Source organism: Oncorhynchus clarkii, chromosome 3 (genome assembly GCF_045791955.1).
Source record: "Oncorhynchus clarkii lewisi isolate Uvic-CL-2024 chromosome 3, UVic_Ocla_1.0, whole genome shotgun sequence".
Lineage (NCBI taxonomy): Eukaryota > Metazoa > Chordata > Actinopteri > Salmoniformes > Salmonidae > Oncorhynchus > Oncorhynchus clarkii.
This window is the reverse complement of record NC_092149.1, coordinates 67,941,114-68,085,292: the sequence shown is the minus strand read 5'-3', so window position 1 is coordinate 68,085,292 and position 144,179 is coordinate 67,941,114. Positions and strand designations below refer to the sequence as shown.

Below are 144,179 nucleotides of genomic sequence, written 5' to 3'. Positions count from 1 at the left end.
GAGGACCGCCACAGGAAAGGAAGATCCAGAGTTACCTCCCTCTGCTGCAGACGATAAGTTCATTAGAGTTACCAGCTTCAGAAATTGTAGCCCAAATAAATGCTTCACAGAGTTAAAGTATCAGACACATCTCAACATCAACTGTTCAGAGGAGACTATGTGAATCAGGCCTTCATGGTTGAATTGCTGCAAAGAAACTACTACTAAAGGACACCAATAAGAAGAGACTTGCTTGGGCCAAGAAACACGAGCAATGGACAGGTGGAAATCTGTCCTTTGGTCTGATGAGTCGGAAAAAAAATTTGGGTTCCAACCGCTGTGTCTTTGTGAGACGCAGAGTAGGTGAACGGATGATCTCTGCATGTGTGGTTCCCACAGTGAAGCATGGAGGAGGAGGTGCGATGGTTTTATTTATTTTTTATTTCACCTTTATTTAACCAGCTAGGCAAGTTGAGAACAAGTTCTCATTTGCAACTGCGACCTGGCCAAGATTAAGCAAAGCAATTCGACACATACAACAACACAGAGTTACACATGGAATAAACAAAAGATAGTCAATAATACAGTAGAACAAAAGAAAACAAAAAGTCTATATACAGTGAGTGCAAATGAGGTAAGGCAATAAATAGGCCACGGTGGCGAAGTAATTACAATATAGCAATTAAACACTGGAATGGTAGATGTGCAGAAGATGAATGTGCAGGTAGAGATACAGGGGTGCAAAGGAGCAAGATAAATAAATACTGTATGGGGATGAGGTAGGTAGATAGATGGGCTGTTTACAGATGGGCTATGTACAGGTGCAGTGTTCTGTGAGCTGCTCTGAGAGCTGGTGCTTAAATCTAGTGAGGGAGATATGAGTCTCCAGCTTCAGAGATTTTTGCAGTTCGTTCCAGTCATTGGCAGCAGAGAACTGGAAGGAAAGACGACCAAAGGAGGAATTGGCTTTGGGGGTGACCAGTGAGATATACCTGCTGGAGTGCGTGCTACGAGTGGGTGCAGAGACTTGTAGATAACCTGTAGCCAGTGGGTTTGGCGATGAGTATGAAGCGAGGGCCAACCAACGAGAGCGTACAGGTCACAATGGTGGGTAGTGTATGGGGCTTTGGTGACAAAATGGATGGCACTGTGATAGACTGCATCCAGTTTGTTGAGTTGAGTTTTGGAGGTTATTGTATAGATGACGTCACCGAAGTCGAGGATCGGTAGGATAGTCAGTTTTACGGGGGTATGTTTGGCAGCATGAGTAGAATGTAGAAAATAGTAAAAAATAAAGAAAAACCCTTGAATGAGTAGGTATGTCCAAACTTTTGACTTTTGGTACTGTACATACACTCACACACACACAAAGATGATTCAGGTTCTAGTGCTGTACATTTGATCCATCTCTCTTATATCTGGCCTCTCTCTCCCTCCTTCCCTCTCTCCGTCACGGAGAACATGATGGTATTTAAAGTTTCTCCTGGGAGCCTTATGAGTGCACAGTGAGGAATCGCTTCCCAGAATAACACACACACACACACACACACACACACACACACACACACACACACACACACACACACACACACACACACACACACACACACACACACACACACACACACACACACACACTCCTTCCTCAGTGACATCACTGCTGTTGTTTAGTGGGCGTAATAATAGAGCACAGAACTCAATCTCTCCCCACCTCTCTCTCTCTCTCTCCCCACCTCCCCTCTCTCTCTCTCTCCCCACCTCCTCTCTCTCTCTCTCTCTCTCTCTCTCTCTCTCTCTCTCTCTCTCTCTCTCCCCACCTCCCCTCTCTCTCTCTCCCCACCTCCTCTCTCTCTCTCTCTCTCTCTCTCTCCCCACCTCCTCTCTCTCTCTCTCTCTCTCTCTCTCTCTCTCTCTCTCTCCCCCCACCTCCTCTCTCTCTCTCTCTTTTTCTTTCTCACTCACACAAATCAACACATCTGGTATCCATTACAAAAGAAAGTATCTTCATAGGTAGGCTATGTGAGTTCAAACTGCCAGCTCTGATGACAGCAGAAACAGGATGCAGGTGGTGTCTAGTAACAGTAAGATACTGTGTAATACTATATAAGAGTGTGTTATAGTGTGTAATGTGTTTGTTCAGTCCACAGCCCGCCCGCCAGTAGCCCAGAGCGTCCCACAGCGGCCATCTCTCCTCTCCGACATCAGAACTCCTCCCCCTCGCGCTGCGCTGGCCAATCCGCTCGCCCAATGTCTATGGTGTCCCCCGGCCCTTCCCCCCTCTCCTCCCCTGCCTCGCGCCCCCTCTCCTGCCTCTCCTCCCCTCTCCTTCCCCGTTCCTCTCCCCTCTCCTGCCTTACCCCTCCCAACGCCAGTGCTGCCCTGCTCAATGGAGAATCAACCAATCCCTTCCAGCCACCCTCACCTGGCCCCTCCCACAGCAACGCCCAGGGGGCAGTCCCCCCAAAACCAGAGAAGGTGAGTCATCTAGCTGTCTCTCTTTCTGTCCTCTCATCTCTCTCTCTCCTTGCTCCATGATCACAACAGAGTCTGGTTCCCACATCACACTGCTTTAAAATCTTTCAACATGATGCCATAGTCAGGATATAGACAGGGATTATTAAAGGAATAGCTAGGGGAAAAGGTGTTGGGGGGGAAGTTGCTTGCACCTGGACATGGTGCAGAATCCTCCAACGACAAACAGGCAGACTACCAGTGTAACAGGGCTGTCTCTGTGTTTCTGTCTTCATCTTGATGTGTATATTAAAGCTGAGTCCACGGTGACAATGATGGATGGTAGAGATGTCTGTGAGAGAGGAGCCTATCTGGCTTCACAGACACAAGATGAGACAGTTTGTGGCAATAAGATTTAATCTGAAGCTGGGCAGAGACTAAGACAAATAGACTAGGGAACGACCACGATAAACATTCTTTGACTATGAGCTGTGATAGATCATCTATAGTATGATTTAGTCTCATAGCATCAAGCCTACTATCTTTCCTAACCATTTTATTTCCCACATGCATTGGCTTATTATGCGTTGGAGTTTGCTGCCTGATTGAGCTGTGTGTGTCAGGGAGTTTGAGATTTGTGGTGTGTGCGCGGATGTCTTTGCGTGTGTTATGAGTCCTGCTGTGCCGTCACAGACGCATCCATACTCATTATGCGCTGATAATTGGCTCACCCATCACCTCTAACATGCACACAGGCACATGATTACACACACACTCACTCACTCACTCACTCACTCACTCACTCACTCACTCACTCACTCACACACACGCACACACACACACACACACACACACACACACACACACACAGAAACACACACACAGAAACACACACACACACACACAGTAAATTCCACCTCACATACATCGAAACTAAACTATCTGCTCTGTATATGTGCTGCTCTCTAGTGGCAGGTCAGAGAACTACACTCAGATTTCAGATACTGTACTGGCAAACAGAAGGTGTCATTATTACATCAGGTAGACACACACCAGATAACTGTCTCTGAGACCAGGAGTGATACTGTCAGACAAAGAGAACAGATAGTCTGTAGATGAGTGAAAAGAAGAGACTTATCATTTTATAATCCCCTTCTCTTCTCTGTCTCGTTCTCTCTGTCCGCAGAAAGAGAAGAAAGGAGGTCTGCTAAAGCTTCTCTCGGGAGCCGCGGCCAAGAAGAAGTCATCTCGCTCTCCCCCGTCCTCCCCCCCGACCCTACCCCTGTCGGGTGCCGTCCTCCCACATCACACCCGCTCTGGTTCCTGTCCTATGGAAGCTCAGGGGCGTGCCGGGTCTTGTCCAATTGAGAGTGAGATGGTGGGGGCCATGGGGTTAGAGCCTCTGCACAGGAAGTCAGGATCCCTCGACCTCAACTTCCCCCGGTCGCCCCCGACGCCCCGCACCGGAAACGCACTGCTGGCCCTCCGGCCTGAACCCAAACCCCTGTCCAGAGAGAGGTATACATATACAGTATTGTGGTTACACACACTCTCATACACACACCCTGTTCAGAGAGAGGTATACATATACAGTATTGAGTAGTATTTATTAGGATCCCCATACATCATAAATAACGCAATACATTATTACATTATTACTCTGTCAAATGTACAATATAAAATCCACAATACCACAGCATTACAATGTGTGTGTGTGTTAGTGTGTGTATGTGTGTTTGTCAAAAAATCTAATATAATTTTATTTGTCACATGCTTCGTATACAACAGGTGTAGACTAACAGTGAAATGCTTACTAACGGGCCCTTCCCAACAATGCAACAAATAATTATAATAATAACACAAGGAATAAATGAACAATGAGTAACGATAACTTGTCTATTTACCAGGGTACCAGTACTGAGTCGATGTTCAGGTGTACAAGGTAATTGAGGAAGAGATGTACATATAGGTAGGGATAAAGTGACTAGGCAGCGAGGTAGATAATAAACAGTAACAGCATCGTATGTGATGAGTCAAAAGAGATTAGTGCTAAAAGGGTCAATGAAGATATTCTGGGTAGCTATTGGTTAACTATTTAACTAACTATGCTGAACAAAAATATAAACGCAACATGCAATCATTTCAAAAATGTTACTGAGTTACAGTTCATATAAGGAAATCAGTCAATTGAAATACATTTATGAGGCCCTAATATATGGGTTTCACATGACTGGGTATTTATTTAATAATTTTTTATTTCACCTTTATTTAAACAGGTAGGCAAGTTGAGAACAAGTTCTCATTTACAATTGCGACCTGGCCAAGATAAAGCAAAGCAGTTCGACACATACAACAACACAGAGTTACACATGGAGTAAAACAAACATACAGTCAATAATACAGTAGAAAAATAAGTCTATATACTATGTGAGCAAGTGAGGTGAGATAAGGAAGGTAAAGGCAAAAAAAGGCCTTGGTGGCAAAGTAAATACAATATAGCAAGTAAAACACTGGAATGGTTGATTTGCAGTGTAAGAATGTGCAAAGTAGAGATAGAAATAATGGGGTGCAAAGGAGCAAAAATAAATAAATAAATACAGTAGGGGGAGAGGTAGTTTTTTGGGCTAAATTATAGATGGGCTATGTACAGGTGCAGTAATATGTGAGCTGCTCTGACAGATGGTGTTTAATGCTAGTGAGGGAGATAAGTGTTTCCAGTTTCAGAGATTTGTGTAGTTCGTTCCAGTCATTGCCAGTTATTTGTAGTTGTCCACATATTCTAAGTCGGAACCGTCCAGAGTAGTGATGTTGGACGGGCGGTCAGGTGCAGGAAGCGATCGGTTGAAGAGCATGCATTTAGTTTTACTTGTATTTAAGAGCAATTGGAGGCCATGAAAGGAGAGTTGTATGGCATTGAAGCTCGTCTGGAGGTTAGTTAACACAGTGTCCAAAGAAGGGCCAGAGTATATAGAATGGTGTCGTCTGCGTAGCGGTGGATCAGAGACTCACCAGCAGCAAGAGCGACATCATTGATGTATACAGAGAAGAGAGTCGGTCCAATAATTGAACCCTGTGGCACCCCCTTAGAGACTGCCAGAGGCCCGGACAACAGGCCCTCCGATTTGACACACTGAACTCTATCAGAGAAGTAGTTGGTGAACCAGGCGAGGCAATCATTTGAGAAACCAAGGCAATCGAGTCTGCTGATGAGGATGTGGTGATTGACAGAGTCGAAAGCCTTAGCCAGGTCAGTGAATACGGCTGCACAGTATTGTTTGTTATCGATGGTGGTTAAGATATTGTTTAGGACCTTGAGAGTGAGGTGCATCCATGACCAACTCTGAAACCAGATTGCATAGCGGAGAAGGTATGGTGGGATTCGAAATGGTCGGTAATCTGTTTGTTGACTTGGCTTTCGAAGACCTTAGAAAGACAGGGTAGGATAGATATAGGTCTGTAGCAGTTTGGGTCAAGAGTGTCCGCCCCTTTGAAGAGGGGGATGACCACAGATGCTTTCTAAAGGCGGGTTTGGCTGTTCTATCTTGTCTGAAAATGTTGTAGTAAGGGATGGAGATTTCAGAATTTTTGGTGGTCTTCCTAAGCCAGGATTCAGACACGGCAGACCATCCGGGTTGGCAGAGTGTGCTAAAGCAGTGAATAAAACAAACTTAGGGAGGAGGCTTCTAATGTTAACATGCATGAAACCAAGGCTATTACGGTTACAGAAGTCATCAAAAGAGAGCGCCTGGGGAATAGGAGTGGAGCTAGGCACTGCAGGGCCTGGATTCATCTCTACATCACTAGAGGAACAGAGGAGGAGTAGGATAAGGGTACGGCTAAAAGCTATGAGAATTGGTCATCTAGAACGTCTGGAACAGAGAGTAAAAGGATGTTTCTGGGGGTGAAAAAATAGGTTCAAAGTATAATGTACAGACAAAGGTATGGTAGGATGTGAATACAGTGGAGGTAAATCTAGGTATTGAGTGATGATGAGAGAGATATTGTCTCTAGAAACATAATTGAAACCAGGTGATGTCATCGCATGTGTGGGTAGTGGAACTGAAAGGTTGGATAAGGTATAATGAGCAAGGCTAGAGGCTCTACAGTGAAATAAGCCAATAAACACTAACCAGAACAGCAATGGACAAGACATATTGACATTAAGGAGAGGCATGCTTAGTCGAGTGATCATAAGGGTCCAGTGAGTAGTGAGGTTGGTTGGGGTACAGCGATTCAGACAGCTAGCCAGGTCATCGGTAGCAAGCTAGCATAGGATGGTCTGTTTTTAGCCACCTCGTGCGTTTCCTTTGGTCGTTTAGTGGGGTTCCGTGTGGTAGAGGGGATCAATCCAATTGGCAAAATAGATATAGTTATAGTGACCCAAGAAAAATTGTCAGATAGACCTATTCAGATAGCAGCCGATAAGACAGCTAACGATTAGCGGACCGCAGATGGGCGTTCAGGTAACGTCGCGATGGAGGGGCCAGTTGGATAACTCCCTCGGGCAGATAACGTCGGTAGTCCAGTCGTGAAGGCCCGGTGGGGCTCCGCGTTGGCAGTAAAACGGGTCCGGATAGGTGATTGTAGCCCAGGAGTGGCTGATGGAACTCTTCAGCTGGCTAGCTCTGGAATAATTGATGTTTGCTCCTGGATCGACGTAAGCCAATAGTCACACGGATAGCAGCTAGCTAGCTGCGAGATCCAGGTGTAAATGTCTTGTGGTTGAAATCCGGGGATATGGAGAGAAAAATAGGTTCGGTATGTACTGGTCTGAGTCTCATTGTACAAAACTGGCGATAGCTTTTCGAGCTAAAGGATAGCTGATGACCACAAACCGTGGTTAGCTGAATACTAATGTTAGCCAGTAAACTGGCTAGCTTCTGGTTAGCTTCTGGATAGCTTCTGGATAGCTTCTGGTTAGCTTCTGGCTAGCTTCTATTGTGGATTTCAGATTTTTTTTAAATTGGTGAGGCGTGTTGCAGGAGAGTGTTTTGAAGTTGAGTTTTTGGAAAATAAAATATATAAAAGATATAAAAAGAAAGATGTAAATATATACAGTATATACACGGGACACGACAAGACTAGGACAAAGGACGTCTGCTGCTATGCCATCTTGGAACAGGAGATATGCATCTGAGATATGTATACAGATATGCATCTGTTGTTCACAGATACCTTTTAGGTAGAAGAGTGGTAGGGGAGTGGATCAGAAAACCAGTCAGCATCTGGTGTGACCACTATTTGCCTTATATCTCCTTTGCATAGAGTTGATCAGGCTGACTGGGAGTAGACATATTCATCTGTTGGTCACAGATACCTTAAAAAAAGGTAGGGGTGAGGATCAGAAAACCAATCAGTATCTGGTGTGACCACCATTTGCCTCATGCAGCGTGACACATCTCCTTCACATAGTTGATCAGGCTGTTGATTGGGGCCTGTGGAATGTTGTCCCACTCCTCTTCAATGGCTGTGCAAAGTTGCTGGATATTGGCAGGAACTGGAACACGCTGTCATATATGTCAATCCAGAGCAGGCCATGGAGGAACTGGGACATTTTCAGCTTCCAGGAATTGTGCACGGATCCTTGCGACATGGGACCGTGCATTATCATGCTGAAACATGAGGTGATGGTGGTGGATGAATGGCACGACAATGGGCCTCAGGATTTCGTCACGGTATCTCTGTGCATTCAAATTGCCATCGATAAAATGCAATTGTGTTTGTTGTCCGTAGCTTATGCCTGCCCATACCATAATCCCACCGCCACCATGGGGCACTCTGTTCACAACGTTGACATCAGAAACCCGCTCGCCCACATGACACCATACACACTGTCTGTCATCTGCCTGGTACAGTTGAAACCGGGATTCATCCATGAAGAGCACACTTCTCCAGCGTGCCAGTGGCCATCGAAGGTGAGTATTTGCCCACTGAAGTCGGTTACGTCGACGAACTGTAGTCAGTTCAAGACCCTGGTGAAGACGATGCGCATGCAGATGAGCTTCCCTCTGACAGTTCCTGACAGTTTGTGCAGAAATTCTTTGGTTGTGCAAATCCACCGTTTCATCAGCTGTTCAGGTGGCTGGTCTCAGACGATCCCACAAGTGACGAAGTCGGATGTGGAGGTCCTGGGCTGGCGTGGTTACACATGGTCTGCGGTTGTGAGGCCAGTTGGACGTACTGCCAAATTCTCTAAACGATCTCTGGTGAACATTCCTGCAATCAGCATGCTAATTGCATCTGTGGCATTGTGCTGTATGACAAAACTGCACATTGTAGAGTGGCCTTTTTTATGCTCACGGCACAAGGTTCAGCTGTGTAATGATCATGCTGTTTAATCAGTTTCTTTATATGCCACACCTGTCAGGTGGATGTATTATCTTGGCAAAGGAGAAATGCTCACTAAGGGATGTAAGGGATGTAAACAAATTTGTGCACAATATTTGACAGAAATAAGCTTTTTGTGCGTGAACATTTCTGGGATCTTTTATTTCAGCTCATGAGACACAAACGTTACATGCTATGCTGTGTTAACATGTTGTGTTTATATTTTTGTTCAGTGTATTTAGCAGTCGTATAGCTTGGGGGTAATTATAATAATTAGCTGGGTGCTTACATTTGTCCGATTTCATACATGTACTATAGAGTGCATTTGGAAAGTATTCAGATTTCCACATTTTTGTTAGGTTACAGACTTATTAGAGAATGGATTACATTGTTGACAAAGCAAAGACAGGTTTTTAGAAATGTTTGAAAATTGATCAAATAAAAAAAAGTTAATATTACATTTACATAAGTATTCAGACCCTTTACTCAGTACTTTGTTGAAGCACATTTGGCAGCGATTACAGCCTCGAGTCTTCTTGGGTATGACACTTCAAGCTTGGCACACCTGTATTTGGGGAGTTTCTCCCATTCTTCTCTGCTGATCCTCTCAAGCTCTGCCAGGTTGGATGGAGAGCGCTGCTGCACAGCTATTTTCAGGTCTCTCCAGAGGTTAAACATGTAGGTATTACAGACTGGGTCAGGGAGAGGTTGAACATGTAGGTATTACAGACTCGGCCAGGGGGAGGTTAAACATGTAGGTATTACAGACTCTGCCAGGGAGAGGTTAAACATGTAGGTATTACAGACTCTGTCAGGGAGAGGTTAAACATGTAGGTATTACAGACTCGGTCAGGGAGAGGTTGAACATGTAGGTATTACAGACTCGGCCAGGGAGAGGTTGAACATGTAGGTATTACAGACTCTGCCAGGGAGAGGTTAAACATGTAGGTATTACAGACTCTGCCAGGGAGAGGTTAAACATGTAGGTATTACAGACTCTGTCAGGGAGAGGTTAAACATGTAGGTATTACAGACTCTGCCAGGGAGAGGTTAAACATGTAGGTATTACAGACTCTGCCAGGGAGAGGTTACACATGTAGGTATTACAGACTGGGTCAGGGAGAGGTTAAACATGTAGGTATTACAGACTCTGCCAGGGAGAGGTTAAACATGTAGGTATTACAGACTCTGCCAGGGAGAGGTTAAACATGTAGGTATTACAGACTCTGCCAGGGAGAGGTTAAACATGTAGGTATTACAGACTCGGTCAGGGAGAGGTTAAACATGTAGGTATTACAGACTCTGCCAGGGGGAGGTTAAACATGTAGGTATTACAGACTGGGCCAGGGAGAGGTTAAACATGTAGGTATTACAGACTCTGCCAGGGAGAGGTTAAACATGTAGGTATTACAGACTGGGCCAGGGAGAGGTTAAACATGTAGGTATTACAGACTCTGCCAGGGAGAGGTTAAACATGTAGGTATTACAGACTGGGTCAGGGAGAGGCACATGCTCTGAGGACACATCCTGGTAATCCTTCTGGCCCTGCGGCTTTGTGAATGTTGACCTGTTTAAAGTTCTTGCTCACATCAGCTATGGAGAGCATGAGCACACGGTCGTCCGGAACAGCTGGTGCTCTTATGCATGCTTCAGTGTTGCTTGCCTCGAAGTGAGCATAAAAAGCATTTAGCTTGTCTGGCGGGCTTGCGTCACTGGGAAGCTCGCGGTTTGGTTTCCCTTTGTAGTCCATAATAAACCCTGCCACATCTGACGAGCATCAGAGCCGGTGTAGTAGGATTCAATATTAGTCCTGTATTGACACCTTGCCTGTTTGATGGTTTGTTTGAGGACATTGCAGGATTTCTTATAAGCGTTTGGATTAGTGTCCCTCTCCTTGAAAGCGGCAGCTCTAGCCTTTAGCTCGGTGCGGATGTTGCCTGTAATCCATGGCTTCTGGGTAGATTTGCCAAATAGAGGGTGAGGGAGAGCTTTGTATACATCTCTGTGTGTGGAGTAAAGGTGATCTAGACTTGTTTTCCCTCTGGTGTCACATGTGACATGCTGGTAGATGTTTGCCTGCATTAAAGTCCTCGGCCACTAGGAGCGCCGCTTCTGGATGAGCATTTTCTTGTTTGCAAATGGCCTTTTACAGCTCGTTGAGTTCGGTCTTAGTGCCAGCATCGGTTTGTGGTGGAAAATAAACGGCTACGAATAATATAGATGAGAACTCTCTTGGTAGATAGTGTGGTCTACAGCTTATCATGTGGTATTCAACCTCAGGCGAGCAATACCTCAAGACTTCTTTATTATTAGACATCGCGCACCAGCAGTTATTGACAAATAGACACACAACCCCGCCCCTCGTCTTAACGGACGTAGCAGCTCTGTCCTGCCGAAACACGTAGAAGCCAGCCAACTCTATATTATCTGTGTTGTCGTTCAGCCAAGTCTCAGTGAAACATAAGATATTAGAGTTTTGAATGTCCCATTGGTAGGATAGTCTCAATCATAGATCGTCCAGTTATTTTTCCAGTTTTTGCACGTTGGCCAATAATACAGAGGGTAGTGGTGGTTTAGTTACTCGTCGGTGAATTCATACCAGGCACTCTGCCCTCCTCCCCCTTTTTCTCTGTCTTTTCTTCACGCTGATGACTGGATTTGGGCCTTGTCTTGACAAAGCAGTTTAACCTTCGTGTCGGACTCATTAAAGAAATAATCTTCGTCCAGTTTGAGGTGAGTAATCGCTGCTCTGATCTCCAGATGTTATTTTCGGTCAAAAGAGACGGTAGAGCAATATTATGTACAAAATTAGTTACAAACAATGCAAAAATAATAAATAAAACAGCACAGTTGGTTAGGAGCCCGTAAAAGGGCAGCCATCCCCTCTGGCGCCATTATAATCTCAATGAACTTATTTATGAAGCCAGTGACTGAGGTAGTAAACTCCTCAATGCCATCGGATGAATCCTGTAACATATTCCAGTCTGTGCTAGTGAAACAGTCTTATAGCTTAGCATCCGTGTCATCGGACCACTTATAATATCTAATATAACCACTCTTTTTACGCTACTGCTACTCTCTGTTCATCATATATGCATAGTCACTTTAACCATATCTACATGTACACACTACCTCAATAAGCCTGACTAACAGGTGTCTGTATATAGCCTTGCTACTGTTATTTTCAAATGTCTTTTTACTGTTGTTTTATTTCTTTACTTACCTACACACACACACACACACACACACACACACACACATACTTTTTTTTCTCTGCACTATTGGTTAGAGCCTGCAAGCAAATATTTCACTGTACACCTGTTGTATTCGGCGCACGTGACAAATAAACTTTGATTTGATTTATAATAATAATAATATATGCCATTTAGCAGACACTTTTATCCAATGCGACTTACAGTCATGCATATGCAAGCACCATGCTCTACCACCTGAGGAGCGCTTCCGTATTGAGCATGTCACTGGTACTTCCTTATTGAGTTTTTGCTTGTAAGCAGGAATGAGGAAGATTGAGTTATGGTCAGATTTGCCAAATGGAGGGCGGGGCGGACATTTTTATTGCGTATTTGTGTGGAGTAATGGTGAACTAGAGTTTTTTAGCCTCTAGTTGCACAGGTGACATGCTGGTAGAAATTAGGTTAAACAGATTTTCTGCGTTATATTCACCAGCCACTAGGAGCTGCCTCTGGGTGACCATTTTCTTGTTTGCAGTTCGTTGAGTGTGGTCTTAGTGCCATCATTGGTATGTGGTGGTAAGTAGACAGCTACGAAAAATAAATAGTGTGGTCGACAGTTTATCATGAGGTGTTCTAACTCAGGCAAGCAGAACCTAGAGACTTCCTTCATATAAGAGATTGCGCACAAGTTCTTGTAAACAAAGAGACACAAACCATGTGGCCATGTCAGTTTACAATCTAGGGTTACACCAATATATACGGTGTTACAACAAATATACTGTGTTTACACACACTCTCATACACACATTCTCATACAAACATACGCTAGTCTATGCCACTGCAGCACAAAAAGAAATGAGCCTCTGATCATCACTCTTCTCCTATCCCCATCGGTGTGTGTCAGAGATAATAGTGCCCTCCAGCACACACACACGAAAGCAAGCGCAAGAAAGTGCAAGCACGCGCAAGCACTAGTGTGCACACAGAAACACACACACACATACGCACACACACAGACACACACACACTCACAGCTTGGAGCTTGATACTAGCTGTAGGTTATCAGTCCTTCAGCGGTCACTGTGAGCTATAGCTCCTCTGGTTTACACAGACATGTATTTTTTCTCTGAGAGCAGCCGCTAAACATACACACACACACACACACACACACACACACACACACACACACACACACACACACACACACACACTGCTCCAGACACACTACTCCAAAGTGTCAAGCACTTATAAATCTGTGTGAGCCGTTTATGTACAAGCCTGCTGAATGATGTTGACCTGAGTAGCTGCATATATCAACTCTTACTGTGTGTGTGCATGTGTGTGTGTGTGTTTATGGTGTGTGTGTGTCTTAATATGAGTTACAGTGCATCATTATTCATAACTCTCCCTCCCTAGGTATCGTGTGGTTGTGCCCTACCCCCCTCAGAGCGAGGCAGAGATCGAGCTGAGAGAGGGAGATGTGGTGTTTGTTCATAAGAAGAGAGAAGATGGCTGGTACAAAGGCACTCTGCAGAGGACTGGACGCACTGGGCTCTTCCCCGGCAGCTTTGTAGAAATCTTCTGAACAGGATCGCTACACACACACACACACACACACACACACACACACACACCACACACAGCATACAGTTGAAGTCGGAAGTATACATACACTTAGGTTGGAGTCATTAAAACTTGTTTTTGAGCCACTCCACAAATTTCTTGTTAACAAACTATAGTTTTGGCAAGTCGGTTAGGACATCTACTTTGTGAATGACATATGTCATTTTTCCAACAATTGTTTACAGACAGATTATTTCACTTATAATTCACTGTATCACAATTCCAGTGGGTCAGAAGTTTACATACACTATGTTGACTTTGCCTTTAAACAGCTAGGAAAATTCCAGAAAATTATGTTATGGCGTTAGAAGCTTCTGATGGGCTAATTGACATAATTTGAGTCAATTGGAGGTGTACCTGTGGATGTATTTCAAGGCCTACCTTCAAACTCAGTGCCTCTTTGCTTGACATCATGGGAAAATCAACAAAAATCAGCCAAGACTTTAGAAAAAAATTGTAGACCTCCACAAGTCTGGTTCATCCTTGGGAGCAATTTCCAAACGCCTGAAGGTACCACGTTCATCTGTACAAACAATAGTACGCAAGTATAAACACCATGGGACCACGCAGGCATCATACCGCTCAGGAAGGAGACGCGTTCTGTCTCCTAGAGATGAACGCACTTTAGTGCGAAATGTGTAAATCAATCCCAGAACAACAGCAAAGGACCTTGTGAAGGAGGAAACATGTACAAAAGTATCTATATCCACAGTAAAACGAGTCCTATATCAACATAACCTGAAAGGCCGCTCAGCAAGGAAGAAGCCACTGCTCCTAAACCTCCATAAAAAAAACAGACTACGGTTTACAACTGCACATGGGGACAAAGATCGTACTTTTTGGAGAAATGTCCTCTGGTCTGATGAAACAAAAATAGAACTGTTTGGCCATAATGACCATCGTTATGTTTGGAGAAAAAAGGAGGATGCTTGCAAGCAGAAGAACACCATCCCAACCGTGAAGCACAGTGGTGGCAGCATCATGTTGTGGGGGTGCTTTGCTGCAGGAGGGGCTGGTGCACTTCACAAAATCGATGGCATCATGAGGAGGGGAAATGATGTGGATATATTGAAGCAACATCTCAAGACATCAGTCAGGAAGTTAAAGCTTGGTCGCAAATGGGTCTTCCAAATGGACAATGACCCCAAGCATACTTCCAAATTTGTTGCAAAATGGCTTAAGGACAAAAAAGTCAAGGTATTGGAGTGGCCATCACAAAGCCCTGACCTCAATCCTATAGAAAATATGTGGGCAGAACTGATAAAGCGTGTGCAAGCAAGGAGGCCTACAAACCTGACTCAGTTACACCAGCTCTGTCAGGAGGAATGGGCCAAAATTCACCCAAGTTATTGTGGGTAGCTTGTGGAAGGCTACCCGCAACGTTTAACCCAAGTTAAACAATTTAAAGGCAATGCTACCAAATAGTAATTGAGTGTATGTAAACTTCTGACCCACTGGGAATGTGATGAAAGAAATAAAAGCTGAAATAAATCATTCTCTCTACTATTATTCTGACATTTCACATTCTTAATATAAAGTGGTGATCTAACTGACCTAAGACAGGGATTTTTTACTAGGATTAAATGTCAGGGATAGTAAAAAACAGAGTTTACATGTATTTGGCTAAGATGTATGTAAACTTCAGACATCAACTGTATGTTTTACTATCCTTGTGGGGACCTAAAATTGATTTCCATTCAAAATCCTACTTTCCCTAAACCTATTTTCCCTAACCGTAACACTAAACCTAACCCTTACCCTAACCTTAACCCCTAACCCTAACCCTGATTGTAACCCTAACCCTAAACCTAACATCTACGCCTAAAATAGCCTTTGTCCTCGTAAGGAACTGGGAAATGTCCCCATGGGGGATAATTTTCCTTTTTTTACTATCCTTGTGAGGATTTCCAGTACCCACAAGGATAGTATACCCACACACACACACAACACAACACACACCGCCACCCCAGCTCCAACCAGCCTCAAAGGAGCAGGGGTCTTTATCCACGCAGGCGCTCCCAGGACAGCTATGGGAGGGGTCCTTCATCAACCTCATCAATGACTTATGATGTTGACATCATCAGGCGGTGCATAGTATTTTTCTACTGCTTCAGTGTGTATATGCTCTAAACATGAGTGTCCATATGAATGTGTGGTATGGCTAGAGACAGGCCGGACTGGTTACAGAAGCACCTAAAGACCCTGGCTTACCTTATACTTGTTCCTTCTGGTCGGTGTGAGTGTGTCTGTGTGTGTATGTGTGTTTATGTGTGTTTATGTGTGTGCGTGTGAGTGCATGCGCGTGTGACCAGCAGTGGTTAATACCAGCCATGTGGCAGCTCAACAACGGGACAGAAAGCACACCAATGGTCTCAAATGGTCTTAAACATACCTCACGTCTGGCAAGCTACATCAAACCTCCTATTTCACTGGCGAAGCACACAACAGTACTCCTCTTTCATTGGCTAAGCACACAATGGTGGTCCTTTTTTATTGGCTAAGCACACAGCAGTATTCCTCTCTCATTGGTTAAGCACACAACAGTGGTCCACTCCTATCTATGCACACAACTACTGTTTCATTGACTCAGCACAAAACAGCTGTTCAACAACAGAAGTAGGATCAACTGGTTTAGAAGAGTAAAGCAGATAAGTCTACAGGTCAGGAAGACATAGTGAAACAGAAGCACACAGAGTTAGGAAGGCCAGAACAAGTTGGCTACAGCACAGATGAGACTAGATCTACAATAGACAGACAGCACACTCCGTCTCAGCACAAAGCACACCCTTGTGTGAGACCATCTGGTTCTGATTCGAGTAGCAGCAGCCGGGGAGTCTGGGTAATCCCTGAGTTGGGTGACAGATGACTTTAAACACCCAAAGATTCAGATGAGATTAGAGTCTTTCCATCAAGCCCTGATACACACACACATACACACCAACACACACACTGTGACGTGAAAGGACTGGATGGGTCCCAGTCCCTCCCCTCTTCCTCCTCCTCCTCCTCAGAGAGAGAATAGAGTGAAACCCGGTCCAGAAGCAACCCTTAGCCCCAGATGAACCAGCTGTAACACTGTTTCTACTGAACCCAAAATGCCAGCCTGTTTGTCTACTATTTTTCTGTGGAGCTAAATCACCTCCTTGTTGGAGATGCAGCACTTCCACATGATTCAGTCACCACACAGCACCCATCTTGCTATTCCTGCTCCCCAGTGTTCCCATGAGTCAGTGTGTTCAGGTCAACTGTCTTTCTGGTAGGTCTGACAAAACATTACAGATTGTCTGGTGTGAGTGCTGTACCACTGACAAGACTTTACAGATTGTCTGGTGTGAGTGCTGTACCACTGACAAAACATTACAGATTGTCTGATGTGAGTGCTGTACCACTAACAAGACTTTACAGATTGTCTGGTGTGAGTGCTGTACCACTGACAAAACATTACAGATTGTCTGATGTGAGTGCTGTACCACTAACAAGACTTTACAGATTGTCTGGTGTGAGTGCTGTACCACTCACAAGACTTTACAGATTGTCTGGTGTGAGTGCTGTTTCACTGACAAGACTTTACAGATTGTCTGGTGTGAGTGCTGTACCACTGACAAGACTTTACAGATTGTCTGGTGTGAGTGCTGTACCACTGACAAGACTTTACAGATTGTCTGGCGTGAGTGCTGTACCACTGACAAGACTTTACAGATTGTCTGGTGTGAGTACTGTACCACTGACTTCTCATGCTGAATCTAATGCTGTCTAACTATGAGAGAAGTGTTACAAGAGAAGTGTTACATTACTGCAACAGAAAATAAAGAATATATATATATATATATATATATTTATACAGTACCAGTCAAAAGTTTGGACACACCTACTCATTCCAGGGTTTTTCTTTATTTGTACTATTTTATACATTGTAGAATAATAGTGAAGACATCAAAACTATGAAATAACACATATGGAATCATGTAGTAACCAAAAAGGTGTTAAACAAATCAAAATATGTTATATTTTACATTCTTCAAAGTAGCCACCCTTTGCCTTGATGACAGCTTTGCACACTCTTGGCATTCTCTCAACCAGCTTCAACTGGAATGCTTTTCCAACAGTCTTGAAGGAGTTCCCACTTGTTGCTGAGCACTTGTTGGTTTGTTTTCCTTCACTTTGAGGTCCATCTCGCCCAAACCATCTCAATTGGGTTGAGGTCGGGTGATTGTGGAGGCAAGGTCATCTGATGCAGCACTCCATCACTCTCCTTCTTGGTAAAATAGCCCTTACACAGCCTAGAGGTGTGTTTTGGGTCATTTTCCTGTTGAAAAACAAACGATAGTCCCACTAAGCACAAAACAGATGGGGTGGCGTATCGCTGCAAAATGCTGTGGTAGCCATGCTGGTTGAGTGTGCCTTCAATTCTAAATAAATCACCAACAGTGTCACCAGCAAAGCACCCCCATCACACCACCTCCATGCTTCATGGTGGGAACCACACATGTGGAGATCAGCAGTCTCCACTGAACAGTTGATGTTGAGATGTGTCTGTTACTTGAACTCTGTGAAGCATTTATTTGGGCTGCAATTTCTGAGGCTAGTAACTCTAATGAACTTATCCTTTGCAGCAGAGGTAACTTTGGGTCTTCCTTTCCTGTGGCGGTCCTCATGAGAGACAGTTTCATCATAGCAGAGGTGACTCTGGGTCTTCCTTTCCTGTGGCGGTCCTCATGAGAGACAGTTTCATCATAGCAGAGGTGACTCTGGGTCTTCCTTTCCTGTGGCGGTCCTCATGAGAGACAGTTTCATCATAGCAGAGGTGACTCTGGGTGTTCCTTTCCTGTGGCGGTCCTCATGAGAGACAGTTTCATCATAGCAGAGGTGACTCTGGGTGTTCCTTTCCTGTGGCGGTCCTCATGAGAGACAGTTTCATCATAGCAGAGGTGACTCAGGGTCTTCCTTTCCTGTGGCGGTCCTCATGAGAGACAGTTTCATCATAGCAGAGGTGACTCTGGGTGTTCCTTTCCTGTGGCGGTCCTCATGAGAGACAGTTTCATCATAGCAGAGGTGACTCTGGGTGTTCCTTTCCTGTGGCGGTCCTCATGAGAGACAGTTTCATCATAGCAGAGGTGACTCTGGGTGTTCCTTTCCTGTGGCGGTCCTCATGAGAGACAGTTTCATCATAGCAGAGGTGACTCTGGGTGTTCCTTTCCTGTGGCGGTCCTCATGAGAGACAGTTTCATCATAGCAGAGGTGACTCTGGGTCTTCCTTTCCTGTGGCGGTCCTCATGAGAGACAGTTTCATCATAGCAGAGGTGACTCTGGGTCTTCCTTTCCTGTGGCGGTCCTCATGAGAGACAGTTTCATCATAGCAGAGGTGACTCTGGGTCTTCCTTTCCTGTGGCGGTCCTCATGAGAGACAGTTTCATCATAGCAGAGGTGACTCTGGGTGTTCCTTTCCTGTGGCGGTCCTCATGAGAGACAGTTTCATCATAGCAGAGGTGACTCTGGGTGTTCCTTTCCTGTGGCGGTCCTCATGAGAGACAGTTTCATCATAGCAGAGGTGACTCTGGGTGTTCCTTTCCTGTGGCGGTCCTCATGAGAGACAGTTTCATCATAGCAGAGGTGACTCTGGGTGTTCCTTTCCTGTGGCGGTCCTCATGAGAGACAGTTTCATCATAGCAGAGGTGACTCTGGGTCTTCCTTTCCTGTGGCGGTCCTCATGAGAGACAGTTTCATCATAGCAGAGGTGACTCTGGGTCTTCCTTTCCTGTGGCGGTCCTCATGAGAGACAGTTTCATCATAGCAGAGGTGACTCTGGGTCTTCCTTTCCTGTGGCGGTCCTCATGAGACAGTTTCATCATAGCAGAGGTGACTCTGGGTCTTCCTTTCCTGTGGCGGTCCTCATGAGAGACAGTTTCATCATAGCAGAGGTGACTCTGGGTGTTCCTTTCCTGTGGCGGGCCTCATGAGAGACAGTTTCATCATAGCAGAGGTGACTCTGGGTCTTCCTTTCCTGTGGCGGTCCTCATGAGAGACAGTTTCATCATAGCAGAGGTGACTCTGGGTGTTCCTTTCCTGTGGCGGTCCTCATGAGAGACAGTTTCATCATAGCAGAGGTAACTCTGGGTCTTCCTTTCCTGTGGCGGTCCTCATGAGAGACAGTTTCATCATAGCAGAGGTGACTCTGGGTGTTCCTTTCCTGTGGCGGTCCTCATGAGAGACAGTTTCATCATAGCAGAGGTAACTCTGGGTCTTCCTTTCTTGTGGAGGTCCTCATGACAGACAGTTTCATCATAGCAGAGGTAACTCTGGGTGTTCCTTTCCTGTGGCGGTCCTCATGAGAGACAGTTTCATCATAGCAGAGGTGACTCTGGGTCTTCCTTTCCTGTGGCGGTCCTCATGAGAGACAGTTTCATCATAGCAGAGGTGACTCTGGGTCTTCCTTTCCTGTGGCGGTCCTCATGAGAGACAGTTTCATCATAGCAGAGGTGACTCTGGGTCTTCCTTTCCTGTGGCGGTCCTCATGAGAGACAGTTTCATCATAGCAGAGGTGACTCTGGGTCTTCCTTTCCTGTGGCGGTCCTCATGAGAGACAGTTTCATCATAGCAGAGGTGACTCTGGGTCTTCCTTTCCTGTGGCGGTCCTCATGAGAGACAGTTTCATCATAGCAGAGGTGACTCTGGGTCTTCCTTTCCTGTGGCGGTCCTCATGAGAGACAGTTTCATCATAGCAGAGGTAACTCTGGGTCTTCCTTTCCTGTAGCGGTCCTCATGAGAGACAGTTTCATCATAGCAGAGGTAACTCTGGGTCCTTTCCTGTGGCGGTCCTCATGAGAGACAGTTTCATCATAGCAGAGGTAACTCTGGGTTCTTTCCTGTGGCGGTCCTCATGAGAGACAGTTTCATCATAGCAGAGGTAACTCTGGGTCTTGCTTTCCTGTGGCGGTCCTCATGAGAGACAGTTTCATCATAGCAGAGGTGACTCTGGGTCTTCCTTTCCTGTGGCGGTCCTCATGAGAGACAGTTTCATCATAGCAGAGGTAACTCTGGGTCTTGCTTTCCTGTGGCGGTCCTCATGAGAGACAGTTTCATCATAGCAGAGGTGACTCTGGGTCCTTTCCTGTGGTGGTCCTCATCATAGCAGAGGTAACTCTGGGTCCTTACCTGTGGTGGTCCTCATCATAGCAAAGGTAACTCTGGGTCCTTTCCTGTGGTGGTCTTCATGAGAGACAGTTTCTTCATAGCAGAGGTAACTCTGGGTCTTCCTTTCCTGTGGCGGTCCTCATGAGAGACAGTTTCATCATAGCAGAGGTGACTCTGGGTCTTCCTTTCCTGTGGCGGTCCTCATCATAGCAGAGGTAACTCTGGGTCCTTTCCTGTGGTGGTCCTCATCATAGCAGAGGTAACTCTGGGTCCTTTCCTGTGGTGGTCCTCATCATAGCAGAGGTAACTCTGGGTCCTTTCCTGTGGTGGTCCTCATCATAGCAGAGGTAACTCTGGGTCCTTTCCTGTGGCGGTCCTCATGAGAGACAGTTTCATCATAGCAGAGGTGACTCTGGGTCCTTTGGGTCTTCCTTTCCTGTGGCGGTCCTCATCATAGCAGAGGTAACTCTGGGTCCTTTCCTGTGGTGGTCCTCATCATAGCAGAGGTAACTCTGGGTCCTTTCCTGTGGCGGTCCTCATGAGAGACAGTTTCATCATAGCAGAGGTGACTCTGGGTCCTTTCCTGTGGTGGTCCTCATCATAGCAGAGGTAACTCTGGGTCCTTTCCTGTGGCGGTCCTCATGAGAGACAGTTTCATCATGGCAGAGGTGACTCTGGGTCTTCCTTTCCTGTGGCGGTCCTCATGAGAGACAGTTTCATCATAGCAGAGGTGACTCTGGGTCTTCCTTTCCTGTGGCGGTCCTCATGAGAGACAGTTTCATCATAGCAGAGGTGACTCTGGGTCTTCCTTTCCTGTGGCGGTCCTCATGAGAGACAGTTTCATCATAGCAGAGGTGACTCTGGGTCCTTTCCTGTGGCGGTCCTCATGAGAGACAGTTTCATCATAGCAGAGGTGACTCTGGGTCTTCCTTTCCTGTTGCGGTCCTCATGAGAGACAGTTTCATCATAGCAGAGGTGACTCTGGGTCTTCCTTTCCTGTGGCGGTCCTCATGAGAGACAGTTTCATCATAGCAGAGGTGACTCTGGGTCTTTCCTGTGGCGGTCCTCATGAGAGACAGTTTCATCATAGCAGAGGTGACTCTGGGTCTTCCTTTCCTGTGGCGGTCCTCATGAGAGACAGTTTCATCATAGCAGAGGTGACTCTGGGTCTTTCCTGTGGCGGTCCTCATGAGAGACAGTTTCATCATAGCAGAGGTGACTCTGGGTCTTCCTTTCCTGTGGCGGTCCTCATGAGAGACAGTTTCATCATAGCAGAGGTGACTCTGGGTCTTTCCTGTGGCGGTCCTCATGAGAGACAGTTTCATCATAGCAGAGGTGACTCTGGGTCTTCCTTTCCTGTGGCGGTCCTCATGAGAGACAGTTTCATCATAGCAGAGGTGACTCTGGGTCTTCCTTTCCTGTGGCGGTCCTCATCATAGCAGAGGTAACTCTGGGTCCTTTCCTGTGGTGGTCCTCATCATAGCAGAGGTAACTCTGGGTCCTTTCCTGTGGCGGTCCTCATGAGAGACAGTTTCATCATAGCAGAGGTGACTCTGGGTCTTCCTTTCCTGTGGTGGTCCTCATCATAGCAGAGGTAACTCTGGGTCCTTTCCTGTGGCGGTCCTCATGAGAGACAGTTTCATCATGGCAGAGGTGACTCTGGGTCTTCCTTTCCTGTGGCGGTCCTCATGAGAGACAGTTTCATCATAGCAGAGGTGACTCTGGGTCTTCCTTTCCTGTGGCGGTCCTCATGAGAGACAGTTTCATCATAGCAGAGGTGACTCTGGGTCTTCCTTTCCTGTGGTGGTCCTCATGAGAGACAGTTTCATCATAGCAGAGGTAACTCTGGGTGTTCCTTTCCTGTGGCGGTCCTCATGAGAGACAGTTTCATCATAGCAGAGGTGACTCAGGGTCTTCATTTCCTGTGGCGGTCCTCATGAGAGACAGTTTCATCATAGCAGAGGTGACTCTGGGTCTTCCTTTCCTGTGGCGGTCCTCATGAGAGACAGTTTCATCATAGCAGAGGTGACTCTGGGTCTTCCTTTCCTGTGGCGGTCCTCATCATAGCAGAGGTAACTCTGGGTCCTTTCCTGTGGTGGTCCTCATCATAGCAGAGGTAACTCTGGGTCCTTTCCTGTGGCGGTCCTCATGAGAGACAGTTTCATCATGGCTCTTGACGGTTTCTGAAACTACACTTGAAGAAACTTTCAACGTTCTTGAAATGTTTCCAAATGAACTGACCATGTCTTAAAAGTATTGATTGCCTATTGTTTATCTTTGCTTATCTTAGCTGTTCTTGCCATAATATAGACTTGGTATTTTACCAAATTGGGCTATTTTCTGTATACCACCCCCTATCTTGTCACAACTAAATGCATTAAGAAGGAAAACATTTCCACAAATTATCTTTTAACAAGGCACACCTGTTAATTGAAATGCATTCCAGGTGACATGATTCTGGTTGAGAGAATGCTATGAGTGTGCAAAGCTGTCATCAAGGCAAAGGGTGGCTACTCTGAAGAATGTAAAATATAACATATATTTTGATTTGTTTAACACTTTTATGGTTACTACATGATTCCATATGTGTTATTTCTTAGTTTTGATGTCTTCACTATTATTATACAATGTATAAAATGGTAAAAAAAATAAAGGAAAACCCTTGAATGAGTAGCGGTGTCCAAACTTTTGACTCATACTGTATATTGTCCAGATTATTTATATTTCGTGGGTGCCAGAGTTGCCCTCCGCTTGTGACCAGCGTTCTACCATGTGATCATGTGATCATTAAACATTGTCTCGTAATGATGACCTCGTGGTTTGGTTGGTTTTTCATGTCAAGTGCATTTTTGCAATAAATGCCTTTGTTTTAATACAACCTGTCTCGCCTCGTGCCTGTTGACAAACATGCTATCTCACTACTGCCTCCCCTCCCTCCTCTTCATCACTTCCTTCCTCCCTCTCTCTGTCCCTGTGGAGGTGGGTGACAGCAAGGCTGTCAGGAATAATCACCTCACACCTATTTGCATTTAGAGTGAAGCTAAGGCCTGGCTGACACACATGCTATATAGGTGGAGAGGTGTGTGTGTGTGTGTGTGTGTGTGTCATCACAGGGTAGAGAGGTGTGTGTGTGTGTGACACTGTGTGTGTGTGTGTGTGTGTGTGTGTCATCACAGGGTAGAGAGGTGTGTGTGTGTTTGACACTGTGTGTGTCATCACAGGGTAGAGAGGTGTGTGTGTGTCTGACACTGTGTGTGTGTGTCATCACAGGGTAGAGAGGTGTGTGTGTGTGTGTCATCACAGGGTAGAGAGGTGTGTGTGTGTTTGACACTGTGTGTGTGTGTGTCATCATAGGGTAGAGGTGTGTGCGTGTGCGTGTGCGTGTGCGTGTGTGTGTCATCACAGGGTAGAGAGGTGTGTGTGTGACACTGTGTGTATGTGTCATCACAGGGTAGAGAGGTGTGTGTGTGTGTGTGTGCGTGTGCGTGTGCGTGTGCGTGTGTGTGTGTGTGTGTGTCATCACAGGGTAGAGAGGTGTGTGTGTGACACTGTGTGTATGTGTCATCACAGGGTAGAGAGGTGTGTGTGTGACACTGTGTGTGTGTCATCACAGGGTTTAGAGGTGTGTGTGTTTAGGAAACTGGGCTGTAAGGACACTGATCACCATTCTAGTCAACCCTTCTCTGATGCCAACAGCACTTTTGCATGCCAGGTTCTGTGTTGGTGTGTTTCTATTCAGGATACAGGTCACCCCAACCCAGATATCCCATCCTCCTCAACAAGGTCAACCCAGCCCACTACCCACTCCAACCCACTACCCATGCACATGCTTCATCCACTGTTTCCACGCACACACACACAAACACCCCTGGTCCGGCACAAGATAGGTTTGATCTCGTTCAGTCCCTCACCAAGCCTAAAACCTCTATATACAAACAAACACGCACAGCTCAGCTGCTGCAGATACTGTATTTATGTAGATTCCACAGCATCAACTGGCCACATTCCAGATCTGTGTGTGTGGCAGTCAGCCAGGCAGCACAGCAGGGTGTCAGGAGAAGGTGAGAAGAGCATAGAGCTTCATGAAGAGAACACTGAAGATCATAGATCATCTCAGTAGGGCAGTAAACACCCTTTAAATAGTCTACAGACCACTAGAAACATAGCTGAACATAGCATACATTCTTGAGAGATTGATGAAAATATCTAGATTTCTTTGTTGATATTCTGAGTGTTCTATTGGTCGTTATTTAATATATAAATTATATAATGAGGATGAGAAATACTTTGGAACGAGAAATGTATCATAGTGCATGGCAGTGCATGGCAGTTTCTCTCTATAGTTTAAAGCAGTTGTTTCGCGCCCTCTAGTGTCTCAGTACTACACTGCAACCACAAATATTTCCATGAGGACAATGGCCAGGGCCACGTTCATTTGCCAAACGTTGCAGATAGAAATGCCAACAGAAATGCCAAATTAATATAGAAGAAATTATTCCTTGTCGGAGAAGCATGTTTGTTCTAGCTACATTACATAGTTATTAGTTAGTTATAGTTATAGTTATTATTTCCCTTTATAAACTGGGTGGTTTGAGCCCTGAATTCTGATTGGCTGAAAGCCATGGTATATCAGACCACAAAACATTTGGTTTTACTGCTCTAATTACGTTGGTAACCAGTTTATAATAGCAATAAGGCTCCTCTGGGGTTTGTGATATATGTTTATATACGTAATATGACATTTGTAATGTCTTTATTGTTTTGAAACTTCTGTATGTGTAATGTTTACTGTTAATTTTGATTGTTTATTTCACTTTAGTATATTATCTACCCCACTTGCTTTGGCAATGTTAACACATGTTTCCCATGCCAATAAAGCCCCTTGAATTGAATTGACTATATGGCCAATATCTCACCGCTAAGGGCTGTTCTTAGGCACGGCGCAAGCAAGAATTCGATTTTCATAATAGCAAGCATGCTAGGACTGTTCTCAAGGAACTTTGAGGATCTTAGAAGAACCCTTGTTGAAACCCTTTTTTTTTTTTTTACTCTGCAATTCACATAAATATAACGCAATTTTAGGCTTCATTTCGGGAATTTTTCACTTTCTTTGTGAACAGCAGCGGTTTGTATGATTGTAGATAACGTTGCACTTACATAAATGATTGGTAACCCCTTCTTTAAACACAATGGTATCATCCAAATGAAAACCTTCCACAGCTACCATGGTGGCTCTATCAGGGATGGAACCCCTGTTAATTTCAAACAGAACTTTGGATCCAAAATGGCCAAACAAGTATGCCAGTTTCACTGATCTCTAATTACGTTGCTATGGGAGGGGATGATGTTTTGATGCTACTGCGACCCCTGTCTGTCACACACGGTTTGTCTCTTGGAGGAGAGAATCGGAGAGTAGGGATTAGGATGATGGTGATAATGAATATGCTGTTATCGGCGTACTTCAGAGACCTGTCAGTGATGCACGGATGAAACGATGCAACGTGGGAAAGAAACATTTTAAATCGTTATTATTGTGTTGGCTATTTCCACAATTTATTCCAAATGGCGACCGAATGCACAGAACAAGCCGTCCTGGAGTTCCTAACGGAGAGAGGAGGGTTGGTCAGACATATGGACCTGATTGATCATTTTGAATCCGTGTGGAAAAGTGATGCGTCAAAGAAAACACTGTTCAATGAAAGGTTGAACCTTCACGTTGACAGCGTTGCTTTCATAAAACTGGAGGATGGAGTGAAATTCGTGTGTTTGAAGGAAAACAGCACAAGGTCCGTGAAGCACACAGAACCTGGCAACGATGGAGAGAGTAACGGCAACAGGGTGTGTGGTAGGGACCGCCCACTATCTGAATCTGGAGAACGGGATGGGAGCAGCAATGTCAGCCGAGATGGAAACGGACATTCTAGTGATAAATGTGATTCACCTGAAAAAGACTCAAATGCACCCGACGCCCTATCTTGGCTTGATAATGACATGGAATCAAACGGTAATCTTCATCATCCATGCTGCCTAGAGGAAGGTAAAGTTAGTAATGTTACCTCAGTTGGAGTCACAGAAGTGAAGCTTAGAGAAGTTAGTGATGATACCTTCTCAGGTGGAGAGGTGAAGCTAAGAGACAGGAGGAGGAGAGAGTCAGCTCCAGCACTGGGGACAGACTCAAGTGTTTTGGCTGGACAGGTGCAGGTGAGGGGAAGTAGGAGGACCTCCCGGGGCTCCCAGAAGGCTCTGCTGACCAGCGCTCTGTCAGAGGACGGTGGGTGGGAGGGACTGGATGGAGACTGGAACACCCCCAAAAGCAGCCGCAGGAACTTCATAGAGCTGATGATGAGCAGTTCCCCACAGGTAGACTACTCACACTTTTATTTTATTCTATTGTATGTACAGATTTTCAACACTGGTTCTGGTCTAAGGTTGTTTAGGCTGCCATTTCTGAGCTGTAGCCTACTAATTGTTCCTTTCTGTCTTTGCCTGTCTCCAGGTACGTCGGTCTCTGATCAACCGCGGCTCTCGTCTCAGAGACTCTGTCAGGAGCGACGGTGACTCCACCTCTCTCCTGTCGTCTGCAGACGGGGACTGTGTCTCAGTGGCCTTGGACCCCCTGGAGCACGAGTGGATGCTGTGTGCCTCGGACGGCCAGTGGGACAGTCTGTATCCGCTGCTAATCCTGGACCCCAGCCTGCTGACCAAGAGGGACTTTGTGACGGGCTTCTCCTGCCTCCACTGGGCTGCCAAGCAGGGCAACGAGGAGCTGTTGACACAGCTACTGGAGCATGCCAAGCAGAACAATGTCCCTGTGGATGTTAATGTACGCTCTAGTGCTGGGTACACTCCCCTTCACCTGGCTGCTATGCATGGACACACACAGGTAGGTGCTCTACTCCTGCCCTGCCCTCCACCCTGCCCTGCCCTGTCCACTGATATTGTTTTCTGTGGCGTACTTGTTAGGTGGTTTAAATCAAGTTTTCTGTGCTGTGATTGTCAGGTGGTGCATGTGCTGGTAGACCAGTGGTCTGTAGACCCAGAGGCCAGAGACTACAGCGGGAGGAGAGCTGGCCAGTACCTTCCCCCTGGAGCCCCCTCTACTGCAGCCCTGGAGCCAGGGGGTGGGACCAGCCCTGTAGGAGGAGGAGAATCAGACACGGAGAACGCAGACAGTGGGGCACAAGGGCGGTGGAGATTACCCAGAGTTCTCCAGTCCAACCTGAACCCACTGAGGCTGCTGAACGGATCAGGGGAGGGGGGGGAGTTGAGGGGAGGGGGGGCAGGAAGGAGCAAGGCTGTTCAGAGGAAGTCATCTCTGAGTCGGATCAACGCACGGCTCCACCGGGGACGCCATAAGACCCAGATCATCCACAGCACCTCCTTCAGAGGGACGGGGGAGGGAGTGGAGGAGGGAGAAAGGGGGGAGACCAGCCCAACCAGCCCCCTCAAAGGCAGACCAATTTCCAATCTGTTTGGATAAGTCACTGCAGTGTTAGAATCGCACATGCAGTAACAGATCAAAGGCGGCCCTAATAACCAGCCTACTGATTATGATACCATTATGACATGGGATCTAGTACTAAGGGACCAGTTTCCACCCAACACATATTACATTTAGTCCTGGACTAAAAAACATGAGCATGCTTTTCCATCCAGGTGTAGGCTTAACCTGGGTCTGAGAACTGTAGGCCTACTTTCAACTTTAGATTTGGCACCGTTTACTAGTCACTGGGAAATTAATCCCAGAACTAAAATATTGCGTAATTTGGTCAGATGCTCCTACCGTTTATGTTTCTGTAATCTGTCCACGAGAGATTACTGAGAAATAGATCTGGGATCATTTTGCTGTACGAAAAATGTTCACTCAATAGATCTGAATCCTGTGGGGATTTAAGGTGCTGCTTACAGTAATTACCTCTACATAATTCTTTAATATATTTAACATAAGTATTTAACTTCTACAATTATTATAAAGACAAGTCAAAATAACCACTGAACACCTTCAACACGAATCTCTATGTAACTGCACATGTCACTTTGGAGGTTTAACCAGAATGAAATAGGTGAGTCTATAACCTATGGATTGTGTAGATGTTTTACCAGCAGTAAAGTTAGAAAAACTCTGCACATTTTAAGTTACATTCGCTAGACTGTGAATGGTCTATTCCTGAAATGGTCAGGAATAGAAAAAGAAAGGGTCAGAACTCCTATTTGAGATGGAGGAAAAAGGAGTCCCCATGTAAAAAAAGAAAGGGTCAGAACTCCTATTTGAGATGGAGGAAAAAAGAGTCCCCATGTAAAAAAGAAAGGGTCAGAACTCCTAGATGAGATGGAGGAAAAAGGAGTCCCCATGTAAAAAAAGAAAGGGTCAGAACTCCTAGTTGAGATGGAGGAAAAAGGAGTCCCCATGTAAAAAAAGAAAGGGTCAGAACTCCTAGTTGAGATGGAGGAAAAAGGAGTCCCCATGTAAAAAAGAAAGGGTCAGAACTCCTAGTTGAGATGGAGGAAAAAGGAGTCCCCATGTAAAAAAAGAAAGGGTCAGAACTCCTAGTTGAGATGGGGGAAAAAGGTGTCCCATGTAAAAAAGACAGGGTCAGAACTCCTAGTTGAGATGGGGGAAAAAGGAGTCCCCATGTAAAAAAGAAAGAAAAAGTAATCACTTGGTTTTCTTTACAGCAGATCAAATCCATATAGGCAGAACTGTAGCCAATTGAGTAGGACATACTGTACATCTATGGCCCATTCCACAGACCCTGCTCTACAAACAGTCATTCATTCAATCACGTTCTTTACTTGTTCATGAATTTACCATAGAATAAATACATGTTTTCATTCTGTGGAACAAATGTCCCTAAATATTTTTACCTATATTTTCTCACAATAAATTACTGTTAATATTTCAAATGTTTTTGGACATACCCTCAAATTCTCCAGCATGATCATCGTAGTGTTGAGCTGAAGTTCCTCACTCATAAGTTGCAGTTTAGATGTCGTCATTGTCCTTGTATACTATAGATAAATACTGCATATTGTACAGACCAGTCTGACTGCTGGGCACCTGATGTCACTTTTCCTAATGTTGGATGAATGCAAAGATGCTGTGCACTGCCTGTCTGTCTGTGTCTGTCTATGTGTTTTCTTGGTCGGTCGGTCGGTCTGTCTGTCTGTCTGTCTGTCTGTCTGTCTGTCTGTCTGTCTGTCTGTCTGTCTGTCTGTCTGTCTGTCTGTCTGTCTGTCTGTCTGTCTGATATTGTCTGATTTCACTCCAGTTTTGAGCCATTGTATATGTTTTATACACTTGAATGTTTCTCCTCTCTTCCCAGATTCCTTTCATAGTGCCCCTTCTTTTCACTTTGAATCTTATTGGGGAAATAAAGCAATAACTGTTTTCATACATCTGACGCCTGTGTGTTTTTGCAGTCAAAGCAGAAGTATACAATTACTTTACACAGAGGTATTGCTATAGATATTGAATGTCTATACGAGACTAATGCTGAAACGTAATGATAGGTCTGCTGTGGTGTGGTTGAATTATTGATGCTCTTTGATTGGCTATAAACAGTTGAGGTTAATCTAGTATTCATTACTCTGCAGGTGTTCAGGCTGTTTCATGGAGCTGCTATACACCTGTTACTGTTCACAGTCAACTCCCAGTCAGCACCTGTTGTGTTCATGATGTGTCTCTGCTCTCCTCTTTCCTCTCCTCCCTCATCTCTCGTATCCTCCCTCATTTCTCCTCTCATCCCTAATCAGTGCTTGACTTGAAATAGGTTACGGTACTAATTTTGTGTGTTGGTACTGTTTATATTTAGGTGTAAGAGCTCCACAATACTTTTGAGCTAATATTCTATAAGAGGAACAGGAGCTCAAGCAGTAGAACATTTGAGGTGCCCAAGTCAAGTGCTGTCCCTAATCTGTACTGAAGGGAGTTTAGTACTGAGTTGCCCCCGCAAAGAAGTTACCAATTTATCTTCTTGTAAAAAAAAATGACTGAAGTTCAGTTTATCTGTGATGATGACAGAGCAGGGTGCACAGCAGAACAGAACCGGGTGAGTGCTGCCAGGGCTTCATGGCTGCTTGCCTGACCTACATACACACTGAGGGGAATAATGCCTATTATGTAAATTCCTCCACATCTTTTCAGGGAAACTGTGCCAACTTTACTGCCCGGGGCTCTAGCTCTCTATAGCACTGCTGAATCAATGAGAGGGATGAGAGAGGGAGGAAAGAGAGAGCGGGGTGCTGCTCACTGTACTTCACTCTATTGGGGTGCTCATTCTACTTCCCCTACTCTCATGCCTACTCCAGCTGTAGGTTTCCATTTGCAGAAATCTTAGAAAGACGAAAGGAAAAGTGTATTTGCCAATATTATGTTTTGTCAAAATGTAATCATGACGTTTGCTGCTCTCTAGTAGATACTTTTGATACCATTTTTTGTTGTTGACCATTTGCAATTTATCCGTGCACGATTTTGTATTTAAAAAAAGATGAAGAAATGTCATATGTTACATATTCAATCAAAATATTTCTTAATTTCGTTAGTAAATCATTACGGTATGCACAAATGCGCTTCAGGAATCGTCACAAGGTGGCGATAAATGTTTAATTCTACAGTAAAAGGCTTTCGTATGTCTATGGTAGGTTCAAAGTTCATCCAACTCTAAAGTTTCCGCCAGTAGCTTCATTTGTTGTGGTGATAACTGCAGTTAACTGACGTATTGTGAACATATTCTCGTTTTAACACATACAAACAACATAAAGTACATATATTTAGCTGCTGGTGAAACAGGTTGGTGTATATACGTCACTAACTGTAAATGATTAGTGTTTGTTTTGAGGGTAAAAGTGCTGCGGCCGCATTGGTTACCGTTAGCCAGCTAACGTTACTGTAACTGCTGTGCTAGCTATCTGAAACCACTCAGTCGTAACGATAGCAGCTAGTTGGCTAGCTATCTTTGGTTTTTAGTTTCAGTGCTAACTAGCTACATATCGGATATTTATCTAGTTTACTACCAAATGTGTCACAGTGATGTCTGCTTTCCAGTAACTCGATAAAAGACGCCCAGATCATGGCTAATGTTTGAAATGGTATACTATTAGCTAACGTTACAGTAGCTAGCAAAATAAATACATGAATTGGCAGTTTCTGTATGAATTATAGTTAGTTGGCTGGCCAGTGATATCCAGGGATGGTAGGCAATTAGTGTTTGAAAGACACAGCACATCTACACATTTTCCACACGGATCCCATTGACTATCTCCTCTCTCTCACCCCCCTCTTTCTCTTCACCCCCCAGCTTTCTGTAGTCAGGTGTCATGATGACCACCATCGTCCATGACACCACTGAGGCGGTGTGTCTGTGTCAGGAGTACAACCTGTTCTTGAAACCCATCGCCAAGATGACGGTGAATGATACACATCTATACTGTCACATACACTTGGACCTAAAGTAGTTAAATGAGCATCTCCAACTTAATGTATTTGACTTCCAGGTGAGCATGTATTGTGATATGTATTGAATGATTTCTCTTTCAGGTGAGTGTGGCACTGCCCCAGCTGAAGCTGCCTGGGAAGAGCATCTCTAACTGGGAGGTGATGGAGAGGTTGAAGGCCATGGTAGCTCCTGAACAGTTCTCTGCCCTCAGGTAGGCATGGGCCCTATGGGCAATTCCACAGTAACAATCATGCTGACAATATGCTTTTTCACTTTAAAATGTATGTCAAACATAAACCAATGATTGCAAAACAAACCATACAACTATATGCACAAGGATGACTTTTAACAATTTCCAATAAAATTTTTACAATAACACATTTACTTGAAGAACAGTTCAGATGCAATGTTTGGTAACAGAATGACTGTTTGAGCCATCATTCTGTTACCAAACAGTTCTTCAAATAAAATTTTACTATTTTTTACACAGTAGAAGATATCAAAACTATGAAATAACATATGGAATCATGTAGTAACCAAAACAGTGTTAAAGAAATCAAATATATTTTATATTTGAGATTCTTCAAAGTAGCTACCCTTTGCCTTTGACAGCTTTGCACACTCTTGGCATTCTCTCAACCAGCTTCACCTGGAATGTTTTCCAATAGTCTTGAAAGAGTTCCCACAAATGTTGAGCACTTATTGGCTGCTTTTCCTTCGCTCCACGGTCCAACTCATCCCTAACCATCTCAATTGGGTTGAGGTCGGGTGATTGTGGAGGCCAGGTCATCTGATGCAGCACTCCATCACTCTCCTTCTTTGTCAAATAGCAATTACACAGCCTGGAGGTGTGTTGGGCCATTGTCCTGTGAAAAAAATATTATAGTCCCACTAAGCCCAAACCAGATGGGATGGCGTATCGCTGCAGAATGTTGTGTTAGCCATGCTGGTTAAGTGTGCATTGACTTCTAAATAAATCACAGACAGTCACCAGCAAAGCACCATCACACCTCATCTTCCATGCTTCACAGTGGGAAACACACATGCGGAGATCATCTGTTCACCAACTCTGCGTCTCACAAAGACATGGCGGGTTGGAATCAAAAATCGCAAAGTTGGACTCCTCAGACCAGATTTCCACCTGTCCATTGCTCATGTTTCTTGGCCCAAGCAAGTCTCTTCTTATTGGTGTCCTTTAGTAGTGGTTTCTTTGCAGCAATTTAACCATGAAGGCCTGATTCACGCATTCTCTGAATAGTTGATGTTGAGATGTGTCTGTTACTTGAACTCTGTGAAGCATTTATTTAGGCTGCAATTTCTGAGACTGGTAACTCTAATGAACTTTTCTTCAGCAGAGGTAACTCTTGGTCTTCCCTTCCTGTGGCGGTCCTCATGAGAGACAGTTTCATCATAGCGCTTGATGGTTTTTGCGATTGCACTTGAAAAAACGTTCAAAATACTTGACATTTTTCGTATTGACTGACCTTAATGTCTTAAAGTAATGATGGACTGTTCTTCTTGCCGTAATATGGAATTGGTCTCTTACGAAATAGGGCTGTCTTCTGTATGCCACCTCTACCTTGTCACAACACAGCTGATTGGCTCAAACTCATTAAGAAGGAAAGAAATTCCACAAATTAACTTTTAACAAGACCCACCTGTTAATTGATTTGCATTCCAGGTGACTACCTCATGAAGCTGGTTGAGAGAATGCCAAGAGTGTGCAAAGCTGTCATTAAGGCAAATGGTGGCTACATTGAGGAATCTCAAATATAAAATCTGTTTTGATTTGTTTAACACTTTTTGTTGGTTACTACATTAATTCATATGTGTTATTTCATAGGTTTGATATCTTCACTATTATTCTACAATGTAGAAATAAAGAAAAACCCTTGAATGAGAAGGTTGACTGGTACTGTACACTTTAAAGTGAAACATTTGAGTCTCAGCATCACCCTGTCACCATGCAATTGCCCCTATCTATAGGAACATATTCATACTGTTAGTCATAGGCCACATGTTTTCTATGTGTGGTGTTATAGCTTTAACCAAGCTAATAACTCTACAATAACCAACATTAAACTGTGACAATACTGATAATATGGCAAATGGGTTGCCTGGTATCAATATTTTCTGGTACTGATATATGTATTGTATGGAGAGGTAAACATCCCACCTCTGTCTCTCCGCAGGATCTCTAAGAGCACCATGGACTTCATCCGTTTTGAGGGCGAAGTGGAGAACAGAGGGGTGGTGAAGATCCTGCTGGCCAAACTGGATGGGAAGAGCATCAAACTCAGCGGCTTCACTGACATACTCAAGGTAGCGGAGATAATGTTGTGTAGGCTTGAAAATGTACGGGGGAAATGTAAAGTGTAACCGTCTGTATTTTTGGTCATGGACAGCCTTCCCCAGGTTCTTGCAAAACAGAACTCTCTTTCTCCCAATCGACTGATAATAAATGAATAATTTCTCTGTGGGATGTCTAGGTGCGTGCGGTAGAGAATAAGATGGACTTCCCGACACGTTATGATTGGGACTCGTTCTTCCGTGACGCCAAGGACATGAACGATACTGTTCCAGGAGAGAGGCCAGACACCATCCACCTGGAGGGCCTGCCCTGTCGCTGGTTTATCCTGCCTGACGGACCCCCCGACCGGCCCTCCGAGACCGCCCTGCAGGCGGTCTTCCAGGTACGGAGGGACGCAACATATACCTAGCAATCACTCAATCCATCATCGATTGATCAATCAATCACCCTTACACACACATCCCCACCAACCCTAACGTACACAACCCCTAACCCCTATCTCCTCCCAGGGTTTTGGTCCGGTGCGTCACGTGGACATCCCCATGCTGGACCCGTACAGAGAGGACACTCTTGATAAGAACTTCAACACCTTCACCTTCGGCGGCCATCTTAACTTTGAGGCGTACGTCCAGTATCAGGATTACGATGGCTTCGCCAAGGCCATGGACACACTGAGAGGCATGAAGCTCATGTACAAAGGAGAGGATGGCAAGGCTGTGGCCTGCAACATCAAGGTACTGAACTACACACACTATCCATGCTACAAATATTTTCATGCATGTTAACATCAGAAGCCTCCTCCCTAAGTTTGTTTTATTCATTGCTTTAGCACACTCTGCCAACTCTGATGTCCTAGCCGTGTCTGAATCCTGGCTTAGGAAGGCCACCAAAAATTCTGAAATTTCCATCCCCAACTACAACATTTTCTGACAAGATAGCACTGGCAAAGGGGGTGGAGTTAGCCTGCAGAGATCTGTCATACTATCCAGGTCTGTGCCCAAACAATTCGAGCTTCTACTTTAAGAAATCCACCTTTCCAGAAATAAGTCTCTCACTGTTGCCGCTTGTTATAGACCCTCCTCAGCCCACAGCTGTGCACTGGACACCATATGTGAGTTGATTGCCCCGCATCTATCGTTAGAGTTCATACTGTTAGGTGACCTTAACTGGGATATGCTTAACACCCCGGCCGTCCTACAATCTAAGCTAGATGCCCTCAATCTCACACAAATTATCAAGGAACCTACCAGGTACAACCCTAAATCCTTAACGCGGGCACCCTCATCCTGACCAACTTGCCCTCTAACTACACCTCTGCTGTCTTCAACCAGGATATCAGCAATCACTGCCTCATTGCCTGCGTCTGTAATCGGTCTGCGGTCAAACGACCACCCCTCATCACTGTCAAACGCTCCCTAAAACACTTCAGCGAGCAGGCCTTTCTAATCAACCTGGCCCGGGTATCATGGAAGGATATTGACCTCATCCCGTCATTAAAGGATGCCTGATTGCTGTTTAAAAGTGCTTTCCTCACCATCTTAAATAAGCATGCCCCGTTCAGAAAATGTAGAACTAAGAACAGATATAGCCATTGGTTCACGCCATCCTGTTTCGTACTGCATTAGCATCGAATAGCCCCCGTGGTATGCAACTTTTCAGGAAAGTCAGGAACCAATATACACAGTCAGTTAGGAAACCTAAGGCTAGCTTTTTCAAACAGAAATGTGCATCCTGTAGCACTAATTCCAGAACGCTTTGGGGCACTAAAGTTCATGGAGAATAAGAGCACCTCCTCCCTCCTGCACTGAGGCTAGGAAACACCGTCACCACTGATAAATCTACGATAATCAATCATTTCAATAAGTATTTTTCTACGGTTGGCCATGCTTTCCACCTGGCTACCCCTACCCTGGCCAACAGCTCTGCACCCCCCGCAAAAACTTGCCCAAGTCCCTCCCGCTTCTCTGTCATTCAAATCCAGACAGCTGATGTTCTGAAAGAGCTGAAAAATCTGGATCCCTGCAAATCAGCAGGGCTAGACAATCTGGACCATCTCTTTCTAAAATTATCTTCCGAAATTATCTGCAACCCCTATTACTACGCTGTTGAACCTCTTTCATATCGTCTGAGATCCCCAAAGATTGGAAAGCTGCTGCGGTCATCCCCCTCTTCAACGGGGGAGACACTCTAGACCCAAGCTGTTATAGACCTATATCTATCCTGCCCTGCCTTTCTAAAATCTTCGAAAACCAAGTTAACAAACAGATCACCAACCATTTCGAATCCCTCCGTACCTTCTCCACTATGCAATCTGGTTTCCAAGCTGGTCATGGGTGCACCTCAGCCACGCTCAAGGTCCTAAATGATATCATAACCGCCATCGATAAAAGACAGTACTGTGCAGCTGTCTTCATCGACCTGGCCAAGGCTTTTTACTCTGTCAATCACTGCATTCTCATCGGCAGACTCGATAGCCTTGGTTTCTCAAATGACTGCCTCGCCTGGTTTACCAACTACTTCTCAGACAGAGTTTAGTGTGTCAAATCGGAGGGAATGTTGTCAGGACCTCTGGCAGTCTCTATGGGGGTGCCACAGGGTTCAATTATTGGGCCGACTCTTTTCTCTGTATATATCATTGATGTCGCTCTGGCTGCTGATGACTCTCTGATCCACCTCTATGCAGACGACACCATTCTGTATACATCTGGCCTTTCTTTGGACACTATGTTAACTAACCTCCAAACGAGCTACAATGCCATTCAACACTCCTTCTGTGGCCTCCAACTGATTTTAAATGCTAGTAAAACTAAATGCATGCTCTTCAACCGATTGCTGCCCACACCCGCCCGCACGACTTGCATCACTACTCTGGACGGTTCTGACTTATAATATGTGGACAACTACAAATACCTAGGTGTTTGGTTAGACTCTCCTTCCAGACCCACATTAAGCATCTCCAATCCAAAATTAAATCTAGAATCGGCATCCTATTTTGCAACAAAGCCTCCTTCACTCATGCTGCCAAACATACCCTAGTAAAACTGAACTATCCTACCGATCCTTGACTTCGATGTCATTTACAAAATAGCCTCCAACACTCTACTCAGAAAATTGGATGTAGTCTATCACAGTGCCATCCGTTTTGTCACAAAAGCCCCATAAACTACCCACCACTGCGACCTGTATACTCTCGTTGGCTGGCCCTCGCTACATATTTGTCGCCAAACTCACTGGCTCCAGGTCATCTATAAGTCTTTGCTAGGTAAAGCCCCGCCTTATCTCAGCTCACTGGTCACCATAGTAGCACCCACCCATAGCACGTGCTCCAGCAGGTATATTTCACTGATCATTCCCAAAGCCAACACCTCATTTGGCTGCTTCTCCTTCCAGTTCTCTGCTGCCAATGACTGCAACGAATTGCAAAAATCACTGAAGCTGGAGACTTTTATCTCCCTCTCTAACTTTAAGCATCAGCTGTCAGAGCAGCTTACCAATCACTGTACCTGCACACAGCCCATCTGTAAATAGCACACCCAACTACCTCATCCCCATATTGTTACTTGTAAAAATAAATGTTTTGCTCTTTTGCACCCTAGTATCTCCACTTGCACATCATCATCTGCACATCTATCACTCTGTTAAAGCTAAATTGTAATTATTTATTGCCTTACCTTCCTAATCTTACTACATTTTCACACACTGTACATATATTTCTCTATTGTGTTATTGACTGTACGTTTGTTTTCCCATGTGTTACTTTGTGTTTGTTTTTTTGTCGCACTATCTTGGCCAGGTCGCAGTTGTAAATGAGAACTTGTTCTCAACTGGCCTACCTGGTTAAATAAAGGTGAAATAAAAATAAATAAACAGGCACAAACATACAGTGTCCAAAACATTAAGAACACCTTCCTAATATTGAATTGCACCCCCCCCTTTCCCTCAGAACAGACTCAGTTCTTCAGGGCATGGACTACAAGGTGTCAAAAGCGTTCCACAGGGATGCTGGCCCATGTTGACTCCAATGCTTCTCACAGTTGGCAAGTTGGGTGGTGGACCATTCTTGATACACACGAGAAACTGTTGAGCGTGAAAAACCCAGCAGATTTGTCGTTTTTGACACAAACTGGTGTGCCTGGCACCTACTACCTTACCTTGTTCAAAGGCACTTAAATATTTTGTCTTGCGTATTCACCCTCTGAATGGCACACATCCACAATCCATGTCTCAATTGTCTCAAGGCTTAAAAATAGTTATTTAACCAGTCTCCTCCCCTTCATGTACACTGATTGAAGTGGATTTAACAGGTGACATCAATAAGGGATCATAGCTTTCACCTGGTCAGTGTGTCATGTAAAGAGCAGGTGTTCTTAATGTTTTATACACTCAGTGTATATAACCACACTAAGAGGGATGAAACATCAATAGAAGAGAGAGGCGGTAAGGCTGGGTTAGATCTGGGTTAGGGTTGTGGGGATTGTCCTGTTGTGTGTTAGTTAATGAGAAGGGAGGGTTAGAGTCAGTACAGAAAGGCTTGTGTAGGGCAACAGGTTTAAGGCCTTTTAGTGAAATGAAAGTCAGGGCCGTATTATAATTCTAAGGATCACTGGGCTAAACCAGGGACCTGGTCCCTAATCCAAAACTAAGCCGTACTGCCTTAATGAAGAGGATGGAGAGAAAGAGGGCGGGGCAGAGGGAGAAATGAGGAGAGAGATCTGAGTGTCTAATCCACAGGGGTCAAAGCCTCTCAACCCAAATTAAGAGAATGAGGGGAGGAGATGAGGAGGAGATGTGGGGGAGGGGGTGTTAGGAGAGTAGCATGTCTGTCTGTCTTTTTGTCAGGTGACCTGAGTGTCACTAGTGCACCCTGCAGTCCTACCCCAACTCTAATTAGGACTCACTGTATTTTTCTATTTTTCTGTCAGGTGACCTTTGACACCAGTAAGCACCTGAGTGATGTGGCTCTGAAGAGACGCCAGCAGGAACGACTGAGAATTCAGGAGCTGGAGAGACAGAGGGAGGAGCAGAAACGCAGAGAGAAGGAGGAGGAGGAACGCAAGGAGGAGGAGAGGTATAGTGAGGAAAATAATTAATGTGCTTGGTCTGAAAACACTGACCCCTGTCTATCTAATCCTTTCTTCTTTACTGGCCCTACCGTTTTCCTAGTCCTTGCTTCTTACGTGTCTCTACCGTGATCTTAGTCATGGTGATGGCTCTTAGGCCGGGATTCAATCCGAATCACGCAATAGCACAGGTCAATCAATATACAGCCAACAAAGCGTCTTTCAAAGGCATTAGCCCGACGTTTGCAGGGACTACTTTAATGGTAAACACAGCTCAACCATAAATTACCTTTAAAAGTAAATGACCTAGTCTTCAAGTGTGTAGAGAGGTGCTTCCACCATATTGTGGTCACCCATCCAGTCCAGATCTGCAAACAGAAGGTGGTAGGAACCAGTGGCGGTCGGTGTCGTTTAAGATGAGGGAGGACGTTTTTTTTTTTATTACAGGGTATTGGATGACTGTCATTCATATTCCATTCACCCAGTTCAATGTAACATTGATAGGTTTAGGCTACTACATGATACTCTACATGATACTCATGAGGTTGCTACAACCCAGCCTGTGAATGAAAGTTTAAAATGTAGGTGCACAGGTCGAGAGAAATTTAACTAATCATGGTAAGACATTGATACATTCAATACTCCCTTGCACAATCTTGCGTGCATCTTGCTGATCTAAGGTGTAATCATTGGTCTAACAGTTGCAAATTAGTTTATTTTGGACCAATTCGGGTATGTTTATCCCCATTTCGTTCCATTTGCTTCAGTTTAAGAAAAGTCTTTCAACAGAATCAGCAGAGTGAATACACCCCTGATCACACGCAAACACAGTTCACTTTCATAGCAGCCACACACAAACAGCATGATCCTTTCAATCATTGAATAATTTGCATCTACACGCTCTCCTCACCTTTTCCTTTCGCTTGTGGACTTCTGTACACAACATATCAGCTGTCTGTGATCAGGCGAGAAAACCTTTTCAAGCCAAACCTTCATATTATAACCGTTAACCACTACACACAGCCTACATTATTCTCACCATATTAGTTAACGTGAAGTTAACATAGCTACTAGAACTAACGTGTTAGTAAACCCGTTACAATCATGCAGTACAGTGTACAGTTAGCAAGCAGTTTAGCAGTTACACCGGCAGGGCCCGGTGGCAATAAATTATTAAAACCAAAAGCTTACCTTGACATGGAAGAGTTACCGTGTTGGATAGCCAGAGCCAGCTAGCTAACATAGCATCCCTCTCTGTTTGAGCTGGGTGTTTGAATAGGCTAAATTAGCTAGCGGCATTTGCTAGCTAAGTGAAATAGGGGGGGAAATGAAATAAAGCTAGCTATCTCTCTCTCTTTTGCTTCTTCAATATTTATTTTTTTAACTGTTCAACTACTGTCTTTCAGTAAACTATTCACCACATTGTTTGCACTGAAGTGCTAGCTAGCTGTAGCTTATGCTTTCAGTACTAGATTCATTCTTTGATCCTTTGATTGGGTGGACAATATGCTGCAAGAGCTCTGATATGTTGGATGACGTCCTCCGGAAGTTGTCATAATTACTGTGTAAGTCTATGGAAGGGGGTGAGATCCACGAGCCTCATAAGTTTTTTTTATTGAAGTCATTGTACAGAAACTAGCTGTACTCCAGCTACACCATGGTGCTACCCTACATAGTTGAGGCTACTGTAGACCTTAATTTCAAAACATTGTGTTTTAATCAATTATTTGGTGCCGTGAATATATTTAGTATAGGTTTATCCAAAAAGGATAACTTTTTAAGTGTTTCACTATTTTTATGAAATTCACTGAGGAGAGTTGGTCCTGCCCTTCCTCCTCTGAGGAGCCTCCACTGGTAGGAACTAGGATACTGGGGCCTGTATTGGTTGACAGTAGCAGAACTATGTATTAGACTAGATGATGTACCATGCTTCTGCTGTGGTTGTAGGAAACACAAAGAGGTGGAGGAGGAGGAAAAGGTGCAGAGGAAAGTGGAGAGGATACGGAAACGAGAGCAGAAGCTGAGAGAGAGGGAAGAGAAGAGGAACATAAAGAAGGTGAAGAGGAGGCATGAGGTGGAGCAGAAGAAGTTGCAGTTGAAGATCGCGACGGAGGAGAGAAGGCTGTTGTTGGCTCAGCGGAACCTGGAGTCTATACGCCTTATGGCTGAACTACTGGGCAGGGCCAAGGTACACACACAACTACAGACACTTGATATATGGCGCCATTGAACATTCAATACGGAAACATGCTGATAGGAACCACTTAATCAATTCTATCTCCCTTCCCTCAGGCTCTGAAACAGCAGCAGCAGGAGAAAGAGAGAGCGGAAAGAGAGGAGCAAGAGAAGGAGGAGTTAGCCAGGCAAAAGGAGGAGTTAGCCAGGCAAAAGGAGGAGTTAGCCCGGCAGAAGCAGCTCGAGGCCTGCAGGCGGGAGCAGGAGGTGGAGCTGAGACGTGTGGAGTTAGAGAAGGGGCGTGCCTTGGATCTGCAACGCAGAGAGAGAGAGCTGAGGGAGAGACTGGTTAGTAACCTGCTGAAGAAGGCTGGAGGAAAGGGAGAGAACCAGACCTCCATCACCCAGCCCTCTGCCCTGACCATGCCCAGGGGAGAGAGCTCCGACCTGGGGAAGACGGTCAGGGCCCTGGGTGTGAACGGGGTTAGACCAAGGGGAGAGGAGAGCCCCAGAGCTACCGTACGATCACACGTCACTGAGAAACAGATAGGAGAGAGGGAGGAGAGGCGAGGAGAATGGGAGGAGAGGCGAGGGGGCAGAGAGGACAGGGAAGGAGGCATGGAGGAGAGAAGAGGTTATGGATTGAGAAGTAGAGAGGTGAGGGAGAGGAGTCGGTCCCACAGCCGGGGCAGGAGGTGGTACAGCCGGAGACGCAGCGGTAGCAGGAAAAGAAGAAGCTCTAGTAGAAAGAGTAGTGATAGTCAGAGGAGAAGGAGAAGTGATAGCAGACAGAGGAGAAGTGGTAGTTCTAAGAAGAAGAGAAGCTATAGCAGGGGGAGGAGTGGTAGTTGTATCCACAGGAGACACAGTCACCATGGACGGGGCTGCAGCAGCAGGAGCACGAGCCGTGATTGGAGCAGAAGCTCTAGTGGGAGGAGCCACAGCAGATTGAGGAGGACACATAGACATAGAGACAGCAGGCACAGATCTAGTAGCAGCAGCTCTAGGAGTAGAGAGAGGGGCAGCGAGAAAGACAGGAGCAGGGAGAAGGAGAGGAGTGGAGACAGGAGCAGCGATAGAGACAGGGACTCCAGGAAGCATAGTAGTAGTTATTCCAGACGACACTAAACGGTCAACACAGCCAGAGGAGACAGAAGAGGACCCTATGCCTGGGCCTAGTTTAAGTAATGCACGGTCAGGGGGTCTGGTTCTGTATGCTGCTACACACGGTCTCTGGACCATATCAGCTTCTTACAGTTTCCACACACACACACACATCTCTTTCTCTCCCTCCCTCCACCAATGCTCTTCGTTCATCTGTAGGTTACAGAATGCTACACTGCTTATTATGTTCTGGTTGACCCATGTAGTGTAGATGCCATATGTACTGTAGTTTGATCACTTGGTTAGTATGTGTCTCCTTTGAGGAAAGATATAAAAAATACTTAAACTTTTTAGGGTCACAGTGAATGGCCTGTTTTGTGTTTCAGAATAACAATATTACTGGGTTTCTGGGAACTGTAGTTCAGTATTAGAGCAGGGATCTGTAGTCCTATGGCCAGACACCACACAGTCTCAGTAGATAGACAGCTGAAGTCTAAGTCAAGTGTTTTCCCCTAGGATAAAGAGAACGAAGCCAAAGACAATCAGACAAAAAAATGTCCAACAGCTTAACCAGACACATGTTTCCGAATTCCACGTCTAACCACCAGACTAGACAGTAGTTTCAGTTCTAACTTGATGTCACTAGAACATAAAGTGGTTCTGTGAGATTTAATGATGTCTGCAGTGTTCTGGTGAGAGAGAATTTTAGGTGACTTTGTTTTGAAGCACCAACCCCAGACTGAAGTCTAGTGTCACCATGTTAACTTTTTGAATGGTGTTCCTGCTAGTTCAAGCCAGGAGCCTGCCTGTCTGTGTACATTTAATTTGCCTTATTGATGAGTGTGTGAACAGAGCAGAGTGAGTGGGTAACGTTGTATATAGGTTGTATAAAGGTTCAGGGGGTCGTCAATCTGCTGTATATGCTCATGTTTCTCTGTTCTGATGGGTGGCTGCATGTCCTCAACACACTGTGTCATTTTATTTGTTGAAATAAAGAAACAACAGAAAATATGTGATTTATTTTGGATGAATATTCTTAATGGATGGATGAATATTCTGAATGGATGGATAACTTAATGCCTACTATATCTTTCCTTCTAAACATTTCATTATTCTAGCTAATCTGTGGTTCTATTACAAACTGAAGTTTTTAGTGTGTGGTTATAGTAGTGGGTGTTAAAACAGGCCCCAGTGTAATGACAGTATGAAACAGAATGAGGTGTGTGTGAGTAGTGTTTATCAAGGACCCAGTGTATTGAGGTCTGAGCCCCTGACTGTAATCTGGGTTATTTGACTAATCTGATTATTCTGCTCCGACTGGGGCTGCACTCACACACACACACGCAAGACCTATGGGCTATCCGATTAAACTTGAGACTGAGGCAGCAGTGGTCATTAATATTACTCCCTCAGTCGTTTGCACAGCCACACATTTACAAGAGCTATTGGCTGTTTCACTACAACACACACGAGGACTATCAGCAGTAGCAGAACCAGGATCGACTTGGGACCAACTCATACAGGATACACTACTAAAGGACTCATACCGATCTCCTTTGACAACAGGAGGCCTCGCAGGAACACTCAGTCTCATACAGCGACAGACACAAACCTACGCTGGTCAAGCAGAAGTCTCTAGTGAGAGGCTGAGGGACCAGGGAAGACTTTTCTAATGGAGCCAGCTTGTACTACTACTTCTGTTACTACTGCTGCTGCCTACCCCCGGAAGATTCTGGACTATATGGAAGGCTTCCTGGTCTCTAAGGTAAAACATACACACATAGGATTCAAGTCCCATTCTCAACCACTGTTTGATGTGTGTGTTTGAGCCTGCCCTCTCTCCCCTAGACCCTGTTCACAGCCTGTGAGCTGGGTGTGTTTGACCTGCTGGCCTCGTCACAGCACCCCCTGTCTCTAGAGGAGGTAGCACTGGGAATCAGGGCCAGCCAGGATGGGACTGAGAGGCTCCTGGCAGCCTGCACCGGGCTGGACCTACTCAATACACACACACTGGAAGGACAGGGTAATGCACACACACACACACACACTGGACGGAGAGGGTAATGCCCACACACACTGGACGGACAGGGTAATGCACACACACACACTGGACGGACAGGGTAATGCACACACACTGGACGGACAGGGTAATGCACACACACACACTGGACGGACAGGGTAATGCACACACACTGGACAGACAGGGTAATACACACACACACACACACACACACACTGGACGGACAGGGTAATGCAAACACACACTGGATGGACAGGATAATGCACACACACACACACTGGACAGACAAATGCACACGCACACACACACACACACACACACAAAGACACACACTGGACGGACAGGGTAATGCACACACGCACACACACACACACAGACACACACTGAACGGACAGGGTAATGCACACACACACTGGACGGACAGGGTAATACACACACACACACACACACACACACAGACACACACTGAACGGACAGGGTAATGCACACACACACTGGACGGACAGGGTAATACACACACACACACACACACACACACACTGGACGGACAGAGTAATGCACACACACACACACACCCACACACTGGACGGACAGGGTAATACACACACACACACACACACAGGACGGACAGTGTAATGCACACACACACACTGGACGGACAGGATAATGCACACACACACACACACACACTGGACAGACAAATGCACACACACACACACACACACACACACACACAGAGAGACACACACACATACACACTGGATGGACAGGGTAATGCAAACACACACTGGATGGACAGGATAATGCACACACACACACACACACACTGGACAGACAAATGCACACACACACACACACTGGACGGACAGGGTAATGCACACACACACACACACTGGACGGACAGGGTAATACACACACACACACACTGGACGGACAGAGTAATATACACACACACACACACACAGACACACTGAACGGACAGGGTAATGCACACACACACTGGACGGACAGGGTAATACACACACACACACACACACTGGACGGACAGAGTAATGCACACACACACACACAACCACACACTGGACGGACAGGGTAATGCAAACACACACTGGATGGACAGGATAATGCACACACACACACACACTGGACAGACAAATGCACACACACACACACACTGGACGGACAGGGTAATGCACACACACACACACACACACACACACTGGACGGACAGGGTAATACACACACACACACACACACACACACACTGGACGGACAGGGTAATACACACACACACACACTGGACGGACAGAGTAATGCACACACACACACACACACACACAGACACACTGAACGGACAGGGTAATGCACACACACACTGGACGGACAGGGTAATACACACACACACACACACACACACACTGGACGGACAGAGTAATGCACACACACACACACACCCACACACTGGACGGACAGGGTAATGCACACACACACACACACACACACACACACACACACACAGGACGGACAGTGTAATACACACACACACACTGGACGGACAGGATAATGTACACACACACACACACACACTGGACAGACAAATGCACACACACACACACACTGGACGGACAGGGTAATGCAAACACACACTGGATGGACAGGATAATGCACACACACAAACACACACACTGGACAGACAAATGCACACACACACACACTGGACGGACAGGGTAATGCACACACACACACTGGACGGACAGGGTAATACACACACACATACACACTGGATGGACAAGATAATGCACACACACACACACACTGGACAGACAAATGCACACACACACACACACACACACACACACAGAGAGACACACACACATACACACTGGATGGACAGGGTAATGCAAACACACACTGGATGGACAGGATAATGCACACACACACACACACACTGGACAGACAAATGCACACACACACACACACACACACACACACACACACACACACACACACACACTGGACGGACAGGGTAATGCACACACACACACACACACACACACACACTGGACGGACAGGGTAATACACACACACACACACACCGGACGGACAGGGTAATGCACACACACACACTGGACGGACAGGGTAATACACACACACACACACACTGGACGGACAGGGTAATGCACACACACACACACACACACACACACACTGGACGGACAGGGTAATGCACACACACACACACACACACACACACACACACACACACACACACACACAGACACACACTGGACGACAGGGTAATACACACACACACACACTGGACTGACATAGTAATGCACACACACACACAGGAAGGACAGTGTAATGCACACACACACACTGGATGGACAGGGTAATGCGCACACACACACACTGGATGGACAGAGTAATGCACACACACACAGACAGACTGGACGGACAGGGTAACTCTCTCGCTCTCTCTCTCACTCACTCACTCACTCTTTCATATACCTCTCTCTGTGTCTCTAGTGATGTACAGTAACACAGAGCAATCCAGTGTGTATCTGACCCAGTCCAGTCCAGTGTCCCTGACCCAGTCCATCCACTACAGCTCCAAGACCATCTACCTCTGCTGGCATTACCTGACTGACGCTGTGAGGTGAGTCCTCTCACCTGAGTTGTGTTCACCAAGGAGAACATATTTGGATTTGAATTAAAACAGGAACCTGCTCTTTGTCCCCCCAGGGAGGGCAGTAATCAGTATGAGAAGGCGTTCGGTGTCAAATCTGAACATCTGTTTGAAGCCCTGTACAGGTGACACACTCATACACACACAGCTCTTCATCTCTACTCTACCTTTACTCTCTCTCCATATTCTCCTTCTCCTCCACATATTCTCTCTCTCCCTCTGCTTTCCTGGAGAAAAAGTGTCAGTGGAATGAGAAATGTTGTGGAATGGCCTTGAGCTTCACAGTCAACCTAATGAGAATGGTATTTTTTATGGTTCAGTGATTTTCAAGGATCACATTTATTTTAGAACAAAACACTTTCTCTTCATTATTCTCTCTCTCTGTCTCTCTTACTCTTTATCTGACTCTATCTGTCAGTCGTTGTTGGTGGTGTGAGAGGCGGGGAAGGACAGAAAGGAGGGAGGAGGAAAATCAGGAGAAGGAATCAGAGTTGTGAATCATTCAGAGAGCAGTTTATATTTGCTGGGCACAGCTGTCTGGTACTGTATCTGTGAAAAGAGGTGTGTGTGTGTGTGTGTGTGTGTGTGTGTGTGTGTGTGTGTGTGTGTGTGTGTGTGTGTGTGTGTGTGTGTGTGTGTGTAGGTCTGAGGAGGAGATGGTAAAGTTTATGCAGCTGATGAACTCCATCTGGAACATCTGTGGTCGAGACGTGGTGACGGCCTTCAACCTCTCACCTTTCACAACCATCTACGACCTCGGGGGTGAGGAGTTGTGTGTGTGTGTGGTTACCATCTTGACATAAGGTGAAAGGTCACTGTGTAGAGTAGAGCTGTGTGTAATAACTCCAAAGACCACAGGGGGTAGCTGTGCAGCTACAAGCTGAGGCTGACACACACTTTCTTGAAAAGGAAAGAGGGAGAGGCTAGGGAGAGAAAAAGTTCTGTGCGTTTTGTTTCCCTTTCATTCTGTTTTCTTCTTTTTTCTTCTTTGATTCCTTCTCTCCCCTGTCCTGTACTATTGAACTGTTTGTGCGTGTGTCTGTGATATATGAGTGGGTGTGTTCAGAATACAGATTCCACTAAAAAGAGTTCTGATAAAGCACACCCAACCTAAAGACTCAACAGTCTTCCAGACAGGCCAGGTTTCTACAAGTGTTCTCTGTAGACACTGTCTGGGTGTAAAACCCACATAGAGATGACACATCACATCACAAACACACACCAGGGCTGGGCGGGCTCTCCTGGGACTCACAGCACCTCATTGGTCAGTTAAGGATTATTGCTCTGCTAATTAGTTAATAGGTTACCATGGCAACATATTCCTGTGATTATAAATACTATATTACATATCACTGCATCTCTCTCTCTCTCTTTCCCTCTCTCTTTCTCTAGGTTGTAGTGGAGCGCTAGCCAAGCAGTGTGTGTTGGCGTACCCAGAATGCACTGTGACAATCTTTGACCTCCCCAAGGTGGTGAAGACATCCAGAGAACACTTTGTTACCGACGACAACCAGAGGGTCAGCTTCCATGAAGGTAGACAACTCCTACACCGAGAGACAGCCAATCAGTGACCTCAGACAGAGCGATGGGAGGAGCCATTGTCTTTGACTGACAGTATTGTGTATTTGTGTATGTGTGTAGGGGACTTTTTCAAAGATGCACTGCCAGATGCTGACCTCTATATTCTGGCGAGAATCCTTCATGACTGGACAGACGTGCGCAGCATAGAACTACTGACCAAAGTCTACAGGGCCTGCAGACCAGGTACACACACACACACACACACACACACACACACACATCCTCCTCTATCGCTCTCTCTCTCCTTCAGTCATTCTCTCTGGTGAGAAAGATCAGATGCGACTTGGCTCTGTCTCTGTGTGTGTGTGTACAGCCAGGTCACCTGTGATACAAGTCAGTATTCAATGCCCATCCATGTCTGACGACTTCCTGAGATGTAGTGGAAACCGGCCACTAGAGGCAACAGTGAGCGCTCTCATTCCAAAGGTTGTTAGTTCGAATCCAGCAAAATCATTTTTTCGATTTGAGTTTTAAGCCTAGCCCAAACCTTAACCCTTATCTTAAATATTCGGAAATAATGCCTGAACTTAACTATTATCTTAACCATTCGTAGTTAATGCCTTATCTTAACCATTCGGAGTTAATGCCATATCTTAACAATTCAGAGTTAATGCCATATCTTAACAATTCAGAGTTAATGCCTAACCATTCAGAGTTAATGATTTATTCAGAGTTAATGCCATATCTTAACCATTCAGAGTTAATGCTTTATCTTAACCATTTGGAGTTAATGCCTTAACTATTCAGAGTTAATGCCTTATCTTAAGAATTCAGAGTTAATGCCTTATCTTAACCATTCAGAGTTAATGCCTTATCTTAACCATTCAGAGTTAATGCCTTATCTTAACCATTCAGAGTTAATGCCTAACCTTAAGAATTCGGAGTTAATGCCTAACCTTAAGAATTCAGAGTTAATGCCTTATCTTAACCATTCAGAGTTAATGCCTTATCTTAACCATTCAGAGTTAATGCCTTATCTTAACCATTCAGAGTTAATGCCTAACCTTAAGAATTCGGAGTTAATGCCTAACCTTAAGAATTCAGAGTTAATGCCTTATCTTAACCATTCAGAGTTAATGCCTTATCTTAACCATTCAGAGTTAATGCCTAACCTTAAGAATTCAGAGTTAATGCCTTATTTAACCATTCAAAGTTAATGCCTTATTTTAACAATTCAGAGTTAATGCCTGATCTCATTATCTTAACCGTTCAGAATGAATGCCTTATCTTAACCATTCAGAGTTAATGCCTTATCTTAACCATTCAGAGTTAATGCCTAACCTTAAGAATTCGGAGTTAATGCCTAACCTTAAGAATTCAGAGTTAATGCCTTATCTTAACCATTCGGAGTTAATGCCTGACCTCAACTCTTATCTTAACCATTCAGAGTTAATGCCTTATCTTAACCATTCAGAGTTAATGTCTAACCTTAAGAATTTGGAGTTAATTCCTTATCTTAACCATTCAGAGTTAATTCCTTATCTTAACCATTCAGAGTTAATGCCTTATCTTAACTATTCAGAGTTAATGCCTTATCTTAACCATTCAGAGTTAATGCCTTATCTTAACCATTCAGAGTTAATGCTTTATCTTAACCATTTGGAGTTAATGCCTTAACCATTCAGAGTTAATGCCTTATCTTAACCATTCAGAGTTAATGCCTTATCTTAACAATTCAGAGTTAATGCCTGACCTCAATACTTATCTTAACAATTCAGAGTTAATGCCTAACCTTAAGAATTCGGAGTTAATGCCTTATCTTAACCATTCAGAGTTAATGCCTTATCTTAACCATTCAGAGTTAATGCCTTATCTTAACCATTCAGAGTTAATGCCTTATCTTAACCATTCAGAGTTAATGCCTGACCTCAACCCTTATCTTAACCGTTCAGAATTAATGCCTTATCTTAACCATTCAGAGTTAATGCCTTATCTTAACAATTCAGAGTTAATGCCTGACCTCAATACTTATCTTAACAATTCAGAGTTAATGCCTAACCTTAAGAATTCGGAGTTAATGCCTTATCTTAACCATTCAGAGTTAATGCCTTATCTTAACCATTCAGAGTTAATGCCTTATCTTAACCATTCAGAGTTAATGCCTTATCTTAACAATTCAGAGTTAATGCCTGACCTCAACCCTTATCTTAACCGTTCAGAATTAATGCCTTATCTTAACCATTCAGAGTTAAATCAAATCAAATCAAATTAATTTATATAGCCCTTCGTACATCAGCTGATATCTCAAAGTGCTGTACAGAAACCCAGCCTCAAACCCCAAACAGCAAGCAATGCAGGTGTAGAAGCATGGTGGCTAGGAAAAACTCCCTAGAAAGGCCAAAACCTAGGAAGAAACCTAGAGAGGAACCAGGCTATGTGGGGTGGCCAGTCCTCTTCTGGCTGTGCCGGGTGGAGATTATAACAGAACATGGCCAAGATGTTCAAATGTTCATAAATGACCAGCATGGTCGAATAATAATAAGGCAGAACAGTTGAAACTGGAGCAGCAGCACGGCCAGGTGAACTGGGGACAGCAAGGAGTCATCATGTCAGGTAGTCCTGAGGCATGGTCCTAGGGCTCAGGTCCTCCGAGAGAGAGAAAGAAAGAGAGAAGGAGAGAATTAGAGAACGCACACTTAGATTCACACAGGACACCGAATAGGACAGGAGAAGTACTCCAGATATAACAAACTGACCCTAGCCCCCCGACACATAAACTACTGCAGCATAAATACTGGAGGCTGAGACAGGAGGGGTCAGGAGACACTGTGGCCCCATCCGAGGACACCCCCGGACAGGGCCAAACAGGAAGGATATAACCCCACCCACTTTGCCAAAGCACAGCCCCCACACCACCCCATGCCTTATCTTAACAATTCAGAGTTAATGCCTGACCTCAACCCTTATCTTAGCCGTTCAGAATTAATGCCTTATCTTAACCGTTCAGAATGAATTTCTTATCTTAACCATTCAGAGTTAATGCCTTATCTTAACCATTCAGAGTTAATGCCCAACCTTAAGAATTCGGAGTTAATGCCTTATTTAACCATTCATAGTTAATGCCTTATCTTAACAATTCAGAGTCAATGCCTTATCTTAACCATTCAGACTTAATGCCTTATCTTAACCATTCAGAGTTAATGCCTTATCTTAACCATTCAGAGTTAATGCCTGACCTCATTACTTATCTTAACAATTCAAAGTTAATGCCTAACCTTAACCATTCGGAGTTAATGCCTTATCTTAACCATTCAGAGTTAATGCCTTATCTTAACCATTCAGAGTTAATGCCTTATCTTAACAATTCAGAGTTAATGCCTGACCTCAACCCTTATCTTAACCGTTCAGAATTAATGCCTTATCTTAACAATTCAGAGTTAATGCCTGACCTCAACCCTTATCTTAACCGTTCAGAATTAATGCCTTATCTTAACCATTCAGAGTTAATGCCTTATCTTAACCATTCAGAGTTAATGCTTTATCTTAACCATTTGGACTTAACCATTCAGAGTTAATGCCTTATCTTAACCATTCAGAGTTAATGCCTGACCTCAATACTTATCTTAACAATTCAGAGTTAATGCCTAACCTTAACCATTCAGAGTTAATGCCTTATCTTAACCATTCAAAGTTAATGCCTGACCTCAATACTTATCTTAACAATTCAGAGTTAATGCCTAACCTTAACCATTCAGAGTTAATGCCTTATCTTAACCATTCATAGTTAATGCCTTATCTTAACAATTCAGAGTCAATGCCTTATCTTAACCATTCAGACTTAATGCCTTATCTTAACCATTCAGAGTTAATGCCTTATCTTAACCATTCAGAGTTAATGCCTGACCTCAATACTTATCTTAACAATTCAAAGTTAATGCCTAACCTTAACCATTCGGAGTTAATGCCTTATCTTAACCATTCAGAGTTAATGCCTTATCTTAACCATTCAGAGTTAATGCCTTATCTTAACAATTCAGAGTTAATGCCTGACCTCAACCCTTATCTTAACCGTTCAGAATTAATGCCTTATCTTAACAATTCAGAGTTAATGCCTGACCTCAACCCTTATCTTAACCGTTCAGAATTAATGCCTTATCTTAACCATTCAGAGTTAATGCCTTATCTTAACCATTCAGAGTTAATGCTTTATCTTAACCATTTGGAGTTAATGCCTTAACCATTCAGAGTTAATGCCTTATCTTAACCATTCAGAGTTAATGCCTGACCTCAATACTTATCTTAACAATTCAGAGTTAATGCCTTATCTTAACCATTCAAAGTTAATGCCTTATCTTAACCATTCAGAGTTAATGCCTTATCTTAACAATTCAGAGTTAATTCCTGACCTCAACCCTTATCTTAACCGTTCAGAATTAATGCCTTATCTTAACCATTCAGAGTTAATGCCTTATCTTAACCATTCAGAGTTAATGCCTAACCTTAAGAATTCGGAGTTAATGCCTTATTTAACCATTCATAGTTAATGCCTTATCTTAACAATTCAGAGTTAATGCCTTATCTTAACAATCAGAGTTAATGCCTGACCTCAACCCTTATCTTAACCGTTCAGAATGAATGCCTTATCTTAACCATTCAGAGTTAATGCCTTATCTTAACAATTCAGAGTTAATGCCTAACCTTAAGAATTCGTAGTTAATGCCTAACCTTAAGAATTCAGAGTTAATGCCTAACCTTAACCATTCGGAGTTAATGCCTTATCTTAGCCATTCAAAGTTAATGCCTTATCTTAACCATTCAGAGTTAATGCCTTATCTTAACAATTCAGAGTTAATGCCTGACCTCAACCCTTATCTTAACCGTTCAGAATGAATGCCTTATCTTAACCATTCAGAGTTAATGCCTTATCTTAACAATTCAGAGTTAATGCCTAACCTTAAGAATTCGTAGTTAATGCCTAACCTTAAGAATTCAGCGTTAATGCCTTACCTTAACCATTCAGAGATAACCCCCTAGAGTCGATGTCTGCTCCCCCGCGGAAATCTAAATGGCATAATAAAAAATCCTGATAAAAATCTGTCAGTTTAAAGTATAGATGTTGCACCTCCTCATCTGGTGTGAAAGGTGACAGAGATACAGCAGTGTTTGTCAGACCATGAGACATCCCGAAAATCAGTCTTCTCACAAAATCATCTGTAGCATCCGACGGTTGAGACTGTCACAAACACGATGGTGTTCTCTATTTTGCTCTACGACCCCCACACTGTTCTTGGGGCTCGTCTGAAGTCGGTACAGCCGATCTGCCAACTTCTGTACTCAAGTACTGTATATTGTGACTGTTTAGTGCCCAAAAGAAGGGGTTAAATACAAGTTGAAAAATTATAATGATGTATCCTGATCTTTCTTATATCTCTCAGATATTGGACAGACATTTCAGAACAAACTTCCTACCTTTTTTTTTATGCTTCATGGGGTCTTAAAATTCAGAATCAAATAGCAAAATGATCCTTGGTATGACCTTCTTAAAACAATTCCATATAGCTTAGTAGGGTTAATGCCTGGACTTAACCTTAAACACTTAGACATTTGACGTTTCGAACAACCTTGAAATTTGAGGTTTGAGAAACATGAATGGACGCCCTATTCTGACGCGAGACTGTGAGAACTGGTAGCCAAATTCTGTTTGTTGTTGTCTGTGTGTTTGTGTGTCCCATAGCTGCACTGTCACAAATACCACCCCTCTCCTTACTCTTCTGCACCCCCTCCCTTGCCTCGGGTGACTGTGTCAAGAACAGCATCCTATCAGACAAGCCCACAAGTAGCCACACACAAACACTATGGTCTTTGAGAGCTCCGCTGTAGCCAGAGGCTTGTTACATAACACAAACACACTCACACATACTGGCAAGAACATAACACACACACACACACACATTCCGCAGAGATGCAAATGAGGATATTCTTTTAACCTTCAGCTCAACCTTCTGATAGAAACTAACAGAGTAAGCAGCCGTCTGGGAAGGACAACTGAGGAAGAATGCACATTGACTGACATCACAGCCAGGCCATCGTAGCCCAGAGCCAAAGAGCCCAGAGCCAAAGACAATCAGGCACCCATTATATGTTTTCTGTGTTTGTGTGCGTGTGTTTGTGTGCGTGTATGTGCGTGTGAGAATGTGTGTGTGTGTGTGTGTGTGTGTGTGTGTGTGTGTGTGTGTGTGTGTGTGTGTGTGTGTGTGTGTGTGTGTGTGTGTGTGTGTGTGTGTGTGTGTGTGTGTGTGTGTGTGTGTGTGTGTAGGAGGAGGTGTGTTGGTGGTAGAGGCGTTGCTGTGTGAAGACGGGTCAGGGCCTCTGACAGCCCAGCTGTACTCTCTGAACATGCTGGTGCAGACGGAGGGGAAAGAGCGGACGGCAGCAGAGTACACTGCCCTGCTGACAGCCGCAGGGTTTCAAAACATACAGGTGGAGAGGACAGGCAAGATTTATGATGCTGTCCTGGGACGCAAGTAGAGAAGTCTCTATATCTACTGTTGATGTTGCTGATGTACAGATCTGCTATCTTAATTTGATCACTCTGTTGTCGCAAAGATTTTTCAAAATGCATTTTGCAATGTATTCAACGTTTGAAAAGGCTTCTTAAGTTTGAAATTTCCACTACAAAATGTCAGACTTGATTAACGGAAAATGAATCAACCCCTACAAAAATATAGATGAATTACAATCTACATAATAATTCACATTTCCCGTTGCTGGAGGTTTATTATGAACAGGGTCAAATTAAATGATAGACCGTTATTATCTCTGTAGACCTGTCTATCTCTGTAGCCTAGGTAGTAAACCTATTGTCTTTGTAATCTTTATTTGAATGTTAAAACCTTTGTTCTTCTGATATGATAGACTACTTACCCATTAAAACTGTGTTGTTCTACAGTCAATGTTCTACAGCTTCTCTGTTTCTGATTGGTTCTCTGATTGGTTCTCTGATTTGTTCTCTGGGGAGGTAAAGGGAGGGAGGGTGGAAGTAAAGTAGAGGAGGGGGGTTCAAGGACATTCATCATCCTCTTCTCTTCCCCTCCTCCGCTTCACCAGACTAATCTGACCTCAGGCTGGTTCACTTCACACCACACTAACACTCTGTGATGATGTCACTGTTCTTTATCCAGAGGCCTTTGCATGACGCTCCTGTAAGACAACTGCTCCAGGGCATACTGGGAATACACTCACAGCCACTGACCGTGTGTGTGTGTTTATGTGAGTCTTGGTTATTCTTGGCAAAATACAACTTTTTTTGTAGAGGTTATAGCAAGATTTTCCTACTGTAAATTGTGGCATGAAAACCACGTTTTGCTGTAGGAATATTATTTAAATGTTAGCTCTGCATGGGCTCCTGAGTGGCGCAGCGATCTAAGGCACTGCATCTCAGTGCTTGAGGCATCACTACAGACACCCTGGTTTGAATCCAGGCTGTATCACAACCGACTGTGATTTGGAGTCCCATAGAGCGGCGCACAAATTGCCCAGCGTTGTCCAGGTTTGGCCGGTGTAGGCCGTCATTGTAAATAAGAATTTGTTCTTAACTGACTTGCCTAGTTAAATAAAATGATCGGCCCTGGTCAAACAAGGCCTTGTTTGATTATAAGTACTTAGGTGATAGTGGCCTTGTGGTTGGAGTGTCCTCCTGAGATTGGAAGGTTGTAAGTTTAATCCCTCATACCAAAGACTGTAAAAATGGGACCTGATGCATCTCTGCTTTGCACTCAGCATTAAGGAGATAGATTGGGGGTAATGCCCTATGATAGACTAGCATCCTGTCCAGTGGGTGTACTTGTACATCAAGCTGCCTCACCCTACAGAAACAATGAGCCAATGAGCCATTCTGGCTCGCACAAGCCAAGATAGACACACACACACAGACAGACACACACTTCTCACAATTCAATAAAAAACTTTTTCTGGTGTAAGCCTGCTTTTCTCCAGTATAAAAATTCAGTTACTCATGCTGAGGTCTCGGTGACAGCAGTATTGAGCTGAGGACAAAGCCTGTCTGGCCTGTAGTCTACACACACACACACACACACAAACTATTTTCACACATTCATTACCAGACACCTGTGGCCAGCAGACATGAATTACTCTCTGAATGATTGCACAACTCTGATTCCTTTTCCTCCTCCCTCCACTTCCTCATCACTCCTCTCCCTCCCTTTCTTCCTTCCTCTTCCTCCTGCCAGAAGTAGACTGGTGTGTGTTAGGTTAGGGCTGTGGGGTTGGAAGGTTAAAGCTGTGTAATGATGCTTCAATGAATCTCAAATATATTATATCTGTGTTTCTAAGGGCTTCTCTTACTAAGTACTAATTCAGGGGTGGGTCCATGTGTGTGTAGCTGTCTGTCTCTGAGGACATATCTCAACCCTGATAATCACTTATTCCTCTCCCTCTCTCTCCCTTCATGAGCAGTGAGGTTTATAATAATGAATGTAAAATTGGACAGAGAGACAGGTCCTGAGGGGTGAGACAGTGATATTTGTAATGTAACAAGACAGTGAGACAGGTATTGAGCAGTGAGACAGTGATGTTTAAGGTTAGATGGATGCGGTTGCTGTGGGTGACTTCTGCCAGGGGAAACTGGCCTTTAAAAACATCCAACCACAGTTCAACTCATTAGCGTATTCCCAATGATTATTTTCATTACAGTAAAAATGTTACGGTTCTAGGCCTGTCTCTCACAGCATCAGGCCAGACACACGCACTCAAGCATGCGCATGCAAGCACACACACCACATAGCACACACATACACAAAACAGAACGATTGATCAGTTCTGCCACTGTTGATTAAGATCAAGTCTGGTTAAAGTCAGCTGTGTGCAGTCATGTTTGTCAGTGGAGAAATCTTGGTGGCAGAACTGATCAGAACTAATTAGATTATGTGGATAATTAGCCAGCTCCACTCTCATTATCTGTACATGGCAACATAATGAGCTGTAGCAAGGATAGCAAACATTACTATTGTATCTGTCTGTCTGTCCGTCTGTTTGCTCACTCATCCGGCCCTCAGTGACATTACTACCGTCTGTCTGTCTGTCCGTCCGTCTGTCCGTGTGCCCATCTATCCATCCATCCATCCAGCCCTCAGTGACATTACTACCGTCTGTCTGTCCGTCCGTCCGTCTGTCCGTGTGCCCATCTATCCATCCATCCATCCGTCCCTCAGTGACATTACTACAAACCTCTGACTATCCAAGCATGCTGCACGTTGCTCTACATACGTATACTGGCACTATAAATGCATAGAGACGTTTTATAAATAGATCTTCCTCACATTTTAGGAACCAAATGTAGGTTACATAAAATTTATAGAAATTCAGAAATGAGCGAATGGAAATGAGAGGAGCAGAGAGAGAGGACTGGAAATGAGAGGAGCAGAGAGAGAGGACTGGAAATGACAGGAGCAGAGAGAGGACTGGAAATGAGAGGAGCAGAGAAAGAGGACTGGAAATGAGAGGAGCAGAGAGAGAGGACTGGAAATGAGAGGAGCAGAGAGAGAGGACTGGAAATGAGAGGAGCAGAGAGAGGACTGGAAATGAGAGGAGCAGAGAGAGAGGACTGGAAATGAGAGGAGCAGAGAGAGAGGACTGGAAATGAGAGGAGCAGAGAGAGGACTGGAAATGAGAGGAGCAGAGATAGAGGGCTCAAACGGCTGCTAGATTCTCTTCCTCCAAGCTGTCACTGACTCATCCTAACAAGTTTCAAAATATAGCTGATTTAAATGTCTAAACTTTGGGTCTTGATAATATGAATGTCTAATACTGTACCTACTGTACATACATACATACGTAATGAAAGTGGTTTGGGTTGGATGAGAAGGAACCTTGCCTGAGACATGAAGGCTCCCTGAGCGAATGCCTAGTCTTTAAATCAGTAATATAGTCTCCAGAGAGTCCTGGTTAGTATTATGTGTGTTCCAGCAGGTGTTTCCTGTGTGTAGCAGAGAGAACCAATCATAATGGTAATGCATCAGACAACTATCAGATGGGCTTCCCTGCTGCTGCTGCATGGGAATAAGCTGCTCATATCTTATTCTGACACTGGAGGTGTGTGTGCATGTGCCTCTTTTGCTGAAAACATGTCATAGTTGTATGTAGAAGGCATAAGGATAGTATTGCTAATTTGCTGTGTTTCTGTGTGCACGCACATGTGTGTGCTTGTGTGTGTGATTACGGAGAGAAAGGCAGTGTGTGATAGCTGCCACATTCAGAGAGGCTGTAAAGCTCAGAGCTGATGATGACCGGAGAGACGAATAGCTACAGTTGAAGTCGGAAGTTTACATAGACTTAGGTTGGAGTCAATAAAACTAGTTTTTCAACCACTCCACAAATTTCTTGTTAACAAACTATAGTTTTGGCAAGTTGGTTAGGACATCTACTTTGTGCATGACACAAGTCATTTTTCCAACAACAGATTATTTCACTTATAATTCACTGCATCACAATTTCAGTGGGTCAGAAGTTTACATACACTAAGTTGACTGTGCCTTTAAACAGCTTGGAAAATTCCATAAAATGATGTCATGGCTTTAGAAGCGTCTGATTGACATAATTTGAGTCAATTGGAGGTGTACCTTTGGATGTATTTCAAGACCTACCTTCAAACTCAGTGCCTCTTTGCTTGATATCATGGGAAATCCAAAGAAATCAGCCAAGACCTAAGACAAAAATTGTAGACCTCCACAAGTCTGGTTCATCCTTGGGAGCAATTTCCAAATGCCTGAAGGTACCACGTTCATCTGTACAAACAATTGTATGCAAGTATAAACCCTATGGGACCACGCAGCCGTCATACCACTCAGGAAGGAGACACGTTCTGTCTCCTAGAGATGAACGTACTTTGATGCAATAAGTGTCATCCCAGAACAACAGCAAAAGGCCTTGTGAAGATGCTGGAGGAAACAGGTACAAAAGTATCTATATCCACAGTAAAACGAGTCCTATATCAACATAACCTGAAAGGCCACATAGCAAGGAAGAAGCCAATGCTCCAAAACCGCAATAAAAAAGCAAGACTACCGTTTGCAACTGCACATGGGGACAAAGATCAAACTTTTTAGAGAAATGTCCTCTGGTCTGATGAAACAAAAATAGAACCGTTTGGCCGTAATGGCCATTGTTATGTTTGGAGGAAAAAGGGGGATGCTTGCAAGCCGAAGAATACCATCCCAACCGTGAAGCACGGGGGTGGCAGCATCATGTTGTGGGGGTGCTTTGCTGCAGGAGGGACTGGTGCACTTCACAAAATAGATGGCATCATGAGGAAAGGAAAATTATGTGGACATATTGAAGCAACATCTCAAGACATCAGTCAGGAAGTTAAAGCTTGGTCGTAAATGGGTCTTCCAAATGGACAACGACCCCAAGAAACTTCCGAAGTTGTGGCAAAATGGCTTCAGGATAACAAAGTCAAGGTATTGGAGTGGCCATCACAAAGCCCTGACCACAATCCTAGCTTAGGATTTGAACTTGTATGTGGGTGCCTAAGAAAATACAGAAGAACAATTAAACAGTTTGAACCGACCTGGCAGGAACTCTGAGGATCTTATGAGGGCATAGGGAGTACTTCTCAAGGTTTCCCTATTCTCGGGGGAATGGAACTATCGGCTGGGCAGTGATACACAGTGGTGAGAACTACAGAGATAAAACTCTCCTACTGTTTGTGTGGAAGTATGTGCGTAGGAAACCTACTGTTTATGTGGAAGTATGCGCGTAGGATACCTACTGTTTGTGTGGAAGTATGTGCGTAGGAAACCTACTGTTTGTGTGGAAGTATGCGCGTAGGATACCTACTGTTTGTGTGGAAGTATGCGCGTAGGATACCTACTGTTTGTGTGGAAGTATGTGCGTAGGAAACCTACTGTTTGTGTGGAAGTAAAGAATTCAGCAACCAGTAAGAATTCCGGCTCTCACAGATCTGTTAATTTTTCTTTAAGAAGCCCTCCTGTTCTCCACCCATTACCTGTATTAACTGCACCTGTTTGAACTCGTTACCTGTATAAAAGACACCTGTCAACACACTCAATCAAACAGACTCCAACCTCTCCACAATGGCCAAGACCAGAGAGCTGTGTAAGGACATCAGGGATAAAATTGTAGACCTGCACAAGGCTGGGATGGGCTACAGGACAATAGACAAGCAGCTTGGTGAGAAGGCACCAACTGTTGGCACAATTATTAGAAAATGGAAGAAGTTCAAGATGACGGTCAATCACCCTCGGTCTGGGGCTCCAAGCAAGATCTCACCTCGTGGGGCATCAATGATCATGAGGAAGGTGAGGGATCAGCCCAGAACTACACCGCAGGACCTGGTCAATGACCTGAAGAGAGCTGGGACCACAGTCTCAAAAAAAACATTAGTAACACATTAAGCCGTCATGGATTAAAATCCTGCAGCGCACACAAGGTCCCCCTGCTCAAGCCAGCGCATGTCCAGGCCCGTCTGAAGTTTTCCAATGACCATCTGGATGATCCAGAGGAGGAATGGGAGAAGGTCATGTGGTCTGATGAGACAAATATAGAGCTTTTTGGTCTAAACTCCACTCGCCGTGTTTGGAGGAAGAAGAAGGATGAGTACAACCCCAAGAACACCATCCCAACCGTGAAGCATGGAGGTGGAAACATCATTCTTTCGGGATGCTTTTCTGCAAAGGGGACAGGACGACTGCACCGTATTGAGGGAAGGATGGATGGATGGGGCCATGTATCGCGAGATCTTGGCCAATAACCTCCTTCCCTAAGTAAGAGCATTGAAGATGGGTCATGGCTGGGTCTTCCAGCATGACAACAACCCGAAACACACAGCCAGGGCAACTAAGGAGTGGCTCCGCAAGAAGCATCTCAAGGTCCTGGAGTGGCCTAGTCAGTCTCCAGACCTGAACCAAATTGAAAATCTTTGGAGGGAGCTGAAAGTCCGTATTGCCCAGCGACAGCCACGAACCTGAAGGATCTGGAGGTCTGTATGGAGGAGTGGGCCAAAATCCCTGCTGCAGTGTGTGCAAGAACTACAGGAAACTTGTGATCTCTGTAATTGCAAACAAAGGTTTCTGTACCAAATATTAAGTTCTGCTTTTCTGATGTATCAAATACTTATGTCATGCAATAAAATGCAAATTAATTACTTAAAAATGATACAATGTGATTTTCTGGATTTTTGTTTTAGATTCCGTCTGTCACAGTTGAAGTGTACCTATGATAAAAATTACAGACCTCTACATGCTTTGTAAGTAGGAAAACCTGCAAAATCGGCAGTGTATCAAATACTGGTTCTCCTCACTGTATATTATGTTCATATTGTCTGGGTATGCATATCAATATGTTTATGGACATATACAACCACTGTCTAGCCTCATGCTACCATGTCCTGTATTAAGCCTTAGCCTTATGTAGCATTTACCTAATTTAGCCTGCCATTCTCGGGGAGCAGTTACTATCCCACGTTGGTCATGTTCTTGTGCACATGCTCAGATCCTGTTTACAGTACCATCACGTTTCAGTTGCTAGAGCATTGCATTGCATTGCATTTGTGTAGATGTGGCCTATGCTTATCAGTGGTCATTCTCTGTTGTGTGCATTATTCACCTGTATGCTTCATTGTATCTAGTCCTACAATTGCGGTAATACTTTCTGGTCATTAGTGCATGGTAATGTTTAGATATTATGTTATTACTGTATCCTGCATGGTAATGTTTAGATATTATGTTATTACTGTATCCTGCATGGTAATGTTTAGATATTATGTTATTACTGTATCCTGCATGGTAATGTTTAGATATTATGTTATTACTGTATCATGCATGGTAATGTTGAGATATTATGTTATTACTGTATCCTGCATGGTAATGTTTAGATATTATATTATTACTGTATCCTGCATGGTAATGTTTAGATATTATGTTATTACTGTATCCTGCATGGTAATGTTTAGATATTATATTATTACTGTATCCTGCATGGTAATGTTTAGATATTATATTATTACTGTATCCTGCATGGTAATGTTTAAATATTATGTTATTACTGTATCCTGCATGGTAATGTTTAAATATTATGTTATTACTGTATCCTGCATGGTAATGTTTAGATATTATGTTATTACTGTATCCTGCATGGTAATGTTTAGTATGTTATTACTGTATCCTGCATGGTAATGTTTAAATATTATGTTATTACTGTATCCTGCATGGTAATGTTTAAATATTATATTATTACTGTATCCTGCATGGTAATGTTTAGTATGTTATTACTGTATCCTGCATGGTAATGTTTAGATATTATGTTATTACTGTATCCTGCATGGTAATGTTTAAATATTATGCTATTACTGTATCCTGCATGGTAATGTTTAGTATGTTATTACTGTATCCTGTATACACTATTCCTAGCATTCATATGTCAGTATGTCAGTATGTGTATATTATATCTAGCCTAAATTGCTCTTACAGAGATGCATTATTGTTATTTATTCCAGTTCGCCATAGAACCACTTTCACTTTGAGCCATCATTAAAGAGGAGTGTGGTGTGTTGAACAACTAGCTCTCACAGTCCCACGTCAGAATTAGATGTAACATTTCGAAGTTGTTGCAAACATCACATTTCTAAGTGTTTATGCTTCGGTTTAGGCATTAACTCCCAATTTTTAAGGTTAGGGTTAAGTTTAGCCTTCAACTCCGAAATATTAAGGTTGGGCGTTAACTCTGGATGGTTAAGGTAAGGGTTAAGGTTCGGGATAGGCTTAAAACAAAAATCTAAAAAATAACTTTCTATCGCTGGATTTGAACTTGCAACCTTTAGAATTAGAGGCAGATGCTTAAAAAGAAATATACTGTTGCCCCTTGTGTCTGGTTTCCATGTCATCTCCTGACATCCTCAGACATGGATGGACGTCGAATACTGACTTGTATCACAGTTAACCAGACTGGTGTTGAACCCAACATCTGCAATAAACCTGTCCTGTTGACATCTGACTTGCTCTTGCTGGACAGACCTGTGGTGGCTGAATCTTATCAACTGGCACCTATGGCTCTCTACTAGTGCTCATTCTACATGGTCTCCCCAGGTCAGCCCCTTACATGGAACCCAAACCAGCTGCGTGCGTGTGCCATCGTACATAAATGTATTTTGTCCCCCTACACCAAACGCGATCACGACATGCAGGTTAAAATATCAAAACAAACTCTGAACCAATGACATTCATTTGGGGACAGGTCGAAAAGCATTACACATGTATGGCAATTTAGCTAGTACTTGCTAGCTAATTTGTAATATTTAGCTAGCTTGCTGTTGCTATCTAATCTGGGATATAAACATTGAGTTGTTATTTTACCTGAAATGCACAAGGTCTTCTACTCCGAGAATTAATCCACACATAAAATGGCCAACCGAATCGTTTCTAGTCATCTCTCCTCCTTCCAGGCTTTTTCATCTTTGAACTTATATGGTGATTGGCATCTACACTTTTAACACGACAACCATCGTCTTTCAATCACCCACATGGGTATAACCATTTTATTTTATTTTACCTTCATTTAACTAGGCATGTCAGTTAAGAACTAATTATTATTTTCAATGATGGCCTAGGAACAGTGGGTTAACTGCCTGTTCAGGGGCAGAACGACAGATTTGTACCTTGCAACCTTCCGGTTACTAGTCCAACACACTAACCACTAGGCTACCCTGCTGCCCCAATGAGGAAAAAATGACACGTGGGTACCTGCTTCTATAAACCAATAATGAGACGGAAGAGGCAGGAATTTCAGCGCGAGTGTCCCGTCTGGCCAGCATGTTAGTATTTTTCACTGTGAGTAGTCAGTCTTGTGGACATTGAGGCAGGAAGAAAACGTTCCTATTGTGATGCTTGTATGCATATAACACATGCACGCACACAAACTCCAACACACACACACAAATTGAAGGTGTGAATAGCCTGCTGTACTGTATGATGTGTTTCAGCTCTGTGTTGCCTGCAGGCCAACACTCTCCCTCTTATATCTGACAGGCCTTTTATTCCTACAGTTTGTCTTTGAGAACCCAAAGTCCATAGATCACTGACACACCAGCATAAAGATACGCGCACTCATGTATGCACATGCACACACACACACATTCTCCTTTCTCTCCTCTTTTCTTCTTCTCTCCTCTTCTCTGTCCTCGCCTCTCATTCTGTCCTTAAAACATACAGCTTGTTAAGTCACTCATTCTCAACAGATGAGTCATTCCAGCCTCCAGTCTAGCCAGAGTCCTAGTAAACACACGTTTATTTCCAGCCTGAAACACAAACTACATTTTCTTATCTGAAGCCTCTGCTAAACCGTTCCTTCCCCAGGGTGCGTCCTTCCATCCATCCGTCTGTCTGTCTGCTGGATCTGACTCATTACTGCAAAACAGGGGATTGGACACACACACACACACGGCTCTCACATCTATCAGGGTGTCATCTCTCACATACATCAGGGTGGCATCTCTCACATCCATCAGGGTGGCAGCTCTCACACCCATCAGGGTGGCAGCTCTCACATCCATCAGGGTGGCATCTCTCACATCCATCAGGGTAGCAGCTTTCACATCCATCAGGGTGGCAGCTCTCACATCCATCAGGGTGGCAGCTCTCACATCCATCAGGGTGGCAGCTCTCACATCCATCAGGGTGGCATCTCTCACATCATCACATCTCTCACATCAGGGTGGCAGCTCTCACATCCATCAGGGTGGCAGCTCTCACATCCATCAGGGTGGCAGCTCTCACATCCATCAGGGTGGCATCTCTCACATCCATCAGGGTGGCATCTCGCACATCCATCAGGGTGGCAGCTCTCACATCCATCAGGGTGTCATCTCTCACATCCATCAGGGTGGCAGCTCTCACATCCATCAGGGTGGCATCTCTCACATCCATCAGGGTGGCATCTCTCACATCCATCAGGGTGGGCACATCCATCAGGGTCTCTCACATCCATCAGGGTGGCAGCTCTCACATCCATCAGGGTGGCATCTCTCACATCCATCAGGGTGGCATCTCTCACATCCATCAGGGTGGCAGCTCTCACATCCATCAGGGTGGCAGCTCTCACATCCATCAGGGTGGCAGCTCTCACATCCATCAGGGTGGCATCTCTCACATCCATCAGTGGCAGCTCTCACATCCATTAGGGTGGCAGCTCTCACATCCATCAGGGTGGCATCTCTCACATCCATCAGGGTGGCAGGGTGGCATCTCGCACATCCATCAGGGTGGGTGGACAGCTCTCACATCCATCAGGGTGGCATCACATCCATCAGGGTGGCATCTCTCACATCCATCAGGGTGGCATCTCTCACATCCATCAGGGTGGCAGCTCTCACATCCATCAGGGTGGCAGCTCTCACATCCATCAGGGTGGCAGCTCTCACATCCACCAGGGTGGCAGCTCTCACATCCACCAGGGTGGCAGCTCTCACATCCATCAGGGTGGCATCTCTCACATCCATCAGGGTGGCATCTCTCACATCCATCAGGGTGGCAGCTCTCACATCCATCAGGGTGGCATCTCTCACATCCATCAGGGTGGCATCTCTCACATCCATCAGGGTGGCAGCTCTCACATCCATCAGGGTGGCATCTCTCACATCCATCAGGGTGGCAGCTCTCACATCCATCAGGGTGGCAGCTCTCACATCCATCAGGGTGGCAGCTCGTGGCCAGCAGGCTAAAAAGAGCTGAGGCCCGTGACATAAACAGCCTATGTTTTATCCTGTGCATGCGTGTGTGTGTCTGTGTCAGACAGCAGCAGATCCACTGATCCACAGTGACAACAGAGGGACAGTACAGCCAGATGTAACACGGACTGTCATGATGATCCATAGATGCTGTCTGCTTAAACCATTACATCATTTCCCATCAATTCCCATTATTAAAGTGGCTGGAGTTGAGTCAGTGTCAGTGTGTTGGCAGCAGCCACTCAGTGTTAGTGGTGGCTGTTTAACAGTCTGATGGCCTTGAGATAGAAGCTGTTTTTCAGTCTCTCGGTCCCAGCTTTGATGCACCTGTACTGACCTCGCCTTCTGGATGATAGCGGGGTGAACAGGCAGTGGCTCGGGTGGTTGATGTCCTTGATGATCTTTATGGCCTTCCTGTGACATCGGGTGGTGTAGGTGTCCTGGAGGGCAGGTAGTTTGCCCCCGGTGATGCGTTGTGCAGACCTCACTACCCTCTGGAGAGCCTTACGGTTGAGGGCGGTGCAGTTGCCATACCAGGCGGTGATACAGCCCGCCAGGATGCTCTCGATTGTGCATCTAGAAGTTTGTGAGTGCTTTTGGTGACAAGCCGAATTTCTTCAGCCTCCTGAGGTTGAAGAGGCGCTGCTGCGCCTTCTTCACGATGCTGTCTGTGTGAGTGGACATATTCAGTTTGTCTGTGATGTGTATGCCGAGGAACTTAAAACTTGCTACCCTCTCCACTACTGTTCCATCGATGTGGATAGGGGGGTGTTCCCTCTGCTGTTTCCTGAAGTCCACAATCATCTCCTTAGTTTTGTTGACGTTGAGTGTGAGGTTATTTTCCTGACACCACACTCCGAGGGCCCTCACCTCCTCCCTGTAGGCCGTCTCGTCGTTGTTGGTAATCAAGCCTACCACTGTTGTGTCGTCCGCAAACTTGATGATTGAGTTGGAGGCGTGCGTGGCCACGCAGTCGTGGGTGAACAGGGAGTACAGGAGAGGGCTCAGAACTCACCCTTGTGGGGCCCCAGTGTTGAGGATCAGCGGGGAGGAGATGTTGTTGCCTACCCTCACCACCTGGGGGCGGCCCGTCAGGAAGTCCAGTACCCAGTTGCACAGGGCGGGGTCGAGACCCAGGGTCTCGAGCTTGATGACGAGCTTGGAGGGTACTATGGTGTTGAATGCCGAGCTGTAGTCGATGAACAGCATTCTCACATAGGTATTCCTCTTGTCCAGATGGGTTAGGGCAGTGTGCAGTGTGGTTGAGATTGCATCGTCTGTGGACCTATTTGGGCGGTAAGCAAATTGGAGTGGGTCTAGGGTGTCAGGTAGGGTGGAGGTGATATGGTCCTTGACTAGTCTCTCAAAGCACTTCATGATGACGGATGTGAGTGCTACGGGGCGGTAGTCGTTTAGCTCAGTTACCTTAGCTTTCTTGGGAACAGGAACAATGGTGGCCCTCTTGAAGCATGTGGGAACAGCAGACTGGTATAGGGATTGATTGAATATGTCCGTAAACACACCGGCCAGCTGGTCTGCGCATGCTCTGAGGGCGCGGCTGGGGATGCCGTCTGGGCCTGCAGCCTTGCGAGGGTTAACACGTTTAAATGTCTTACTCACCTCGGCTGCAGTGAAGGAGAGACCGCATGTTTTCGTTGCAGGCCGTTCTATAGCTCTATAGAATGACATTCATGCATGAGTGTGTGATATATTCATCTTATAGGGTGCAGTCTAGAGAGATGATTCCCTCAGTACTACAGCAGAATTAGCAGACATGTAAAGTGACTTACCAGGAAGACTATGGAGTAATGGCGGCTTCAATATGGCTCCCTTTTACTGTTTTACACTAGTGAGAAATAACAGCAGGAATCTGTAACCAAAGCTGTGATAACAATATGTGTATTGAAACATGATTTTGAAAGGATTTAAAAAACTATATTAAAACAAAATGTCGCTGGAAGCCATCTTGGAAAGGCTCTAAAGTAAAGAAACTAACAACTATCAATGGCAATCTGAGATTCAGCACCACAGACAGCGGGATCAGAATCCTGTGATCTGACATTTGGGAACCAGAGGACTGTGGACAGCGACCATCAGGTGCAGCCATCCCTGAATCCCTGAAATAGGCTACAAGAAACCCTAGTAAGCAGCAGGAAGTGTGAAGGTCAAGACTCCCCACAGACTCTGTTTTCATAGACCTTTCACAAACAAGCAATTTTCCAGGATAAAAACATTTGAGGAATCTTGTGTGGGTGTGTATATTGGCCTTCAGCAGTGGGGCTGATAGTGGAAAGTGGTGTGTGCGTGTGTGCACACATACATGTGTGTTAATGGAGGACTCCCATCTCCCCCCACTCCACTACAGCGAAACCCATTACATACTGTATCTCTGACCCCCCCCCCCCTTCCCTCTCTCCTCCCCCGTCTCTCAGGAGGACTGTCTTGCCATTCTATCTGAAATGGAGTGTCTTGATGCTGTCATGGGTGAAACGAAGGAGAAAGGGGCGATGTGTGTGCATGTGTGTATTTATGCCTGTGTCAAGAGGATGGTTTTGCTCACTGATGTGTTTTAGAGGCTGTGCCGATATGTATTTATCCCAGCAGTCTGAACATAGATAGATAGATGAAGTCTTAACTCTGTAGAAGTGAAGAGGTGTGGAGAGATGAAGTCAGACAGACTGTGATCATAACAGAGCTGGAGAGCCACAGCCTTTAGATCTCTGCCATCTCAGCTCCTCAGCGAAGCGTACCTTCTCTAGTGCTTGTCTCTTGGTAAGCCCATTGTAGGGGGTGGGTGCACTACTTTTGTGAAAAGAACACATTTATTTTTATATTTGTATTGTTTGTATATATTCCGATTTTTCAGGGGGTGCTGCAGCACCGTCAGATCCCCTACTTCCTGTGGCTATGGGTAAGACTGTTAAACAGGCAGGTGTGTACGTGCGCACGTGCGTTCGCGCGCGTGTGTGTGTGTGTGTGTGCGTGGGCGTGTGTGTATGTGCGTGTGTGTACGTGCGCATGTGCGGGCCTGCGTGTCATTGAGAAACATTATTATTAAGAGCTCAGATCAGAAAGAGACATTTCAGCAGGTCTTCAAGATGTGCCAAAGCCCAGTTGATGCCTGGCACACACACACGTGTGAAGATGGAGAGAACATAGCCATGTGCGGGTGAAAGAGAGGGTGGAAGGAATGTAGAGTGGAGAAAAGAGAGGATGGCGGTATGACGCAACAGGAATGAGTGGGCAGAGGGAACCATATGCCCCGGGGGTTGTCATGTCTGATTCTGAGAGAGAGCGAGCGAGAGAGAGAGAGAGAGAGAGAGAGAGAATCACAAATTATCTTAAATAACAATTGACAGAATAAACCTGAAATTACTTTTTGAAATGTAATTTGCGTTTTGTCGGTCAGTATTGTTAGTATTTCTAGGAGAAGATCTGGTCTATCCAATATGTTGGAGGCTTTACACAACTGGCTCTGCTGGGACATATACAATAGGATGAATCAGCTAATGAAACGATCAATTACTGATTTAATAATTAGAAATGTGACTCCTGCTGTGTGCTATTCCTCCACACTGAGTTGTTTCTTATTCTCTTCCGTTTTATTCTGTCAATTTTTCGAACATATTTGTTGTAGTCTAATTGGAGCATTTGGAGGAAGCAGCTTATATGGGAGAGAGATGACTCATAGCAGGAGGGAACGGGATTGTAAGTGTGTGTGCGTGCGAGCGTGAATGTGTGGCTGCTCGTATCACAGATGTCCTCTACTACTTTCAGCTTCTTCCCTCTGCTTCCAACACACACCAGCAGTCTGTGTCATTGAGATGGAGTGGCTCTAGTGATTTTGAATGTGGCATTGGGTATTGTTGACGGCAGAGGGGAGATGGTTGTTAATTCGAGGGGAAAGGTAATGACTGTGTGTGTCTGAGGGCAGCGTAATGACTGCTGCCAATACTCTGGTATGAGAGCCACTAGGAGATTAACTATGATGAATAGCTATTAACAGCTCTCAATATGCTAATGGTAGTAAGAGATCTCACTATAGTTACCCATTTTAAACCCTTTAGCCCTTTACACTCATGACAATTGGCCTATATGGAAAGGGTCAATTATAAAACATGCTTGACCATGTTAGCAATTGAAGGAGAAAACTTTGGAGATTTAGGTGGAAATTGTCATACCAGAGATGAGTACACAACAGTTCACAGATGTTGGCCCCATCCCCATCCACAGTGTCTCCGGCCCCTCCTGTCTTAGCCTCCAGTATTTATGCTGCAGTAGTTTATGTGCCGGGGGGCTAGGGTCAGTTTGTTATATCTGGAGTACTTCTCCTGTCCTATTCGGTGTCCTGTGTGAATTTAAGTGTGCTCTCTCTAATTCTCTCTTTCTTTCTCTCTCTCGGAGGACCTGAGCCCTAGGACCATGCCTCAGGACTACCTGACATGATGACTCCTTGCTGTCCCCAGTCCACATGGCCGTGCTGCTGCTCCAGTTTCAACTGTTCTGCCTTATTATTATTGGACCATGCTGGTCATTTATGAACATTTGAACATCTTGACCATGTTCTGTTATAATCTCCACCTGGCACAGCCAGAAGAGGACTGGCCACCCCACATAGCCTGGTTCCTCTCTAGGTTTCTTCCTAGGTTTTGGCCTTTCTAGGGAGTTTTTCCTAGCCACCGTGCTTCTACACCTGCATTGCTTGCTGTTTGGGGTTTTAGGTTGGGTTTCTGTACAGCACTTTGAGATATCAGCTGATGTTCAAAGGGCTATATAAATCAATTTGAATTTGAATTTGAATTCACCTGACACAAGACTGAATCCAAACATTACACTGTTGATTTGTCAATAACTAAATCTGACAATACTCTGGATACATTCAGTAACATAATAAAACTATTCATGGAAATGTTGAGGTAGGTGCAACATAAGAAAAAACTATTACAAGGATTTGAGTGTGAGGTCTAACTGGTGTCTCCAAGTGGACACACAGTAATTTAGTGGCACAGTAATGTTTATTGAGGCTTTGCCTGGTAGAAAAGGAGGAGGTGGAGAACATCACAACAACATAAACACACTGTTCATATTGACACAATGACCTCCATATTGAACCTAACCCCAGTCTTCATAGTGAACAGAAGTCTTTCTCCTCCAGAGGAATAAGCGCTAGATGTCTTCATATTGCTCAAACAGCTAACAAAGGTTTTTATGACAATAACAAGACAAGACAGTTCACAATTTAACTATAGTTCAACTCTACATGGAAATTCACAGTCACATTCTATATCTGAGGGAGTTCGGGCACAGCACAGCATTTGCACATCGCAAATCAATATTACCTGTATCTTGTCTGTTCTCCTGTAGCAGTCTCTGAATGTCGACAGGCTGGAATTCAAACCCGTCATGGTGACTTTTATATAGTGTCTTTATTTAATAATTACTTCAAACACACACTTTCTATTCTGAAAACTGGATGTGCCAGTAAAGGTCTGTTTTTAGAAACCAAAACCCTACCCATAATAACCAACCCAAACAGCATCCAGTCTGACAGCTACAGTAACACACTCACCCCCTCATGTCTGGAAGACATGAACCCTGTGCTCAGTAGCAGAATGAGAGCTTAAACTAAAGGAAGGTTTACACACAGGGTCTGTAGTTATCCCCAGTCCCGATTTACTAGTCTCTGTGGGCTATGTGTGTTATGTCAATTAAGTTAGTTTCATATAAGCCTGAAAATCTGAGGACTGATGGTAGATACAATTACTTGCAAAAGTTTTCAACCCCTTGGCATTTTTCCTATTTTGTTGCCTGACAACCTGAAATTAAAATGTATTTTGGGGGGATTTGTATCATTTGATTTACACAACATGCCTACCACCCCCCAAAGCCAATACCCCCCCAAAGACACCCTTTTCAGCAATTACAGCTGCAAGTCTCTTGGGGTATGTCTCTATAAGCTTGGCACATCTAGCCACTGGGATTTTTGCCCATTGCAGCTGCAAGTCTCTTGGGGTATGTCTCTATAAGCTTGGCACATCTAGCCACTGGTATTTTTGCCCATTTTCCAAGGCAAAACTGCTCCAGCTCCTTAAAGTTGGATGAGTTCTGTTGGTGTACAGCAATCTTCAAGTCATACCACAGATTCTAAATTGGGTTGAGGTCTGGGCTTTGACTAGGCCATTCCAAGACATTTACATTTTCCCCCTTAAACCACTCGAGTGTTGCTTTAGCAGTATGCTTAGGGTCATTGTCCTGCTGGAAGGTGAACCTCTGTCCCAGTTTCAAATCTCTGGAAGACCGAAACAGGTTTCCCTCAAGGATTTCCCTATATTTAGAGACATCCATCATTCCTTCAATTCTGACCAGTTTCACAGTCCCTGCTGATGAAAAACATCCCCACAACATGATAACTGCCACCACCATGCTTCACTGTGGGGATGGTTTTCTCAGGGTGATGGCAGGTGTTGGGTTTGTACCAGACATAGCGTTTTCCTTGATGGCCAAAAAATACAATTTTAGTCTCATCTGACCAGAGTACCTTCTTCCATATGTTTGGGGAGTCTCCACATGCCTTTTTTGCTTATTTTTTTCTTCAAGCAATGGCTTTTTTTTGGCCACTCTTCTGTAGACCAGCTCGGTGGAGTGTATGGCTTAAAATGGTTATATGGACAGATACTCCAATCTCCGCTGTGGAGCATTGCAGTTCCTTCAGGGTTATCTTTGGTCTCTTTGTTGCCTCTCTGATTAATGCCCTCCTTGCCTGGTCCATGAGTGTTGGTGAGTGGCCCTCTCTTGGAAGGTTTATTGTGGTGCCATAATCTTTCAATTTTTTTAATAATGGATTTAATGGTGCTCCGTGGGATGTTCAAAGTTTCAGATATTATTTTATAACCCAACCCTGATCTGTACTTCTCCAGAACTTTGTCCCTGACCTGTTTGGAGAGCTCCTTGGTCTTCATGGTGCCGCTTGCTTTGTGGTGCCCCTTGCTTAGTGGTGTTGCAGACTCTGGGGCCTTTCAGAACAGGTGTATATATAGTGAGATCATGTGACAGTTCATGTGCCACTTATGTGACTTCTGAAGGTAATTGGTTGCACCAGATCTTCTTTAGGGTCTTCATAGCAAAGGAGGTGAATACATATGCTGCACCACTTCTCTGTTTATATTTTCTAGAATTTTTTTAAACAAGTCATTTTTTTCATTTCACTTCACCAATTTGGACTATTTTGTGTATGTCCATTACATGAAATCCAAATAGAAATCTATTTAAATTACAGGTTGTAATGCAACAAAATAGGAAAAACGTCAAGAGGGATGAATACTTTTGCAAGGCACTGTAGATCGGTATGGTTTGGCCATGCAATCTGGACATAACATAGTAAACAAAAATCCAGGACACTCAGATGAATATGACATATTACGTATGGTATGTATTCATTTGTGGATGTCAATCATCCCTTTTGTCACGACTTCCACCGAAGTTGTTCCCTCTCCTTGTTCGGCGGTGTTCGGTGGTCAATGTCACCGGCTTTCTAGCTGCCACCGATCCATGTTTCATTTTTCCTTTTGTTTTGTCTGTTTTACACACCTGGTTCCCATCTCATGATTATGTTCCTTATTTAACCCTCTGGTTTCCCTTTCTGTTTTGTGCGTGATTGTCTTTCGTGTGTTGGAGTTCGTATCCTGTTTTGTATTTGTTTTATAACGGGATTTTTGTTCCGTTCTCGGATGGAGTAAATACAGTGGTTTTACTCTTACCTGTGTCCTGCGCCTGACTCCTTCACCATCCTCTAGATAGACTCTGACAGTTTGACACGTGTTCTGCTCAGTAAACACAGTGGTTTTACTCTTACCTGTGTCCTGCGCCTGACCCCTTCACTATCCTCTAGATAGACTGACAGTTTGACACGTGTTCTGCTCAGTAAATACAGTGGTTTTACTCTTACCTGTGTCCTGCGCCTGACTCCTTCCTTCACCATCCTCTAGATAGACTCTGACAGTTTGACACGTGTTCTGCTCAGTAAACACAGTGGTTTTACTCTTACCTGTGTCCTGCGCCTGACCCCATTCACTATCCTCTAGATAGACTGACAGTTTGACACGTGTTCTGCTCAGTAAATACAGTGGTTTTACTCTTACCTGTGTCCTGCGCCTGACTCCTTCACTATCCTCTAGATAGACTGACAGTTTGACACGTGTTCTGCTCAGTAAATACAGTGGTTTTACTCTTACCTGTGTCCTGCGCCTGACTCCTTCGCTGTCCTCTAGATAGACTCTGACAGTTTGACACGTGTTCTGCTCAGTAGACACAGTGGTTTTACTCTTACCTGTGTCCTGCGCCTGACTCCTTCACTATCCTCTAGATAGACTGACAGTTTGACACGTGTTCTGCTCAGTAAACACAGTGGTTTTACTCTTACCTGTGTCCTGCGCCTGACTCCTTCACTATCCTCTAGATAGACTGACAGTTTGACACGTGTTCTGCTCAGTAAACACAGTGGTTTTACTCTTACCTGTGTCCTGCGCCTGACTCCTTCGCTATCCTCTAGATAGACTCTGACAGTTTGACACGTGTTCTGCTCAGTAAACACAGTGGTTTTACTCTTACCTGCGTCCTGCGCCTGACTCCTTCGCTATCCTCTAGATAGACTCTGACAGTTTGACACGTGTTCTGCTCAGTAAACACAGTGGTTTTACTCTTACCTGTGTCCTGCGCCTGACTCCTTCGCTATCCTCTAGATAGACTCTGACAGTTTGACACGTGTTCTGCTCAGTAACACAGTGGTTTTACTCTTACCTGTGTCCTGCGCCTGACTCCTTCGCTCTCCTCTAGATAGACTCTGACACCTTTTGTATGATATGTTACGAATTATAATTCGTACGATATGTTGAGCATTCAAATTTGTTGTGGCTAACATTAGCTAGGCTAGGGGTTAAGGTTAGGAGTTAGGTTAAAGGGTTAAGTTTAGGGGAAGGGTTAGCTAACATGCTAAATAGTTGCAAAGTAGCTAAAAAGTAGTATGTAGTTGCAAAGTTGCTAATTAGCTAAAATGCAAAAATTGTCAATTATGAGATACGAACACACAACCTTTGTGTTGCTAAATGTAACATATCATACTACTTTGAGTGTCCGGACTTTAATTGACTATGGTACGTCTAGTTTATGAGACCAGCCTGGGCCATGATAGTATGAGTTGATTGTTTAGATAAGCATGTGTGTGATTGGATGCACAGTTGAATATATATATGTGTGTGTTTTTTGTTTTTTTTCATCACAGGGGCAGACTTGCCAGATGGGCTGGTCCAGCCAGTTTTAACTCAAAATGATAACCATCTGGCTAATAATGAGGTCCATTTTTGGTCACAGTCTGCCTTTGTGTGTGTGACTGTTTGTCTTTGTCTTAATTTTGCAGAATTTTCACTGGGATATTTCCCTCCCACAATGAATGCACTGGGAGCAAAGCCAAACGAGGTAGCAGCAGAGAGAGTAGATTAAGAATCTCTCTGTCTCCTTTTCCTTTACTCATTGTCTTTCTCTCCCTCTGCCACAAATATCAGTACTGGTTTCAGTTGTGCTGCCTTTTTATGGATGCATACAAACCAATGACTGAAAGAAACACACAAACAGCGCACACACAAATACACATACTGTGCACAGAAACACACACAACGACTGGACTTGAGAGAGGTGATATGTGCATATTGATAAACCATCGCTCAGCTCTAACAGTAAAAGAGAAATACCATGAGACAGGTGTGTGTGTGACTCACAGCCCAGGAGGCGGGACACAATTTAAAGACCTTCTCTCAGATGATTTCTGCCCCCTGGAGAGGAAACCAGCAGCTTTGGCAAGAATTCCACAAAATACCCTTTGCTTTCACAAGAACTGAAAATATCAGTTTCAGGCTGTGATTCACTGATGTTACCATGCTGGCTTGTTCATTGGTCCTGGACCCTCCACTTGGGCAGGGGTCAGTATATGCTTCACAGATGGATCATAACACCAGATGCTCCTGGATGCTTCTAACATCATAATAAGCACACACACACACTGATGACAAGTACACACAGACACATACACACACACACACTTGTTTATGACAAAAGTAAGTTCTCCCATGGAGGGAAGGTGCTTTCTGTTCTGGAAGATCTGATCTGTCAACCAAAAGTCATAAGGTTGCTATGAACACTTATAAGGTCACTATTAACACTCATAGTGGCGCTACAGACACTCATAGCAGCACTATGAATACCCTTAACATAGTGTATGTGTCTGTATGTTCACAGTGCCAGAGGGAGAAGGTTGCTTCATTCCCATTAGCACATTCCTTTGAACAGCATGGGAAGGGACTTAACTCTTTACTAACCAATCAAAGTCTAGCCATGGTCGTCATCAGTCCAATCACAGTCTAGTGGTGAGGAGATTGTCAAAACAAAGACAACACCAGTCAGACAGACTAAGTGTTGGGTCTCAGACATCCAGTCCCATGTTGAAGGTCAGGGGTCATGGCAGGCCAACTTGTCTGCAGCTGGAGTCCCAGAGGCCGCGATGGAGCTGTGGGTCGTAGGTGTTTGGTGATGTCATCTCTGTGCGCCCATTGCTCCAGTAGGCTCCTCCCTCCCCCTCCAGAGACGGAGATAGAGCAGTGTAGAGCACCGTGGACACTCCCTGGGACGGGCTCTGGGGGCACAACACAAACTGTCAGACTGTTATACATAACGCATGCACCCAGGCACGCACACACACACACACACACACACACAACGAGGCTGTTATATAAACACGCACAACCAGCAGAGCTTCACTGGCATAAAGATACAGCTAGATCTACACCCTAACAACAAAAGCCTACAGTATTTCTACAACAACATGACTTTTCAACCTATTTCTACATGAGACTCTGATAAACAGTGTGTGTGTGTGTGTGTGTGTGTGTGTGTGTGTGTGTGTGTGTGTGTGTGTGTGTGTGTGTGTGTGTGTGTGTGTGTGTGTGTGTGTGTGTGTGTGTGTGTGTGTATTAATGTGATAGTGCTGAGGAGCCTGCTATTAATGGTGCATTTGTAGCTGCATGGCAGAGGCTCCCTAAAGGTCATTTACTTAGGCAACTGCCTGTAGTGATTACACTCTCTAACACCCACACAGCACACACAGGGCTGTCTCCTTCCATCCCATCCTCCAGACACACACAGGGCTGTCTCCTTCCATCCCATCCTCCAGACACACACAGGGCTGTCTCCTTCCATCCCATCCTCCAGACACACACAGTGCTGTCTCCTTCCATCCCATCCTCCAGACACACACAGGGCTGTCTCCTTCCATCCCATCCTCCAGACACACACAGGGCTGTCTCCTTCCAACCCATTCTCCAGACACACACAGGGCTGTCTCCTTCCATCCCATCCTCCAGACACACACATTGCTGTCTCCTTCCATCCCACCCTCCAGACACACACAGGGCTGTCTCCTTCCATCCCATCCTGCAGACATTAACAGGGCCTCCAGGCCAATGCTTTAAGATATGAAACACGATCTAAAATAACCCCAATGAAATGAACAACTATTTAGTTAGCAACAAGCAAATGTTTTAACATTTAATTTTGTGTTTGTGTCTTTGTGTCTGTGTGTGTGTGAGTGTGTCTATGTGTGCATGCGTGTGTGTCTGTGTGTGTTGGTAGAGCATGGCGCTTGCAACACCAGGGTTGTGGGTTCGATTCCAATGGGGGACCAGTACGAAAAAGTACCAAAATGTATGCACTCACAACTGTAAGTCACTCTGGATAAGAGTGTCTGCTAAATGCCTCAACAGTAAAAGACAGAGTCATGGGACATTGATTCATGCATATCTTATGGAGATTCTGAACATTCTCATCTTTCTTAAACTTGACAAGTTTTCCCTCTTCATCTCTCTTTCCCTTCACTTCTCTCTCTTTCTCTCTCTGCCTAAAAATACACTCTGAAGTCAGTATGGTACTGAAATGCCACATTTTAAGATACTTATTCCGTAATTAACTTCTTGAATAAATCGTTCCGATTTATTCTGAAAACTTTGACAGTAGTCAGATACAGGAAATTCAATGGTAGCCATATAACTCTATGCACAATGATGACTTTTAACAATTCCACAGAACAGTTTACAAAAACACATTTACATGAAGAACAGTGCATATGCAAAGTTTGGTCACAGAATGATGGCACAAACAGCGCAAACAGTCATTATGTTACCAAACGTTGCATCTGCACTGTTCAGTAAATGTGTTTCTATAAAATGTTTAGTGGAAATTGTTAAAAGGAGTCCTTGTGCATAGAGTTGTAGGTTTGTTTAACTTTACAATCATTGGTTTTTGTTTGGCATAAATGTATAAAGTGAAAAGTCTGAGTCTCAGCATCATTCTGTTACTGTGTAATTGACAATACTCGATTAGCACTGTGTGTGTGTGTGTGTGTGTGTGTGTGTGTGTGTGTGTGTGTGTGTGTGTGTGTGTGTGTGTGTGTGTGTGTGTGTGTGTGTGTGTGTGTGTGTGTGTGTGTGTGTGTGTGTGTGTGTGTGTGTACCCTAAAGAGCAGGCGTGCGATGGCTGTCTGTGCGAGGTGGGCGGTGGGGAAGAGGTGGCAGTAGAGTGAAGTCGACCATCCCAGGGTCCACTGCACATGAGCTCACTGGAAACCCTCCTCTATCCAGCCTCTGTTGCAGGTGGGAGGAAAATAACAGTAGTGCCAGCTTACTCTGGGAGTACGCCGCATGGGCCGAATAACACTGCCTGAAGACTGAAAGAGAGGGGGGAGAAAGATGTTGAAAAAAGGTCTGGAGTGGGAGGAAATTAGGAGAGGAGGGTGTGTGTGTATGTGATGCGTGGGTTGACTCATAACCCGTAGTCCCCACGGTTATATCCGCTGGGCGGGTGGGTTTAGGGTCATGAAATATTATGTGGATGAAGGGTGGCTGGATTGAATACAGAGAAAACACTACCTTAAAAATTCTATAAATATATAATTATTGTGCAATTTAAATCTATAGGTTTTTCTATCATTATTTTAGGCTATCTGGTATTAGTGCATAAGCCTAAGCTTTAGGGCCTAACTGTACGCACGCCAAATAGCCTACACACCAATCGCCAAATGCATTTGGGAAAGGGCAGAAAAAGTTAATGTCAATCCACGGAAACAAGAAGGACAATGTCAGAGTTTAATTCAGTAAGAGAAAAGCTGCAAAATGGAGTGGAAGATCAAGAGACAGGAGGGCCGGAAAAGTCATGTTTGGGAAAGATTTGGTGAAGTGGTGAAAGAGGATGACACCAGGCTATGTTATGTGTGATGATTGTGATGATTTCTTCCCGGTCCCTAAATGTCTTTGCGCCCCGAAAGAAGCAGGGATGACAGAGAAAACTTTACCGATGTCAACTAGATTGAAGCATTCATTCTATCGATTTATGACATTCTGGTGACCAAACGTTTATTTAGTCTTCTAGGGCAACATAATGAGTGAAGAGAAGCTGCATGTATCTGATTGTAGCCTTGTGGTTAGAGCGTTGGACTAGTAACCGAAAGGTTGCCAGATCGAATCCCTGAGCTGACAAGGTAAAAATCTGTAGTTTTGCTCCTGAACAAGGCAGTTAACCTACTGTTCCTGGGCCGTCATTGAAAATAAGAATTTGTTCTTAATTGACTTGCCTAGTTAAATAAAGGTTAAAAAAATTAATAAATAGACAAGTTAATTAACAAATAGCCTACCAAAATGTCAGAAATTATAAGCAGAAACATATCTACAATCAGGCAGAAAGATTGTCCAAAAGAATTGTTATGCCTGCAGGGCATGTTCTATATTAGTGGGTTCGGGACGGGTGCGTGCCTCAGATGTTCACTTTATCACATATACTCGGGCAGTTGCGGATGGGTAATTAGTAATTGCGGGCAGGTGCAGGTGAACAAACAGCTCACCCGTGCCCCACTAGTGTGTGTGTGTGTGTGTACCTGTTTAGCAGGCTGTCTAGTTGTATCTCTCCAGCACCATGAGCTGACGAGGAGAGGGTGACAACACATGAGCAGGAACCACGTTTCCCAGAATGCTTTAATGTGTCTAACAGCAGCAAGGTCAACAGGAAGTGACCTAGGTAGTTGACCCCGAAGTGACGCTCAAAGCCCTCCTCTGTACGACCCTCAGGGACCAACATGACCGCCTCTGCACGTGTGCACAAACACAAATAGTTAAGACACAGTTCATTTAAGAATTTAAGTCTCATATCAAGCGTATAGGTCGGCAGATTGATTGGTTGATTGTGTGTCACTCACCATTGTTGACTAAGATGTGCAGCGGTAGGCCTCGTCTCTTGATACTCTGGACAAATTGCCTGACTGACTGCAAAGATGCCAGATTCAACTGATCAAACTCCACTGAAAACACAAAACACACATACACCATTCATTTAAATACAATACACAGTACAGATATAAGATCTTAATTTGATTACCCTGTTGCAGGAGAACTTTCCTGCAATACAGAACATTTTAAATGTGTAGTGTAGTTTAGGTTTAAAAAGGCTTCTGAAGTTTGTAATTTCCACTTAGAAATTTCAGACTTGGTTTTCCCTTGCGAAAAATGTATCAACCCTTACAAAAATCACTATTAATTATAATCCATTTAATAATTCCCATTACTTGTTGCTGCAGGATTAATCTCCTGCTGTAGCAAACTGGCTCAAATTAAGATCCTACATCTGTAAATACACATATACGGGTAGAAGGTCCTATAGGCAGATCATTTGAGCACACAGAAACAAACAAACCTACACACAGCATAATCAGCACTCTTGTAAAAAAAAACAAATCTGCTAACTGTGTCTGTAGTGGAAAATCAAAGCAGCATCAATGTATTAATCTCCTACAGTAGGCTCTTCTCTAATAGAGAACACAAACTGCTGCTAGCTTCATACACATTATACTACATGATACCAATACCTCCTCCTAACATCTCATACAGTAAGTATTCTGCAGCAGCAACGCTGGCAGGACTTGCTGTAGGACCTCTGCTCTGTGTGTGTTGTGTGTGTGTCTGTGTGTGTGACTTTCAGAGTCAAAAATAGCCTTTCACAATGGATGATTTTTAGTCCAGGGCTAAACTTATCCTGGGTTAAAAGTAGCCTAGGGCTAGCTTACCCTTGTTTCACACTAGCATTAGTTTACCCAGGGTGAAACCAAAATGTCCAGCTTGAAAAGCCCTAGTCCTCTGGCTGTGTGCGTGTGAATACTATTTGTGTTTGTGTGTGTGTGTTTGTGTGTTTCATACACAGGCTAAGCCAGGGTTTGATACTGATATGAGAATAATTTAACTAATGCCAAATTCCAGTCCTAACACTGTGTGCTTTGCCCCTGTCTGAATGCCTGCCTGCCTTTCTGTCCCTCTCTGTCCCCATGTCCCCAACCTGTCATCCTGTCTTTCTGAGTATGATTTTGCTATAAACGGGTGGTGTTTTGATTGGCTCTGGCAAAACATAAGAAGCCTTTGGTATACATGTGCTTTGCTATTTTCCTCTCAACAATTGGGCATTTAGGGCACACTCCACTCCTTTCCTCCTATCCTTTCCACCCCTCCTCTTCCTCTCTCCCTTCCACACCACCTTTTCTACCTGTGATAATTACAACGAGGATCTGGGCTCCATGCCAGAGAGATAAGCACATTTTACACCTACAAGCTTTTCATTCTGTTAATGTACCCAGTGCTACTCCACTCTGACCCAATACACTACTGCACCACTGCTACAGTCCATATCAAATGCACTGTTAATACACTACTGTCTATCAAATGTAGCCTAGCTACTGCAGTGTTACATTTAATATAGTGTCCAGTCATGACTCACAAAAGTAGGTGGGTAAATTCTGAGCACCTATCAAGATGACGGTAGGCAAATAACTAAATTTTAATACAAAAAAACGCTAATAGGTGGTTAAACACTTTTCACTATTCAGTGCTCTGCTTACTTACATTTATCCTCCATTACACCACTGGTTAACACACTGTTCCCTTTCAGTCGATGACTCTGTATACAATACTATGGGGAGTCACCGACCAATCAACAGCCCGAGGGATGCCAAGCCCGCCCCCAGAAGCATCCATTTCCTAAATTATTTTGCTTTTCAGCTCGCCTGATGGAAGAATGTGTCACGCAATTTACAAACTTTTCAAGCACACGAAGACTACGAGATTCGGCACTAACTAAAGTGTCTGTTAGTGGGGAGAGAGTACTCGCCCCCTAGATGTTGCGAGTTTTGGGTCTTGGTATACGTTTTTGTGTTTGCTAAAAGCTAACTACTTTCTGCTCTGTTTGTGTAGCTAATATTTCCTTGCTTGGGTAGGATTTATGTTAGCTAAAAACCAACTACTTTGTTCTCTGCTTGTGTAGCCAGTGCTTCCTTGCTTGAGTAACATGGCTAGTGGTAAGAGTAAGTTTTAAAAAAAAAAGGCTAACCATCTGAGTTTGAACCTCCTACCGTGCTCTTGGGCATGTGGTTTCACAATGAAAATGAAAGATACTCACTAGTGCTGTCCTGTTTGCCTGGGGTGGAAACATGCTCAGGAGGCTTTGGCTCGGACCAATTTGTGTGACCATTGTCTCCGACTGGGCTCAACTTTCATTGGGCATCGGGCTGAATTAGTGAGAAAGATTGGGGCTGCTGGTGAAGGGTCAACCGGTGATTTGACCTTGATAATGGGGTTGTCTGAAGCTGGGAGAGAGCGGCAGTGGTGGTCGGAGTTGATAGGAGTGTCATCCCAGCCGTGTGAGGCTCATTCCGGTTTCTCTGGCAGTGTTCAGAGTCCGGATTCCGGGATGATATAGTATCCCTGGTTGGCTCTGGAGGGATTTCAGAGTGTCAATCGGATGACATCAGTCCGGGGCAGCCTACATCCCCAGCTTTGGATTCGGCGGGGCAGAGTGAACCATTAGTGGTTAATGCACCTTTGATGGAGCTATATCGTAGGGCGACAAATCACCTGGGGGTGGATTGGCCGTCTTCTCCCCACAAGAGTTTCAAATCAAATTTAATTTGTCACATGCTTACTTACCAACAATGCAGAGAGAAATAAAAAGTGAAATAATAGAAAAATAAAACACGTAATAATAAAACACAATGAGTATATATATACAGTGGCAAGAAAGGTATGTGAACCCTTTGGAATTATCTGGACTTCTATATAAATTGGTCATAAGTCTACAATAGACAAACACCATCTGCTTAAACTAATAACACAAACAATTATACGTTAAACCGTATAAACATTGACAGTGCAGGCTGGAAAACGTATGTGAATCCTTGGATTTAACAACTGGTTGACCCTCCTTTGGCAGCAATAACCTCAACCAAACGTTTTCTGTAGTTGCAGATCAGACCTCCACAACGGTCAGGAGGAATTTTGGACCATTCATCTTTACACAACTGTTTCAGTTCAGCAATATTCTTAGGATGTCTGGTGTGAACCGCTCGAGGTCATGCCACAGCATCTCAATCGGGTTGAGGTCAGGACTCTTAATGGGCCACTCCAGAAGGTGTATTTTCTTCTGTTGAAGCCATTCTGTTGCTGATTTACTTCTGTGTTTGGGTCGTTGTCCTGTTGCATTACACAACTTCTGTTAAGCTTCATGTAGCCTTACATTCTCCTGCAAAATGTCTTGATAAACTTGGGAAAGTCATGAACATCAAGGTTTTTGGAGATACTTTTGTAACCCTTTCCAGCTTTATGCAACAACGCAACAACAAAATCTTCTGAGATCTCTTTTGTTCGAGGCATTGTTCACATCAGGCAATGCTTCTTGTGAATAGCAAACTCAAATGTTATGAGTGTTTTTCATAGGGCAGGGCAGCTCTAACCAACATCTCCAATCTCGTCTCAATGATTGGTTAGCTGACTCCTGACTCCAATTAGCTTTTGGAGAAGTCATTAGCCTAAGGGTTCACATATTTTTCCCAACCTACACTGTGAATGTTTAAATGATGCATTCAATGTAGACAATAACGTTTTAAGCAGACTGTGTTTGTCTGTTGTTGTGAAGATGAAGATCAGATCAAATTTTAGGACCAATTTATGCAGAAATCCAGATAATTCCAAAGGGTTCACATACTTTTTCTTGAGACGGTATACGGGGTACCAGTGCTGAGTTGATGTGCAGAGGTGCGAGGTAATTGAGTTAGACACTGTATGTACGTATAACTGGGAATAAAGGGACAGATAATAAACAGTAGCAGCAGCGTATGTGATGAGTCAAAAAAGTTATTCCAAATGGGGCAATGCAGATAGTCCTGGTAGCTGTTTGGTTAACTATTTAACAAACAATTTAGCAGTCTTATTGCTTGGAGGTAGAAGCAATTCTGGGTCCTGTTTGATTCAGACTTGAATTTGATTCAGACAGAATTTCTAGGGCCTTTCTTTGACACCGCCTGGTATAAAGGTCCTAGACGGCAGGGAGCTCGGCCACAGTGATGTACTGGGATGTACGCACTACCCTCTGTAGAGCCTTGCAGTCAGATGCAAAGCAGTTGCCATACCAAGCAGTGATGTAGCCAGTCAAGATGCTCTCAATGGTGCAACTTTAGAACTCTGAGGGTCCATGTTAAATCTTTTCAGCCTCCTGAGAGGCCATGTTCACGACTGTGCTGGTGTGTGTCACCATGATAGATCCTTAGTGATGTGGACACCGAGGACCTTGAAGCTTTCGACTCACTCCACTACAGCCCGTAGATGTGAATGGGGGCATGCTCGGCCCTCTGTTTCCTGTAGTCCATGATCAGCTCCTTTGTCTTGCTGAAATAGATGGATACGTTGTTGTTCTGGCACCACACTGCCAGGTCTCTCACTTCCTCCCTATAGGCTGTCTCATCATAGTCAGTGTTCAGGCCTACCAGCGTCGTATTGTCGGCAAACTTAATGATGGTACTGGAGTCGTGTGCTGCCACTCCAGGTCAGAGGCAGGTTTCCCAGGGCCAGGGGGGCGGATTCGAGGACGGTTTTGGACCATTTTGGTGCTTCTGAGCAGCTTTGAACGTCTTGGAACAGATGCCATGCTGGGTCAAAGAAGAAAGGAAAGGGGGATACCTAGTCAGTACCAATGAATGCATTCAACTGAAAGCTTGGTTACTGGCCCAATGCTCCTACCCGAAGAGCGGGATGGAGGCTGATTATTCCACAGGGCAGGGGAAGGAGGAGACCTTGTGACCCTAGCTGGATGCCGGGGAGGGGGTGTGTTCTCGGGGCCCTCCTTCCCGACCATTTACTGTGGCAACAGTGTTTCCAAGTGCTTGGTCAATGGGGGTCAAGTTACTGGTTGCCGAAGTCCCCAAACCCATTGTGAGCCGGGTATCAGAACGGCTGTACCACGAAAGCACATTGTTTCTACCCAAGGTTCCTTGGTGTTCAGCGGTGGCGTACATCAACAAGCAGGGGGGAATGCGGTCTCTCTCTCTCTCCTAAACCTTGCCTGTTATCTGCTTGTATGGAGCAGAGCACATTTCCTGTCACTCAGGGCAACGTATCTTCCCGGATCTCTCATCGTGTGCACCCCCTGGGACCGGTTTGGCAGGGCTGATGTAGATTTTTATGCATCGCGAGAAAATGCACATTTTTGTCTGTTCTTCTCAATGTTGTTGATTCTGGTGGCTCCCGGTTCGCCCAGATAACCCTCATTTCCCAGAGATCATCCGCCAGTTGGGCGGGGCCACTTGGAGGGCTCTGTGTCATCGGGATCTATTGTCCCAGGCGCACAGGAAAATCTGCCGCCCACGACCGCAAATATGGATCTGTGGGTTTGGCCCCTGAAAGGTTGAATTTGACGGCTAGGGGTTTACCCTCAAATATGATTATGACTATACAGTCAACGCATGCACCTTCTACTAGAGGGTTGTACATATATATACTGTGTGTCTTACAGGTCCCTGGCTTTATAGATGTTCCCTGTCTCACCTCCACCGTTAGCTTCCAGTAAACAACGAATGTTGCATGGCCTGAGTCCGGTGCGCACTTTTTGTCCAGTGCGCACTTTAGGACCAAGGATATCCACGTTTGTGACCAGATTTCTGTTTGTTTCGCTAATCCAGCTTGGGATTGTGGAGGCTATCTCCCTGGCATATGTCAGCAAAGGACAAGGGTTGCCTAGTGGTGTGCGTGCTCACTCCACTAGGGGTGTGGAGGCTTCTTGGGCATTGTTCAGGGGCATAAAGATTGGAGATGCCTATGCTGCAGCGAGTTGGGGTTCCCGAAAAATGCTTTTGTGAGGTTTTATTGCTTAGACATAATTGCTCACTGTGTGGCTCATAGTGTTCTTAGTGTGCAGGTTGCGCATTTATCAGGGTTACGACAGTTACCTGTGGGTTTGAGCCTTGGGCTCCCGTGGTTCATCGACTCTGGTTGATGCTATGCAGTGAGCGTGTGCACTTTACCAAGACAGGTGTTCTGCTGTTTTGGGTTCCTTGTATGAATTCTGACATTTCAGGCTCACAAGGTATGTATTTTTCATGGAACCGTTTGGTCTATGGACTTGGGCTGCAGTGGAAGCGTGTCAGTGTGCATAAGCAAGTTGCAGTAGGTTCTGGTTCCCTGTATGGGGCTCTGACAGTTCCGGCTTCAAGGGGTAAGTATTAGGGGAAAAGGTGACTTCTGTAACCCCTTTTTGGAGCCGGTGAAACCTGTGTGTGCGTGCTTGGGCTGCTGTGGGTCTCCTAGTCTGGAACCCTCTGAGGCGGCTTGGGGTGTGATTTATGTCTCCATAGTATGTTATACTGAGTGACCGACTGAAAGGGAATGTACAGTTATGAATTTAACTACTGTTCCCTGAAGTAGGTAATGAGGTATAACTCAGTTTGGGGATTTGGGCTCGCTGAAGAGTGATACTGAATTGAGGAAATAGATGCGAGCCCCGGTATTATACCCAGGAAGGCGGGCTCCTGAGGGCAGGCTTGACATCCATTGGCCCGTTGGGCGTGTACTCTTTCTTCTAATCTCCTCTCTCCTGCGCTGTCTCCTATGCTCCGTACACACAGACAAACATGCACACGAAGAGCCAGAGGACGTTTGGTGAGAAGCACCTGCCTCACATACTAATGACGCTTCCGTTACATTGTCATTCAGACACACGCTCACACGCACCCCTCCCTACCCCCACCTCATCGCCCCATCGGCACATTGTCATTCAGAGGACAGAGCTACATGACCCTCACCTCCCCCCACTTCCTTCATCTCCCAACTCACCCCCGTCATTCAGAGCACCGTCATTCAGAGCATCCCGTCATTCAGAGCATGCTTCCCTCCCCCGCCCCCACTCCCTAACACCCCTCAATGCCATACCTCTTAATCTTCACAAAGAGAAATAGATCATGCAACAGTTCCAGAGAGGAAATCTACTTCAATGACGCCGTCTCACTTTTAACTGACGTGACGCACTAGAGCAGAGATGCACAGCTCCAGTTCTTCTACAGTCATTCTGCGTTTTAACTAGAAGCTGATTTCTACCTGCAAAAAGGTGTGTTCACTCACACTCCAATCAGTAATATCAAGAGCCATGGACGCACGAAAGCAAACAGGACTGTGTGGACTGTGTGTTACCTTTGGCCTCTCTGTTCTCCTCACAAATCCTCTTCACAGCAGACACACCCTTCAGCTCATTCTGTCCAGCTAGAGAGGGAGAGAGAAGGGAGAAGAGAGGAGGGGAGGAGAAGAGAGGAGACTGATCTAATTAATTTCCTAAGTAAACACACCCAGTAAACACTCAGAGCGAAAGAGAGAGCGAGAGATGCATACCCACACGCACATCCAGACACACACAAACACAGTCCCTTGCCACGGCAGGCCTATATGCACACATTTCTAAATTCCACAACACACAACTACCCACATACACTCCAGGAGAAGCTGCCTATCTGAACAGATAATTAAAAACCTACCCTGAGGAAATAATTTGCCTACTAAATATTTCTGTCCGTGGGTATTAAACATGTAATTAAGACATTATATTAACTAAGTATATTAATCAGTTCATGGTACTGTTGAACGGTATAACACATTCACATTGGTAGGAATGTGGTGCACAGTATGGTGTCTTTATGTAGGCCTACCTATGATAATGTGGGCCCCCAGGCTGGCCATGTGTCTTGAGGTCTCATAGCCAATTCCCCTGGTGCCTCCCGTCACTATAGCAACTTTGCCATGTTGTAAGGCCAGCTCTGGAGAAAGGAAATGAATACAATGACAAATGGAATGGGGTAATAAACATGGTGCAGACATTACCCTATCCCCTAGTGTTATTCTTTAGGCCAGGACAACTCTCCTTCCGTACATGGCCATGCAGTTTATGAAGTTTGTGTGGCATGTTTACAGGTTTATGAAGTTTGTGTGGCATGTTTACAGGTTTATGAAGTTTGTGTGGCATGTTTACAGGTTTATGAAGTTTGTGTGGCATGTTTACAGGTTTATGAAGTTTGTGTGGCATGTTTACAGGCTTATGAAGTTTGTGTGGCATATTTACAGGTTTATGAAGTTTGTGTGGCATGTTTACAGGTTTATGAAGTTTGTGTGGCATGTTTACAGGTTTATGAAGTTTGTGTGGCATGTTTACAGGTTTATGAAGTTTGTGTGGCATGTTTACAGGTTTATGAAGTTTGTGTGGCATGTTTACAGGTTTATGAAGTTTGTGTGGCATGTTTACAGGTTTATGAAGTTTGTGTGGCATGTTTACAGGTTTATGAAGTTTGTGTGGCATGTTTACAGGTTTATGACATGTAGCTGGATGTATTTTCTTATTTTCCAGCTGGACAATCTGTTTCTGCTGTAGCAATTATCATGCCAGCATCAAAGGAGAAATATGTGGTGGTGAGCAGGTCAGTGGTAAATGTCATGTTGAGGTGTGTGTGTGTTTTAAGATTATAGAATTAGAATGAGTGAACAATAATGCATTGTAATTCTATGGTTGGGCAGTAGTTTACAACATGTTTGACATAGTTTAGTATGTGTGTAACAGGCCTAACCATTCCCTTTACAATATTCTTCCCTCCTGGTCCAGTAGACAACGATGTTGTGCAGGCTTTAGATCCAGACCAGCTCTAACATAGCCTGCTTCGGCTGTTGAGCGGCTGCGCAAGTAGCCAGCAGATAGAACCCTCGTGACTGCGCTGTTTATATGGAGGCGCTGATGAGCAAACGAGGGCATCTGAGACTGTCTGCTAAACTTTTGTTTTGTGTTCACATCAAACGGTTAGAAATGACCGGCAAAGCAATACTTAACAAAGTCAGTCTATGTTCTAGTTGGGGTGAACAGCAGCTCTTTCATCACAGCCTACAGCTGCTCTTACTCGTAGCGAAACTGGCTAATTAGCCTTGTTTTACACTAACCTGGCAACGTGAAGGGACGGCAGATCAATTGATTAATTAGAACTCTCAACCCAAGCAGGTACAGCCTAAGAGAAGGTAAATAACAATCCAGAAACCCCATAGCCTGGAGGTTGTGTTTGCGAGCACTTCTCTGGTCTCTTTATAATGACCGGCATACACACGAATCCCTCACTCCACCATGTGTCAGAAAGAGGCCCGTCCCAACACTAAGTGTCATACGTCTACTTGTCTCTTCTCTTCCTCGTCTCCTTCCTTCATCATGCGGGCTAGACAGCATAACAGAAGTTTAGGCCTACAGTGAGAACCTGGGGTCTGTTCAGTTGGGTGAAACGTTTCAGAACTTTTAGTTTAACTTGTGTAGAACATATATGACTGTCACGTAGAATAGACTAGAGAAGCATGTCAGCTCTATTAGAGTGAGTGAGTTTCTAGGTTGAGGGTCAGTGACGTGGGCCATCCTTTGTATTGTTTGTGGGAATCGCATCTCACGCATGACTGGGATTATTTAAGATGATGGGACAGTATTGTGACAGCTTTGTGCGCACACACACAGACAAACACATACACATGCATATGTACACAACCACATTCTCACACCTTCACATAAATGAACACAAACACACACATCCTTCCTGATTGTGATTGTTATTCAGCAGTGTGTCCAATAAGATCATAGACTTTGATCACAGCTTTGTTTTGTTGTTGTTGTTGTTGTTGTTGTTGCTGGTAGTGTGTATGTGTGTGTGTGTGTGCTTCATGTTGCATAACCAGGAGATAAATACAGTGGACATAGAATATGACAGGACTTGAGGGTGTGTGTGCTAACCAGCACAGAGAATAATTTCAGCCTAACCCAGAGCTCAGAACTTCCCATGGTTAAGGATAGCTAGGATAAGTAGAGGTGCTGCAGCACCCCCTGATAAATTGATCCTCCACCAGATTTCACAGTGGGTGCGAAACACTGTAGCTTGTAGGCCTCTCCAGATCTGTGACATTTGGTGGAGGATTGGTGATGATCTGGGGGTGCTTCAGCAAGGCTGGAATCGGGCAGATTGGTCATTGTGAAGCACACATGAATCAAGCCACGTACAAGGTTGTCCTGGAAGAAAACTTGCTTCTTTCTGCTTTGACAATGTTCCCCAACTCTGAGGATTGTTTTTTTCCAGCAGGACAATGATCCATGCCACACAGCCAGGTCAATCAAGGGGTGGATGGAGGACCACCAGATCAAGACCCTGTCATGTCCAGCCAAATCCCCAGACCTGAACCCCATTTAAAGCCTCTGGTATATATATATATATATATATATATATATATATATATATATATATATATATATATATATATATATATATATACATACCCTGATATATATATATATATATATATATATATATATATATATATATATATATATATATATATACACACACACACACTGAGTGTACAAAACATTAGGAACACCTGCTCTTTCCATGACATAGATTGACCAGGTGAGTCCAGCTGAAAGCTATGATTCCTTATTGATGTCACTTGTTAAATCCACTTCATCAGTGAAGATGACGGGGGTGCAACTCAATATTAGGAAGGTGTTCCTAATGTTTGGTATACTCAGTGTATATTTATGCCAGGTGCATGTAACTCTATGTCAAAATGAGCGAGAGTGGACTTGAATCCCCATCCCAACGCTATTTCCACACACAACCTTCTCTCTGTACAGAAGAAAAAAACTAGTGCTTTAGGGCACAAGTGTTAGACGCCTGGGTTAATGGTTATCCCTGGGTGAACCTTTATCCCTGGGTTAACATTTATCCCTAGGTTAATGGTTATCCCTGGGTGAACCTTCATCCCTGGGTTAACATTTATCCCTAGGTTAATGTTTATCCCTAGGTTAATGTTTATCCCTAGGTTAACATTTATCCCTGGGTTAACATTTATCCCGAGGTTAATGGTTATCCCTGGGTGAACCTTTATCCCTGGGTTAACATTTATCCCTAGGTTAATGGTTATCCCTGGGTGAACCTTTATCCCTGGGTTAACATTTATCCCTAGGTTAATGGTTATCCCTGGGTGAACCTTTATCCCTGGGTTAACATTTATCCCTAGGTTAATGTTTATCCCTAGGTTAATGTTTATCCCTAGGTTAACATTTATCCCTGGGTTAACATTTATCCCTAGGTTAATGGTTATCCCTGGGTGAACCTTTATCCCTGGGTTAACATTTATCCCTAGGTTAATGGTTATCCCTGGGTGAACCTTTATCCCTGGGTTAACATTTATCCCTAGGTTAATGTTTATCCCTGGGTTAATGGTTATCCCTGGGTGAACCTTTATCCCTGGGTTAACATTTATCCCTAGGTTAATGTTTATCCCTAGGTTAATGTTTATCCCTAGGTTAACATTTATCCCTAGGTTAATGGTTATCCCTGGGTGAACCTTTATCCCTAGGTTAATGTTTATCCCTGGGTGAACATTTATCCCTAGGTTAATGTTTATCCCTAGGTTAATGTTTATCCCTGGGTGAACATTTATCCCTAGGTTAATGTTTATCCCTGGGTGAACATTTATCCCTAGGTTAATGTTTATCCCCGGGTGAACATTTATCCCTAGGTTAATGTTTATCCCTGGGTGAACATTTATCCCTAGGTTAATGTTTATCCCAGGGTGAACATTTATCCCTAGGTTAATGTTTATCCCTGGGTGAACATTTATCCCTAGGTTAATGTTTATCCCTGGGTGAACATTTATCCCTAGGTTAATGTTTATCCCTGGGTGAACATTTATCCCTAGGTTAATGTTTATCCCTGGGTGAACATTTATCCCTGGGTGAACAAATGCCTGTGTGCAAGGAGGGTAAGCTAGCTCTAGGACAGTTTTAGTCTGGGTTAAAGAGAGGGCTAAGGAGGTGCAGTCTGAAAATCCCTAGAGGCAGAGAGAGAAGAAAGAGAGAGAGAGAGACGGAGAGAGAGAGAGCGAGAGAGAGGAGCACCGCAGCAGTCGCTCTGTGCAGCGAGTCTCCGTCAGTAGCCAACTCTACTGAAAAGATGTGCGTGTGTGTAATACCTCTGGTCACGTGTCTTTCTTACAGTTCTCAATGATCTGGTGTTTCCATTAGTGATGCCAAACAGGAGGAGGAGCACCTCACACACCATTGTCATTGTACACACAACGTGGTGTGTGTGTGTGTGCAGGGCCGGCTCCAGGCATAAGTGACTTAAGCGGTGGCTTAGGGTCCAAGGCCGCTAGGCACCCCCTGACCCAGAATGTTTAATAGTTACATTTTTATTTTTAGAACTCTGTCGGGATCCTAACTTACTGTTGAGAGTTAGAATAGTAGAATACACAATGTGCAAGTTCAATATTTGGTTGTGCATCATCAATTTTTCTCTTGTTAGCCATGTCAGCTAACAATTTTTAGATTGGTAAGTTAGATACAAACTTCCGGCGCCGACAGAGATGGCCGCCTCGCTTCGTGTTCCTAGAAAACTATGCAGTTTTTAGTTTTTTTATGTGTTATTTCTTACATTAGTACCCCAGGTCATCTTAGGTTTCATTACATACAGTCGAGAAGAACTACTGAATATAAGATCAGCGTCAACTCACCATCAGTACGACCAAGAATATGTTTTTCGCGACGCGGATCCTGTGTTCTGCCTTACAAACAGGACAACGGAGACTCCGAAAAAGAGGGAAACGAGGCGGTCTTCTGGTCAGACTCCGGAGACGGGCACACCGTGCACCATTCCCTAGCATTCTTCTTGCCAATGTCCAGTCTCTTGACAACAAGGTTGATGAAATCCGAGCAAGGGTAGCATTCCAGAGGGACATCAGAGACTGTAACGTTCTTTGCTTCACGGAAACGTGGCTCACTGGAGAGACGCTATCCGAGGCGGTGCAGCCAACGGGTTTCTCCACGCATCGCGCAGACAGAAACAAACATCTTTCTGGTAAGAAGAGGGGCGGGGGCGTATGCCTTATGGCTAACGTGACATGGTGTGATGAAAGAAACATACAGGAACTCAAATCCTTCTGTTCACCTGATTTAGAATTCCTCACAATCAAATGTAGACCGCATTATCTACCAAGAGAATTCTCTTCGATTATAATCACAGCCGTATATACCCCCCCCCCCCAAGCAGACACATTGATGGCTCTGAATGAACTTTATTTGACTCTTTGCAAACTGGAAACCATTTATCCGGAGGCTGCATTCATTGTAGCTGGGGATTTTAACAAGGCTAATCTGAAAACAAGACTCCCTAAATTTTATCAGCATATCGATTGCGCAACCAGGGGTGGAAAGTCCTTGGATCATTGTTACTCTAACTTCTGCGACGCATATAAGGCCCTGCCCCGCCCCCCTTTCGGAAAAGCTGACCACGACTCCATTTTGTTGATCCCTGCCTACAGACAGAAACTAAAACAAGAGGCTCCCACGCTGAGGTCTGTCCAACGCTGGTCCGACCAAGCTGACTTCCATCACGTGGACTGGGACATGTTTCGTATTGCGTCAGACAACAACATTGACGAATACGCTGATTCGGTGTGCGAGTTCATTAGAACGTGCGTTGAAGATGTCGTTCCCATAGCAACGATTAAAACATTCCCTAACCAGAAACCGTGGATTGATGGCAGCATTCGCGTGAAACTGAAAGCGCGAACTACTGCTTTTAATCAGGGCAAGGTGTCTGGTAACATGACCAAATACAAACAGTGCAGCTATTCCCTCCGCAAGGCTATAAAACAAGCTAAGCGTCAGTACAGAGACAAAGTAGAATCTCAATTCAACGGCTCAGACACAAGAGGCATGTGGCAGGGTCTACAGTCAATCACGGACTACAGGAAGAAATCCAGCCCAGTCACGGACCAGGATGTCCTGCTCCCAGGCAGACTAAATAACTTTTTTGCCCGCTTTGAGGACAATACAGTGCCACTGACACGGCCTGCAACGAAAACATGCGGTCTCTCCTTCACTGCAGCCGAGGTGAGTAAGACATTTAAATGTGTTAACCCTCGCAAGGCTGCAGGCCCAGACGGCATCCCCAGCCGCGCCCTCAGAGCATGCGCAGACCAGCTGGCCGGTGTGTTTACGGACATATTCAATCAATCCCTATACCAGTCTGCTGTTCCCACATGCTTCAAGAGGGCCACCATTGTTCCTGTTCCCAAGAAAGCTAAGGTAACTGAGCTAAACGACTACCGCCCCGTAGCACTCACTTCCGTCATCATGAAGTGCGTTGAGAGACTAGTCAAGGACCATATCACCTCCACCCTACCTGACACCCTAGACCCACTCCAATTTGCTTACCGCCCAAATAGGTCCACAGACGATGCAATCTCCACCACACTGCACACTGCCCTAACCCATCTGGACAAGAGGAATACCTATGTGAGAATGCTGTTCATCGACTACAGCTCGGCATTCAACACCATAGTACCCTCCAAGCTCGTCATCAAGCTCGAGACCCTGGGTCTCGACCCCGCCCTGTGCAACTGGGTACTGGACTTCCTGACGGGCCGCCCCCAGGTGGTGAGGGTAGGCAACAACATCTCCTCCCCGCTGATCCTCAACACTGGAGCCCCACAAGCGTGCGTTCTGAGCCCTCTCCTGTACTCCCTGTTCACCCACGACTGCATGGCCACGCACGCCTCCAACTCAATCATCAAGTTTGCGGACGACACTACAGTGGTAGGCTTGATTACCAACAACGACGAGACGGCCTACAGGGAGGAGGGGAGGGCCCTCGGAGTGTGGTGTCAGGAAAATAACCTCACACTCAACGTCAACAAAACTAAGGAGATGATTGTGGACTTCAGGAAACAGCAGAGGGAACACCCCCCTATCCACATCGATGGAACAGTAGTGGAGAGGGTAGCAAGTTTTAAGTTCCTCGGCATACACATCACAGACAAACTGAATTGGTCCACTCACACAGACAGCATTGTGAAGAAGGCGCAGCAGCGCCTCTTCAACCTCAGGAGGCTGAAGAAATTCGGCTTGTCACCAAAAGCACTCACAAACTTCTACAGATGCACAATCGAGAGCATCCTGGCGGGCTGTATCACCGCCTGGTACGGCAACTGCTCCGCCCTCAACTGTAAGGCTCTCCAGAGGGTAGTGAGGTCTGCACAACGCATCACCGGGGGCAAACGACCTGCCCTCCAGGACACCTACACCACCCGATGTCACAGGAAGGCCATAAAGATCATCAAGGACATCAACCACCCGAGCCACTGCCTGTTCACCCCGCTATCATCCAGAGGCAAGGTCAGTACAGGTGCATCAAAGCTGGGACCGAGAGACTGAAAAACAGCTTCCATCTTAAGGCCATCAGACTGTTAAACAGCCACCACTAACATTGAGTGGCTGCTGCCAACACACTGACACTGACTCAACTCTAGCCACTTTAATAATGGGAATTGATGGGAAATGATGTAAATATATCACTAGCCACTTTAAACAATGCTACCTTATATAATGTTACTTACCCTACATTATTCATCTCATATGCATACGTATATACTGTACTCTATATCATCGACTGTATCCTTATGTAATACATGTATCACTAGCCACTTTAACTATGCCACTTTGTTTACATACTCATCTCATATGTATATACTGTACTCGATACCATCTACTGTATCTTGCCTATGCTGCTCTGTACCATCACTCATTCATATATCCTTATGTACATATTCTTTATCCCCTTACACTGTGTACAAGACAGTAGTTTTGGAATTGTTAGTTAGATTACTTGTTATTACTGCATTGTCGGAACTAGAAGCACAAGCATTTCGCTACACTCGCATTAACATCTGCTAACCATGTGTATGTGACAAATAACATTTTATTTGATTTGATTAGTCTACCGATCAGTCACACAGGACACGTGACCAGGTGCCCTAACCTCCAAGGGTCCCCCTTTCATTTTGTTAGTCACTCTCACTCAGATATCATTAAGATGGCATAAGTCATGGCAAAATATGTAGAATTGCAGGAAATTAGCTTTAAAACTACTAAGAAAATGATCTGCCCCATGGCAAAATGAGTAGAATTGCATGACGTTTGTTATAAAATTATGAAATTGCTAAAATGTTTCTATGCCTCATGGCAAAATGTGTAGAACTGCAGAAATAAAAGAAATGTTAAAAAATGTGCTCAGTGAGACGTATGGGTGAACATTTATCCCTGGGTGAAGAAATGCCTGTGTGCAAGGAGGGAAAGCTAGCTCTAGGACAGTTTTAGTCTGGGTTAAAGAGAGGTCTAAGGAGGTGCAGTCGTTATTATTAACATGGAATAAGTCATGGCAAAATGTTTGGAATTGCAGGAAATTAGCTGCAAAACTACCCCATGGAAAAAATAATAAAATTGGGATGGGAGAAAGGGATGGGAAAGAAGGAGGGATGGACAGAAGGAGTGGGAGGGAGGGAGGATAATGACACCTCACAACACAATTCCCTGGGCTCATAGCCCAGACTCAGAGGAAAAGTGGCCTTGGGCTCATAGCCCAGACACAGAGGAAACAGTGGCATTGGGCTCATAGCACAGACACAGAGGAAAAGTGGCCTTGGGCTCATAGCACAGACACAGAGGAAACAGTGACCCTGGGCTCATAACACAGACACAGAGGAAACAGTGGTCCTGGGCTCATAGCACAGACACAGAGGAAACAGTGACCCTGGGCTTATAGCACAGACACAGAGGAAACAGTGACATAGGCTCATAGCACAGATACAGAGGAAACAGTGACGTGGGCTCATAGCACAGACACAGAGGAAACAGAGACCCTGGGCTCATAGCACAGACACAGACACAGAGGAAAAGTGGCCTTGGGCTCATAGCCCAGACACAGAGAAAGCATTGACCCTGGGCTCATAGCACAGACACAGAGGAAACAGTGTCCCTGGGCTCATAGCATAGACATTGAGGAAACAGTGGCCTTGGGCTCATAGCACAGACACAGAGGAAACAGGAGCATTGGGCTTATAGCACAGACACAGAGGAAAAGTGACCTTGGGCTCATAGCACAGACACAGAGGAAACCGTGAACCCTGTGCTCATAGCACAGACACAGAGGAAACAGTGGCCTTGGGCTCATAGCACAGACACAGAGGAAACAGACACCCTGTGCTCATATCCCAGACACAGAGGAAACAGTAAATTGGGCTCATAGCACAGACACAGAGGAAACAGTGGCCTTGGGCTCATAGCACAGACACCGAGGAAACAGTGCCCTGGGCTCATAGCACAGACACAGAGGAAACAGTAACCTTGGACTCATAGCACAGACACAGAGGAAACAGTAGCCTTGGGCTCATAGCACAGACACAGAGGAAACAGTTTTTACTTGCTTTAATTCAGCACCGCTAGAGCAATTCAGCACAGCTGGAGCGACCGACCGTAACACAACCGAAATGTTGAAGTTTAGCACCACATGACAATGGGCAGCGACTTTCTGATGCGCAACAGGAGCAGCTATGGGTGCAGCCACTCCCCAGTACTGAGAATTCCTGAAGATAAATCCAGGAGAGTCAGAAAGTAATTAGCCTCCCCTACGAATTTGCTCACTTGCTAGCTTGATTCAGCCATATTGACTTTTTAAATTCAAACTTCAGATTTAAATTGACAATTAAAGGAAATAGACCTCTCCATTGTTTTTCTGCCTCATGTATAGCATAATCGGTGCGAGGACAGAGCAGACACACATCACATCAGCGTTAAAGGGTTAGTCGCACTGCAGCGTGATGTGTGTGTATCTGGGTTGGACTGACAGTTAGCCTAAGGCAGTCCTATCAGAGATGGACTTTACATAACAGCTGAGTCACACAGGATCTGTTTTTTTATGTTCTGAGGTGTGTGTGTGTGTGTGTGTGTGTGTGTGTGTGTGTGTGTGTGTGTGTGTGTGTGTGTGTGTGTGTGTGTGTGTGTGTGTGTGTGTGTGTGTGTGTGTGTGTGTGTGTGTGTGTGTGTGTGTGTGTGTAAGATGAGGAGGGAGATGGGATGGATGGCCTGTGTATGTGTGTGGCACTGAGTCCCACTGAGCCTTTTCCTGCTCTACTTTCTCAGACTGTCACTAGAGCAACACACTCACCTGTCTAACACAAGGCAATCATGGACAAAGATTTGAACAGGCCACAGAGCCATCAGTGTATCACTGGCTGTTCTCTCCTCTCCCTGTCAGACACAGGGGAAATGCAGCTTCAGAAGTGTCTCAGACAAAGTTTTTTGTCTGTCTGAAAGAATACACTACGGAGGTTTTGTCTGTCTGAAAGAATACACTACGGAGGTTTTGTCTGTCTGAAAAGGTTTACTAAGGTCTCCTTGTGTCTCCTCCTTCCATTTAAAATAACTGATTTACAGAAGTTTGAAACTTTTTCGCATTTGTAATGAAGATTTTGTGGAACACATCTCCCAATGTGCAGACTGGATGGATTACCATCCATTATGAGATACATATAGTCAATGCATGACATACCGCGTGATTAGAGTATTGGTCACGTTAGATACACTACATGGCCAAAAGTATGTGGACACCTGCACGCCAAACATCTCATTCCAAAATCATGGGCCTCAATATGGAGTTGTGAGGACTTGCTTCCATTTAGCCACAAGAGCATTAGTGAGGTCGGGCACTGATGTTGGGCGATTAGGCCTGTCTCACAGTCGGCATTCCAATGAATCCCAAAGGTGTATAATGGGGTTGCGTTCAGGGCTATGTGCAGGCCAGTCAAGTTCTTCCACACCAATCTTGACAAACCATTTCTGTATGGACCTCGCTTTGTGCACAGAGGCATTGTCATGATAAAACAGGAAAGGGCCTTCCCCAAAATGTTGCCACAATATTGGAAGTACAGAATCATCCAGAATTTAATTGTATGCTGTAGCGTTAAGATTTCCCTTCACTGGAACTAAGGGGCCTAGCCCGAACCATGAAAAACAGTCCCGTACCATTATTCCTCCTCCACCAAACTTTACAGTTGCCACTATGCATTGGGAAAGGTAGAATTTTCCTGGCATCCACCAAACCCTGATTTGTCTGTCGGACTGCCAGATGGGAAGCGTGATTTATTACTCCAGAGAACACATTTCCACTGCTCCAGAGTCCAATGGCAGCGAGCTTTAAGCCACTCAAGCCGATGCTTGGCAATGCACATGGTGATCTTAGGCTTGTGTGCAGCTGCTCGGCCATGGAAACCCATTTCATGAAAATCGTACCGAACAATTCAAGTGCTCTGTCTGGGCTTCCACATAGCCAGTGCTCTGTCTGGGCTTCCACATAGACTGTGTTCTGACTGGGCTTCCACATAGACAGTGCTCTGACTGGGCTTCCACATAGACAGTGCTCTGTCTGGGCTTCCACATAGACAGTGTTCTGACTGGGCTTCCACATAGACAGTGTTCTGACTGGGCTTCCACATAGACAGTGTTCTGACTGGGCTTCCACATAGACAGTGTTCTGACTGGGCTTCCACATAGACAGTGTTCTGACTGGGCTTCCACATAGACAGTGTTCTGACTGGGCTTTCACATAGACAGTGTTCTGACTGGGCTTCCACATAGACAGTGTTCTGACTGGGCTTCCACATAGACAGTGTTCTGACTGGGCTTCCACATAGACAGTGTTCTGACTGGGCTTCCACATAGACAGTGTTCTGACTGGGCTTCCACATAGATAGTGTTCTGACTGGGCTTCCACATAGACAGAGTCTGATGATCCATATATTAAATACATATTATGATCCCAAACCCAAAAAAGGCCAAATGATTGTTCCTCCAGTACATACAGTGGGGAGAACAAGTATTTGATACACTGCCGATTTTGCCGATTTTCCTACTTACAAAGCATGTAGAGGTCTGTCATTTTTATCATAGGTACATTTCAACTGTGAGAGATGGAATCTAAAACAAAAATCCAGAAAATCACATTGTATGATTTTTAAGAAATTAATTTGCATTTTATTGCATGAAATAAGTATTTGATACATCAGAAAAGCAGAACTTAATATTTGGTACAGAAACCTTTGTTTGCAATTACAGAGATCATACGTTTCCAGTAGTTCTTGACCAGGTTTGCACACAATGCAGCAGGGATTTTGGCCCACTCCTCCATTCAGACCTTCTCCAGATTCTTCAGGTTTCAGGGTTGTCGCTGGGCAATACGGACTTTCAGCTCCCTCCAAAGATTTTCTATTGGGTTCAGGTCTGGAGACTGGCTAGGCCACTCCAGGACCTTGAGATGCTTCTTACGGAGCCACTCCTTAGTTACCCTGGCTGTGTGTTTTGGGTCGTTGTCATGCTGGAAGACCCAGTCACGACCCATCTTCAATGCTCTTACTTAGGGAAGGAGGTTGTTGGCCAAGATCTCGCGATACATGGCCCCATCCATCCTCCCCTCAATACGGTGCAGTCGTCCTGTCCCCTTTTCAGAAAAGCATCCCCAAAGCATGATGTTTCCACCTCCATGCTTCACGGTTGGGATGGTGTTCTTGGGGTTGTACTCCTCCTTCTTCTTCCTCCAAACACGGCGAGTGGAGTTTAGACCAAAAAGCTCTATTTTTGTCTCATCAGACCACATTACCTTCTCCCATTCCTCCTCTGGATCATTCAGATGGTCATTGGCAAACTTCAGACGGGCCTGGACATGCGCTGGCTTGAGCAGGGGGACCTTGCGTGCACTGCAGAATTTTAATCCATGATGGCGTAGTGTGTTACTAATGGTTTTCTTTGAGACTGTGGTCCCAGCTCTCTTCAGGTCATTGACCAGGTCCTGCCGTGTAGTTCTGGGCTGATCCCTCACCTTCCTCATGATCATTGATGCCCCACGAGGTGAGATATTGCATGGAGCCCCAGACTGAGGGTGATTGACCGTCATCTTGAACTTCTTCCATTTTCTAATAATTGCGCCAACAGTTGTTGCCTTCTCACCAAGCTGCTTGCCTATTGTCCTGTAGCCCATCCCAGCCTTGTGCAGGTTTACAATTTTATCCCTGATGTCCTTACACAGCTCTCTGGTCTTGGCCATTGTGGAGAGGTTGGAGTCTGTTTGCTTGAGTGTGTTGATAGGTGTCTTTTATACAGGTAACGATTTCAAACAGATGCAGTTAATACAGGTAATGAGTGGAGAACAGGAGGTGATCAAATACTTATGTCATGCAATAAAATGCAAATTAATTACTTAAAAATCATACAATGTGATTTTCTGGATTTTTGTTTTAGATTCCGTCTCTCACAGTTGATGTGTACCTATGATAAAAATTACAGACCTCTACAGGCTTTGTAAGTAGGAAAACCTGCAAAATCGGCAGTGTACAAATACTTGTTCTCCCCACTGTATATGATAGGCTACTGCATATTACACACGACAGAAAAACATAAATGCACCTAGATGTAGCTAGCTAAACTCAGCAAAAAAATAAACTTCCTCTCACTGTCAACTGCGTTTATTTTTAGCAAACTTACATGCACACTTACATGTGTAAATATATATGTATGAACATAGGATTCAACAACTGAGACATAAACTGAACAAGTTCCACAGACATGTGACTAACAGAAATTGAATAATGTGTCACTGAACAAAGGGGGGTCTAAATCAAAAGTAACAGTCAGTATCTGGTGTGGCCACCAGCTGCATTAAGTACTGCAGTGCATCTCCTCCTCATGGACTGCACCAGATTTTCCAGTTCTTACTGTGAAATGTTACCCCACTCTTCCACCAAGGCTCCTGAAAGTCCCCGGACATTTCTATGGGGAATGGCCCCAGTCCTCACCCTCCGATCCAACAGGTCCCAAACGTGCTCAATGGGTTTGAGATCCGGGCTCTTCGCTGGCCATGGCAGAACACTGATATTCCTGTCTTGCAGGAAATCATGCACAGAACGAGCAGTATGGCTGGTGGCATTGTCATGCTGGAGGGTCATGTCAGGATGAGCCTGCGGGAAGGGTACCACATGAGGGAGGAGGATGTCTTCCCTGTAACGCACAGCGTTGTGACACACCGCCCAGACCATGATAGACCCTCCACCTCCAAATCGATCCCGCTCCAGAGTACAGGCCTTGGTGTAACGCTCATTCCTTTGACGATAAACATGAATTCGACCATTACCTCTGGTGAGACAAAACTGTGACTCGTCAGTGAAGAGCATTTTTTGCCAGTCCTGTCTGTTCCAGCAACGGTGGGTTTGTGCCCATAGGCGACGTTGTTGCCGGTGATGTCTGGTGAAGACCTGCCTTACAACAGGCCTACAAGCCCCCAGTCCAGCCTCTCTCTCAGCCTATTGCAAAGAGTCTTAGCACTGATGGAGGGATTGTGTGTTCCTGGTGTAACTTGGGCATTTGTTGTTGCCATCCTGTACCTGTCCCACAGGTGTGATGTTCAGATGTACCAATCCTGTGCAGGTGTTGTTACACGTGGTCTGCCACTGCAAGGATGATCAGCTGTCCATCCTGTCTCCCTGTAGCGCTGTCTTAGGCGTCTCACAGTACGGACAATTTTTTGCCCTGGCCACATCTGCAGTCCTCATGCCTCCTTGCAGCATGCCTAAGGCACGTTCACACAGATGAGCAGGAACCCCGGGCATCTGTCACGGCAGATTTCCTCCTCTTCCTCTGAAGACGTGAAACAAGGATCGGACCAATATGCAGCGTGGTAGGTGTCCATGGTTTTTAATAAGAAAAACTGAACATGAACACATACAGATTGAGAACCAATCTAGGCAACCATAGACATACAATTTACCTAGACAGGGGACAGCCCCATAAACATACAAACCCCTAGACAAGACAAACACATACAACCCCCATGTCACACCCTGACCTTACCAAAATGATAAAGAAAACAAAGATAACTAAGGCCAGGGAGTGACAGCACCCCCCCCCCCCCCCCCCCCCCCAAAGGTGCAGACTCCCGGCCGCACACCTAAACCCATAGGGGAGGGTCTGGGTGGGCGTCTGTCCACTGTGGCGGCTCTGGCGCGGGACGTGGACCCCACTCCACCATAGTCTTAGTCCGCTTTTGTGGCATCCTAGGAACGGCGAACCTCGCCGCCGACCTAGGATTGGCAACCCTACTAAATGGCCCCACTGGACTGAGGAGCAGCTCCGGACTGAGGGGCAGCTCCGGACTGAGGGGTAGCTCCGGACTGAGGGGCAGCTCCGGACTGAAGGGCAGCTCCGGACTGAAGGGCAGCTGACGACTCTGGCAGATCCTGGCTGACTGGCGGCTCTGGCAGATCCTGGCTGAATGGCGGCTCTGGCAGATCCTGGCTGACTGGTGGCTCTGGCAGATCCTGGCTGACTGGCGGCTCTGGCAGATCCTGGCTGACTGGCGGCTCTGGCAGATCCTGGCTGACTGGCGGCTCTGGCGGATCCTGGCTGAATGGCGGCTCTGGCGGATCCTGGCTGAATGGAGGCTCTGGTGGATCCTGGCTGAATGGCAGCTCTGGCGGATCCTGGCTGACTGGCAGCTCTGGCGGATCCTGACTGACTGGCGGCTCTGGTGGCTCCTTGCAGACTGGCGGCTCTGGTGGCTCCTTGCAGACTGGCGGCTCTGGTGGCTCCTTGCAGACTGGCGGCTCTGGCGGCTCCTTGCAGACTGACGGCTCTGGCGGCTCCATGCAGACTGGCGGCTCTGGCGGCTCCTTGCAGACTGGCGGCTCTGGCGGCTCTAGCAGCTCTGGACAGGCGGGGCGGGGCGGCAGGGTAGCCTAGCCCAGCTCTGGACAGGCGGGGCGGCAGGACAAGCGGGGCGGCAGGGTTGCCTAGTGGTTAGAGCGTTGGGCTAGTAACCGGAAGGTTGCAAGTTCAAATCCCCGAGCTGGCAAGGTACAAATCTGTCGTTCTGCCCCTGAACAGGCAGTTAACCCACTGTTCCTAGGCCGTCATTGAAAATAAGAATTTGTTCTTAACTGACTTGCCTGGTTAAATAAAGGTAAAATAAAAAAAATAAAAAAACAACTCTAGCAGCCCTGGACAGGCAGGAGACTCTAGCAGCTCTGGACAGGCGGGAGACTCTAGCAGCTCTGGACAGGCGAGGCGCACTGTAGGCCTGGTGGTACTGGGCCGAGGACACGCACCACAGGGCGAGTGCGGGGAGGAGGAACAGGGAGTACTGGGCTCTGGACACCATAGGAAGCCTGGTGCGGGGGGCTGCCACCGGAGGGCTGGTGCGTGGAGGTGGCACTGGATAGACCGGACCGTGCAGGCGCACTGGAGCTCTTGAGCACCGAGCCAGCCCAACAATACCTGGCTCGATGCCCACTCTAGCCCGGCCGATCCGAGGAGCTGGAATGTACCGCACCGGGCTATGCACCCGCACTGGAGACACTGTGCGCTCCACAGCATAACACGGTGCCTGCCCGGTCTCTCTCGCTCTCTGGTAAGCACAGGAAGTTGGCGCAGGTCTCCTACCTGGCTTCGCCATACTCCCTGTGTGCCTCCCCCAAGAAATTTTAGGGGCTGACTCTCGTGCTTCCTACCGCGCCGCCGTGCTCGTTTCTCCAACTCCATTCTACTGTAACCCTCCTCGCACTGCTCCAGCGAATCCCAGCCGGGCTCCGGCACTCTCCCTGGGTCGACCACCCACTATCTCTTCCCAAGTTGTATAGTCCAGATTCTGCTCTCAAGTCCAATAATCCTGACATCGCTGCTCCTCCTGCCGCTGCCTGTCACCACGCTGCTTGGTCCTGTTTTGGTGGGTGATTCTGTCACGGCAGATTTCCTCCTCTTCCTCTGAAGACGTGAAACAAGGCTCGGACCAATATGCAGCGTGGTAGGTGTCCATGGTTTTTAATAAGAAAAACTGAACATGAACACATATACAAAACAATAAACGTGAACTAACCGAAACAGTCCCGTGTGGCACAAACACTGACACAGGAAACAATCACCCACAAAATACCCAAAGAATATGGCTGCCTAAATATGGTTCCCAATCAGAGACAACGATAGACAGCTGCCTCTAATTGAGAACCAATCTAACAGCCCCATAAACATACAAACCCCTAGACATGCCAAAACACATAAAACCCTGAAGTCGCACCCTAATAAAGAAAACAAAGATATCTAAGGCCAGGGCGTGACAGCATCTTTCTTTGGTGTTTTTCAGAGTCAGTAGAAAGGCCTCTTTAGTGTCCTAAATTTTCAGAACTGTGACCTTAATTGCTTAATTGATCTTTGAAAGACAGGGTTCTGAAAAAGGGAGGTTTCTTTTTTTGATGAGATTATATGCTCCCTTGGGTAAATAAATTAAACTAGCTCCAGTAGGCTTATATTTTTAAGTGTGAACTGTATTACTGTATTGTAGTATACTGTATTATATGGACTGGAATTATGCACATTAATGATAAAGCAGCAGAGAACATGTGATTCTGGTGCAGCACATGCGTACTAGTTACAGTTACAAGTATAGGCTAGCGAATTTGATTACATTTTTTTTTATATAAAAGAGGGCCTATTTGTACAATGCGTATTTCCCCTAATGTTATTAGCCTACCTCTTCTTCCTCTATCTATTGTTTCTTCATTCCTTCCTCGCTTTCAATAGGTCAATTAAATAAGTGTCATTGTCCTTCTCTTCCTCATTCTAATGACATCATTGAATAATATAGGACTAGAATCAGATGCAGAAGGATTTAATTTCTCTTCACAGAAGATTGATTGAATGGTTATGAGTCTGAATAAATAACTGTTATAGCGCACCCCTATCCTCGTTCGCTATTCTTTCAAACTAACTGTGAGTTCTATTGGCTGCTGTATTTAACATTCAGCAAAAAATAGCTTGCATCCCTCTTTGAATAATCTATTGGTATAAGAAATGCAAAAACAACATAATAATTCAAGCCAGCTATTCTAGTCTAGCTTTTCCGGGAAGGGACTCCTAGAGCTAAGGAGCGCTTTTTTTTACAGAACAGGTGCTTGCATATTTCGCAAGAGACATAGGCTATACATTAGAAGCTTATTAAGCATAAACCATCATTAATTAGCTAAATTGAAGGCTAATACTGCATTGAATATATTACCTGAAAGAGGTAGGCTAGAACATCTATATATAGGGCTATATACAGTGCCTTGCGAAAGTATTCGGCCCCCTTGAACTTTGCGACCTTTTGCCACATTTCAGGCTTCAGTGAGGTTAATAGGTTAATAATTTTGCACGCACAATTTTTCAGTTTTTGATTTGTTAAAAAAGTTTGAAATATCCAATAAATGTCGTTCCACTTCATGATTGTGTCCCACTTGTTGTTGATTCTTCACAAAAAAATACAGTTTTATATCTTTATGTTTGAAGCCTGAAATGTGGCAAAAGGTCGCAAAGTTCAAGGGGGCCGAATACTTTCGCAAGGCACTGTATCAATCTAGAACGGGATTATCTCTCTTGGAAGCAATTTGAATGGAGTTGATGGAGAGAGAGAAAGACTGAGAGTGCTCCCGTGTGCACTGATTTAAAGCAACGATATTCGAGTGGTAGGCTGTTTCAAAACTCTGCAGCTGCGATTTTAAAAAAGTATTATTTTTACAATTAATTAAGAAGGTGAACCCCGAAAGCCAGATGGAGATGGGTAAATTAGACGTGCATTCTGTATTTATATTACTGTAGCATAGGCTATGCTGCAGCAAATGTAGGCCATACCTGTCACAAGAAAAAAAAGTGACTATGATGAGATGATAGGTCTACATGCATTTGGAACTGCGCTCCATACTGAGATGGGATGTCTGTCTGAGCGTTGATTCATCATGCTGAGGTGGTAGAGAAGCCAGATTTAGACATCGCCAATAATTGAACAGTTCCGTTCCACGCCATGCTGTTCAAATAAATAATGTATTACAATTGACCGGTTTCTCGCAATTACTTATCACCGGAAAAGGGAGTGGTTAAGGGTGGTAACACACATGGTGTCCTTGATGTGTCCTTCAGCCCCTCATGTTGGATGGTTTATTTGTTTCCGCCAGGCAGGAGAGAAGCTGTTATTCTGTCAGTCGGCTTCTACAGGTTCAGCTGGATCTGAACACTGTAGGATTGTTGATCTGTTGATCAGGTGATCCTTTATTTAAGTATAGGGACAAATACAATGGATTTTCTACAGTCACATTAATTTAACAACAGTTAGTTGCATTGCACCATCACACTTTATCTTGCGGCTTATCCATCGTTTCCCCTGAACCACAACTGACTAGGTTCGGGTTTTCGACATGGTTACCATTAGGTCAACCGCAGTGGTAACGCAGAGGGATAATGTCATTCACTGAAACTCTCTCTCTCTCTCTCTCTCTCTCTCTCTCTCTCTCTCTCTCTCTCTCTCTCTCTCTCTCTCTCTCTCTCTCTCTCTCATTCTGTCTCCCTCTCTCATTCTCTCTCTCTCTCTCTCATTCTCTTTTTCTCTCTCTCTCTCTCTTCTCTTTCTTTCTCTGTCTCTCTCCCTCATACATGCACGCAAAGAGCGCCAAATGTCAGCTGAAGTCAAGGACGCCTATGCGTAAAAAGCAACATTGACTCCGCATGGCTATGATGATTAGCGGAATAAAGGGTAGAATAAATGGCAGGCTCATCGTTATTCTTGGTACAAAGTCTTTGGGTGCAGGGTTGTAAAAGCATATATGACAGTAAATATAAAGCATATATGACATCTTTAGATGTTTTAATTGAGCAGCAGCAGAGGTCACAAACGAACGCGTATCGGCAAAAGTCTAGGGAATACAGTACCAGCGACAAACGTCAAATGATTGCTGCATGGCACAAGAAGACATGGTATTCTATAGGGGGAAGAATAATCCTGTTTGTTTGATCGTGTTAAATAATAATGCCATTGCCAATGTCAGATCTTAGGCTACCCTTAGAGACGAGATGAACTGAACATGAACTATGAAGCTCACATGCACACCCACACGCGCACGGGCGCACGCACGCACGAACACACACACACACACACACACTGTGATTATAGATCAGTATTGCTAATGCATGTCTTACATCCAAACGCCGGTTCCCGCGCAGCCAACCTCTCCACTCAGACTGGAGAAGATAACATAACATTCCTGTAGGTGATGACATTGTGTCACCTTTTCTGATGGTGATGACACTATGGTCACAGCGACACTACTGTTAGTGTTATTGGGGGGAAATTGCATGAATAAGACCCCAAAAAATCCAAATGAAGACAAACGTATGCTCCTCGAATTGGATTGTGATTGGCCTAAAATGATTGTTTTTTCTTGCTCGGTCTCTCACAAAAAGAGGTTCTCAGCCTTAAGACATTTCTGGTAAATAAAGGTTAGGTAAAAACGACCTTTCATACCGGACTGGAGGTGCCATCGGGAACCAGGTTATGCACGGCACTGTTTCTGTTTTTCTCATGATACTGATGCTGTTAGATGAAACACTTGTTTTGTCACTTGAGCCACACACACACACACACACACACACACACGCACACACACACATACGCACACACGCGCGCGCGCGCGTAGAGCAGAGGAGGCATGCTGACTTACCAGGGTGACCCTCTGTCAGACGCGTCTCCGTTTTTCGGTGGTGTTCCCGGTGTTAATCAGATCAGATGCCGTGGTCGCAGTCCACGTCTCTACAAATGTACCAGAGGATCACATAGAGGATGAGGAGGATGGCGAAGATGAACAGAGCTACTAGAATAGCCTTGTTCACTGGAGAGAGGAACGACTGCATGACAGCTCATCGGCAGACAGTGTGTGACAGCACACTGTGTGTGTGCGCCCGCCTGTGTGTGTTTGTGCGTGCGTAAGGGTTTCTCTGTGTGTTGTGTGTGTGTGTGTGTGTGTGTGTGTGTGTGTGTGTGTGTGTGTGTGTGTGTGTGTGTGTGTCGGAGTCCGCGTTGAGCGACGCAGTGAAGGACCACGTCTCAATAACACACTTCTCTGATCTCTGTCAGCATCAACTGTTGAGGATGGACGTGTGGACACACACTCACACACTCACCTAAACACACACACTCACACATGCAAACAGCTCAGGGCTTCGCTCCAAATGGAACATCAATTCCTGAGGGCTATTAAACCAAACGGTATCTCCACGTATGAAATCCACAGTCAACAATACTAATAAATCTTAATAAATAATGAACATAGTGAAGGAGAAAGCCTAAATAATAAATCTAATAAAATCCATCAGAACCCAGTTGAATCGGGTGATCTCCAAGTTGCGCGCTGTAGCTGCTTGCTGCGAGTCTCGAGAGAAAACAGTTGATTATTATTCCTCTCGGTGAGGCGTGTGGTCAACCCGGTTAAAGGCGCTCGAGGGCGACCAGCAGGCAGCACATGCTGTGAGGGGCTTGGTAATAGTGATAATAATAACACGGTCCTGTCTCGACTCGAGGCTATACCACATAATTATCGTGGCTATACATTCTCTCTGTTAGTAGTAAATCTATATGTATTATATCATATTGTATTATAAGAAATCACAGTGAGGATACTTTTTTCATGCCAGCAATACGATTCGTTAATTTGAACATGATTTAGGTTTATTTCATAGAGCTATGTTATTCATTAGTATAGGTCTATATTTCTAGATTTATTTGTATCATCATCATCATCTTGGTCATCAACATTAGTCAATTAATTTCATTGGAACAATTCGGATAAGATGGTACCCTAACGGTTAACATGCAACAATTTCAAAGATTGTAAAGATTTACAGTTCATATAAGGAAATCCGTCAATTTAAATAAATTCATTAGGCCCAAATCTATGGATTTCACATGACTGGGAATCTGTTGGTCACAGATAACTTTAAAAAATGTAAGGCTGTTGATCAGAAAACTTTTCAGTATCTGGTGTGACCACAATTTGCCTCATGCAGTGGGACACATAAGAGTTTGTTGATCGGGATGTTGTATTGTGGACTGTGGAATGTTGTCCCACTCCTTTTCAATGGCTGTGTTAAGTTGCTGGATATTCGAGGGAACTGGAACACGCTAGCCTACATCTCGATTCAGAGCATCCCAAACAGCCATTGAAAAGTCTGGTGAGTATGCAGGCTACGGAATAACTGGGACATTTTCAGCTTCCAGGAATTGTGTACAGATCCTTGCAACATGGGGCCGTGCATTATCATACTGAAACATGAGGTGATGGTGGCGGACGAATGGCACGACAATGGATCTCAGAATCTCATCAGGTATCTCTGTGCTTTCTAATTGCCCTTGATAAAATGCAATTGTGTTCATTGTCCGTTGCTTATGCCTGCCCATACCATAACCTCACCACCACCATGGGGCTCTCTGGTCACAACGTTGACATCAGCAAACCGCTCGCCCACACAACGTGGTCTGCCATCTGCCCCATACAGTTGAAATCAGGATTAATCTATGAAGAGCACACATCTCCAGGGTGCCAGTGGTCATCGAATGTGAACATTTGCCCACTGAATTCAGTTACGACGCCGAACTGCTGTCTGGTCAAGACCCTGGTGAGGACTGCAAGAACACAGATGAGCTCCCCAGAAAGGTTTCTGACAGTTTGCGCATAAATTATTTGGTTGTGCAAACCCACAGTTTCATCAGCTGTCTGGGTGGCTGGTCACAGATGATCCTGCAGCTGAAGAAGCCGAATGTGAAGGTCCCGGGCAGGCACGTGGTCTGCGGTTGTGAGGCTGGTTGGATGTGCTGCCAAATTCTCAAAAACAGCGTTGGAGGCAGCTTATGGTAGAGAAATGAACATTCCGTTATCTGGCAACAGATCTTGTAGACATTCCTGCAGTCAGCATGCCAACTGCACGCTACCTCAAAACTTGAGACATCTGTGGTATTGTGTTGTGTGCACATTTTAGAGTGGCTTTTTATTGTCCCCAGCACAAGGTGCACCTGTGTAATGATAATGCTGTTTAATCAGCTTCTTGATATGCCACACCTGTCAGGTGGATGGATTATCTTCGAAAAGGAGAAATACTCACCAACAGGGATGTAGACAAATTTGTGCACAACATTTGAGAGAAATAAGCATTTTGTGCATATGGAACATTTCTGTGATCTTTTATTTCAGCAAATGAAACATGAGACCAAAACTTTACATGTGTTTATATTTTTGTTCCATGTACATATGATTTTCTATTTTCTATACATAGAATATATAGAAAATCCATATAAATAAAACGCAATGATCAGCATGGTGTCAGTTTGGGCTTCGTTAATGACCATATTATAAGAGCACGCACTAATTCAGCGTATTAATTCATCTCAGTTCCATTATGAATTACTAGATGGCGACAATAGACCATCCATTTGCACTGGTCTCACTCGCATATTGGTATCGTCACTACACAGGTAGGCTACGTAGAGTTGGGCCACTACACTACAGGTTTGTCTGCGAGTATTTGTCCTGTGTCTATGATTCGGCGTCATATTGTCTGTACTTTTCTCAAAAGTCACTGTACAGTTACAGTTCGATAGTACTTTCTTCCACATGGGACGAAATGTCATAGCTCTACACACAAATAACATGACATCGTATAAAGATTTCAATCCATACTATGGTTAGTGCAGGTTTATGAAAACAGATTTTCAATTAGTCAATCACCTTCCATTCCCATAGAAATTTACGCGACGCCTTCGCAGCCAGGCACGTGTTCGCAGCGCACGGTGTCTGATGGAACAATACAGTTTATGTCTAGGGTGTGGCTGGGAGAAAGACACGCCCGTTAAAGTTGGTTCCATGCAGAGAAAAAGAAGGTGTAAGAAGATTGCTGCTGCAGAGGAGGCAACATGAAACTATAATCACATCACACACATAGCCATGAAACTATAATCAGATCACACACATACCCAGTCTACATTACCAGAAACATAATCATTACTACTTGTATTATTTTCACTATTCAACAGAGAAGTCTAAAACTCCAGCTTTGTAATTCAGCACACTGTGTTCCCATGATGTCATACCTGTGGATTCTCCTGCTGGGCAGTTTGGTGATTGGAGCCAAGACACAGGGTAAGAACTTTTACATCCACTAATGTACTTTGGTAAGCACTTTTACAACTCGTTTTATGGTGCTTTATGTTTCTGTTTCTACTCAGACAAGTTAGTCAAGTACTCACACCTTTTACACCCACTACTTCTATGACATACATCCTCAATCCTTTTCTGTCTATCTCTACCTGAGGCTGATATGCAGAACAAAAATAATGTTGATTAACCTGCTCTGATGTATCCTTATAAATCCACACTGTTGGCTATGTGCCAGATAGCATCATTTTTTTCAGCCTGATATGATGTTGGTGTGTAGATATGCATTATATTGTATGTATATAAGGGAAGGGGGATACGTAGTCAGTTGTACAACTGAATGCATTCAACTGAAATGTGTCTTCCGCATTTAATCGACATCCACGTCCTCAGGCACGGGGAACAGTGGGCTAACTACCTTGCTCAGGGGCAGAACGACAGATTTTTACCTTGTTAGCTCGGGGATTCGATCCAACAACCTTTTGGTTACTGGCCCAAAGCTTCATAGTCCTATAAGGTGTGGCCTACCGCATGTACAGTATAGTCGTACTGCATGTATCTATAATGTGTGTACACTGGTAAACATGTGTTTAATAAAGCATTTTGTGACAAATGCTGATGTAAAAAGGTATTTATAAAATTAATTTAATTGAGTGTCCTATAGGGTGTGTCCTACTGGACATGTAGTCACGTGGGTTGTGGACAATGTGATCGATCCCTTTACTGTCTCTGTCTGTGTCCATGTTCTGTTCCTTTCTTTCTTTCTTCCTTTCTTTTTTCTTTCTCTCTACTCCTGTAGGGTGATTCCATGCCAGCAGAATCTGAAGATATTTTTGGTGTCTTAGATTGTTCTAGCAATTCTCACATGGAAACATTGGGAGGAAGGATATTTGAAATGCTTTTTACATTTGTATCACAAACCATTATTATTATTATTATTTTTAATCATGATGAAAGTGGCAATTTTAGGCCCTCTTTAGACCTATACATACCTCCTGTAAGACCCTATGATCTGTGAAGCGTACATGATACAGACAACATCTTGGTGCCATTATACTCCTTATAGTGTGCTCTAAAATATGGAGTGTCTTGATCCTGAAATAAAAATTTTCACATGAATTTATTCAACATTAAACATATTAATATTAATATCTCAAAACGACCTTTTTTGATTTAGTTAATTTGAAGACATATTGTTTGGAACAATATACTCTACAAGTACATGACATTTCCAGTGGGCTCTCTGCTAATTCTGAAGGTATGATACATTATATGAGCACCACCAACACAGTGAATGGGAAAATGGATTCAAAGGACACTCCCTCCCTGCCACTGACTTGCTGAATGTGAAATCCTAAAGGAGTGCTGTGATTGGTTAATGACCTATAATCAGTGGTGCAAAGTATTTAAGTACAAATACTTTAAAGGACTACTTAAGTAGTTTTTTGGGTTATCTGTACTTTACTTTACTATTTATATTTTTGACAACTTTATACTTTTACTTCACTACATTCCTAAAGAAAATTCTGTGCTTTTTACTCTATGCATTTTCCGTGACACCCAAAATACTTGTTACATTTTGAATGCTTAGCAGGACAGAAAATGGCCCAATTTGCACACTTATCAAGGGAACATCCCTGGTCATCCCTACTGCCTCTGATCTGACGGACTCACTAAACACAAATGCTTTGTTTTTAAATTATGTCTGAATGTTTGAGTGTGACCCTGGCTATCTGTAAATAACTTTAAAAAACTAGAAAATTGTGCCGTCTGGTTTGTTTATTATAAGGATTTTTAATTATTTGTACTTTTACTTTTACTTTTGATACTTAAGTATATTTAAAACCAAATACTTTTAGACTTTTACTCAAGTTGTATTTTACTGGGTGACTTTCACTTTTACTTGAGTCATTTTCTATTATTATTAAGGTATCTTTACTTTAACTCAAGTATGAGAATGTATGACTTTTTCCACCACTGCCTATAATGTTAATTTCTCTGTATAAAATGGGTCATATCAATTAAAATAGCAGAGAGCCCACTCTGGAAATGTGATGTTTTTGAAGAGTATATTGTTATAAGCAAAATCAAAATCATTAATATTCATATTTTTTATATTAAATATAAGAATGTGAAAATGTATATTTCAGAATCTATACACTCCATATTTGAGAGATCACCATAGGGAGTATAATGACACCAAGATGTTGTCTGTACCATGTATAGTGCAAGGATCATAGGATCACAGGAGTCATGTATGGGTCTATAAGGGCCTAAAATGGCCACTTCTATCATGGTTGTCTAGAAAATGGTTTGTGATACAAATGTAAAAAGCATGTCAAACATACTTCCTCCCAATGAAGTTTCTATGTGAGAATTGACAGAACAATCTGAGATATCAAACACGTGTCCATGTTCTGTCACCCTTCCTCTATTTCACACATTTTCTCTCTCTTCCCCCACTCTCTCTTTTCTCTCTGTCTGTCTCCCTCTACCCCTGTACCCATATATCCTGTACTATCTCTTACCAATAGGCCTGTGTGTTGTCCTTTGACCAATCTCTATTCCACAACTAGCAGGGCTACAGGCATCTGGCTTTAAGAATGATTGTGACCTGGTATTAATGTGATATAAGAGTTATTACAGTCTCATCTGGCCTAAGTCATGTTGGTTAATGTTGTGAAATAATAGTTTATGTTTTCCACAGACAGAGTCTGAGTCCTGGCTGTCACACCTCCTTCCCCTCAGGAGACTCTGATCTGAAGCCAGTTCATTAATGAAAACTTCACATTATACTGTGATCTCAGTGTGCCAACATATTGCTGGAACACAGCTTTACTGTATATCACACATGAGATACTGTATATCACACATGAGATGAGTTCTGGTCTGTCACAGTGTCATGGTGCTCTAGGCTCTGTTTGGGTGTAGGTGGGTTTGTGTGTACATGATGAATGGGTTGTGTGCGTGTGTGTGTGTGTGTGTGTGTGTGTGTGTGTGTGTGTGTGTGTGTGTGTGTGTGTGTGTGTGTGTGTGTGTGTGTGTGTTTGTGCGTATGTATGTCAGTACTAAAGGGCTGGGCGCTGCCTCAGTAACCCAATCCAGCCCAGCTGCAGACTACACCCTACACTCAGAACCAGTCTCAGCCTCTCTCATTCCCCCAGGGTTATGTCTATGTGTGTGTGTGAGTGGGTGGGTGAGTGTGTAGGAGTGTGTGTGTATTATTGAGGGTGTGTATGGGTGTGTGTGTGTGAGAGAGAGATGATCCCCCACTGTATGTGTGTTTACACCTTTCAAATGCAAACACAGATTAAACAACACACACAAATGCACACACACACAGCTCAGAGCCAGACCAGATGACTTTGTGGCCTTGCCCGAAATCTGTCTTGCCTACTACTTACGAAAACGACATACAGTGTATTAATCGTCCTGCATACTATTTAGAACGTACTGTTTAGTAAAAAAACAAATTCAGTAAGAAACGAATAACAGCACACTAGGCTCATCCTACTGAGAATGTGACATCTAATGCACAGTTATGTTGTTTCCTGCCATTCGTTCATTTTGCTACATTCCGTCCCGTTCTTTGATTATCAGTTGTTGTCAAACACACATGGGTCTGAAAAGACAGTTCTCTTCCTCAATAGTGTGCAGAGAATTCTACTAGATGAGAGGCTGAAATTAGTATGACATCATTGCATTTAAATCATACTCAATTTAAAAATAATTACATCCTATAAACATTCTATTTTCGCATTCCCAAAATGGCTAATATTTCGAGCGCAAGTACAGGTATTTGGAGATGGCCTTACACCCAGCTCAGAGCCAGACCAGGTCTACATGTAGAGACAGGAGCAGCAGTATATGTTCTAGATCAGTGGTTCCGTAGAATGTTCTAGATCAGTGGTTCTCTGCTGTGAGCCACCTGGATTCTACTGTGACCCGCCAGATACTCAAAACAACTGGTACATCTGAAATGGCAGCCTATTCCCCATAGTGACCTATACTTTTGTCCATTGGGTTCTGTGTGGCCAAAAGTAGTGCATTTATTCCACAGGGTCAGCTGAAGCAGGGAAAACAACAACAGGGTCCCTCCACGCCACCACACAATAGAAATACCTGAGAACACAATGTTCTAACTAACTGGAACATATCACCTGTCAACCACCTCACATTGTACTGAGTACCTGCTGTTACCAGAGAGGGCAAGGTTACCCACGCATACAGGCATGCAGGCACACAGGCACACACACACACACACACACACACACACACACACACACACACACACACACACACACACACACACACACACACACACACACACACACACACACACACACACACACACACACACTTAACCATCACTCAAAGCGTAGTGTACTGTACAGTATAGATTCCCTGACATTATAAGCGTCCCAGTGTTTTAAAATGTTTCAGGTTTTTAGCATTATGCCCGGGCTGCGCTGCGTGTGTGAAATGGTGCCCATGTTTTGTATTCTCTTTAGGTTCCTATGGGAATGATACGATTAATCATTCCTGTACAGTACATAACATAATATTACATTACATTACAGTATATGTTACAGTATGTACAGTATGTTGCTGAATGTCGGAGTTGGAGCTGCCCATGTTGTGATTTTCTCTTTTCTGTAGTAAAACTTTCCTTGAGTTGCAGTTTGCCCTGTTTTTATTATAGCACTATGTGTAAGGGAGTTTAAGTGTGTGTTTGTGTGGGGTATACCTGCCTCATCTATCGTTCCAATTGATGAGGCCCAGGCCTCGCGCTGTAGTGTTATGGAACTCCCAAATATGAACATTATGTTCTCTCCCCTCCCTTACTGTTCCAAACTTCCTGTTAACACACTCATGTAATACAGGGGAAGCTGTCTTTATTAAAGACACACACTCACTCACGCGCACGCACACACACACACACACACACACACACACACACACACACACACACACACACACACACACACACACACACACACACACACATACACACACACATAACATGCGTCTCTGGCATGTCATATATACACACACATGGGACTAGGGGAAAGGCATTGGCACTGCGTCAGTATCAGGATAGGGTCTCTCTCATGTACATGAGTCATACAGCTTTAGAACATGTCTAATATCACATGAGAACAGCAACACGTATCATTTTTATGTGGTTCCCCCACACACACGTATGTACAGTATGTTTAAGGTACAGTAGTCTAAAGTCCCTGTCTTTCATTTCCTGACGAAACTCTCACATACAGGACAGTACACATATAAGATGACAAGCCAGTCTGTCTGCCTTTGTCATTGTTGATGTTGGATTGTGTTTGACTATTGATTCTGTTCTCTAGAACAGGGAAGGGCAACTCCAGTCTCTGAGGGCTGCAGAGTGTTCAGGCTTTTGTTCCAACCCAGCTTGAACACCTTCAACTGATCAGCTATTCAGTGTCGACCAGTTGAATCAGGAGGTGGATCAGAAGCAGGGCTTGAACAAAAGTCTGCATACACTGTGTCCCTCCTGGACCAGCTGGCCATGCCTGGTTTAGAGAAGTAAGAGGGTTGACGTGAGAAGGTTGTCTGCTGTTTCGCTGTTACACTCTCTGGCACATTGCTGCACCTTACAGACAATAGGGGAATGTCACAGCCCCCTCTGACTGCAACACACACACGCTCATTAGAGTACACCTGTCATATTTATCTGTGATGTCATAAAATGTGATGGGGTACACTGCTGCTGGCTAAATGAAAAGTCTGTTCCTCTCTCCAGAAGACCCTGCTACTGAACCAGAAGCGAAGGAACCAGAGGCAGAAGCAGCAGAACCCGAGGCCCCTGCAGAAGAAGTAGCTGCCGAGGAGGCCCTGGTAGCTGAGGAGGCCCCTGCAGAAGAAGTAGCTGCCGAGGAGGCCCTGGTACCTGAGGAGGCTCCGGCAGAAGAAGAAGCTCCGGCAGAAGAAGAGGAGGAAGTTCCAGCCACAGAGGAAAAGGCTCCGACAGTTGAGGATGCTCTGGCAGAAGAAGACGCTCTTGCAGAAGAGGCTCCAGCCACAGAGGAAGAGGAGGCTCCGGCCACAGAGGAAGAGGACGCAGAAGTAGTAGACGAACCAGCAGTAAAATCAGAGGCAGCCCCTGAAGCTGAGGCTGAACCAGGTGAGCCAGACACACACACAAACACACACACACATGCACACACAGCAGGTCAAACACCCCATACGCCTACAGTACATTCATGATATTTGCATATAAGTGTATAGGACCAGTTTCAATTCATTTAGCTGTATAGCTTTGGGTTTGAGTTCTTGGATCCGTTTGTCCTTACTTTTTTGAAAACTGAATTGGAGGGGATGGAGTTACAGGTGAAGTGGGTGGGGAGGGTCAAGTACAATTTAGTTGGCCATCTGAGGAATCTGATCGACACAGTCAACAGCCAGCCACAGTAACATGTTCTGACATTCTAGCCGATGAACTTCTCGTAGGACACTGTACAAGTTCTATTCTAGACAGACAGAAGACACAGAAGAATTTTCGAATGTGTGTTGGAAGGCCAGTGAAAGTGCTCTGAAAGCAGTCTTAAACTGTAAATCCAAACACTTTAACACTGTGATTCTGCCAGTGTGTAGACCTCAAGGCACTATTCTGTAACGCAGTGGTTCCCCAACTTTTTATAGTCCCATACCCCTTCAAACATTCAACCTCCAGCTGTGTACCCCCTCCAGCACCAGGGTCAGCACACTCTCAAATGTTGTTTTTTGCCATCATTGTAAGCCTGCCACACACACACACACGATACGATACATTTATTAAACATAAGAATGAGTCTGAGTTTTTGTCACAACCCGGCTTGTAGGAAGTGACAAAGAGCTCTTATAGGACTAGGGCACAAATAATAATATAATAATAATCAATAATTTTGCTCTTTATTTAGCCATTTGCTCTGTATTTAGAACTTTATGTGTTCATCAAAAATTGTGAATAACTCACCACAGGTTAATGGGAAGGGTGTGCTTGAAAGGAAGCACATAACTCTGCAATGTTGGGTTGTATTGGAGAGAGTCTCAGTTTAAATCATTTTCCACACGCAGTCTGTGCCTGTATTTACTTTTCAAGCTAGTGAGGGCCGAGAATCCACTCTCACATAGGTACGTGGTTGCAAAGGGCATCAGTGGCTTAACAGAGTGATTTGCCAAGGCAAGAAACTCTGAGCGCAGCCCAATCCAGAAATCTGGCTGTGGCTTCTGATTAAATTAAATTTTCATAGAACCGCTTGTTGCAATTTCGATGAGGTTCTCTTGTTCAGATATCAGTAAGTGGACTGGAGGCAGGGCATGAAAGGGATAATGAATCCAGTTGTTTGTGTCTTCCGTTTCGGGATTGTACTTGCGTAATTGTGCACCTAGCTCACTCAGGTGGTTCGCTATATCACATTTGACATTGTCCGTAAGCTTGAGTTCATTAGCACGCAAAATATCATACGTTGATTGAAAGACCTGTGTGTTGTCCTTGTTAATGCAGACAGAAAAGAGGTCCAACTTTTTAATCATAGCCTCAATTTTGTCTCGCACATTGACTATAGTTACGGAGAGATCCTGTAATCCTAGAATCAGATCATTCAGGCGAGAAAACACATCATCCAGATAGGCCAGTTGTGTAAGAAACTCGTCATCATGCAAGCGGTCAGACAAGTGAAAATGATGGTCAATAAAGAAAAAAGCCCAAATCATAATGTAGAAAATACACGAGAGTTCAGGGGCCTTGCTTTAACCATTTTCACTGTATTGTCCAAAATGTCTTTCATGCTGTCAGGCATTCCCTTGGCAGCAAGAGCTTCTTGTTGGATGCTGCAGTGTACCCAAGTGGTGTCGGGAGCAACTGCTTACATGCGCGTTACCACTACACTATGTCTCCCTGTCATGGCTTTTGCGCCATCAGTACAGATATCAACACATCTTAAACACCAAAGTCCATTTGATGTAACAAAGCTGTCCAGTACTTTAAACATATCCTCTCATGTTGTCCTGGTTTCCAGTGGTTTGCAGAAGAGGATGTCTTCCTTAATTGACCCTCCATAAACGTAACGGACAAATACCAGCAGCTGTGCCACGTCTGTTGACTCATCCACCTGTAACATAGAATTCACTGTCTTGTATGCGAAGCAGTAATTGTTTCAAAACATCTCCTGCCATGTCACTGATGCATTGTTAAACAGTGTTGTTTGATGAAGGCGTTGTCTGTATAGTTTTTGTTGGCCTTTTCCCCCAGCATTGTCCCAGCCATAAACGTGGCAGCAGGAAGATTTAAGTCCTTCACAGTAGCATGGGGCTCACCTGTCCTAGCCACTTGGTAGCTCACCATATAAAACGCTTCTAGTCCCTTGTTAATGGTATCTGTTGCATGTATACATGTCTTACTACTTTTATTTATTTATACAAATAAAAAAAAATCTGAATCACATTTTTATTTGGCGTACCCCCCGACGGCATTGCGTGTACCCCCGTACCCCAGTTTGGGAATACATGCTCTGACGGATTAAATTCAAATGAATCGGTACTGGGCGTAACCCTAACAACATACACACCCACACACCCCTCCCTCTCTCTCCACCCTGGCCTCAGACTAGATGTAACATGGTAAAAGTAAATATGTGAAGCTTAAATTAGTCTGATATGTTATGTTTGTTATGGTTACATAAGACAGAAGGTTACTTAAGCCAAAAAATCGAAAGGAGGGAGGTTGGTCAGGGAGGATGGGTGGGCGTTTAACGTAAATGTCTTGCAACCCAAAGGTTGGGTGTTCGAATAACATCACAGACAACTTTAGCATTTTAGCTAATTTGCAACTATTTACAAATATTTTACTGCTTTGCCACTACTTAGCATGTTAGCTACCCTTCCCCTAACCCTAACCATAACCTTAACCCTAACCTTAACCCCAGTTCCTAACCTTTACCCCTAATCTTAACCAGACACCTAGCCACCTAGCTAACGTTAGCTACAACAAATTGTAATTTGTAGCGTATCAGACGAAATGGATGATCATCTATAGCGGCTGTGTAGTAGTGAGTGATAGATGAAGGTAAAACACAACATCAACACATTCACACACCTTATCCCTTAACCCTCACCTCTCACCTGACCATATTTACAGTTAGACATTGACATCTGGGCCCAAAAAAACACAAAACTTTTGAAATAGAAAAACTGAAATATAACTTTCTTTGACAAGTTCAGGTAGTACCTGCTCCTTTTTAAAGAGTTTTCCCCCATTTGCTCCAACTGAACAAACAACTCTGGCCTCTCAGACAGTCATAAATCAGCCTGAAGGTGCTGCTCATATTTCTTTGTGTTTATGTCTGTTTCTATGTGTCTGTTTTTTTCTGCAGATGAACTAGATCTGTCTGAAGCTGTTGAACCAGGTAAAAATGGTTTATTTACTTTGGTAAATCGGACTGTCAGTACCAAACATTTCCGCTTTCCCCCCTACATTTACAAGACTGCAGTTTTCTGGTGAACCAGTAATGTTAGTTTACTATAGAAGTAGAGACACAGTTTGACTGTGTTTGAGAAGCTCTGATGTCAGACTTTAGTGAGCTGTTTTTTATTTATTTCAGGTCTAACTCACCTGCCACTGCTGCTCTTACAGCTAGGCCTACAACCCTGGAGTCACAGATACCACATGTCTATTCCCTGACAACACCTGTCTCACCTCCCCTCCCTCTGCCCTGACAACACCTGTCTCACCTCTCCTCCCTCTTCCCTGACAACACCTGTCTCACCTCCCCTCCCTCTTCCCTGACAACACCTGTCTCACCTCCCCTCCCTCTGCCCTGACAACACCTGTCTCACCTCCCTTCCCTCTTCCCTGACAACACCTGTCTCACCTCTTCTCCCTCTTCCCTGACAACACCTGTCTCACCTCTCCTCCCTCTTCCCTGACAACACCTGTCTCACCTCCCCTCCCTCTGCCCTGACAACACCTGTCTCACCTCTCCTCCCTCTACCCTGACAACACCTGTCTCACCTAACCCTCCCTCTGCCCTGACAACACCTGTCTCACCTCTCCTCCCTCTACCCTGACAACACCTGTCTCACCTCCCCTCCCTCTTCCCTGACAACACCTGTCTCACCTCCCCTCCCTCTTCCCTGACAACACCTGTCTCACCTCTCCTACCTCTTCCCTGACAACACCTGTCTTACCTCCCCTCCCTCTTCTCTGACAACACCTGTCTCACCTCTCCTCCCTCTTCCCTGACAACACCTGTCTCACCTCTTCTACCTCTTCCCTGACAACACCTGTCTCACCTCTCCTCCCATTCCCCTGACAAAACCTGTCTCACCTCCCCTCCCTCTTCCCTGACAACATCTGTCTCACCTCTCCTCCCTTTCCCCTGACAACACCTGTCTCACCTCTCCTCCCTCTTCCCTGACAACACCTGTCTCCACTCCCCTCCCTCTTCCCTGACAACACCTGTCTCACCTCTCCTCCCTCTTCCCCGACAACACCTGTCTCACCTCTCCTCCATGTCCCTGACAACACCTGTCTCACCTCTCCTCAATCCTTCCTTTTACAGAGGTGGAGCCTGAAACACCAGCAGAGAGCGAGCCCACGGAGGAGAAGACAGGTGAGAGTCTCAACAGCCTGTGTGACTAAGCACGTGTTTTTATGTGTGTGTGTGTGTTTCAGGGGGAAGGGCTAGTTTGGCTTTACATGCCACACTATAGTTGACATCACATCGTTGATAAATGAAAACTCATTGTTTTAATGAACTGAAACAGGGGGAGATTTTGATCTGGAGGACGCTATAGCTGAGAATGAGGAAGACACACCCGCGGGAGGGAAGAGGCGCAGCGGGGGCTCAGTTGGTTAGTATCTTATACTGCTGCTGCTAGGGGCTACAACACATGTGGTATGGAACTGGGCAAAAAGAGTTGGCTCCAGCACAGTATAGAACCAGACAAATGTCTGTTAACTGAAACTGACACTTGATATAATAATGGGAACATTTCTACATCATTACGCTGTGTCCGATTGATTACATTCTGATATACAGTTAGATATGGAGTCTCTATGGATGAGTCAGAAAACAGCTTCCACAATATATTAACTGCTCAGGGCTCATTGTGGTCTATGACCAATAAAGTGACTAATATAGACTAATGAGTCACATGCAGGAGGTTTATCATGCTCCAACATGCATGAGAACCAGAGACAGAGAGGCCTTCAGGTGCTGCAGCTTACAGACATTTCCAGTCATTAATGACTCACATTCACTATGATCCATATGCAAATATGCACTTGGTTAAGTACAGTACGTGTGTGTGAGTGTTTGCATGTAGATTTGTCCTTTCCAACCGGTTAGAGCAGAAACTCTATAGCAGTAAATACCTTCAGGGCATCAACTAGATTACCGACTGGGTTTGAATAATGCCTCCCCCTTCTCTTTTTCCAGCCCATGCAGCAGAAGCAGAAGGTAAAGGCCTTGCTTCCCCTAATGATATATTATGTCAATAATCGGGGGGTGTACGTGTGTGTTTTATTTGTGTGTGTGTTATGTGAATAATTGTCTGTTTCTTTGATTTTATTTCTTCTAATCAGGCACAGCTGAAAATCAAGGTGAGTCCTGCTCCCTCACTCTCTGTCTCTCTCTCAAATGTGTGTGTTCTGGATGTTTCCATACTGTGGAATAGTTTGGTTTCCATACTGTGGAATTGTTTCTAGTTTCCATATTGTAGAATAGTTCCTAGTTTCCATACTGTGGAATAGTTTCTAGTTTCCATACTGTGGAATAGTTTCTAGTTTCCATACTGTGGAATAGTTTCTAGTTTCCATACTGTAGAGTAGTTTCTAGTTTCCATATTGTAGAATAGGTCCTAGTTTCCATACTGTGGAATAGTTTCTAGTGTCCATACTGTGGAATAGTTTCTAGTTTCCATAATGTGGAATAGTTTCTAGTTTCCATACTGTAGAGTAGTTTCTAGTTTTAATACTGTGGAATAGTTTGGTTTCCATACTGTGGAATAGTTTCTAGATTCCATATTGTGGAATAGTTTGGTTTCCATACTGTGGAATAGTTTCTAGTTTCCATACTGTGGAATAGTTTCTAGTTTCCATATTGTAGAATAGGCCCTCGTTTCCATACTGTGGAATAGTTTCTAGTGTCCATACTGTAGAATAGTTTCCAGTTTATATACTGTGGAATAGTTTGGTTTCCATACTGTGGAATAGTTTATAGATTCCATATTGTAGAATAGTTTGGTTTCCATACTGTGGAATATTTTTTAGTTTCCATACTGTGGAATAGTTTCTAGTTTCCATACTGTGGAATAGTTTGGTTTCCATACTGTGGAATAGTTTCTAGTTTCCATACAGTGGAATAGATTCTAGTTTCCATACTGTAGAATAGTTTGGTTTCCATACTGTGGAATAGTTTCTAGTTTCCAGACTGTGGAATAGTTTCTAGTTTCCATACTGTGGAATAGTTTGGTTTCCATACTGTAGAATAGTTTCTAGTTTCCATACTGTAGAATAGTTTGTAGTTTCCATACTGTAGAATAGTTTCTAGTTTCCATATTGTAGTATAGTTTCTAGTTTCCATACTGTAGAATAGTTTCTAGTTTCCATACTGTAGAATAGTTTCTAGTTTCCATACTGTAGAATAGTTTCTAGTTTCCATACTGTGGAATAGTTTCTAGTTTCCATACTGTGGAATAGTTTCTAGTTTCCATACTGTGGAATAGTTTCTAGTTTCCATACTGTAGAGTAGTTTCTAGTTTCCATATTGTAGAATAGGTCCTAGTTTCCATACTGTGGAATAGTTTCTAGTGTCCATACTGTGGAATAGTTTCTAGTTTCCATAATGTGGAATAGTTTCTAGAATCCATATTGTAGAGTAGTTTCTAGTTTTAATACTGTGGAATAGTTTGGTTTCCATACTGTGGAATAGTTTCTAGATTCCATATTGTGGAATAGTTTGGTTTCCATACTGTGGAATAGTTTCTAGTTTCCATACTGTGGAATAGTTTCTAGTTTCCATATTGTAGAATAGGCCCTCGTTTCCATACTGTGGAATAGTTTCTAGTGTCCATACTGTAGAATAGTTTCCAGTTTCTATACTGTGGAATAGTTTGGTTTCCATACTGTGGAATAGTTTATAGATTCCATATTGTAGAATAGTTTGGTTTCCATACTGTGGAATATTTTTTAGTTTCCATACTGTGGAATAGTTTCTAGTTTCCATACTGTGGAATAGTTTGGTTTCCATACTGTGGAATAGTTTCTAGTTTCCATACAGTGGAATAGATTCTAGTTTCCATACTGTAGAATAGTTTGGTTTCCATACTGTGGAATAGTTTCTAGTTTCCAGACTGTGGAATAGTTTCTAGTTTCCATACTGTGGAATAGTTTGGTTTCCATACTGTAGAATAGTTTCTAGTTTCCATACTGTAGAATAGTTTGTAGTTTCCATACTGTAGAATAGTTTCTAGTTTCCATATTGTAGTATAGTTTCTAGTTTCCATACTGTAGAATAGTTTCTAGTTTCCATACTGTAGAATAGTTTCTAGTTTCCATACTGTAGAATAGTTTCTAGTTTCCATACTGTGGTATAGTTTCTAGTTTCCATACTGTAGAATAGTTTGGTTTCCATACTGTAGAATAGTTTATAGTTTCCATACTGTGGAATAGTTTCCAGTTTCCATAGTGTAGAATAGTTTCTAGTTTCCATACTGTAGAATAGTTTCTAGTTTCCATACTGTAGAATAGTTTCTAGTTTCCATACTGTAGAATAGTTTCTAGTTTCCATACTTTAGAATAGTTTGGTTTCCATACTGTAGAATAGTTTCTAGTTTCCATACTGTAGAATAGTTTCTAGTTTCCATACTGTAGAATAGTTTCTAGTTTCCATATTGTAGTATAGTTTCTAGTTTCCATACTGTAGAATAGTTTCTAGTTTCCATACTGTAGAATAGTTTGGTTTCCATACTGTAGAATAGTTTCTAGTTTCCATACTGTAGAATAGTTTCTAGTTTCAATACTGTAGAATAGTTTCTAGTTTCCATACTGTAGAATAGTTTCTAGTTTCCATACTGTAGAATAGTTTCTAGTTTCCATACTGTGGAATAGTTTGGTTTCCATACGGTAGAATAGTTTATAGTTTCCATACTGTAGAATAGATTCTAGTTTCCATACTGTGGAAAAGTTTCTAGTTTCCATACTGTGGAATAGTTTCTCGTTTCCATACTGTGGAATAGTTTCTAGTTTCCATACTGTAGAATAGTTTCTAGTTTCCATACTGTAGAATAGATTCTAGTTTCCATACTGTGGAAAAGTTTCTAGTTTCCATACTGTGGAATAGTTTCTCGTTTCCATACTGTGGAATAGTTTCTAGTTTCCATACTGTAGAGTAGTTTCTAGTTTCTATACTGTGGAATAGTTTCTAGTTTTAAAACTGTAGAGTAGTTTCCAGTTTCCATACTGTAGAATAGTTTCTAGTTGTAATACTGTAGAATAGTTTCCAGTTTCTATACTGTGGAATAGTTTGGTTTCCATACTGTGGAATAGTTTCTAGATTCCATATTGTGGAATAGTTTGGTTTCCATACTGTGGAATATTTTTTAGTTTCCATACTGTGGAATAGTTTCTAGTTTCCATACTTTGGAATAGTTTGGTTTCCATACTGTGGAATAGTTTCTAGTTTCCATACAGTGGAATAGATTCTAGTTTCCATACTGTAGAATAGTTTGGTTTCCATACTGTGGAATAGTTTCTAGTTTCCAGACTGTGGAATAGTTTCTAGTTTCCATACTGTGGAATAGTTTGGTTTACTGTAGAATAGTTTCTAGTTTCCATACTGTAGAATAGTTTCTAGTGTAGAATAGTTTCCAGTTTCCATAATGTGTAGAATAGTTTCTAGTTTCCATACATACTAGTTTCCATACTGTAGAATAGTTTATAGTTTCCATACTGTAGAATAGTTTCTAGTTTCCATACTGTAGTATAGTTTCTAGTTTCCATACTGTAGTTTGGTTTCCATACTGTAGAATAGTTTCTAGTTTCCATACTGTAGAATAGTTTCTAGTTTCCATACTGTAGAATAGTTTCTAGTTTCCATACTGTAGAATAGATTCTAGTTTCCATACTGTGGAAAAGTTTCTAGTTTCCATAATGTGGAATAGTTTCTAGTTTCCATACTGGAGAATAGTTTCTAGTTTCCATACTGTAGAATAGTTTATAGTTTCCATACTGTAGAATAGTTTCTAGTTTCCATACTGTAGTATAGTTTCTAGTTTCCATACTGTAGAATAGTTTCTAGTTTCCATACTGTGGAATAGTTTCTAGTTTCCATACTGTGGAATAGTTTCCAGTTTCCATACTGTGGAATAGTTTCCAGTTTCTATACTGTGGAATAGTTTCCAGTTTCCATAATGTGGAATAGTTTCTAGTTTCAAAACTGTAGAGTAGTTTCCAGTTTCCATACTGTAGAATAGTTTCTAGTTGTAATACTGTAGAATAGTTTCCAGTTTCTATACTGTGGAATAGTTTGGTTTCCATACTGTGGAATAGTTTCTAGATTCCATATTGTGGAATAGTTTGGTTTCCATACTGTGGAATAATTTTTAGTTTCCATACTGTGGAATAGTTTCTAGTTTCCATACTTTGGAATAGTTTGGTTTCCATACTGTGGAATAGTTTCTAGTTTCCATACAGTGGAATAGATTCTAGTTTCCATACTGTAGAATAGTTTGGTTTCCATACTGTGGAATAGTTTCTAGTTTCCAGACTGTGGAATAGTTTCTAGTTTCCATACTGTGGAATAGTTTGGTTTTCATACTGTAGAATAGTTTCTAGTTTCCATACTGTAGAATAGTTTCTAGTTTCCATACTGTAGAATAGTTTATAGTTTCCATATTGTAGTATAGTTTCTAGTTTCCATACTGTAGAATAGTTTCTAGTTTCCATACTGTAGAATAGTTTCTAGTTTCCATACTGTAGAATAGTTTCTAGTTTCCATACTCTGGTATAGTTTCTAGTTTCCATACTGTAGAATAGTTTGGTTTTCATACTGTAGAATAGTTTCTAGTTTCCATACTGTAGAATAGTTTCTAGTTTCCATACTGTAGAATAGTTTCTAGTTTCCATACTGTAGAATAGTTTCTAGTTTCCATACTGTAGAATAGTTTCTAGTTTCCATACTGTAGAATAGTTTATAGTTTCCATATTGTAGTATAGTTTCTAGTTTCCATACTGTAGAATAGTTTCTAGTTTCCATACTGTAGAATAGTTTCTAGTTTCCATACTGTAGAATAGTTTCTAGTTTCCATACTCTGGTATAGTTTCTAGTTTCCATACTGTAGAATAGTTTGGTTTCCATACTGTAGAATAGTTTCTAGTTTCCATACTGTAGAATAGTTTCTAGTTTCCATACTGTAGAATAGTTTCTAGTTTCCATACTGTAGAATAGTTTCTAGTTTCCATACTGTAGAATAGTTTCTAGTTTCCATAATGTAGAATAGTTTCTAGTTTCCATACTGTGGAATAGTTTCTAGTTTCCATATTGTAGTATAGTTTCTAGTTTCCATACTGTAGAATAGTTTCTAGTTTCCATACTGTAGAATAGTTTCTAGTTTCCATACTGTAGTATAGTTTCTTGTTTCCATACTGTAGAATAGTTTCTAGTTTCCATACTGTAGAATAGTTTCTAGTTTCCATACTGTGGAAAAGTTTCTAGGTTCCATACTGTGGAATAGTTTCTAGTTTCCATACTGTAGAATTGTTTATAGTTTCCATACTGTAGAATAGTTTCTAGTTTCCATACTGTAGAATAGTTTCTAGTTTCCATACTGTAGAATAGTTTCTAGTTCCATACTGTAGAATAGTTTCTAGTTTCCATACTGTGGAATAGTTTGGTTTCCATACTGTAGAATAGTTTCTAGTTTCCATACTGTAGAATTGTTTATAGTTTCCATACTGTGGAATAGTTTGGTTTCTATACTGTAGAATAGTTTATAGTTTCCATACTGTAGAATAGTTTCTAGTTAACATACTGTAGTATAGTTTCTAGTTTCCATACTGTAGAATCGTTTCTAGTTTCCATACTGTAGAATAGTTTCTAGTTTCCATACTGTGGAAAAGTTTCTAGTTTCCATACTGTGGAATAGTTTCTAGTTTCCATACTGTAGAATAGTTTCTAGTTGCCATACTGTAGAATAGTTTCTAGTTTCCATATTGTAGAATAGTTTATAGTTTCCATACTGTAGAAAAGTTTCCAGTTTCCATACTGTGGAATAGTTTCTATTTTCCATACTGTGGAATAGTTTGGTTTCCATACTGTAGAATAGTTTCTAGTTTCCATACTGTAGAATAGTTTCTAGTTTCCATACTGTGGAATAGTTTCCAGTTTCCATACTGTGGAATAGTTTCTAGTTTCCATACTGTGGAATAGTTTCTAGTTTCCATACTGTGGAATAGTTTCCAGTTTCCATACTGTGGAATAGTTTCTAGTTTCCATACTGTGGAATAGTTTCTAGTTTTCATACTGTAGAATCGTTTCCAGTTTCTATACTGTGGAATAGTTTCCAGTTTCTATACTGTGGAATAGTTTCCAGTTTCCATACTGTGGAATAGTTTCCAGTTTCTATACTGTGGAATAGTTTCCAGTTTCCATACTGTGGAATAGTTTCTAGTTTCCATACAGTGGAATAGATTCTAGTTTCCATACTGTAGAATAGTTTGGTTTCCATACTGTGGAATATTTTCTAGTTTCCAGACTGTGGAATAGTTTGGTTTCCATACTGGGGAATAGTTTGGTTTCCATACTGTAGAATAGTTTCTAGTTTCCATACTGTAGAATAGTTTATAGTTTCCATACTGTGGAATAGTTTGGTTTCCATACTGTCGAATAGTTTATAGTTTCCATACTGTAGAATAGCTTCTAGTTTCCATACTGTAGAATAGTTTCTAGTTTCCATACTGTGGAATAGTTTCTAGTTTCCATACTGTAGAATAGTTTGGTTTCCATACTGTAGAATAGTTTATAGTTTCGATACTGTAGAATAGTTTGGTTTCCATACTGTAGAATAGTTTCTAGATCCATACTGTAGAATAGTTTCTAGTTTCCATACTGTGGAATAGTTTGGTTTCCATACTGTAGAATAGTTTCTAGTTTCCATACTGTAGAATAGTTTCTAGTTTCCATACTGTGGAATAGTTTCTAGTTTCCATACTGTAGAATAGTTTCTAGTTTCCATACTGTGGAATAGTTTCTAGTTTCCATACTGTAGAATAGTTTCTAGTTAACATACTGTAGTATAGTTTCTAGTTTCCATACTGTAGAATAGTTTCTAGTTTCCATACTGTAGAATAGTTTCTAGTTTCCATACTGTGGAAAAGTTTCTAGTTTCCATACTGTGGAATAGTTTCTAGTTTCCATACTGTAGAATAGTTTCTAGTTGCCATACTGTAGAATAGTTTCTAGTTTCCATATTGTAGAATAGTTTATAGTTTCCATACTGTAGAAAAGTTTCCAGTTTCCATACTGTGGAATAGTTTCTAGTTTCCATACTGTGGAATAGTTTGGTTTCCATACTGTAGAATAGTTTCTAGTTTCCATACTGTAGAATAGTTTCTAGTTTCCATACTGTGGAATAGTTTCTAGTTTTCATACTGTAGAATAGTTTGGTTTCCATACTGTAGAATAGTTTATAGTTTCGATACTGTAGAATAGTTTGGTTTCCATACTGTAGAATAGTTTCTAGATCCATACTGTAGAATAGTTTATAGTTTCCATACTGTGGAATAGTTTGGTTTCCATACTGTAGAATAGTTTCTAGTTCCATACTGTAGAATTGGTTATAGTTTCCATACTGTGGAATAGTTTGGTTTCTATACTGTAGAATCGTTTATAGTTTCCATACTGTAGAATTGTTTCTAGTTTCCATACTGTAGAATAGTTTCTAGTTTCCATACTGTGGAATAGTTTGGTTTCCATACTGTGGAATAGTTTCTAGTTTCAATACTGTAGAATAGTTTCTAGTTTCCATACTGTAGAATAGTTTCTAGTTTCCATACTGTAGAATAGTTTCTAGTTTCCATACTGTGGAATAGTTTGGTTTCCATACTGTAGAATAGTGTCTAGTTTCCATACTGTATAATGGTTTCTAGTTTCCATACTGTGGAATAGTTTGGTTTCCATACTGTAGAATAGTTTCTAGTTTCCATACTGTAGAATAGTTTCTAGTTTCCATACTGTAGAATAGTTTATAGTTTACATACTGTAGAATAGTTTCTAGTTTCCATACTGTAGAATAGTTTCTAGTTTCCATACTGTGGAATAGTTTCTAGTTTCCATATTGTAGTATAGTTTCTAGTTTCCATACTGTAGAATAGTTTCTAGTTTCCATATTGTAGAATAGTTTCTAGTTTCCATACTGTAGAATAGTTTCTAGTTTCCATACTGTAGACTAGTTTCTAGTTTCCATACTGTAGAATAGTTTCTAGTTTCCATACTGTAGAATAGTTTCTAGTTTCCATACTGTAGAATAGTTTATAGTTTCCATAATGTGGAATAGTTTGGTTTCTATACTGTAGAATAGTTTATAGTTTCCATACTGTAGAATAGTTTCTAGTTTCCATACTGTAGTATAGTTTCTAGTTTCCATACTGTGGAATAGTTTGGTTTCCATACTGTAGAATAGTTTCTAGTTTCCATACTGTAGAATTGGTTATAGTTTCCATACTGTGGAATAGTTTGGTTTCTATACTGTAGAATAGTTTATAGTTTTCATACTGTAGAATAGTTTCTAGTTTCCATACTGTGGAATAGTTTGGTTTCCATACTGTAGAATAGTTTCTAGTTTCAATACTGTAGAATAATTTATAGTTTCCATACTGTGGAATAGTTTCTAGTTTCCATATTGTAGTATAGTTTCTAGTTCCATACTGTAGAATAGTTTCTAGTTTCCATACTGTAGAATAGTTTCTAGTTTCCATACTGTAGAATAGTTTCTAGTTTCCATACTGTAGACTAGTTTCTAGTTTCCATACTGTAGAATAGTTTCTAGTTTCCATACTGTAGAATAGTTTATAGTTTCCATACTGTGGAATAGTTTGGTTTCTATACTGTAGAATAGTTTATAGTTTCCATACTGTAGAATAGTTTCTAGTTTCCATACTGTAGTATAGTTTCTAGTTTCCATACTGTAGAATAGTTTCTAGTTTCCATACTGTAGAATAGTTTCTAGTTTCCATACTGTGGAAAAGTTTCTAGTTTCCATACTGTGGAATAGTTTCTAGTTTCCATACTGTAGAATAGTTTCTAGTTGCCATACTGTAAAATTGTTTATAGTTTCCATACTGTAGAATAGTTTCTAGTTTCCATACTGTAGAATAGTTTGGTTTCCATACTGTAGAATAGTTTCTTGTTTCCGTACTGTAGAATAGTTTCTAGTCTCCATACTGTGGAATAGTTTGGTTTCCATACTGTAGAATAGTTTCTAGTTTCCAAACTGTGGAATAGTTTCTAGTTTTCATACTGTAGAATAGTTTCTAGTTTCCATACTGTGGAATAGTTTGGTTTCCATACTGTAGAATAGTTTCTAGTTTCAATACTGTAGAATAGTTTCTAGTTTCCATACTGTATAATAGTTTCTAGTTTCCATACTGTAGAATAGTTTCTAGTTTCCATACTGTAGAATAGTTTCTAGTTTCCATACTGTGGAATAGTTTGGTTTCCATACTGTAGAATAGTTTCTAGTTTCAATACTGTAGAATAGTTTCTAGTTTCCATACTGTATAATAGTTTCTAGTTTCCATACTGTAGAATAGTTTCTAGTTTCCATACTGTAGAATAGTTTCTAGTTTCCTTACTGTGATATGCGGGGCTCAGTGTCTTAACTGTCCCTTCTTGTCTCAGAGAGTTTTCTCCCCCACATTCCATTTCCATTGTGTGTGTGTGAATGTGTGTGTCTTTGTGCATGTGTGTAGTATGCGTGTGTGTGTGTGTGTGTTAGCCAAGGTTATTATAGTTTTGTGGGGGGGTTTTCTATCCGTTTTTTAAATATTATTTGAAATTCTGTTTAGTTTCAGTTAATTTTCAGATCTGATTGCTAGTTTTTCATTTAGTTTTAGTTTTATACATGATTTAAATTAGTTTTTTTATATTATTTAGTTTTTGTTTTAGTGTTTGTGTTAGAGACAGAAACATGCTTGCACTTTTAGGAAAAAAAGTTATATCTAGAGCCGAAAAGGGTTCTTTACGGTCCCCATAGGAGAGCCCTTCCATGTAGAACCCTCAGAGGGTTCAACATGGAACCCAAAAGGGTTCTACCTGGCACCAAAAAAGGTTATCCTATGGGGACAGACAAAGAACCGTTTTGGAATCTTTTTTCCACAAGCGTGGGAGTCTAAGAGCCATTCGTGTTGTATAGTTTTTTGGGGGTATGCCACTTCTTGCAACTGGGGGCAGTAATACATAAGTTAATGGGTCAGGTTATAGGTTAGGTTAAAAACAAAATAGCTTTAACACAAAAAATATATTTATACCAAACAAAAATATAAATGCCACATGTAAGGTTTTGGTCCCATGTTTCACGAGCTGAAATCAAAGATCCAAGACATTTTCCATGCACACAAAAAGCTTATTTCTCTCAATGTCTGCACTAATTTGTTTACATTCCTGTTCGTGAGCATTTCTCCTTTGCTAAGATAATCCACCCACCTGACAGGTGTGGCACATCAAGAAGCTGATTAAACAGCATGATCATTACACAGGTGCACCTATTGCTGGGGATAACAAAAGGCCACTCAAAAATATGCAGTTTTGTAGCACAACACAATGCAATTGGCATGCTGACTGCAGGAATGTCCACCAGAGCTGTTGCCAGATAACTGAAAGTTAATTTCTACCATAAGCCAACGTCGTTTTAGAGAATTTGGCAGTACATCCAACCGGCCTCACAACCACAGACCATGTGTATGGCGTCGCGTGGTCAAGAGGTTTGCTGATGTCAACGTTGTGAACAGAGTGCCCCATGGTGGAGGTGGGGTTATGGTATGGGCAAGCATTAGCTACAGACAACAAACAAAATTGCATTTTATCGATGGCAATTTGAATGCACAGAGCTATCGTGACGAGATCCTGAGGCCCGTTGTCGTGCCATTCATCTACCGCCATCACATCATGTTTCAGCATGATAATGCACAGCCCTATGTCGCAACGATCTGTCTCATTGTGCATATCTAGACTCTTGTTCCTGTAAATACAAATGTGAATCTGCAAGAAAATCATATTTAAATGTATATCAAACCTTTTTTTTTTTTTATGTCACACATTATAGAAATACCTATATATATAGAAATACCTATATACTGTAATAAATAAAACAAATAAATATATATTACAAAAGTGTAATAATGGTCAACGTTCAGAATCAAATTAATGTAATGAAAAAACAACAACATTAATTAAAGTAATAATAATATTAAAATATATATATAAGAGAAAAATGAAAAATATTATATACTATAATTATAATATATGGAGAAGATAGTACATTTTATATTTTCCTCCCTTAACTTGTGGCAAGCTGTGACATATTGTGCTGCCAACTCTATCACCACATACCTTTGCACCAAAAGTAAAGAAAGTGTTTGATTGTTGTTTGATTGTTCTGTCCAATTATTTGACATTTTCATTATGAATTTGGGGGAAAAGGACTCTCTAGGTAATCTATATTTGGGACAGAAGATTAGAAAGTGTTCTTCACTTTCTCTCTCTCCTGACCCACAGTCCTCTCTGGCCAGCCATGTGTTTTGATGGCGTCCTGTTTCAATTGCCAGGCTATCATCACTAATTCTGTATTTGGTTTATCTTTTTCTTTGTTTGGGGTCTTTTACACGTGTTAAGTATTCTGCTTAAGTCTTTCTCTGAACTTCCACCTCACTTTGCCAATAGTCGATGTATGCATTCTTATTATTCACCTACAGCTGTCTAAGTTTTGCCCTTGGGGACAGATTATTTGTGTTCATGTCGATCTTATTTGGGCCAGTTTTGTTAACGTGCCACTCTTTGGGCAAAGACTATAAACTATAAATGCTCTGTACTTGCATGAACCTTCCAAGTTCTGCCCTGCACTCATGGTTTGTGGAATTTCTTTGTACATTTTGGATGTTTTAGGAACATTCTTTCTGTGGATTTTCTGTGGGTGTTTTGTCCCATGATGTATCTCTCTCTCTCTCTCTCTCTTATCCCCCCCCCCCCCTCTCTCTCTCTCTCTCTCTCTCTCTCTCTCTCTCTCTCTCTCAAATTCAATTCAATTTAAGGGCTTTATTGGAATGGGAAACATGTTTACATTGCCAAAGCAAGTGAAATAGCTAATAAACAAAAGTGAAATAAACACATTTTCATTTACAGTAAACATTACACATTATTCCAAAAGAATAAAGACATTTCAAATGTCATATTATGAGCAAATAGTTAAAATACAAAAGGGAAAATAAATAAACATAAATATGGGTTCTATTTACAATGGTGTTTGTTCTTCACTGGTTGCCCTTTTCTTGAAATCTTGCTGCTGTGATGGCACACTGTTGTATTTTACCCAATAGATATGGGAGTTGATCAAAATTGGGTTTGTGGGTCTGTGTTTGTGAACAGAGCCCCAGGACCAGCTTGCTGGGCCCAGGTCTGACAGGGCCCAGGTCTGACAGAATCTGTGCAGAAGATCTAGGTGCTGCTGTAGGCCCTCCTTGGTTAGTGACAGAAGCACCCGATCATCAGCAAACAGTAAACATTTGACATTTGATTCTAGCAGCGTGAGGCCGGGTGCTGCAGACTGTTCTAGTGCCCTCGCCAATTCGTTTATATATATCTTGAAGAGGCTTGGGGCTTAAGCTGCATCCTTGTCTAATGTATGGTTTTCCCCCAACACCACTTTCCATCAATTTGTATAGCAGACCCTCATGCCCAATTGAGTCAAAAGCTTTTTTGAAATCAACAAAGCATGAGAAGACTTTGTCTTTGTTTTGGTTTGTTTCTTTGTCAATTAGGGTGTGCAGGGTGAATACATGGTCTGTTGTACGTTAGTTTGGTAAAAAGCCAATTTGGCATTTGCTCAGTACATTGTTTTCACAGAGGAAATGTATGAGTCTGCTGTTAATGATAATGCTGAGGATTTTCCCAAGGTTGCTGTTGACGCCTAGGTAGTTATTGGGGTCAAATTTGTCTCCACTTTTGTGGATTGGGGTGATCAGTTCTTGATTCCAAGTATTGGGGAAGATGCCAGAGCTGAGGATGATGTTACATAGTTTAAGTATAGACAATTGGAATTTGTGGTCTGTATATTTTATCATTTCATTTAGGATACCATCAATACCACATGTCTTTTTCGGTTGGAGGGTTTGTATTTTGTCAAGTTCAAACCCCCAAGCTTATTAAAACAAGCGAACACTGAAACAAAACAATAAAGGACACGTGAAATAACCAACCGAAACAGTTCCGTGTTGAACACACAGACACAGAAAATAAACACCCACAAAACACAAGTGGGAAAAGGCTACCTAAGAGACAACACCTGCCTCTGATTGAGAACCATACCAGGCCAAAAGCAAAAACACAACATAGAAAACAGAACATAAACAAACCCAACTCACGCCCTGACCATACTAAAACAAAGTTTCAGAAAGTATCAGATCAGAAATTGCAGATCAGAAATTGCAAATTGCAAATTGCCATCATACAAACTGAGGCAGCAAACTTTGTGACAATTAATATTTGTGTCATTCTGAAAACCTTTTTTTTTTTTTTTTACCCCTTTTTCATGGTATCCAATTGTTGTAGTACCTACTATCTTGTCTCATCGCTACAACTCCCGTACGGGCACTGCTTCTTAACACAGCGCACATCCAACCCGGAAGTCAGCCGCACCAATGCGCCAGAGGAAACACTGTGCACCTGTGCACACTGCACCCAGCCCGCCACAGGAGTTGCTGGTGCGCGATGAGACAAGGACACCCCTACCGACCAAGCCCTCCCTAAGGCCAATTGTGCGTCGCCCCACGGACCTCCCGGTCGCGGCCGGTTACGACAGAGCCTGGGCGCTGCAGTACAGCGCCCTTAACCACTGCGCCACCCGGGAGGCCCCTTTCTGAAAACTTTTGGCCACGACTGTACTACTGCTAAGAGATGAGTTATAGGTGTACCTACTGTAGGAGTCCCCTCGAAGCCTACCATTGACTATGTACATACCCAGTGTCTGTACCCAGCGTCCGACAGAGCTGCAGGAGTTGTGACCCTTTGTTGGTTATGTTGTCGTAGTTGTGCCTAGGGGGGCATATGGGTGAGGGAATGCTGTCACCTCCAGGTAGGTGTTTGTCCCTTGTGTGTTGTGGGTGTCAGGTTCTTGTCCGGTTCTTGTCCAGTTCTGGCATTTAGGTCACCACAGACTAGTACATGTCCCTGGGCCTGGAAATGATTGACTTCCCCCTCCAGGATGGAGAAGCTGTCTTCATTAAAGTATGAGGATTCTAGTTGGGGGATATAGGTAGCACACAGGAAGACATTTTTCTCTGCTGAGATCATTTCCTTTTGAATTTGTAAAATGTTCCTGTTTTGATTCATTTAATAGAGTGAGTTAGTTCTGCTCTATACCAAATTAACATACCCCCCTGAGTCCCTTCCCTGTTTTGCACCTGGTAGTTTGGTGGCTGGGACTACCAGCTCTTTTAACCTAGAGGGCAACCAGTGGGTCCATCTCCTCTATACCATATTTCTTATAGGATGACAATGTCTGTATTTCTGATATTCCAGGATGAGATAGTGAAGGCTTTGTGTTCATAAAGTGTCCAATGTTGTTAGTCGTGTGGTTTGGCCTCAGACCATTGGCTTGGTCTAGTGCTCTCTTTCTCTCTCTCTCTGTCTGTATTACAGGGTGGTGACTGATACAGCTCCAGGCTCTATATGAACCCTAGTATTAAAAGTCCAATAGAACAGAGAGGCAGTTTTCCTACTTAATGATTAAGCTATGTTCATCCATACACAGATACAAGCCATGTAGGTCTACACACAACACATTAAACCTGAAAGTACACTACAGTGCAGTTTTTGTTGCTGCCCCTGCACATCAAACATAATATGAAAATTCATAAATTACTCATATAAATAAATACATTGGATAAATAAACATATTTTTATGTGTGTACACTTTTAGAAAAAAGGGTTCCAACAGGGTTCTTCGGCTGTCATCATAAGAGAACCCTTTTTGGTTCCATTAAGAACTCTTCTGGGGTTTATGTAGAACCCTCTGAGAAACATGTGTTATCTCTAATGTGTGGTTGGTTGTTATTTACTTGACAGTGGTATTCATTCAGTCATCTCCTGGTTGATTTGCAGGTGCATTGGGAGATTCAAAAGAAAATTAACTTCCTCACAGCTTACTCTCAAAGTATCCCTTGTTTATTGCACTAATGTATTGGGGAAAGTGGAAAAGTGATACTTAGCAAGTGAAGTGTGAGGGGGGGGGGGTTCTATTCATTTGAACTATGGTTGTTATTTCTTGTATGTAGTGACTCGGTTGTGATAGTATTCTGTCGTGTTACATTGTCTTGTGTGGTAGAAGTCAGATTGACGTGGTGACAGAGTTAACAGCTGTTGACATAGTGAGTTAATAGCTGTATCTGCTGACAGTTGTGTGGAAGGTAACGTATTGTAATTATTGGATGTATGTTTCAGAATAATCTCTGCTGTAGCTGGTGTTACAGACACACACCTCACACACACTCGTCACACACACTCAGCACATTTCATAGGGAACGCCACTGCTCTGGACACTAGCAGAGCCCAACAGTGTATATACATATGGTTATGGATGCAACAGCATCACGCTGCATCTTTGTTGCGAAATACAGTATTGCATATCTACTGGGAAAATACTGTATATAACCACCTAACAGAACCTTTCAACAAGCTGCATTATAAGCAGTGTTATAACCACTTTTGTCTCTATAGGGTCTAGCTCTGGTTCAGTGGTGGGCATTCTGTGTGCTATCGGCGTGGCGATCGTTGGAGCTGCCACCGGATACTTCACCTATCACAAGAAGAAGCTCTGTTTCAAGAACAGTGGAGGTGAGATACCATCAACTACATACTGTCTGCTGCTGTAGCTGGCCCGTTCCACGGAAAGAGTACCTTTTGCGTCCCTTTGATATTTTAAGTAAAATTGTGCAGCAATATTTATTCAATGAAGTGCCCTTTGATATAGACCACATGGAAAATTCAATAAATCTGATTTTCTATATGAATAAAGACTTGCTTAAGTGCCAAAATTCATCATTTTAACATATCCCTCTGTGACTTCTAGAAAGATTTTAATCCACTGAATCCCAACATTTCTCAATGTTTTCACCAGTATTGTAAAGCCCTAGTAATGTTTTTGCTTTGACAGAGTCATTTCTGAAGATGATTATTTATGTCATGTGATTAGTGATTCATTTAATAGTCAGATTATTATATCCCTCATTTTAAGGTCTACCCTGTTACATGAACTGAACTCTCTATTTAATATGGTGAAACTTTTCATAATTATGATGTGTTTTTTTTACATCTAATGGTCAAATCCTAGTGTAAAAGCAGGTGAGCTGGTTCTAATCTTTTTGGCCATGTGGTATAAAACTGAACGGGTCGAGCATAACACATAGATAGACAGGCTAGAAATGTTTTAACAATTCAGACCTGGACTCAATAAGAATCAGAGTGTAAAAGCGATAGCCAACATAACGATAATATAACGATAACCACATAGTTGATGTTTTGTTGGTGGTGGAACTGCATTGGAGCTGTCAAATTGGTGAGAAGCTGCTTTTGTGATCATAGTCTCGAAGCCACACCCACCCAATGGCATTAGCAGTTCAGAACGAGAAAGTGTAGGCTATATAGAAATAATGACGCTCAAATTCAAAATCATTAAACAAAATAATTAGGATTTCTTTCAGCCTTCCAGTGTTCGAACTTGTAAACAAGGCTGCATGGGATTTCTCTTAATGCGACTTCGTGCAGCCAATAGCAGTGTCTGCTTTAGGTATAATGCCGGGATCCGCTTGTGGATTTGACAGTGATCACGCAGTTCCACCTCCAACACCGTCAAAATATCAGCTATGAGGATTTCGGCTAAAGCAGATCTGATCAAATCGGGCCCTAAAAATGTTGGTGAGCTTGAATTCAATTGCCCCTCCCTGTTGCACACAACCAGCTTCCTTTCCCCCTGTCATAAAAAGGGATTATGGCTGATTTAAGATGAAATTGTCAACCCTGTTATTTTAATTGGCACTTTATAGGCACTTACTATCTTCTTTTTTTAATTTAACCTCTTGAAATGGGAAAAAAAAAATCTCACCAAGATACAGTACCTAATGACACAGCTACAATGAGAGAAATAGTAATGAATTCCCTGTCTCTCCATCAGGGGATGTAGAGAGTGCCCGTAAGGAGGAGGCTGAGACCCAGTCGAATCCCCAGGGTAAGTAGTATCTTAATAAGTCAAACACATCAACCACTAGTCTGCCGGTGTTGTGATTGTCCGTTGTTAACCCAGTGTGTCCTTTTCTGGTTGCAGTTCTCAGCAACTTGCTGACTAAATCCTCCTAGATCGTCTGAGATTCCAATGGAGAAGAACCAGAACCAGCAGTTTACCATAACACACACGCACACACTCATACACAGATCCATCCCAATCTTTAGGCCTTAAACTGATTATAGTTGTAAAACTGTGAGATAGTGGTTTGGAGGTTATTAACTTTCAGCACCACGTTAGAGTGAGACCAATCAGTAGTATCTCAGTGTCTTCTAAAGATCACATTTGTAATCCGTTAAAAAAGGGGTGATATTTTCCATCCACTTAACAGCACCGAGACAATGTATGCCTATTTCTCTGTATACAAGTACTGGGAAGTTCACCTGGGTTCCTGTAATTTTAGCTAACATTCCACTCCTTGCCACTCCTGTCATTTGCCAAAGAGACTGGCTTATCGACGTTCCTAAAGTTCAAAATGCAAACTGGATTTACAATTACATTGTGATTGGAGGATAACTGTGACGGTTATCGAATCAAGATCAAATCCTCTGATCTTCTCAAGCTCATAATGATAGAATGTTCATATTTGAAGATTGGCGAAAGACAATGAATACAAGGAGTGGCATGTAATTGGCTGAACAGCAACCAGGCTACAGTTCCCAGATTATTTAGGATAAAATGGACCCTCCTTTATTTGAAATGTTACCGTTGTCTGGTTCTTTACAATGATTTAGGGTTTGATTTAATCCGTATTGCTGAAGATCCATGATATAATGCTGATCTTCAGTGCTACAGATTGAATCAAGCCCTTACTCTGTGTGTTGTAGCCAACTCTTCTAGCCTGGTTTCATACTGTAGCCAACTCTTCTAGCCTGGTTTCATACTGTAGCTAACTCTTCTAGCCTGGTTTCATACTGTAGCCAACTCTTACAATTTAGTCAGTTAGCTGATGCTCTTACCTAGGGTAACTTACAGGAGCAATTAGGGTTATGTGCCTTGCTCAAAGACACATTGAGAGACTTTTCACCTAGTCAGCTCAGGGATTTGAACCAGAGACCAATCAGTTACTGGCCCAATGCTCCTAACTGCTAGGCTACCTGCCACCTCTGGCTACCATTCTTCTAGTCTGGTTTCATACTGTATGTGCTGTAGTCAACTCTTCTAGCCTTCTCCCATAATGAATGTAGCCAACTACTCTATCATTGTCAAGCCATACATGTTTTGTGTGACAATGAAGGAACTCAGAGAGGAGTTGGCCAAAGCACCAAAAGACTGGAACACCAGGCTAGTAGTGTTGTTCTGTGAAAGCTGGTTAGAGGAAGCTATGTGAGAGCTGGTACGAGGACCGAAGATATCACCCCTGTTGTGTGTTTGCTGGGTATTTGAGGGGCTTGGGGACCTTGTCTAAGATACAACAACGTATGAGAACATTTAGCTCTATTGAAATGTTCAAATAGTATGTGTTACAATATAATGCTGTACTGCTCTGTAAGTGCCTTACATTAGATGTTTCACCTGGGAAGCCTTTTTATGATTCTATCTCACTACTAAGGCCAGTCTGAAACGGCGCCCTATTCCCTCTATAGTGGAATACTTTTGAAGCCCTGCTATAAAGGGAATAGGGAGCCATTTCAGACACAGCTCTAGACTCAGGCATGGGTCTTCAACTGCCCACCCAGCAGCTTTCCAGGACCAGAGTTGGAGAACCCAGTGCCTGCTTAACACCACAGGGTTCACCCAAACAGTACTGTGCTGGCCAGCATATTTTCTTTTCACATAATTTTTTCCAACATGGGTCCAGCAACTATGGGAGATGTGTAACTGGGCAAGCCCAGTACAGCTTGGTTTGGCGTAGTAGTGTGAAAAGGGTATACGACTGTGTGCAGAATAACCCTGGGTAAGAGTCAGCCTGGGAGGAGCTCACCACTGAACACACAGTAAGAATGTTCCAGTTCACAATGAAAGACTGTGAGACTCTTGGAGAAGCAATTTCTGATTAGCCTGGTCTCATGATCTGTGTGTGCTTTAGCCAACTAACTCCTCTGAATATCATTGTCTTGACAATACTTATTTTGGAGAATTCCTCTCCAAAAGAGTTTTATGGTAAGTGTAATGATGATACGGTGGTACACAGAGTACTCCACTCTTATATTTAATGAATCTGTCTTTGTTATCGTGTGTTTGAGAATTGTGTGATTTTAATCCGTTAGCACATATTTCTTTTTGAATTGTGTAAATAATGCTGGAGATAGAAATAAAGAAGCTGTTCAGGGGGAACTATGTGTCATGTGTCTGTTGTGTGTGATGGGCGTGACAAACAGTGTCTTGTGGCATGCAGGTGACCAGGGTTGAAACCCAGTCAGTAACATATGGATCAGTGCTGCTAGAGACACAGCTGCCTGTATGAATCAGACATGAAGACATGACCAGAACAGCTTGATATGCCAGGTATTCATCATCATAGGGCGGCCACACACACATACACACACACA

General features: G+C 43.6%; 5 protein-coding genes and 1 pseudogene across 6 annotated transcripts in view; 5 read left to right on the top strand and 1 right to left on the bottom strand.

The window, feature by feature from the left end:
* LOC139402317 (E3 ubiquitin-protein ligase SH3RF3-like) overlaps positions 1 to 15,080 on the top strand; it is a 72,482-nt gene extending 57,402 nt beyond the window's left edge. The window contains exons 7-9 of the mRNA XM_071146377.1: positions 2,120 to 2,454; positions 3,617 to 3,948; positions 13,368 to 15,080. Coding sequence (XP_071002478.1) covers positions 2,120 to 2,454; positions 3,617 to 3,948; positions 13,368 to 13,536 — 836 coding nt within the window. The 3' untranslated portion in view covers positions 13,537 to 15,080. The remainder of the gene's footprint in view (positions 1 to 2,119; positions 2,455 to 3,616; positions 3,949 to 13,367) is intronic.
* An 11,048-nt stretch (positions 15,081 to 26,128) lies between these two features.
* LOC139406088 (ankyrin repeat domain-containing protein SOWAHC-like) lies at positions 26,129 to 28,661 on the top strand. Its single transcript, XM_071148555.1, has 3 exons — positions 26,129 to 27,065; positions 27,202 to 27,588; positions 27,706 to 28,661. The coding sequence occupies exons 1-3, from the start codon at positions 26,268 to 26,270 to the stop codon at positions 28,183 to 28,185; spliced, it is 1,665 nt and encodes a 554-aa protein (XP_071004656.1). The 5' UTR covers positions 26,129 to 26,267; the 3' UTR covers positions 28,186 to 28,661.
* A 2,696-nt stretch (positions 28,662 to 31,357) lies between these two features.
* On the top strand, positions 31,358 to 43,799 carry LOC139402207 (A-kinase anchor protein 17A-like). Its single transcript, XM_071146317.1, has 9 exons — positions 31,358 to 31,494; positions 32,003 to 32,111; positions 32,242 to 32,351; positions 34,333 to 34,462; positions 34,630 to 34,833; positions 34,961 to 35,185; positions 39,374 to 39,519; positions 41,459 to 41,699; positions 41,804 to 43,799. Exons 2-9 carry the CDS (start codon positions 32,022 to 32,024, stop codon positions 42,812 to 42,814), a joined length of 2,157 nt encoding a protein of 718 aa, XP_071002418.1. The 5' UTR covers positions 31,358 to 31,494; positions 32,003 to 32,021; the 3' UTR covers positions 42,815 to 43,799.
* Positions 43,800 to 44,189: 390 nt separating this feature from the next.
* On the top strand, positions 44,190 to 55,973 carry LOC139406087 (acetylserotonin O-methyltransferase-like). The gene is made up of 8 exons (XM_071148553.1): positions 44,190 to 44,555; positions 44,639 to 44,813; positions 47,340 to 47,469; positions 47,556 to 47,624; positions 48,143 to 48,261; positions 48,892 to 49,032; positions 49,141 to 49,263; positions 55,337 to 55,973. Exons 1-8 carry the CDS (start codon positions 44,463 to 44,465, stop codon positions 55,546 to 55,548), a joined length of 1,062 nt encoding a protein of 353 aa, XP_071004654.1. The 5' UTR covers positions 44,190 to 44,462; the 3' UTR covers positions 55,549 to 55,973.
* Positions 55,974 to 75,405: 19,432 nt separating this feature from the next.
* On the bottom strand, positions 75,406 to 90,244 carry LOC139385904 (polyprenol dehydrogenase-like; annotated as a pseudogene).
* Positions 90,245 to 112,839: 22,595 nt separating this feature from the next.
* LOC139402192 (uncharacterized) lies at positions 112,840 to 143,964 on the top strand. 2 transcript variants are annotated; one of them, XM_071146305.1, is made up of 10 exons: positions 112,840 to 113,103; positions 118,904 to 119,281; positions 122,511 to 122,543; positions 123,699 to 123,749; positions 123,904 to 123,990; positions 124,578 to 124,598; positions 124,724 to 124,741; positions 140,127 to 140,243; positions 141,580 to 141,633; positions 141,730 to 143,964. In XM_071146305.1, exons 1-10 carry the CDS (start codon positions 113,043 to 113,045, stop codon positions 141,759 to 141,761), a joined length of 852 nt encoding a protein of 283 aa, XP_071002406.1. In that variant the 5' UTR covers positions 112,840 to 113,042; the 3' UTR covers positions 141,762 to 143,964. The 2 variants fall into 2 exon arrangements, with proteins under 2 accessions (XP_071002406.1, XP_071002399.1); XM_071146298.1 differs by having other exon boundaries at positions 118,901 to 119,281.
* Positions 143,965 to 144,179: the final 215 nt, after the last annotated feature.

What these genes read in the sequence shown, in the direction of transcription:
- LOC139406088 (XM_071148555.1), top strand. Translation starts at nt 26,268, where the DNA reads ATGGCGACCGAATGCACAGAACAAGCCGTCCTGGAGTTCCTAACGGAG. An exon ending in TGATGAGCAGTTCCCCACAG is followed by an intron (nt 27,066 to 27,201) that starts GTAGACTACTCA and finishes GCCTGTCTCCAG; the next exon opens with GTACGTCGGTCTCTGATCAA. An exon ending in CTATGCATGGACACACACAG is followed by an intron (nt 27,589 to 27,705) that starts GTAGGTGCTCTA and finishes TGTGATTGTCAG; the next exon opens with GTGGTGCATGTGCTGGTAGA.
- LOC139402207 (XM_071146317.1), top strand. Translation starts at nt 32,022, where the DNA reads ATGATGACCACCATCGTCCATGACACCACTGAGGCGGTGTGTCTGTGT. An exon ending in AACCCATCGCCAAGATGACG is followed by an intron (nt 32,112 to 32,241) that starts GTGAATGATACA and finishes TTTCTCTTTCAG; the next exon opens with GTGAGTGTGGCACTGCCCCA. An exon ending in CCCTGCAGGCGGTCTTCCAG is followed by an intron (nt 34,834 to 34,960) that starts GTACGGAGGGAC and finishes ATCTCCTCCCAG; the next exon opens with GGTTTTGGTCCGGTGCGTCA.
- LOC139406087 (XM_071148553.1), top strand. Translation starts at nt 44,463, where the DNA reads ATGGAGCCAGCTTGTACTACTACTTCTGTTACTACTGCTGCTGCCTAC. An exon ending in CTGTTTGAAGCCCTGTACAG is followed by an intron (nt 47,625 to 48,142) that starts GTGACACACTCA and finishes GTGTGTGTGTAG; the next exon opens with GTCTGAGGAGGAGATGGTAA. An exon ending in GAGGGTCAGCTTCCATGAAG is followed by an intron (nt 49,033 to 49,140) that starts GTAGACAACTCC and finishes GTATGTGTGTAG; the next exon opens with GGGACTTTTTCAAAGATGCA.
- LOC139402192 (XM_071146298.1), top strand. Translation starts at nt 113,043, where the DNA reads ATGATGTCATACCTGTGGATTCTCCTGCTGGGCAGTTTGGTGATTGGA. An exon ending in TGAAGCTGAGGCTGAACCAG is followed by an intron (nt 119,282 to 122,510) that starts GTGAGCCAGACA and finishes TTTTTTCTGCAG; the next exon opens with ATGAACTAGATCTGTCTGAA. An exon ending in GCGCAGCGGGGGCTCAGTTG is followed by an intron (nt 123,991 to 124,577) that starts GTTAGTATCTTA and finishes CTCTTTTTCCAG; the next exon opens with CCCATGCAGCAGAAGCAGAA.